Raw genomic sequence first — 121,896 nt, 5'->3', positions numbered from 1 at the left:
TCAGTAGGAGCACAGGGAAAAGGGAACCAAAAGGTTATATACAGTACAAAGTACACCAGCACATTTCTAGTGCCTGCATGCAGTAAGTATGACTAATGCAATTAAGACTGTAGTCCGCTATGCAAAGAATTATTTTTGTATGTAGCATTTTTATCTCATCTTTGCTGAGCTTGCAGTTCAGTGCCTACAATGAACTGTGTATGCAACACATTGCCAGGGGGAAAAGCACGAACTGACAGTGGGCACAGAACAGTGAATGCAGTTTATCCCTGGTGCAAAACCGTGCCCACAAAATCAGACCCTTGCTCTGGCCTCAATCTTTTAAGGTGCTGAGCACCCTGCCCTCCATCTAGCAGAGCGCCTGGTTAACTCCAAGCAGGCAAGTAGGCCCATTAATTTCAGGGTTAAGCAGCTGCTTAAGTGATTTGCTGGATGAGAGCCACAGTGGTCTGACCTTGCAACCCTGATCCCTTAATGCCTGTAGAGCGATGGGGACATGTCAAGGGCTAATATCAGCCTGGCAAAAACTCTCCCTCAATGCATGTCAGTTTTACCTTTTCTTTTGCCAGGGGGGTGCTAGGGCAGCCATTCCCCATCACACACAGGGGTCCCGGGCAATGTCCCGCCTGCCCCAGGGCACACAGGGACCGCAGCCGCGCAGGCGCTTGACCCCCTTTCTCAGCCCCGCCGCCTCCGCCCTCGCCAGTAGGTGGCAGCCGCACCCTGTTCCCCGCCCGCGGCCCCTCCCCGCGCCCCGGCGGCTGCTGACCCACATTCCAGCAGCGCCGCCTGTTCCCGGTGCAGCCGAACCAGCGGCTCATTGCGGCAGCTGCCGGCGGGGAGGCTGGCGAGCGGCGGAGGCTCTGCGGCGCTATGGGACCGTAGCACTCGCCGCCGGCAGGAGAGAGGTGAGGGAGCCGCACGGGCGCCTTGTAATCCCCCCTCCCCCTGCACGCGGCCGCGCTGCCCTAGACGGAGCCCGGCAGCAGGGTGCCCTGCCAGACAGACCCAGCAACAGTGTGTACCCCCCCCCACCCCCCCGCGCATTTTGCATTTCTTCCCGCTTATGGTTGTGCAGCCTCCCGGGCGTGGTGCATTGTGTATCCTGTAGCCTGGTAGCAGCCGCCTCCCGCTCTTTGCTCTCAGCAGCAAGCTCCGTGCAGGTCGCCTAGCGACGGTGTATCTGATCCTGGAGAGGCGCGAGCTCCGGGGGCGCAGAGGGTGCGGGGTCTCGCCTGGCAGCGCCCCGGTGCCATCCGCATCGCAGCCAGATGGGCAGCGGCTTCCCTGCCTGCTCCATGGGCCGGGAATGGGGCGATGCTGCGGTGATCGCTGTAGGCTTGTGGCAGGGCTGTAAACAGTAGCGTGTGGAGCAGTTTCTTTGAGCTTATGATTATCCGATGACTGTGGTGACTGTAGTTACAGCCTCCCTTCGTGCCAGGACAGCTACCCCATATCGCCTTTCCTAGGTCACTGTCAGGAGAGGGAGTAGCCAGCGAAGGTAAGTGCTGGAGAAAAGAGACTTTTATTTTTATCCTTGGCAGAATGCTCTACATTTTTATAGCGACCGTGTCTAGCCCAGTGACACACATTCGTAATCCTCCAGAACTGGCATAAACGTCTTCTTTTCTTTTGGAATTTAGCTGAGTAACTGTCATTAAAATCATTGGAGTTAAAGTTTGTCCCTTTACGTTTTGGACTTTTGGATTTCAGTGGGATTTTATGTGGTAGAGAAATTAGGTTGCTTCTTGCACTTAAGCAGGCAAACAAAAAATCCTAAAGCACTGAGAGGGACTATAGCAAATTCTGGGCAGATATCCAGGTGCCTTGCTCTGCAGCTCTGCAGTGTTTGTGTCATGCAGATGGTTTGACAACCATCCTAATACAAGTGGAGTTGCCAATATGGAGGAAAGCAGAGAGAAACACCTGAGGCCAGATTTGATCTCAGTTGCACCATTGTGAATAACTCCACTGAAGTCAATGGAATTATACTGCTATGAGATCAGAATCAGGCCCCCTGGGGTGCTTATCTTATGCAAACCCCCATTCATTGTAAAGTTTGCTCTGGAATCAACATAATTGTAATCTTCAAGTTTATATCCCCCACCAACCTCTACCCTTTTCCTTGCCCCCTCCTGCCTTTTTTAAAACAAGTATTGGAGGAAAGAGGCCACAGTGTATTCAATAATTGATGAGAAGTACTGTTACTGTGGAGTCCCAGCAGCTCAACATTCAGATGATAAACAGTTCTGGTGACAAAGGCATTTGAAACAAAGGAGCCATTTTAGAAAACGCTTGAGAGAAATTATTTATCTCCATGCTTTTGTAGTTGTAAACCCAGAGATCACTTTTAAATTGGGGATACCGTTTTGGAGAGCAGAAAACTGAAGTAACATAGAAATAAAATAGAGGAAATAAAGTTAAATTTCCTTTCTCTACAGCATATATTTCCCAGATGCACTGCTGCTGGCTTATTGTCATCTCCTGTTTCAAACATCTGGTTACACAGTGAAAGAACTATTTTGTGTACTTGTCCAGCCATGAATAGTTGAAATGGTTCAATGTACATGTGCTGCTCATCTTGCTTAATTGAGCACTGATGCCTACTTGTAGTAATTTCTGTGAGGATGTATTGCATGCTTTTCATCCTGTTACATGGTGTTAAATAAATTAGATCTTAGGAGCAGTGATAACAGTAGACCATAGCATCTTTCTGTGGTTACCTTTAAAAATATCTTTGGGATAGTCACATTTCTAAGCCAAGCATGGAGAATCCAGATGCAATGCCACATATTTTAATTTAATGTCTTAGTTTTTAGAGTTGGTGTAATATTTCAGTGAAAACTGTTGCTAGAAATGATATGTGTGGTTGTCAACTTCATCTTTTGGAATAGATTATTTATTGCCTGTCTAGCTTCTTGCCTGAAACTGATAGGCATTGTTTTTCAGAGAAGTTGTATTTCACATTAAGACAAATACCCATTTGTAGAAAAAACTTTGGGAAACCGTTGAATATGAATGAATTTTACACTGCTAACTTTCCTGCTAGCTTTGTTGCATTTCAGGGAATAGGTCTGTATATAAAGTTATCATGTCAGCAATGTAGAAAGTGCCTCTTAACCCTTTGTGAGTCAGAGCCCACAGGACAGGTATTGCACAAAATTTCAATAGATAGATACTGTCTTTAGTTCTATGTAGCAAAGAATTTTGTTAAGTGATAAAATATCTTTTTCTATTGTCCTTGCCACAGAATCGTAACCTGATGAGACTAGTACTGCTAACAGCCAGAATGCTAAGCCATACTTCAGCTATGGCACTTCAAGGCTATGCTGCACTAGCTTTTCTTTTCTTTTAAAATTCCCATTGTTGCTAGCAGGTGTAGTGGGAGCACTAAGGTACACAAGGTTCCAGGTGGTTGCTGGCAAATTAAGCATTTTGTATTCTAAACCTGCTCAGAGTAGGTTTGTACTCAAAGCTAAACTGTGTGATCAGCACTGGTCCAGCTGCAATCATTATTGGCACTGATCCTGCTTTATTATATAGAGGAGGTATAAGATGCACAAAACCAGACCCAGGAGAGCTTTATTTGCTCCATGGACCACTTGCAGCACTAGCAGAAAATTGCAAAAAGAAAAATCTGGGCTGGCTGGAGAGCAAGACCTACTGGTTCTAAATGCCCACTGGGTCATTGGGAGAGTTGGTCTCTGTACCATTCATGAATGTCTGCTAAGCCTCATTGAGAAGAAGATTTGTCTGATGCTCCTCAGTAGTCTTTGTTGCTTGATGGTATAGATCATCATAAGACCAAAAGCCCAGGGAGAGCAGAACATCTTCAGGAGTTTATGGAAGGAAGGAGAGTCCTAATCCAGATGGGGTGAAAGGGCTTGCTAGAGTGCTGGGAAGGAAACCAGGTGATTTGGGGAGATCCAAAATGGGGAGTGAATAAAATGAAGGTGGATGATTGGATTTAGGTAAAATAAGATGGAGAGTGGGGCTAACTGATGCTGGTGAGGGTAACACTAAGAGTTGTAGGTTGATGAGGGTCTGAGAAGAAAGTTTGTAGTGTAGGGAGGTGATGAGAAGGAGCTGAAAGGTTCAAAAGATGGTTTGCAGACTTGATGTATGAAGAGAGGGAAATTGTGACTTAGGTGCTTGGAGGAGTGGGACTGTCTGGAAGGGGGCCTAGAAGGTACAGGGGTGCTGGAATCATGGTTCTGCACCCAAAATGAATTGCACTTGTAGTCTTATAGCTATGATCTCCCTTCCTCCAAGTGCTACAGTACTTACAAAGTGCTTTACTGTTATTGGTTGATCCTCACAACAGCCTTGTGAGGTAGGTAATTGTAATTATTATTATCCGTCAGCTATAGCTGGTGAGACTGAGGTGCAGAGATTAAATGACTTCCCCAAGGCTGCAGAGCAAATCCTGAATTCTAATCCTGCTTCTTGCATGGAACTCCTGGCTCATAGCCCAGACCACAATCCCTTCAATGATGCTGGCTCTTCATTAATTCATTGTTCATTCACAATTAATGCTTTTATGGAGGTGATTGCGGAAGGAAGACGTCAACTGGGGAAACATAGCATGCCTGTGAAATTTAAACCTAACACACATAGGATCCAGATCATTCTATGTTCAGGATGGTGCTCTGCTGGTGCATGAACCAGGAACAGCAGAGCAGCATCATGAGCATAGAATGACCTGGATCCTATATGTGTTCTTTTCCTTCTCTAAACTGAATGACTTCAGACACAGACACATACTATTGGCTGTAATTAGAGACTTGTTTACGTGTATTATGTAAGAGGTAAACGGTATCACTAGTGCAGTTCCTTTTTATTTAGGTTTAAATTTCACAGGCATGCTATGTTTTCCCCAGTTGACGTCTTCCTTCCGTCCATTATAGCTGACGGATAATAATAATTACAATTACCTAGGAACAGGTTGCTTTGTGAGCCATTTCCAAAATACAAAGACATTAATGGAAGTCTTTGCATTGACTTCAGTGGACTTGGTATCTGTTACCTGCATAAACAAAAGCATGCAAATATGATGGAAAAAGAAAAATTATGGGATCTGTGCTTCTCACCCTCCTCTACAGTGTTTCTGGTCATGAGAGTACATCCATCTGTAGTGTGGAAACTTCTATGTCAACTATCCTTTATGATCACAGTGCCAACAAGGACGAGTGGCACATGCTAAGAATGGAAACACTTTGGGTACAAACCAGTGCCTATAGTTCTTGGAAGTTCTTCTCAGTTTTCACGACTCTGACATGGCGATCATCATACTAAACAGGTCTGTTTTTCCCCCAAACTTACCTTGACAAAACTACAGCCCTGATGATAACTGACATTGTTCAGTTGCCCTGTTTCCTGCAGTTATCAATAGCATTGGTGACCTGGACGTGTGCAATGAAACAGGTTCTGGTTCTTTGGAACATAACTGAGAGCATTATTTCTTTGGGCAGATTTTTCCCCATTGTTAATTTCTTGGGATTTGATAGTCCCCAGCACAGACAACAGCGAGAAGATGTGAGGAGAGCTGGTGTGGGGGAGGGAGTGAGGAGAACTCTCATTGCACCAGCCAAAGAGGAGAGGGGAGCACAGCTTGCCCAAGCCAGGGAGGAGAAGGGGAGCTCTCCCTTGCTTCTAGCAGGAGATATGGAGTTGTGCTCACCCCCATATACTTTAAACTCTGGGCTTGAGCTAAAAAGGGAACAGTGACCTCACAACAAGCCTCCCACACACCCACTGTGTATGGAAGCCATTCCGCAAAAACTCCAGGGGCCTTTGTGAGGTGGCCATGTTTCTCCTTCCACCCGTTGCCTGTCTTATCTGTGTAGATTCCGGGTTCTTGGGGGCAAGAACTATCACTCTGTGTTTGTACCGCGCCCGGCATTGGGTAAAGATAAAATGAAAAACCTTATTCAGCTTTGTTTGTATTGTGCAGAAGGGGAAATGTAGCACTGAAACATTCATTGTGTTACATACAGATTGCATGGCACAGCTATTGCTGCTTCCTATGAAAAAGAGAGAGAGAAAAAAATCACAGTATGCAGAATGAAACTGAAACTTACAAACTAAGAGACATCTAATCATTTCTGTGGGGGAAATCCAAGTGAAAGGGAGGGGATTTTGTGAATTTCATTTTGCAGAGTTTCCTCACCACAAGAGCAACTGATGGAACATAGCTCATGTCATGTACATTATCACATAAGCGATTGTAAAACTTCGTGGGGTGATCAGGCTGTGACAAAATGGGGATTGTCCCTTACGTTGTATGTGAGCCTATGTGAATTTTACCGTTTTGCATGAATACAGTGTGTGCCTCAGTTTCCCTGTGTTAATTTCCCTGCACAAATATTTCGGTGGTGAGAATAGGGGTGTGTGACTTTGGCTGAGACCTCTGGGGCAGGTGAGGCTGCACCAGCTGTCTGCAAGTATACTATGACCGGTGCCATTTGTAACTTGAGACTCAATAGGGGAATGCAACCAGGTGACTCTTTGCCCCAGGAAGCGAGACAAAGAGAAGGAGGAAGAGCAACTGGGGTGTCTGAGGTCGGGTCGTTGGAAGCTGGCCGTCTGCTGTGGGGGACTGGAAGGGAGGGAGTCCAGGGTGTCTGGCCCAAGGCTCCCGAAGATGGAGTTGGCTGAAAGTAATTGATTTCTGTGATAGCAGGCTCTGTTCTACGCATTGTTCCTCTCAACTAATAAACCCTTCTGTTCTACATGCTGGCTGGGAGTCACTGCTGACTGCAGGAGTTGGGGTGCAGGTCCCTCTGGCTTCCCCAGGAGCCAAGCCCGGGCGGACTTGGTGCAGGAAGCACACTGTGTGGAAGGGGATGCTGAATGCTCCAAGATCAGAGCCAGGAAGGTCAAAGCTGTGTAAGTTTCTTGCCCTGGAGGTGTATGCTCAGAGAGAGGAGGCATGCTACACCAGAGTCCTGACTGGTTTCGTATGGAGTAGTTCCAGAGCACCGGCCCGGTGACTCCATGACACAAGCCCAGATCACTTCCCCTACAGATATTTGTGATGTGTTAGCCTCTCTTTCGCAAGTGACGTTGGTGCTCATAAGAAACTCTACCCTCCTATTCTTGTGATGTCTGGAACTTCTACATCGGAGTTACTATGTTCTATGGAGAAATTATTTGGTTTGTATACACAGTCCAAGAGGACACATTCCATAATATGACAAAGATGCAGGATCACAGCCGTCATTCACTACAATGCAACCGTAAGATCTTTCTCCTGCCAAGGTTATCGCTATCAGCTTCAGCACGTAGGTCACAATCTCTAAGATGGCATAAATTTTTTGGAGACTTGGGCTTCTGTGACTGCTCCCTTTTTTTCCTTTTCAATAAAAAAAGACAATGAAACTAATGTTGAAAATACAACTATGTAAAGTGATAAAAAGATGGAGTTTGAAAATTTTGCCCAGAACCTACCTATCTGGTGGCTGAAAATATCTTCACCTACATATCCTTTGCAGTGTAATGGTTGTCTTTGTGTACAATTGGATTTTGAGTAATATAATGGTAATGTTGTCAATCAACTTTCTATTTAATGAACTTTTTTAAAAAGTCATTTACTGCTGATTGTTTCTTGCTTTAATTATAGCTTCTTACTCTTCCTGATTTTACTCCACTTCTTCTTTCCTTCAGTAAATCATGTTGTGTATCTTGTATCTCCCTTTAATCACTTACAGCATTCTCTTCCCCCTGCCATATTGTGTTCTTTGCCTCCTTCCTCACTCTTATTTACGAAAAATCTATTTGTCAATACTATATTCCCACCCCCACCCCCAACCACCACCAACTCTCACATGTAGCTTGGAAATTTTACCAGACACTTAACAGCATAAGAGGGGTGTGGGAGTGGGAATAGTCATTGCCCAGAGATAATACCCTGATGAGAAACAGCCCTTTCTTTCCACATACCCCTTTCCCAGTTGTTGGGAAAAGGGATGATGCGTGATTTCCTACCAGGGTGCTGTTCCTTGACGCTGCTTGATGACTTTGTATTTCATATCAGTCTCTGCCTGTTAGTTGACTGATAGATTGGAATCTCTTTCTTGGTCTCCAAAACCTTCTTTTTTCTGCAGTGGAGACAAAGTATTCTGTCTCTGCCGTTAGCCCCGCTCAAGCCCTGCTGAGGCCTCAGTTGCCTGGCTGCTGTGAGGGTGGGCTGTTTCTGCTACTCTCTGTAAATGTTCCCATCTCAGCTCACAGCTTCCTTGTTCAGGTTTTCTTCTTCCATCACTAGCTTCATTGCCTGCCTCTGGTGCTGCTCAGAGCGATCTCAAACAGCAGAAGAGTGAAATTGACCTAATTCGCATCAGTTAGTGGTTAGTCAGAGGGTTATGAATAGGGACAGTGAAAACTGACAAGACTATGGTGACTGCTGCAGGTTGGGGAAATGATCAGGAGCCGCAGAAGCACTGAGCCTGTTTGCAACCTTGGGAAGTTGCCCCTGAATCAGTTTATAACCGGTTCACATTTGGCATGTTTGCTTTACAATCTACAAACTTTTAAAATAAAATTAAAGCTTACTGGCAGCAGAAGTTGAAAGCACTTGCTTGGGAAAACTTCCTACTCACCATAGGCATATAGATCTCTTTCAAACCCTGTTAAAACACATAGAGCTGGCTCTACACTGTAATCCATAAAATGTGCTTTGCTGTGCATTGTGCAGACAGTCAGGGCTCCCAGCAAGGTCACATACGTACACACAGAATTGTTCTGGTTTCCTCAGCATGCAGAACCGTTCGTTGAGCATCAAGTAGGAGCCAAATCAATAGGCCATAGAATTTCCTAAATAACTGTTTCTCGTTTCTGAGTCAGCTCAACTGCAGACTCATCAGGAGAAGTTAATTGTATTGCTCATTAGCTGTGTCTGGGGTCCTGCAATCCACAGAGGGATTGTAATAAATAGTTAGCACTTATATAACACTTTCCATCAGAGGATCTCCATGCTTCACAAAAATAGCGCTCCTCTGTGCCATCCTTCTGCTGAACTGTTGTATACTGGCTCACTTTACTGGAGTAAGGTATATCCTGGGTCCTGCTGCAGTAGTTTGACTCCATGAAATGTTAACACAAGGATAGTTTTCTCTCACACACCCCTTTTCAGCTTGTCTGCCTCTGTAGCATCAGGGTAAAGTTGTCACTACCACAAAAGCCGTCTGGATGCAATGGTAGGAGAGCTTTTCACCATAGGAAGGATTTCTGCTCAATCAATATAAATCATGTTGGAGTTTCCCTGAATTTCTAGATAGTACTGCTGCATCATCTTCCTTTTGCCTCAAAGGGCTGTCCTGCATTGTCCGGTTGCATCTCTTTGGTAAGACTTAGACGTTCATGTCAATTGTTACCCAAAATCAGTGTGAAGGCAATTAAAGTGCTTATTGACTGGCAACTTGTTCAGCATTGTGCTAATCGAATGGTTAATTTAATCCTGTTTGCTCCAAGCAAACCTCACAGAATATACTAGTAAAAACTTTTCCTTTGTATAATGCCACTGAATTCAACTGAGTTACACCAGGGATGCATTTGGCCCTTTGACCCATGGTTATCAGAAGGATGCCAATGTTTGTCATCCCCATAAACTGTTGTATACTAGGAATTGTCAAAGCTCTCAGGAAACCCTAGAATTTGGTCGCTTTTAGTTTGAGAACCACTGCACTAACATCATTAGGTTTCAGTTATGTAACTATCTAAGGTGCTTGCATTGCCCCATTGCCATTGTATCTGAATGCCTCACAATCTCTAACATATTTATCCTTGCAACTCCCTGTGAGGCAGGGAAGTGCTGTTATTCCCATTTTACAGATGGGTAATGGAGACCTGGAGAGATGAAGTGACTTGCCCAGGGTGTCAAAGGATGTTTGTTTGCAGAACAAAAATTGAACGCAGGTCTCCCCAACCTAGGCTAGCACTCTAACCAATGGACAACCCTTCCTCATAAACACTGTTGAGGTGAACGAGGGGCATCACACCTTTTACAGATATTGCTCCAGACTGTCTGCAGACAGAGGGCTTGCCTGCACTTAAAATACTACAGCAGCAGAGATGCGCAGCATTTCAGTGTAGATACTACTTACGCCAATGGGAGGAGGGGGAGTTCTCCCGTTGGCGTAGGTAATCCACTTCCCTGAGAAGCAGTTGCTATGTTGATGGAAGAATTTTTCCATTGACCTAGAACTGTCTACATGGGGACTTAGGTCAGCTTAACTATGCCATTCAGGGAGGTGTGGATTTTTCACACCCCTGACTGATGCCTTTAAACTGACTAATTTGCTAGTGTAGACCATGTCTGAGGCAGAGATCATTATGTTGGTTAAACTCAGTTCATGATGTGACAGTTACTTTGCAACCATAAGGACTAGACTTAATACTTTTTAAATGAAAAAGTTTAGATTCTGGAGATTCTAAAATGGCTGACTCTCAAAACCAAAACAAACAAAAACCTTGTACAATTCCCATATTTTCTTTAGCGAGGCAGTTTCAACAACAAATGATGTGATTTGTGCTGATTATCTACATCCCATTAAAAAAAGGGAACAGCAACAATTACAAGTTTTCTAATGATGTGGAGTCACCTCTATGTCTTCATCATGGGTCATCTGTGTATTATCAGTACACTGCATTTTCAGTATTGATGCTTTCTTATGACTCAAACGCTACAATAAGCATTAGTGAGTCAGATGAGTTCGCTAGTCAAATGCATGCTTAGGCCTCTGTGAAACAAACAAAACTGCCTTGGTTTTCTCTTTTTCTTTGTGAAATAAAATTTAATTTGAGTAGGGTGATTTTCTTTCTGCAGTTGTGCCCAGGAGACCTTCTTTTTTTGTTTTGTTTCCTTTTCTTTCTTAAACAAAACCACAACTTTAGAATTAAGATGTGAAATCTAGCAGTTTACCTTTGATTTATCTCTGCCTCTAGCAAATCTTAACCTTTCAGATTGCTGTTGGTTTCCATCTAGCATGGCAAGATATAATCAACCGTAAGAATCACTTAAGAGCTAAAAGTCAATATTTGATATAAACAATATTTTTTTCTTTAAAAAGTGTCTCATTGCTGCTAATCCAAGATGTGCTGTAAACCTTTATTTATAGCATTTTCTTCTCTGGATCTTCCAACAAATCTGGTAGTGTGTGCTGCCCTTGTACCCTACCACCCATGGAGGTTTTTGTTTCCTTTTTTGGCACAGAAAGACAGAAATGTAAGCATTCTTGACTTACAGGCAACCAATTTAAAGAGAAATTATCAATTTCCTTCTGATATCTCTTTGATCAGAAAACAGGAGACCACAAGCTGAGTCTCTTTCACTATCGCCGGACACTTTCCCAAATATAGAATTAGGTTTAGCTGAAATGTTTCAAGCTAATTGAATCACATTGTTCATAAGTAGCATACTTTAGTTAAAATCATGGTCTGTGGCTGTTTAAAAAACCATTGCCATGTTAGTTTTTCTGGAAGCGGACGATATACTATTGAGTTGTTACGCTTTTGTGGAAATGCATTATAAAGATTCTGGGCGAAAAGAAATCATAAGGGGATAGTTCTGACTGTTCTAATTTGTTGTAATTTCATGAATAGAATCATAGAATATCAGGGTTGGAAGGGACCTCAGGAGGTCATCTAGTCCAACCTCCTGCTCAAAGCAGGACCAATTCCCAACTAAATCATCCCAGCCAGGGCTTTGTCAAGCCGGGCCTTAAAAACCTCCAAGGAAGGAGACTCCACCACCTCCCTAGGTAACGCATTCCAGTGCTTCACCACCTGCCTAGTGAGATAGTGTTTCCTAATATTCAACCTAGACCTCCCCCACTGCAACTTGAGACCATTGCTCCTTGTTCTCTCATCTGCCACCACTACCCATTGCAGCAGTCTGGGAACTGACCCTGTTCGTGAAGACAGAGGCAAAAAATCATTGAGTACATTAGCTTTTTCCACATCCTCGGTCACTAGGTTGCCTCCCTCATTCAGTAAGGGGCCCACACTTTCCTTGACTTTCTTCTTGTTGCTAACATACCTGTTAGTATGTATCCAGTTAAGGCCAGGTACGTCTTCCTGCAGTGTAAGAAACCACTTTCTAGAAGTGAATACTGCTGGGTTCCTCAAAAAGAACAGCATTTAAGGGGGTGATCTAGATAAGAGGAAAACTACTGATTGGGGGCTGGAGCACATGAATTATGAGGAGAGGCTGAGGGAACTGGGATTGTTTAGTCTGCAGAAGAGAAGAATGAGGGGGGATTTGATAGCTGCTTTCAACTACCTGAAAGGGGGTTCCAAGGAGGATGGATATAGACTGTTCTCAGTGGTAGCAGATGACAACAAGGAGTAATGGTCTCAAGTTGCAGTGGGGGGAGATTTAGGTTGGATATTAGGAAAAACTTTTTCACTAGGAGGTGTGATGGGGCAAGGCCAGATGGCTACAGTAAAGTAGTGAGGAACAGGTATGTTAGCCCCAGGCTAAACAAATCCCTGGTACCATGGTAACCAAATGGCAGTTGCTCCAGGTTAATCAAGACACCTGGGGCCAATTAAGATCCTTCTAGAAGGCAGGAGAGACAGCTAGATTGGGACACCTGAAGCCAATTAAGGACTGGCTGGAACTAGTTAAAAGCCTCTCAGTTAGTCAGTGCGGGGTGGGTGTCAGGAGCTATAGGAGGGAGCTGTGCTGTTGGAGGAATGAAGTAGTACGAATACATATCAGGTGCAAGGAAGGAGGCCCTGAGGTAATTGTGAAGAAGATATTGAGTGGGGGCTGCTGTGGGGAAGTAGCCCAGGGAATTGTACATGTCCTATTTCCAAAAAGTCAGCTTTCATAGCTGCTAAGTTTAGGGTCCCTGGGCTAGAGCCCGGAGTAGAGGGCGGGCCCGGGCTCCCCCCCTCCCCTCCCTGATTAATCATTGATACTGGGAGACAACAGAGACTGTGTGAAGGAGGGTTGTTTCTCCTCACCTCCCTTGCTGGCTTATGATGAAAATGGCTCAGTAGACTGTGACCCTTGCCTCTAGAGAGAGAAGGGTTATGTGGAGGGTCACAGTGAGCCTCTGAGGCTAGCAAAAATCTGTCCGGAAACGCAGGACCCACGGAGTCAAGGACAGAACTTTGTCACAGAGGGTGGTGAAGCACTGGAATAGGTTACCTAGGGAGGTGGTGGAATCTCCTTCCCCAGAGGTTTTTAAGGTCAGGCTTGACAAAGCCCTGGCCGGGATTATTTAGTTGAGGATCGGTCCTGCTTTGAGCTGGGGGTTGAACTAGATGACCTCCTGAGGTCCCTTCCAACCCTGATATTTTATGATTCTATGATACTTTGTAATTCTACTTCTCTGAAGATACCATTTTACAGAACTCTCAGCCCCAGACCTAGTTTCCCAGCATGGGTGTGGTGGCAGCAATCTCTTAGGTCTTAGTGTCATGGGGGTGGGTTAACTTGCTTGAGGGCAGCAATAGGAAAGTCTGGGTCCCTGACTGGCCATCCCATGCTGAGTATGGATACTATGCGCCAATCCCAGTAAGTTTTTACACCTACATGGGAGATGGGACTCAGGACCAAGAGACCCCCTCTGCTGAAAGACCCTTTACCACAGGGGTTCTCAAACTGGGGGTTGGGACCCCTCAGGGGGTTGCAAGGTTATTACCTGGGGGGTCGCGAGCTGTCAACCTTCACCCCAAACCCCACTTGCCTCCAGCATTTATAATGGTGTTAAATATATTTAAATGTGTGTTTAATTTATTAGGGGGGGGGTCACATTCAGAGGCTTGCTGTGTGAAAGGGGTCGCCAGTAAAAAAGTTTGAAACTCACTGCTCTACCAGCTCTGCTCTCTTTGGCCATTTGGGTGGAGTCTGGCTGCCTGCCTGTAGCCAAGAAGAGCAATAGATGTGCGTCCTTGAGGCAGTAGCCTTTGCTGCCATCTCATTCACACCAAAGGCTTCCCATACTTGGTGTTGGGCCAGATCTATGCATTTGGGGACTAGCTTTTTAAAGTTCCTAGGGTGAAATCTTGGACCCAGTGAAGTCAATGAGAGTTTGCCATTGACGTCAATGGGGGTAGAATTTCAGTCCTAACCTTTATCTTCTTTTTTTCTAGAACTGGTTTAAAAAAGAAAAAAGCTAGTTTTGTGAGCAATTTCAAAGCCATTTAAGTTTCAAATGATTCTAAGTGGATCGATTATTAAGTTTTTAGACATTTTTATCTAAAACAACAGTTCTGAAACTTTAGCAACCCAAGGACCCTCATTTTGATTTAAAAAAAATTTGGGGACCACCAAGCCCTCCTGCTCAGGGCTGGCCTTGCCCCTGCTTGCTCTCCCCCACTCTCACCCACTTCCACCAGGCTATGGCAGGAGGTTGGGGTGCAGGAGGGGGTGTGGACTCTGGGAAGGAGTTTGGGCACGGGACGGAGTGCAGGCTCTGGGAGGGAGTTGGGATGCAGGGTGCAGGCTCTGGGCTGGGGTTGGACGGGGTGAGGGGTGTGTTGCCCCGGCCGGGAGGTGCTTACCTCGGGCAGCTCCCGAAAGCGACTGGCACATCCCTCTGACAGTGGCTCCTAGGTGGGGGGCCAGATGGTATCCGCTCGCTGTCCCTAGCCGCAGGCCATAGTTCCCAGTGAATGGGAGCTGTGGAGTTGGTGCTCAGGGTGGGGGCAGCGCACGGAGACCCCCTGCCCACCCCACCCCCAGGAGCCGCAGGAACGTGCCAGCCACTTCCAGGAAAGTTGCAGAGCCAGGGTAGGTAGGAAGCCTGCCTTAGCCCTGCTGCACCGCCGGACTTTTAGCGTGCAGAAGGCTCTGGGAGGGAGGGAGAGGAGTTGATCAGCAGGACCCATGGACCCCCGGGGGTACCCTCGGGAACCCCCAAGGGTCCGCGGACCCCAGTTTGAGAAACACTGATCTAAAGCATTATCAATATGTCCCTACCAAATTTATGGCCATGAAAAATGTGTCATGGACTGTGAAATCTGTATAGTATAGGATTTAAAAACAGATTTCACAGGGGAGACCAGCGTTTCTCAAATTGGACATCCTGTCCAAAAGGGAGTTGCAGGGGGGTCACAAGGTTATTTTAGAGTGGTTGTGGTATTGCCACCCTTACTTCTGCTTTGCCTTCAGAGCTCAGCGGCCAGAGAGTGGCGATGTTGGCCAGGCTCCCAGCTCTGAGGGCAGCGCCCTGCCAGCAGCAGTGCAGAAGTAAGGGTGGCAATACCATACTATGCCACGGTTGCCACCCTTACTTCTGCTGCTGGCAGTGGATCTGCCTTCAGAACTGGGCTCCCGGCCAGCAGTCACTGCTCTCCAGTTGCCCAGGTCTGAAGGCAGCACCGCTGCCAGCAGTAGCACAGAAGTAAGGGTAGCAGTACTGCGACACCCGCTCCCCACCACACACATAGTAACCTTGTGACCCTACCCAACTCCTTTTTGGGTCAGGACCCCTACAATTACAACACCATGAAATTTCAGATTTAAATAGCTGAAATCATGAAATCAACTATTTTAAAAATCCTATGACCATGAAATTGACCAGTATGGACTGTGAATTTGGTAAGGCCCTAATTATCAACATTTTTCATTTGCCAAAACTGAGTTTTTCGTAAACACATGTTGTTGAGATATTTGCTTTTAAAATAGTAACTTTGGTATGAAAAATGGAAGAAAAACAAACCCCAAACTAGTATTGACCTTTTAAAAACCACTTTTTGAAACAGACCAATTTTTAATTATAAACGTTTCAAAAACTTCAGACCAGCTCTGCTTTTTCCACAGAACCTGACCTTGAGACCCATGAAGACAGAAGGTTTCACAAACCCATAATACTAATGATTCCTAGCACTGCAGCTCTGAATTTTTGCGTGCAGAATCATAAGTGCATTTGGTCTGCCATCTGGAGCTCTGGTAACAGAGAAGTACAGTCTCCAACAGGAAGCTCCTTCACTGACAAGGTTCAGGAAGGAACAGATTGGGAATGCTCAGAGGGCAACATATATGCTTAGCAGGGGGTGGTGTTTGACAGCCAGTAGAGGGCCTAGACTGTGTTCTGTTCCTGCTCCTACTGTCATTAAGGGTCAGAATATTTTAAGACTAAAGGCTGTTTCATTTATCTCGTGCTAAGACCCAGCAGTGAGAATGCTGTACAAATTACATCTTTAGACAGAAAACGGGGGGTGGGGGGAGGCAGTTTATGTCCCCTCCAGTCTTTGCCCTTCTCCTCCCATTTCACCTGCACTTGATATTGTCTAAGGAACATCAAAAGCTTCTCTAGGGAGCATTAGAAGCCTGCCTGCTGTATTCATTAATGAACCAGAGTTTGTTGTTAGCCTCTGTCCATCCTTTCAAGCAGGTGTCACAGCAGCCAGTAGCAATTACAGCTGTATTCAGGGGACAGCAGCATGATTCAGCCAGTCAAAAACAATCTAAATGGACTGAAGCTTTCACAATTTAGGGATTATATATTTTTAGCGAGCAGCATGATGTGATCCAACCGGATAGCTGTGTTTTTATAAATGGAGCACTTGATCTTTTCTTTGCAGCAGGTGACAGTATAATGTTCAGAGATGTCGGAAAGAGGAAAGGAAAATGATTACTAGGTGGAAGAAGGAGAGTGGGGGAGGGGGAAGTTTGCATCAGATTAGAAGTATCATTTGGTCCTGCAAAAGTACATGGGGTCAGATATTCCAGGGTTCAGATTCCCTTCATGCCCCAAAATAAGTTGCAAGATTTTCAAAAGGATGCTGAACTCTTCAAAATATGGGGTGCCCAATTGTGTGAAAATCTGGCCTTTAATCAGAAGCCTAAATGAGAACTGAGTTCTTTTGAAAATCTGGCTTGTAGGTAATTATATATTTTAGACATTTTTGCTTCCTCTGCCTTTTAAAAACTGTGATGTGTAGTTATTACTGGCACAGAATGCGCCACCCTGTTGGCGGTTTTCTTTTGGTAATGGATGAATGGTCCCTATATTTGAAGTCTATAAAGTGCTTTTGGATCCTCCTGGATGAAAGGTGGTAAATAGGAGATGTTTTATTGATCCCTTTGAGTATTTTGCTGTGTAAAATTGATAGTTGAATTCTACATCTTATTAGAAGTATTATTTCAGGGTGAAAACAATGCTACATTTTAGAAGCTTATGGAGAAAAGAGGTTGCTGGGGAGAGTCCCTGAAATCTGTAGTGTACAGGCTTGCTTCCCAGAAACAGACTTCTTATCTGAATTCTACCCACTGCTTTCAGCTAACTGGTAATCACAATGGAACTTAACTAGGCTTTCCCATCTTAGAAGAGTCTAGTGGAGATGCTGATTAAAATGTGAGGAAATAAATTGCAAGACAGCAAACATATCACCTCAGGGATCTTGGTGCCTGGAAGGGTAGTTACCTGTTTCGTGTCTCCCATGTATGTCTCAAATCAGGATCCAGTCATAATGCTTTGCACTTATTTAGTGCTTTTCATCTGAGGATCTTCAAATACTGCTACAGATGCTTAAGAATAGAGGCTTACAATGCCCATGTGAGGTTAGGCGCATGTTTTTTTGCAGTTACAGATGGGGAGGATGTTGCAACTTCCCAAGTTCCAAGGAAGTCTATGAAAGAGTTTTTTGTTGGGAATCCAGACGTTCTTGCTCTTAGTCCTAAGCTTTATCTAAGAAAATCTGTAATCTGAAAAAGAAAGGCATAGAGTAAAGTAGTATATGTAAGATTTCAGGCTGAGAACTTGAACATAAACTTACTATTTTTGTTGGAATTAGAATTCTTAAAATAATTGCAGGAGGTATGTAGAAAAAATACATTGACAACCGAGAATGTTGAGACACTATTATATCTCTGTTAGTAAATATGTCTAATTTTTTTCTACAGCATCAGTTATTTCTGCAAGAACAATTTTATCTGTGATCGGTTGAGAAGGATTGCGTGTCTGGAACATCAAAGCCCCCACAATGAAGCACTTCCTGAGGTAACCCTTCTCCAGAACTATGTCTAACGATAACTCATTTCTTTGTAGAACAATTTTGCTGTATTTTGGCCCTTATCTTCTATGTAACTAGTGGAACATAGCTCATTATTAGTTGCTTTTCAGCCACTTTGCCACTACCGTTTAATTAAAACTGTCAAAATGCTAGATTGTATTAAAACTTCATTTTCAGTTGTACAGAATATAGGAACTGGCCTATTGAATCGGATCACTGATCCGTCTAATACAGTGGCATGTCACCAGTACTTGATGTTTCAGAGGAAAGTTGAAGAAACTCACAAATGGACAACTAAAGAATGATCCGTTAATGGCAGAGAATCCCTTTGGTACTGCAGATTTCAGTATTGTTACTTGAGATTGAGCATCCATAATGGTCTGGTACCTAAGCCAATCTCGCTGCCATCACTCTTTTGTTTAAATGGGTTTCCTTCACCACTTCTGTCAGCAGTGATGTAGTGCAAAATTTTATAGTGTAGGATCCCTGTAGAAGGGATTTCAAGTTAGTAATTCTGTCACGTGCGATAGGGTTTGAATATGGGTGCTTTGTCTTACAGTGACACAAGGTAGTTAAGATTTTGGAGGCTAACGTTTTACCAAGAAATTTTATCTAATTGAAAATCTGCACAACAGCAATTGTGAGCCTTCATGCATTTGTAATAAATACACATACGTCTCAACATGAAACACACATAACTCAGCTTTTATTTTCCGAACTTTAAGCTAGGTAGCAAAGCATGGTCAAAGCACACATGTCGTTAGTCAAAAAGCCCATTGGCAGCAAGTGTAAAATACTGTCTTTACAACATTCATATTCTCTGGAAACTTCATATGAGGGCAAGATTCACTGATTTGCTTCAGCTACTTTTGAACTACTCCATAAACCTGATTTGACTGGCTAATCAGACCAGGGTGACAATGGTTTTCCACCAGTCCACACTTACCCTGACAGCCTACTGACGCATCCCAGCAGCCGTGACACACATCCTGTTCATTGCTGCCCCCTGCCCTCCAGTCCCTCATCCCACAGGCCTTCAACACTCCCCATTCACTCCTTAGCCCATCGACAACTCTCTCCTCTGCTGCTCACCCACTACCCCTGGGACTTTCCTGGCCATTCACCAGCGCATCCCTGGCTCAGCACTCTGCTTCTGTCCCAGGTTAGAGGGCTCCTCTCAACTGCAACCACCCAGCAGCTTCGTTAGCTCCCATCACCCAGCTAACACACACAGCACAGGACAAATTTGAGTGATGAGTGGCATTGCAGCCTTGCACATGGGGTAACCGTGCCAGTCCAGTTTGGTGGAGGCAGAGGGGTGGCCAGGGGTGATGGAGCAGCCAGGCCAAACCTGAGTGAAATTGCAACCCTGCATGCTAGGTCGCAATGGCACTTCCTCGAATTTGGTCAGGCTGTTCCCTGTCCTGACGGAAGGGTGGCCGGGTCAAATTGGAATGGCGTTGCAACCCCATGCACCAGGTGGAGTGCCAGTGGGCTGCTCTGTCCTGGATTTCAGGTTCCAGAGCAACACTCCGGGCTACTCCAGCAGCACTACACCCCGTCTGTCACTGACTGTATACAAGCCCCCTGGGGAATGAGGCTGATGATTTAGAATTGTATGCACGCAGCCAGCTCTCCGTTTTTAATGTGCTAGTAGTAAAGCTCCTGTTTTAGTCAAGCCCAAATCAGATAGACAATGTCTTCATTTTGACTCACATAACCACTTCCCTATTGTTTCTTATTCTCTTCCTGTTGGGTGACTAATTGGGGAGGGTTAGCATTGCCCATTGTGAGCATGGTGATGGGCATACTAGAAATTAAAATAAATTCCTGTAGATGCCCAGAAGGAAATTGCCATCTCTCTACTTCATTTTATGATACTCCTAAAGGCAGTGAATGGAGAGTGAGTGTCTTGGAAGGCACTCAGATGCTATACTGGTGAGAGCCAAATAAGTATCTGTTTGGGAAACAGTTTTTCCCTTTCATGGGAAAATCTAACATTTTGAAATTACTTTCCTTTCTGATTTGGATTGAAAAGTCAAAATAGCAAAAAGTTTTTGCAAAATGAAAAATTCTAGAAAGTTTCAGTTTGGAAATGTTGAAGTGGAAAAAGTGGACAGTTTTGAAGTATGTTTCAAAATGAAACATCTCATTTTGAATCTTCCCCCATCACAAAATCAAAAGCATTAATCTAAATTGTAATCAACATTATAAGGGTTGATATAGGACAAGTTTTCAGATACTTCAGATGAAGTTGTTGTAATTTGCATATTGGGTTCTGTGTGGTTTTTAATCTGTTCCTTTTCTGTTGATGTATTGTTTGGGGGTTATTTTTATAATCTGTTTAAAATCCTGACCCATTCCTTTGATGTGGTGATTGTTGTATATATGGTTTGTTTTAATTAAATATCAACATTTTCAGGGCATGTTATTCAAAGCGTATTCGAGCAAAAATAGGTTTTAAAAAATTGATCACTTTAAAAAAGCTCAAGTAGAAAATATCTTTTAAAGGCGCTTCTTACACACAACTCAGAAATGGCTGAACTCAAAAATTACCTTTCCTCACTGTGAAGCAGTCTGTCTTCCACCTGGAGGGGGATGGTGGGTTAGCGTTAGAAAAGTTTTCAAAAACTTGGCATTGTATGTGAATGATAGTAACTCTTGCTGACATTGAGACTAAGTTATAGGACTAAGCTAGAAAGATTCCTATGAAGAAATTAGTTATGATGCTGCATAGTGACACTTCATTTAATAAACTGAAGTCTTGCAATGCTTGAGAGATTAAAAAGCACAATCAATCTTTCTCTGTATATATTATATTTGATCTTAAACCCTTCCTTCAGACATTCCTTGTCCACTTGATCAACTCATCTGTTCAGTCCCTTCCCATGATTCTGCCAATGAGAGAAAATGGACTTTATGGCATGTTTGGAAAGGTAATCAATTTGCCTCTGGTGAGCCAAAGGGGTAGTAAATGCCAGAGCCAAAGGTTTCTCATGGAGAATGCACTGCCAGCAGTCCATCCTACTTAAAGCAAGGGGACTCCACCTTAAATGTCTCTGCTGATCACAATTGTTGTAGTGGTGCACCTTGGGTTTCTCAGGTAACAGGCCCCAACCTATTTAATGACCATTTGGCAATGCTGAAACTCTTGCAAATTTTGGGGGGGTGAGGGGTAGAAGGTACGCTCTGCTTGTGAAAGTGTGAGGCTATTCCATGTTCCAACCATGGTCCAGCCAACTAAAGACATTGTAGTATTCATTGTATATAAGGGATCTGCTTGGGTCTGCAACTTTCCACATTCTGCCTTTTAACATCCTTTTGCTTTGGGAAGACTTCCCTGGGGATTTAAAAACTGGACACATGCTGTTCCTGAATTGGGACTGTCCATATGGTCAGATTTATTTATGCACCTGAACCTTCACTCTCTTATTGTGCAGCACCAACAGAGGACTTATAAATATTGCAGAGAGCATTCTCATGGAGGGATTAATATAACCTTTCCAGAGCTGTCTTTGTTTTCATTAGTTTCTCCCCTTCATTTGTTGAACAAACCCATGTGAAATGCTCATTTGATCTGGGCACTCAGTTATCAGATAATTTAGAGGTAAGTGTGAATTTGATAAGCCAACCAGAAGGGAGAGTTGTTTCTTGCTCTCACTTTCTGATTCTTATCACACATACATAGTCTTGGGTTTGTTCCGTTTGCTTCAGTTTGACTTCCAGGCTCAACGCAAGAGCAAGAATTTTGGAGAATTTCCTGAAGTTTGACATTTTGGCAAAAATGGGAAAAGATTTTCGTAGAAAACATCTTCACTTTTCAACCAGCTCTGCTCACAACTGGGTCTTGGTGAGGCTGCCAAGATGTCACGTCCTTTTATAGTTGTTTGTTATTATTTCAGATACTAAAATATAATTAGTTACTTACTGTACTTAACACCTGCTGGAGTGCAGTTTTTCTCAGTAAATCCCTTAAATTTGTCACACTCCCTCGGTCTACTGGTAAATGGCCTCCAAGCACTAGCAAATTTTTACATTATGTTGTTATGTCTTGCCCTGATCCCATCAAGTAAATTAAAAATCACGAGGCAGTTTGAAGTAAGGAATGTGAAGGTGCAGCTCCCAGTATAGAATGCTTTTGAATGAGACTGTCCTGATGTGTTCCTTGGTTGCTATAGTGATTTTCCTCCATGTATAAGCGGATGGGCAAATAGGAATTCAGTCTTCCTTATGTCTGAAAAACTGTCTGTCGTACAATTGTTTTAAAAAAAAATAAGCTATCAGGTTTGTGTGGAGCAGACGGATAATTCTCCTATTAACGATGGCCAACAGAGAACCTTACTGTTGATCCTTATTTACAGCTGCAAGTTACACAAATAAAACAAGGACCAGTCGAATTGTTCATAAAAGTACAGTGTAACATTTTTAAAGGGTTTTTCTTACTTGGAAAAGCTGCTGTTCTGTGGATGGAATATAGAAGTCTTATTTTTCCAAGCTAAAATCAGAGTGCAACTACCCAGTAACGGTACAGTGAGCAGCTCTTAGTGTATTGCACCCGCATCCAGCAGACAAAATGAATAAACATCATCCATTTTCTGATGTGACAGAAATAACATCTTTTCCACTGATGTGTGTCTGCAGGGAACAAAATAGTTGCATAGGTATCTTGTGTATCTGCAGGACGTAAAACTAGGCATGACGGGAAGACAGTAAGGGTGGCAAACAAACTGGATCTATGGGATGGATTTTTAAATTAGAAAGTTTGTTTTAATTTATACCAAACTTAGTCATCAGCACTGGGCATCTAATTAAAAAAGCATTCAGTTTACCAAGGACTCAGGCAATTGAATTTGTTTAATACTGATCTGTTCTTGGCTTTGAAAAATACTAATCTTCCTGCGGCTCTGAAAAATCATTTGAGACCAGAAGAATTGGGCTTGTTCCATTCATTAATTTAAGGTGGGATTTTCAAAAGCTCTGATTCGCTCCCATTGAAATCAATGAAATGCTGAGCATTTTTGAAAATCCCATCTTTAAACTCTAGGGGGATTACTTCATGCAGAATAGGATTTTTCTCAGATGTATTAGGGAATTTGGAAATCTTTGAGCGAAAAGAGGATTTGATCTCTTAAACATGGATAAAACAAGTACTGTTGTCTTCAATAAGAGAATTCAGTCATGATTAACGCATTTTTCATGCCTTTCATAGTATTTGAAAGTGCTGAATAGGCCGTTAATTCACCAGTCATTGGACATGCAGCCATGTTTTGGATGGGACACAGTATTTGTGTAACAGAGCATGGGAATACAGTAGAACCTCAGAGTTACAAACACCAGAATTACGAACTGACCAATCAACCACACACCTCTTTTGGAACTAGAAATACACAATCAGGCAGCAGCGAAGAAGAATAAGAAGGGAAAAAAAGCAAATAACGTACTGTTAAACATAAGGTACTAAAAGAATAAAGGGAAAGCAGCATTTTTCTTCTCCATAGTAAAGGCTTCAAAACTGTATTAAGTCAGTGTTCAGTTGTAAACTTTTAAAAGAACAACCATAATGTTTTGTTCAGAGTTACGAACATTTTAGAGTTATGAACAATCTCCATTCCTGAGGTGTTCGTAAATCTGAAGTTCAGCTGTATTGCACAATGCTTTAGGACCAGAGGGAAAGAGCAAGGAAACTTTGAATAGATTATTAATCAAGTTGACCGCACAGTGTTGAGATATGACTTCAGTATTAACTTTGGTTGAGTCTTTTCTCAGATTTTCAGTCTGTGTTTGACAATGGATGAGAAACATGGGTCCCCATGTTTTGCTATGATGGAGAAGATCAGCTGAGTTCCACTACCCTTTATATAAAAGTTTGACTGAGCTGATCAGAAAACACCACATCAAGCATGCTGTTCTATGACTATTTCGAACTCCGAGGACTCTATCCACCCCATTAGGATAATAATGTTTAACACCAGTTGAAAGGACCATGGGGTTAACTGAGAGCAAATAACTGACACCCTTTGCAAGATCAGCTGAAAATGCTCATGTGAACAGCTTCAGAGTGAAGAACATCATCTACCAAGTTATCACCACACTCTGCTGCCTGTAGGCTTCCTGAGAGCGTTCCTATTCCGCTACTCTCCAGGACCAACTCAGCTTAGTTTGTGAGATCATAGTAGTGTAAGGGGTTAGCTACATGGGTAATGCATGCAAGTTAAAACACATTAAACCAGGGCTGCCCAGAGGATTCAGGGGACCTGGGGCAAAGCGGGGGAGCTTGTACTCACCGGGCAGTGCTTTGAGTCTGCGGCGGCAGCATTTCGGCAGCAGGGGGCCCTTCAGTCGCTCCACGTCTTCGGCAGCACTGAAGGGCCCCCTGCCGCCGAAATGACACCAAAGAACCAGAGTGACTGAAGGGCCCCCTGTCGCCGAAATGCCGCCGCCGCAGACTCGGAGCATTGCCAGGTAAGGAAAGGGATTCTCGGCCAGGGCTCGCGGGGCCCCTGCGGGGCCTGGGGCAAATTGCCCCACTTGTTCCCCCCTCTGGGGGGCCCTGCATTAAACCCCCATTTGGAAGCTCTAATTCAGAAGTAGTGTCCTTAGTTTGCTGTAACCCAATCTGAGGAGGAATAAGTTACAGTATACTAAGGCCACTTTACTTCTGAATGAGAGCATCTACATGGGGGTTTAATGTGCTTTAACTTGCGTGCATTACCCATGTGCAGGTTACAGTTTATCAAACTGGTTTTTGAGACAGAATGGGAGGCTTGATACTGGTGTTTCCCTTTGAACACTGGCTGATCTTGAAGAATTCTAAGCCTTCAAGCTATAAAGTATTTGTGGGAGGCATGTTGGAGCTGCTGTGCCAGGAGGAAGGAGTGTGTGTGGCAGGAAGACCATGGACCAGGACAACATTCATGGGTAAAGCGGGAGGTGGTGTGGGAGGCAGCAGCGGGGGATGAAGAGAGGGAGAGAGTTCTGAGCAGTTAACTCTGCCCCAAAACCCCTTCTTGGAGCCTGAAATAGAGATAAAAGCTTCCTTAGGGTCAGAGTAACCTTTTCTAAAGCCATGTTATCCCAGTTACGTTGAGCTTTATTAGTATATTACTCTGCATGTAACAAATCACTTTGAATACTCAAAATGTTTGGCCTAAGGGATGGAGTGTGTGTGTGTGTGTGTGTGTGTGCGTGCAGTCGCACGAGAGAGAGAGATTTATGCTAGGTAATGTTTGCTTCTGTGTGTGCATGTGCAAATGTGTGTACTAGTATTAATGCATCATTAAGGTTTAGGCATCAAGCACTGAAAATTAAGACATTTACAGTTACTAGTTTACTTCTGTTAACATGGCCACGTGCATGTTGTACAGTATTTTCTTTTTGTGTTTTTCCTGATTAAATGGTACAGCTAACTTACGGGTGAGGCCCTTCATTTTAGCTTTTTAGTTTGTTTAAAGTTTCCGAGGAATTTATCAGTGTTTACTACAAAAAATTTTAAAAAGGTGAAAATCGGAGCAAAAAATTAACTTAATAGTTTTCTGGGCAAATAGGGTAAATATTGGGGACAGGAGGACCGAAAAAAGCAATAAATAGAGATGGCGTCCTGGTACTGAGTGGCCCAGTTTGCCAAGCCGCCATCTCTCCATCCAGACTCAATCACCAATGTATGCATATGACATGCATGCGTGTGTATGTCTTCCATTACGTTGCCTTAGTTTAATAGACTGCCTCACATTTACACTTAGACTAATTTATTATTAACATAAAATCTTCTACCTAATGGAACATATCGGATTTTCATCATATAATCTGTATTTTCATGGACTTCGGTGGTCCAAAATAAGAGTGAAAATTGGTTTAAAAAAAAAAAGCAAAAAGCTTTTGTAAAACTAGGAATTTTAGGTTAAAAAAGACAGAAAGCTTTCTTTCTGTGTTAAGTAGGCATAATGCAGACTATACGTATGTGTGTTATATATAATGTGCAGTGTTGGGGAGCTCATGCTGTGGGGGAACAAACCCTACCTTTTAGAAATGTCCTGACTTTCACATACTTGGTTTTCTGAACCTTAATGTTGAATTAATACTCACTTGAGTGGAGAAGTTTGATTGAGTATCATTTTGGACCCACTTTGAGCAGGTGTAAATGACTACACAAGCCAGTGGTGAATCAGGCTCTACATTTTCTGTGCAAAGAAAATATGTGCCAGACCCTGAGCAAGCTTGGGGGAGGGGAGGAAGGGGAATCTATTTCCATGAGAATTTGGAAGGTATTGGCATATGTTGCCAGAGGCAGTCATTTGTGTGTCATCCAACCTAATTCAGTGATCATGCTGTAATGCTGCACTAGATTTTTTTTTTTTTTTTTTTTTTTGGGTGGGTGTCTAGGAATTTGTCAGTTCACTTTAAAATAAAAACCTAGCCCATTTCATCAGCAGTGTGCTTTCATTACAGGATTTCTGCAAGCAAGAATTCATTTTTATTAACAAAATAATAATTGAAAACAAATTTCAGTAACTGTTCATACCATTCTCGTTGTAAAGAAGACTTCCACTGTCACAAGGTTAAGATGGACGAGTAGTATAACATTACAGGTATCTACAAAACAAAGATTTTTTTTTTTTTTTTTTTTTTTTTACTTTAGGTGCATAATTATAATTAATGCAGTCTGCTTTATTAAAAACAGCCACTGTCAAATGTGTTATGGTAAGTCACATATACAGTATATTTGTCATTCTGTAGCACTGTGATCCATTTTTAATAGCTGTACTTCGGTTAATAATAATAAAAATATCCTAGCATTTATCTAGTTCTTTTCATCCGTAAATCTCAAAATGCTGTACAAAGGAGGTCAGTATCATTATCCACATTTTATAGGCGGGGATAGCCATGCTTTAGTACAAGCCATACACAAAATTATAATGATGAACATCAATTGGAACCAGGGAAAAACCGCTCTGAAGTCCAAACTCCTTGTACCACTATAAGCATGTTTCATCATTGAACCTAAAGGCAGTGCTAGAATAACGTCACAACTAGCAAGTTTTTGTCACTTTATCCATTTCCAAGAACATTTGTTCTCCATGAAACCAGATTTTTACCAGTAATGAAAGATGGATTGTAATGTTTAAGCTCCAAGGGCATGAGTTAACTGCAATCATACAGTTATTATAAAGGAGCTATGCTGTTTATAAGAGTAATTCTCTATACATTGGAAATAAACATTTTGATTGAACAGCTTGCTTGAAGTTAAAAGGAGCTTTCTTCTATATGCAAAGAAGAGACGACCACCATGGCCTACAGACATTGCTGAAATAGAAGTATGTTATAATCGTGGAATGCACTGCACACCAATAGTATGTGATTTTGATTTACAGCACAGATCAGTGATCAAAAAGCAAATTGTTTGTCTTACTCCATTTGGGTCCCATCTATCAGTGCTCTCAGATAAAACTCCCGTTTACTCCATTGGGAGTTGTGCCTTAGTAGGAATGAAGCAGAGCACTTTAATGTTCCATCAACTTCATCAGGTATTTGTTGCTGAGTTGTGCTTGTTTTCTTGTTTGAAGATAGTAACCTAATTCAGGATAGCAACAACCACAATGACTCATGGGGCATATGTGACTGCTGGAATACTGAAATGTCCAGCTTTAGAGACTATTTTTGCAGGAGCAGAATTGAAGATTATGGATGAAGACATTGGCTGCCTTTGCGTGACACATTTTATTCTCTCCTTTTGCCTGATTTATACTTCTGACTGCTGCAAAGACCTTAACAATGTCTATGCATCTGCTTAATGGTGGGATTTTTTTTTTCCCCTGACTGCTGTTTTGTTTGCTCTCTTAATACTAAGAAGTTGGTTGCCTGGCATACATTGGAGCAAATCCTCACTTTTTTTTTTTTTAATGTGAAAGAACATTTTAGTGTTAGCAACTGGGGTATTCTCCATATCTGTGTATATTTGATTCAGATACCAGAGGGGACACATAATTTAGGCTATGTTTACACTACATCTTATGCCTGCATAATTTGTCGCTGAGGGGTGTGAATAAACCACTCCCCCGAGGGATATAATATACACCACCATAAGCGCTGGTGTGGACAGCGCTATGTCAGCGGGAGAGGTTTTGCTGCTGACCTAGAGCGTGTTCACCATACGCGGCACAGTTGCATCAATGTATGTGTAGACAAGCCCTTAGAAGTCTTCAGGCTTTCTGACTGAATCCAAAATACAGATTTCTTGTGGCATAAACACTAAAGGCACGTCTACATGGGAACACTTTGGCAAATTAAGACAAATTAACTAATGGTGTAAAGTCAAAGCACACTAGTTCAGGTGCATTTAACCCTCATGTGGATGTTCTTATTCAGATGTAAAGTGGCCTTCCTTGGTTTTAGCTTAATCCTCCTTCAAAGAGGATTAAATTAAACTAAAGTGAACTAAGCACCTACACAGGGGTTTAATGCACTTTTTATCGTCACACCTTTAGTTATTGTGGCTTAATTTTCCTTAGGGTATGTCTACACTTAAAATGCTACAGCAGCACAGCTATAGCTCTTCAGTGTAGACACTACATATGCTGATATCGGCATAGGTAAACCACCTTCCTCAGAGGAAACTAGAATTAGGTCCGCTTAACTAGGCCACTTTGAGGTGTGGATTTTTCACACCCCTGAGTGACCTAGTTATGCCGGTCTAATTTTCTTGTGTCGAGCAGGCCTTAGCGTCTCCGTGTAAATGTGCCCGTAGGGACTGATCTTTACCTCTTGTGAATTGATGCTACTCTATTAATGCTGAGCCAGTTTTCACTGGTTGAGTATCTTACACAGTGGCCAGGTGTACACTACAAAGTTTTGTTGGCTTAGCTATGTTGGTCTGGAGTGTGTTTAAAAAACAAACACCTTAGCTGGCATAGCTATGCCTGCAAACCCCGAGTGCAGATGCAACTATGCTGAGAGAATAGTGCTTCTGTTGGAATAGCTGTTGTCATGTGGGGACATGGTGTTACTGTGTCGACAGAAAACTCCTGGCAGCGTAAGTCACATCTACATTAGGGGACTCTGCGTGTATAGCTATACTGCCAAAGCATTTGAAGTGTAAACGAGGCTTTAGTATTTCAATATAACTAATTTCAAGAACTTGATATATAAGCTTAAATTCGGAGTCTGTTGCCAAATATGTAGATTCTTTATAATCTGTTTTCCAAATATTCTTGGCACTTACATAGGATTCATCACATTATTTCCTTTATATAAAATTATAGAGGAATGAGAGACGTGGAACTTAAACGGGTTGCTCTTCTTGAGCCCTTTTAACATAATACAGTTGAAAATTAATGAGTCATTCTCCCAATTATCAGGACTATTTTTGCAATTAGACTGTTGCTTCTGGAATTAGGGCCTCATCCTCTGGAGTGCTAAGTGCTTCCTGCACTTCCCTCCGCTCCTAGTGAAGCGAATGGGAGTTGAGAGTTATTTGACACTGCAGGATCTGGTCCTTCAGATCCACAACAATAAAAGGACTACATGGATGATTTGCTCTGAGAATGCATTTCTTGGGTCTGAAGGTTTTTCTGCACATAATAGTCACAGTTCTGTGAAAATTGCTTTAACTGCAGGCATGTTGTTGTGGCTTTACTTATCGTATCCCCTCCTAACTAAACACACCTAATAATAATAATAATAATAATTGTGGAACACTTGCTGCCATCACATAGTTCACTCTGTGTGTTATATCCTTTTCCCCCTTTCCCTGTCTTGTCTATTTAGACTGTAAGCTCTTTGGGGGCAGGGACCATTTATTACCTTGTGTTTGTACAGTCCCCATCCTTGGTTGGTCCTTAAGCAGTACCATAATAAATGCAATAAGATACTTTGTTAGAATTTTTATTTTGGTAACAAAATATTAATATGAATGTAAAATAGAATCCTCGTCAGAACTGCAGGGTATCCAGACTTCTGTGACGTGTGATTATTCTAAACACTGCTGTATGGCTGCTCCCCGTCTTCAAAGGGCTGAAGAAATATTGGCCCTTCTTCAGGAATCATCCCTGTTCAGGACAGCCACTTAAAGGCCTGGTTAAAGGAAGATTCAGTGCTTTCCCTAATTAGGGCCATTCATTCTCATGCACCCCTGGGAATTAGGTATCATCAGTGTATTAATCAGTATTAATAGTCCTTTAACTTCAGTCAAGATGAGAGGTTGAGTGACCTGCCCAAGGGGTTAGAGTTTGTATCAAAGCGGGATATAGAATTAAGGAGTTGTGGCTCACTAGACTTTACAGTACTATAATCATTCTGAGGTGTGTACATCCCTTATTATACGGGCATAATTCCTCTTGACATTAATAAGACTTATGCACACAAACTCCTATATTAAGAGGGGGGAATTCTTTTGGGGATTCTTTTCTGAGCTGATTTATGGTTTGGTTTTTTTTAACTGGATAAAACTGAAGAGCCTGGTTCTGCAAACCTTACATGTATAAGTAATCTGTTGCAGAATAAGACTCCATATGTTCCTTGTATAAAAGTTTTGTCCATCAGATATACAGTTAGGTGTCTTAAAATCTTACCTGTTTTGTTTAGACAAATTCAGTTCCAAATTCTCACTTTAAGGTTTCCTTTGACAGAATGTTTGTCCAGGTGTGCCTGTACTTCTATTGTAAATGTTTGTGGCGCTGTCTGAAATTTGTGGTGAGGAAATTAACGGGACGATGTGAATTACAAAGGATCTGTTACAATATCAAGCCTGGGGCCAGCAGAACTATGAAGATAGGTAAGTGTAAAATACCTGGTATTCCTCACATTTCTGTTCTTTGTCTATAAGTGTGGCCATGACACATGCACAGTGTATGTTGTTTGCCCTGAAAATGAACTGAGATAATTACATTTTTAAATAATTGTTTTCTTAACAGAGACATCACTGAGGGGTTCAAAAAATAAGGTGAGTGAACTTCTCTCCCTGTTTCTCCCATATACTTTTCCACTCAGCATTTCACAGCATGCCTCTTTCCAATTTGTAAAATGAAATTTAACAGTAGAGGAAAACATGTTTGTCCCAGGGTGCAGCCCTCGTCACCAGACTGGCGCTGCTGCCTCCTAGTCTTGCTGCAGATTCGCTCAAGGCCAATGCCCATGTCTGTGGTCTGCACACTGGCACTCGCTCTGCTCCTCTCTGCTGCTCCTCTCTCAGTTCCCAGAACTGCAGCATCCTCTTTATGACTCAGCTCTCAGGCTATGCTATAATCTGTGTTTCCACCTTCCGGGGCGGGGGGTGGGTAAACTGTCCAACAGTCCAGCCATTTCTTTAGTGGGGAGAGGGGGATCTGGGCCTGCCCACTACTCTGGGCCCCAGCCCAGGGACTCTGTAAATAGCAGCCTCCTGTTGCTCCTCTGTAACCTCTGTCAATGCTGCTATGTTTCCCTGAGGCACTTCCCCATGGCCCCAGCACCTGCTTCACCTTTACCTCAGGGCACTCAGCTGCTCAGGCCCAGCAGCCAGCCAGGAGTCCCTCTCACTCCCCCAGTCCCTGCTGGCAGCTGCTCTGTCCAAGGTGCTTAATTCTCTTGTCCCTCCAGGGACACCGTCCTTACTCCCTGGGCTCCCAACAGCAACTGACCCTGCAGCTCCCTTTTATCCCAGCCTGCCGGGGCCTGATTGGGCGCTCTTTACAACTATTCTCTGATTGGCTGTGCTTTACATAGCCTCTCTGGGTTTCTCGGAGGACTCACCTCCATTGCTCCTTCTGGGGCAGGGCATAGATTCATAGATTCTAGGACTGGAAGGGACCTCGAGAGGTCATCGAGTCCAGTCCCCTGCCCGCATGGCAGGACCAAATACTGTCTAGACCATCCCTGATAGACATTTATCTAACCTACTCTTAAATATCTCCAGAGATGGAGATTCCACAACCTCCCTAGGCAATTTATTCCAGTGTTTAACCACCCTGACAGGAACTTTTTCCTAATGTCCAACCTAGACCTCCCTTGCTGCAGTTTAAGCCCATTGCTTCTTGTTCCATACTTAGAGGCTAAGGTGATCAAGTTTTCTCCCTCCTCCTTATGACACCCTTTTAAATACCTGAAAACTGCCATCATGTCCCCTCTCAGTCTTCTCTTTTCCAAACTAAACAAACCCAATTCTTTCAGCCTTCCTTCATAGGTCATGTTCTCAAGATCTTTAATCATTCTTGTTGCTCTTCTCTGGACCCTTTCCAGTTTCTCCACATCTTTCTTGAAATGCGGTGCCCAGAACTGGACACAATACTCCAGCTGAGGCCTAACCAGAGCAGAGTAGAGCAGAAGAATGACTTCTCGTGTCTTGCTCATAACACACCTGTTAATACATCCCAGAATCATGTTTGCTTTTTTTGCAACAGCATCACACTGTTGACTCATATTTAGCTTGTGGTCCACTATAACCCCTAGATCCCTTTCTGCCGTACTCCTTCCTAGACAGTCTCTTCCCATTCTGTATGTGTGAAACTGATTTTTTCTTCCTAAGTGGAGCACTTTGCATTTGTCTTTGTTAAACTTCATCCTGTTTAACGCCGACCATTTCTCCAATTTGTCCAGATCATTTTGAATTATGACCCTGTCCTCCAAAGCAGTTGCAATCCCTCCCAGTTTGGTATCATCCACAAACTTAATAAGCGTACTTTCTATGCCAATATCTAAGTCGTTAATGAAGATATTGAACAGAGCCGGTCCCAAAACAGACCCCTGCGGAACCCCACTCGTTATGCCTTTCCAGCAGGATTGGGAACCATTAATAACAACTCTCTGAGTACGGTTATCCAGCCAGTTATGCACCCACCTTATAGTAGCCCCATCTAAATTGTATTTGCCTAGTTTATCGATAAGAATATCATGCGAGACCATATCAAATGCCTTACTAAAGTCTAGGTATACCACATCCACAGCTTCTCCCTTATCCACAAGACTAGTTATCCTATCAAAGAAAGCTATCAGATTGGTTTGACATGATTTGTTCTTTACAAATCCATGCTGGCTGTTCCCTATCACCTTACCACCTTCCAAGTGTTTGCAGATGATTTCCTTAATTACTTGCTCCATTATCTTCCCTGACACAGAAGTTAAACTAACTGGTCTGTAGTTTTCCTGCGTTGTTTTTATTTCCCTTTTTATAGATGGGCACTATATTTGCCCTTTTCCAGTCTTCTGGAATCTCTCCTGTCTCTCATGATTTTCCAAAGATAATAGCTAGAGGCTCAGATACCTCCTGTATTAGCTCCTTGAGTATTCTAGGATGCATTTCATCAGGCCCTGGTGACTTGCAGGCATCTAACTTTTCTAAGTGATTTTTAACTTGTTCTTTTTTTATTTTATCTGCTAAACTTATCCCCTTCCCATTAGCATTCACTATGTTAGGCATTCCTTCAGACTTCTCGGTGAAGACCAAAACAAATAAGTCATTAAGCATCTCTGCCATTTCCAAGTTTCCTGTTACTGTTTCTCCCTCTTCACTAAGCAGTGGGCCCCTGTCTTTGGTCTTCCTCTTGCTTCTAATGTATTGATAAAAAGTCGTCTTGTTTCCCTTTATTCCTGTAGCTAGTTTGAGCTCATTTTGTGCCTTTGCCTTTCTAATCTTGCCCCTGCATTCCTGTGTTGTTTGCCTATATTCATCCTTTGTAATCTGTCCTAGTTTCCATTTTTTATATGACTCCTTTTTATTTTTTAGATCATGCAAGATCTCGTGGTTAAACCAAGGTGGTCTTTTGCCACATTTTCTATCTTTCCTAACCAGCGGAATAGCTTGCTTTGGGGCCCTTAATAGTGTCCCTTTGAAAAACTGCCAACTCTCCTCAGTTGTTTTTCCCCTCAGTCTTGATTCCCATGGGACCTTACCTATCAGCTCTCTGAGCTTACCAAAATCTGCCTTCCTGAAATCCATTGTCTCTATTTTGCTGTTCTCCCTTCTACCCTTCCTTAGAATTGCAAACTCTGTGATTTCATGATCACTTTCACCCAAGCTGCCTTCTACTTTCAAATTCTCAATGAGTTCCTCCCTATTTGTTAAAATCAAGTCTAGAACAGTTTTCCCCCAGTAGCTTTTTCAACCTTCTGAAATAAAAAATTGTCTGCAATGCAGTCCAGGAATTTGTTGGATAGTCTGTGCCCCGCTGTGTTATTTTTCCCAACATATATCCGGATAGTTGAAGTCCCCCATCACCACCAAATCTTGGGCTTTGGATGATTTTGTTAGTTGTTTAAAAAAAGCCTCATCCACCTGGTTAGGTGGCCTGTAGTAGACTCCTAGCATGACATCACCCTTGTTTTTTACCCCTTTTAGCCTAACCCAGAGACTCTCAACACTTCCATCTCCTATGTCCATCTCTACCTCAGTCCAAGTGTGTACATTTTTAATATATAAGGCAACACCTCCTCCCTTTTTTCCCCTGTCTATCCTTCCTGAGCAAGCTGTACCCATCCACACCAACATTCCAGTCGTGTATTATCCCACCAAGTTTCAGTGATGCCAACAATGTCATAGTTGTATTTATTTATTAGCACTTCCAGTTCTTCCTGCTTATTCCCCATACTTCTCGCATTTGTATATATGCATCTAAGGTACTGGTTTGATCTTTTCTCCCAGTTTTGTCCTGACCCTCCTTTCTCTCTGCCAATATAGCCCACACTCCCTCTCGTTTCCGACCCAGCTCCCAGGTCTCCATGTTCCCCACTTACCTGTGGGCTTTGCTCACCTGTCCCCGTCAAACCTAGTTTAAAGCCCTCCTCACTAGGTTAGCCAGTCTGTGTCCAAATAGGGTCTTTCCCCTCCTTGAAAGGTGAACGCCATCTCTGCCTAGCAGTCCTTCCTCGAATAGCATCCCGTGGTCTAGGAAGCCAAAGCCCTCCTGGTGACACCATCTTCGCAGCCAGACATGATTAACCCCTTCTATACCTGTGTGGGGTAGGCACCCCATCACAGTGTTCACTTGTCAAAATTAGCACACTAGTTTTCCCACCTCACAAAACCTATATAAAGACTGACACACTAGCATAAATAGCAGCCTCTCCTCAGGAGAAGTTTGTGGATAGAGTAGCAGGTGGTTTTGCAAGATAAGGTTGAGTTGTTCAGCAAAATTATATTGGGAAACTATTTGTGTTTATACAATGCTTAGTGTAATGGAGACAAATAAGAAAAGGGAAAAAGGATGATCTTGTGGTTAAGGCACTGGACTAAGACTTGGGAGTCCTTGGTTCAGTTCCTGATTTTGCCAAAGACTTCTTGTGTGACCAGGGGCAATTCATTCAAAAATGGCGTTATTACTTTTGTACCTTATGGTGATTGGTGGACATGTAGAAGTACCTGGGCAGTGTGTTTTTTGTCCCTCACTTTCATGAATGTTCATAAAAATATTAAAAACAGCCTCTCAGTCTTTTCTCCTCAAACTGTAAAATTAGAATTCTGTTATTCTAAATACATTGCACAAGTTAAAGTGAAGAGCATGAAAACATAAAAACACTATTTTTAAACTATACACTTCTGTCTGGGAAGGAAAATCCAGTGTCATTGGAAAGCATGCTATTTATATCTGCATTACAAAAAGATTTCACAAAATAAACTAAATGGCATCTATTTTATACATGTTACAGTGCCACTAATGGAAATGGAACGTATGGCTCTACATTTAGAAAGTATGGATCTACATTTAGAAAATATGACCTATGAGGAAAGCTTGAAAGAATTAGGCATGTTCAGTCTGGAGAAGAGAAGACTGAGAGGGATGTAATAAGTCTTCAGATATGTGAAAGGTTGTTATAAAGAAAACCAGTGATAAATTTTTCTCCAAATCTACCAACGGTAGGACAGGAAATAATGGTCTTAGCTTGCAGCAAGAGAGACTTAGATTAGGTGTTAAGAAAAACTTTCTAACTATAAGGATAGTTTTAAGCACAGAAATAGGTTACCTAGGGAGATTGTGGAATCCCCATCCTTGGAAGATTTTAAGAACAGCTTGGATGCTATCAGGGATGGTCTAGGTATTCTTAATCCTGCCTCAGCAAGCAGGGCTGGACTAGATTACCTCTTGAAGTTTCTTCCAGACCTACGTGTCTGTGATTCTGTTCTACATATGTGCATATGTGCAAGTGACAAATGAGGTTGCCAGAGCAGATTCTCAAAAGATTCAATCCATTTTGAACTTCTCTGAGTCCTTGCTAGATTTTGATCATTTGATGATTCAGAAGTTCTTGCCTATTAATTCACTCCAGAGATTGTGCATCTCTAATCTTTGTAGTGGGATCACTTGGAATACATGAAAAAAAATTCTTGCTTTATTGCTATATGCCCAGAGTGTGTCAGTTACACAACACTCCAGTATACTATATACTTTGGTACTTTTATACCAGATGGAAGCCAGAAATGCAGATATATTTTCTGAGTTAGTGATCTCAGTCTAGTTCCTATTAGACAAAAGTCCACAATACAAAACATCTTCACAGTTGGCAACCACCATAGAGATGTACAGGATTGAGTGAGCCTAGGAAAGTAATCTGGCTCCTCACTAGGAGCGGGGATGATCAGGATCAAGGTGAGGGATTAAATACATTGGAAGGGCTGCCCAGGGTGTATTTGTTCTGTGTGCAGATAGAAATTTGGATTTCCCAGGCTGTCAATCTAGAAGTCCTCATGTGAACAACATTCCACCACAGTGAGTATCCACTAAATGTCATCATATAGTAGTTAATTTATGTTAAAACATATTTCCAGCTGCTGCAAACTTCAGTAAGTGTTCATCCAGATGCCATTGAAAAAACTATAGATGACATCATGGAACTGAAAAAGATTAATCCAGATATAAATCCACAGTAAGTTTTTATTTCTTTATCAGAAAATTTGGAACTGTTGCTGTCTTTACTGCCTGTCTCCATGGAGAATCAGGTCTTCATGCTTAGCTTTATTTCTCAGTGTGAATCTGCTCTGTGCTTCTTGTCCAATAATGCTACTGAAAAATAGGTAATCTCTTATGATGCCTATAATTGGCAACAGTCCTGTGCCTCTTTACTTGGTGGTTTTCTGAATCTTGCTGTCTTTTATAAACTGATATACAATCTATATAGTGGTCACGTCCCCCTGGGATGAAATGCAGCTGTGGTTGGTGTTCATGGCAATAAAAATCGTGGCTTTTTAGCAATGCACAGCAACATTACATAGCAGTTTAGTGCAGGGAAGAAAGAAGCATACCATAAGCAATTCAAACAATATTCTGATTTCTAACTAAAATTCTCCTTTAATTTGCCCAAGTTGGAATTTTGACCGGGGCAACATGATTAACACTCTTATTTTTTTTGTTTTTATTTAAATGCCACAAGATGTCATTGACCAAAAGTGGTCAGGACTTTGGTTTTATTTCTCATGCAAAAGATGGTATTTCAAAAAGGAGTAATGATTTTCGGGTTACCTCGATTTTCTCGGTGTCCAATTTATGACACCCTACAGGGGCTTGATTTTGAAGAAAGTGATAGCCAGGCCAATTCAGGCATTTCACTTTTCTCACGGGCTAAGCAAGGTGAGGCCTTTTTGTTATTTTGATAGGCTAGCTCTGTTGGAAATGGTGTTTGGTGGCAAAGATGCAACATGAAGATGTTGGCTCTGCCATCTTTCAGAAGAGATGTACAAAGTCAAGGTCCAGATGAGCAGTGATCAATCAAACCAGAGCTTCAGGGCTCCATCCTATAAAGCACTGAACACTTTGGTCCCAATCTAGAAAAGCATTTAAGCACATTTTTAACTTTCCCCATGGCTACTCACATGCTTAACTTGAAGCATATGCTTAAGAGATTTCCTGGATTTGGCAAAAACAATGAGGTGTCCTTGTGGCACCTTAGAGACTAACAAATTTATTTGGGCATAAGTTTTTGTGGGCTAAAACCCACTTCATCAGATGCATGGAGTGGAAAATAGAGTAGGCAGGTATAAATACACAGCACATGAAAAGATGGGAGTTGCCTTACCAAGTGGGGGGTCAGTGCTAACGAGCCAATTCAGTTAAGGTGGAAGTGGCCTATTCTCAATAGTTGGCAAGAAGGGGTGAATACCAAGGGAGGAAAAATCACTTTTGTAGTGCTAATGAGGCCAGTGCAATCAGGGTGGCTCATTCCAAACAGTTGACAAGAAGGTGTGAGTATCAGCAGAGGGAAATTAGTTTTTGTAGTGACCCATTCACTCCCAGTCTTTATTCAGGCCTAATTTGATGGTGTCCAGTTTGCAAATTAATTCCAGTTCTTCAGTTTCTCATTGGAGTCTGTTTTTGAAGGTTTTTTTGTTGAAGAATTGCCACTTTTAAGTCTGTTGTTGAGTGTCCAGGGAGATTGAAGTGGTGTTCTACTGGTTTTTAAATGTTATAATTCTTGATGTCTGATTTGTGTCCATTTATTCTTTTGCGTAGAGACTGTCTGGTTTGGCCAATGTACAAGGCAGAGGGCATTGCTGGCACATGATGGCATATATCAAATTGGTAGATGTGCAGTTGAACAAGCCCCTGATGGTGTGGCTGATGTGGTTAGGTCCTATGATGGTGTCCCTTGGATAGATATGCGGACAGAGTTGGCAACGGGGTTTGTTGCAGGGATTGGTTCCTGAGTTAGTGTTTTTGTTGTATGGTGTTTAGTTGCTGGTGAGTATTTGCTTCAGGTTGGGGGCTGTCTGTAAGCGAGGATGGCCTGTCTCCCCAGGTCTGAGAGAGTGAGGGATTGTCCTTCAGGATAGGTTGTAGATCCTTGATGATGCACTGGAGAGGTTTTAGTTGGGGGCTGCAGGTGATGGCTAGTGATGTTCTGTTACTTTCTTTGTTGGGCCTGTCCTGTAGTAGGTGACTTCTGGGTACTCGTCTGGCTCTGTCAATCTGTTTCTGCACCTCACCAGGTGGGTATTGTAGTTTTAAGAACGCTTGATATAGATCCTGTAGGTGTTTGTCTCTGTCTGAGCGATTGGAGCAAATGCCGGTTGTATCTTAGAGCTTGGCTTTAGACAGTGGATCGTGTGATGTGGTCTGGATGAAAGCTGGATATGCTCCACACTTTGCAGGTCTGAGCCCTTAGTGAACATAATTTTTCTAGCCCTTGATTAAATATCTCCTCTGAAAGAAAACTTCTCCAACAGCATGCATATTTTATAGAGGAGTGTGTGAGAATGTATATACAGCTACCGTGTGTGTGTTAGGTAGCAAGGACTATAGTTAAGGTTGCCAAATGCTTTCCGTTATAAGACCTTGTTTTTAGTTGCTTATAAATTTTGTCAAATTTTAACCATTTGGGCTGAAAATTTCCATGCCAGGTATGTATCTTGGGCTGAATTTTGTTGGGGAAATTTCAGGAAAAATTGTTGAGCCATTTCTTCGAATGAGATGAGGAAAATATTGTTCTGTCCATGTTAAAAAAAATAATCTAAAAACTGTGTCACTGAGACACTCTGGTGCCCCAATGCTTTGGAGCAAGAACTTATAATTTGGCAGTGGAGGGAGGGGACTTGTCCTAGCACTGGAGAGAGATGCCTTTTACCATCTCTGTAAAAATTAGTTCAAATTTGGCCAAGTTTGCACAGCTGAAAATCTGTTTGCGCATTTACTCAGTAGAGACTTGGAATCTTTGGAAAACTTTGCCACCAAATTCTAACATCTCTGCTGGATGTGCTCCATCCCAGGGCTGCAGAGGTGAACAGGACTTTCCATGCAAATGCTGTTCCTACTAGCCAGGGGTTACTGGTGCCAAAAAAAGTAAGTTAAGAGCAGAAAGATTCCTGGTCCTTTCCTCTCAGTGCTCCCCCTGCTGTTACCCTAGCAGCAAGGATGAGAAAGAGGAAAGCTGATTGGAATGCAAAGGTGTGAGATGCTAGCCCTGTGGGGGTCAGGGAATGGAGAGATGAGAGGGAAGACTGGGACAAGGGGCTGAGGGATGGAGAGGAGACTTTGTATATACGGTGGTGGATTCTCATCACTGGCCATTTTAAAATCAGGATTGGAATTTTTTTTAAAGGTATGCTCTAGTTCAAACACACATTATTTTGGGGCAGTTCTATGGCCTATGTTATACCAGAGTTCAGACTAGATAATCATAATGGTCCCTTCTGACCTTGGAATCTATCTATATAGTGTGTGTATACTACAGACAAATGTAAAAAGTGTGTGTCCATAAGATTGTATAAATATATTTTTTTTAAAATAAACGTAATTCTAATTTGAATAATTACTTTTTGTCTAACTAAATTAGGCTTGCAGTTTCAGCTGCCAATGGTATTCCTAGTTCCCTGCTCTAAACTGCGATGTGTCATTGCTGTAGTTAAGCCCAGTTATGGCAGCATTTTAGCAGTGAGGTGAAAGCATTCATATGTAGTTTACTAAAGCACGTATTCATTCTTTGGAATGAAAGGTACTATAAAAATGAAAGGTATAAAAAGTGAAGCATGTAAACACCAAAGGAGGAGGAGAATTGTTTGGGGTAGACCAAGAGTGTGTGTAACTAGGAGTCATAGTATGAAACTGAGGTAAGGAAAAATATCCTAATGGATTTCTGTTACACTCAGTGGAATAGTCTTCAAAGATAAGAAGTGGAAGTTTTTATGTTCAAGTCATTTAATAGTACAGTAGATTAAACGAAGTACTTCCACAAGGACAATCTTGCATTTTTAGAGAGATGGGGATTTTGATTTAGTTGGGGATTGGTCATGCTTTGAGCAGGGGGTTGGACTAGATGACCACTTGAGGTCCCTTCCAACCCTGATATTCTATGATTCTATGGGCAAGATAACCTAATAGATCTTTATAATCTCTGATATCTTTGATTTAGTGGCATGCAAACAGCATTGAAATTAAGCTGATTGTGCTTTCCTTACTCATGTTAGGGATTATATTAATTTGAGATTTTATGGAAATGTTTTTTTAAATACCTGCCTAAATATTCATAACATGTTTCCATATGAGATGCAAAAGATATTAGTATTCAATAACATTCAGTATATAATTGCATTTAATAATATGCTGTAGACTGTCCAACCTAACACTTGAATAAATTGCTGTAATTTAAAGCATTGGAAGTCTAGTGACTTTTAAATGGTGCATAAAAATCTAAAATGTTTTGACTTACAATACAGAGTGAAAACAGAACCATTATAGCAGTTCTCAGCATGTGAGGCAAAAAATGACAACCCAAGGGCAGATCCCATAAAGTCTGCATAAGACGCATTAGTTCAGGTTTTTTGATGTATTGTGTGGGCTTTTGTGACATGAAAACAAAACATAGTTTTAGTTATTAATTCAATGTGAATTTTTTAGTTCATCGCCAGTCTCGGAGCCTTTTTTTTTTTTGAGAAGCTGTGGTTTACATGAAGGGAAAGATTTGATGCAGTCCTTTTAGCAGGCATCCACATGGCTCCTGTATACAGTCAGAATGGGATGTTAACAAATGTGAGAGATTTCACTGCTGTTCTGGAGGGAGAGGGGGGCGTGGAATTAATTTACAAAGAAAGTCCAAATACTAAAGAAAGCTAGTAAATGGCAAAATTGTGCAGTGTATAAGATCTCTTTAAATAGGGTGACCATCCGTCCCGTTTTTAAAAGGACAGTCCTGTTTTTGGGGACTTTTTCTTATATAGGCACCTATTACCCCCTACCCCTTGTACTATTTTTTTTTCACAGTTGCTATCTGATAACCCTATCTTTAAATGTAGTTTTTCTGGTGAGAAGAATTGACCCCATTAAAATTCTTCCCCCATAATTAAACTTATTAAAGCTTTTGATTCATTGAGGATATTCATATAAATTAAGGTTTCAGAGTAGCAGCCGTGTTAGTCTGTATCCGCAAAAAGAAGAACAGGAGTACTTGTGGCACCTTAGAGACTAACAAATCTATTAGAGCATAAGCTTTCGTGGACTACAGCCCACTTCTTCGGATGCATATGCTGTAGTCCACGAAAGCTTATGCTCTAATAGATTTGTTAGTCTCTAAGGTGCCACAAGTACTCCTGTTCTTCTTTTTGCATATAAATTAAGTGGCTGTGTACAGTATAGTACCCTACCTCATTGTTTGACTTCTTTTTGCTTAGGTTAGGAGTATCTCTTCAGGCCTGTCTCCTACAGATTGTAGGGTACAGAAATCTGATTGCAGAGGTTGAAAAGCTGCGCAGAGAGTCATATGATTCAGAGAATCCCCAACATGAAGAGATGCTTCTAAAGGTGAGTGCTGAAATCACTTTGACATAGAACACTTGATTCCTGGTGATTCCACATGCCCTATTTGTAAAAGCGTCATATGCAGTTTCCACAGGTGGTACTTAACTTCCTCCATGCTCTCTTAAAATGGCATATTTCAGCAATATTCATCAACACAGGTTGTAAGTTGCTAGGCATGCAGCTACCCTGCACTTATTTATGAACATATCATAGATTTACAGTCTCTGTGCTATGCCCCAGCCTTTAAACAGTCAGACCTTCAGGGGCTCACGCTTTTGCAGAAGGGTTGGCCACATGGCCTCAACGTCTCCGAGACTGGCCTTCAGGATCCAACAATCCCTGTTTCTTGACATGAGCTGATAACTGAATCCAGTAGAGGTAGACTCCTGTTCAGAGACTTTCCACTCTCTTTGGGGATCAGTGCACATCAGTAAGTAGAACCAGCAACAACAGGAAATCTTTTCCAAAGCAGGGTAGGTTTTAATAGTCAACTGGAATACAGTGTTGGGAAGTCCTTAGGTTAGCACAGAGAACCAAAGGTTAAGACAGAATTCATATTGGCTAAAGCCAGGGCTTCATTAGGCCAGCTTGTTCTGGAATCCATCTTAGCACTCTCACACTGTCCCTTTGTCTCTCAGTCCTAAGTGAAAGCGCGTGTACAGGTCTGTCTCCTCTTACGCTGGGGTTACGTTCCGTGGTCAGCACGTAAAGCAAAAACCGCGTATAGTCAAAATTACATTGAGTGTAATGGTGGGCGGAATCGCCCGCACTACAGGAACAGTATTTAAATTGTTACTTTTCTCTTTTTGTTTGTTTGTTTTGTTTTTGCCGACCGCGTAAAGCTGAATTCGCGCAAGTTAAATGCACGTAAGATGCGACAGACCTGTATGTCTGAGAACCCTGTACTTGTCACAGGCCCCTGACACCTTCACTCCATTGTTCTCTGGCTAGGGATTTGAGCTTTGCTTCCCTTCAGAAAGGTGGAGGAAAGGAAGTAATTTGCCCTATGAATTAATCTTTGGTCATGGCGGTTTACTGTAGAAACTTCCATTCAAATATGTTGATTCCAGCCAGCTCTTGATGGTGAATTCATACCATCTCAGACATCTACATGATCCAAGCACCTTATGCCTTTCCTCTTGTCAGGCTGTCATGCTGTGACTCAGGAGTGTGAGTGCCAACCTCAGGGCAGACTGTTACCAACCAGGTCACAAACCCCAAACTGATTGTGGGTTCTGTAATTAGATTTCACCAACAAATCATCAAGTATAAACTCCTGAGGCACTATAACAGCCTTAACATGGAGTCACAGACTGTCATCCTGGGTATTCCAACCTGTCTTGCCACCCAGGTAAGCTTTCCTTTGTGACAGAGATGGTACCTTACATCATGAATCACAGCAACATTCAGGCTACTTCCGGTCCCAAAGGACCTTTCACCAGGTCAAATGCACCTTAGATCTCACACCAAAGACAACACTTGTAGCCAGTCCTATAATAAACTATGTACAGATTTAATAAAAAGAAAAGGAAATAAGAGTTACTTACAAGGTTAAAGCTGATAAACATACATAGATAAATGAGTTCCAATCGTAAGTTTCAAAAAAGTAATAGAAACTTCTATAATAAGCAAGTCCTCTATGTGCTTTAGGGCTAATCCAGGGTAAGCACTAGGGATCTTTTGCTTATGCCTAGTAATCCTTGCTCCCCCGAGTCCGAGCAGCATAAACATACAGTTCCTCCTTGTTAGAGGTTTTTATTCCTTTCCCCACCCCCTCCCCCTTCTGCTCTGAGTGGCAAACTCAGTTGATGGGAGGAATCCACTTGCAAAACCCATCTTCATGGGGGAGGGGGAGTAAACAACAAAGTCTTTTGTCCTCTTTAATGTTCCATTGTAACCCTTCTGGTGTCAATGGACCTTCCTCCTTGGGCAGGACATAACACCTTCTGTTGGAGACCAGCATTTCATACTACAATAGAACCTCAGAGTTATGAACACTTCAGAGATGGAGGTTGTTTGTAACTCTGAAATGTTCATAATTCTGAACAAAACATGATGGTGGTTCTTTCAAAAGTCCACAACTGAACACTGACTTAATATAGCTTTGAAACTTTTCTATGCAGAAGAAAAATGCTGCTTTTAACCATCTTAATTTAAATGAAACAAGCACAAACAGTTACCTTACATGGTGGTAAAAAATTTTTAAACTTTCCCTTTTATTTTTTTTGGTAGTTTAACACAGTACTGTGCTGTACACTATTTGCTTTTTATTGCGTACTTCTGCTTCCAAATGAGGTGTGTAGTTCACCAGTCAGTTCATAACTCTGGTGTTCGTAACTCTGAGGTTCTACTGTAGTTAATGTGTCTCTCCTGTCTGGTGAGCTACACAGTTAAAGAGGCTTACAGTGCAAATGCTTAAATATTACTTTACAATGTGGGATACAGACGTTATAAGTGAGATTAATGCATGCAGCAACTCACAAGCATTCAGTAAAGTCTAAACACATACTTGTAATTCTCACACCTATTTTAACAGTACTAACACACAGTGAGCCAGACTGATTTCAGCTGTGTATTTATCAGTATTCAATGGAGGCCTGGGGACCTTGGCATGGCCTGGCACTAGGTCTGCCAGTGTCACACCTCTGTTCTAGGAGAAGCATTTTAACCCCTCTACTCCCAGTGGGTAAGAATGCAAAGTCTGATGGGGGAGACACATGTTCACAAAAATCATGCCAAAAATTCCCACTTTTGTCACCAACACACAGCCTAGAAATGTGTTCTGCCATTTGGATGAGCCCACAGATGTCTGTCACTTACCTGACTGACAATCCCACGCTCTTGCTGCCTTTGGCAATAGAACTGAGCTGTCATTTTTGTAGTGAAGGACTGTCTGAATATTTCCTTCAAGAAAAGAACCAAGTTTATTTTCTCCAGCATTAGGCAAAGTAAATTCTCTTGTTTTTGAATGTGTTGACTTCTTACACCAGAAGCAGACCTCCAGCTACGATTATTTCAAAATCAGGTGTGTGGGGGTGGAGGTGGGGGTTGAAAATATATAAAAGCTCGTATATAATAATATACAATTAAAGTAATATTGCAGTCAGTCAGCTCTGGTTTCCAGGTTACATAGAGTCAAAACTGACTAGTGAGTTTTCAGTGCTGCTCTTCAGAATCATTGTTGGCAGCAGTGAAACTGATAGGAATCAGATCAGAATCACTGTGCAGCTCTTTGGGGACATATCAGAAGCAGGCACTCGCCTTATTCACTAAAGAACAGGGCTCAAAAACAGAAGCTATGGGATGGGATAGTGTGACGAACTGGGACTGTTCTCACTGTGGTGTGTGAATGCTGACAGGGGAGTGTGACTAGGATGGTCTGCATCGGGGGATGGGAGCCGGCCCAAGGGAACATACCTGAGCTTGTAACATGAGAACCCAGGAGGGGGTTGGAGGTCAGGTGACTCCGGGGCCCGGGAAACTGAACAAAGGCTGTGGGAGGGGTCGCTGAGGGAGAGTGCGGGAAGCAGGCTGGAAGCAGGCTGGAAGGAGGCTGGAGAGATGGCTGGGAGGCAGAGATGGCTCTGACCCCCCAAGGGGGGTGGGCCGGCATGCCCTGGGACCCCAAGCTGGACCTAACTGAGGGGGGGCCCTGTTGTCTGTGCCTGCAAGACCTGTCTTGGACTGTATTCCTGTCATCCAAATAAACCTTCTGCTTTACTGGCTGGCTGAGAGTCATGGTGAATCGCAGGAAGTCGGGGGTGCAGGGCCCTAACTCCCCCACAATCCGCAACAACTGGTGGCAGCGGCGGGATCTACTGCACCCCGTGGATGGCGCTTCCTGCAGTAAGTGACTGGGGAGCAGTAAAACGAAGGGGGATTGACGGGGACCAGGCACGCTGAAGAGTGGGAGAGAGACGGTTATTACCCCTGGGAGTGTGTGACCAGCGAGAAGGACTTTTGCGGTAACAGGGTCCCCCGGGGGGATCGCAGCGAGTGGTCCCAGGGGCGGAGGAGTCTGCAGCTCGACCCTGGCAGAGAGGTGGTGACCTCGAGAAGGGCTGGCACACTAGGGGTCCCCCTGGGAACTGTGGGGAGCTGTGAGCACACAGGCCGGTGAGTGGCCAGCAGGAAGATGTATGCCAAGCGGCTTAAGAGCGACCTGGTGGAGCTGTGCAAGCAGAGGCGGCTGCGCATTGGGAGGCTCACCAAAGAACAGCTCATTGCCCAGCTGGAGGCGGAAGATCGTGCGAATGAACTGATCCCTGTGTCTCAGGGAAGCAGCCTGGCAAATGCGGCGCAGGCACCAGGGTCTGTCCCAGCTGGGAGTGGTCAGCCAGCTGCTGAGGGCTTCCCGAGACCCCTCCTTCCTATGCCTAGGGGAAGGGTGGGGAGGAGCCCAGCAAATACCGAAGGCGCCGTGACCCCCCCGGCCAGCAGGGGGTCCCCCCGGCGAAGCTCGCCGGCCAGCAGAGGATCCTCCCGGCGACGTTCGGCATCCGTGGAGCGGAATTGGCTGGAATGGGAGAAAGAGCTAAAACTGAGAGAGCTGGAGGATCGTGAACAACAGAGACAGCATGAACGGGAGGAGAAAGAGAGACAGCATCAGCGTGAAGAGAGACAGAGACAGCATGAACGGGAGGAGAATGAGAGACAGAGACAGCATGAAGAGAGACAGCGTCAGCATGACCTGGAACTGGCGAGATTGAAGGGCAGCGAACCCCCGGCTGCGGTGAGTGAGGGGGGACCCAGGACTGCACGGAGCTTTGATAAGTGCATCATGGCCCCATACAAGGAGGGGGAGGACATGGATGACTTCCTGGAGGCCTTTGAGACGGCCTGCGAGCTGCACCGGGTGGATCCCGCGGACAGACTCCGGGTCCTTACCCCCTTACTGGACCCCAAATCCGTGGCATTGTACCGCCAACTGGGAGAGGCAGAGAAAGGGGACTACGAACTATTCAAAAAGGCCCTGCTACGAGAGTTTGGGCTGACTCCTGAGATGTACCGGGAAAGGTTCCGGGGTCAAGATAAAACCCCTGAGATCTCATATTTGCAACTAGCCGTCCGCATGGAAAGATACGCCAACAAGTGGGCTGGTGGGGCCCAGACGAAGGAGGACCTGATTAAACTGCTGGTACTGGAGCAACTGTATGAGCGGTGCCCATCCGACCTGAGGCTGTGGTTGGTGGACAGAAAGCCAGAGAACCCGCGACACGCCGGGCAGCTGGCTGATGAGTTTGTAAAGAGCCGGTCAGGGGGTGGCAGGGAGGAGCCCCAAAGGAACAGGCCCGCCGCGATGCAGAGAGAGAGTCACCCTGGGACCTCCCAAAGAGGGAATATGGGGAATCCCCTCCCACGGGGAATGCCCAGCGTCAGGGACAACCGACCGGCTCGAGGGGACCCACAGGACATGAGCTGCTATTACTGCGGCCGAAGAGGCCACGTTCGGGCCCAGTGCCCCAAGCTCAAGGACAGACTGAGCAGACCGAACCCGCATAGGGTTAACTTGGTAGAGGCCCAGACGGACGAGGGGCAGGCTTCTCACGCAAGAGGGGCTGGCAGCTTATCAACTGCTCAAGAGAGAGAAGGGCCCCAGGCCAGCTCCTCTACGGGGCTGGATGCCCCAGACTCAGGGTTTTTGGTTTATACGGTGGGCGCGGGGCTGTCCCTCCGGAGAGAGTACCTTGTTCCCCTGGAGGTGGATGGGAGGAAGGTCAATGGATACTGGGATACGGGCGCAGAGGTGACGCTGGCCCGGCCCGAGGTGGTGGCCCCAGATCAGGTGGTGCCCAACTCCTACCTGACCCTGACGGGGGTGGGCGGAACACCAGTCAAAGTGCCCGTGGCAAGGGTACACCTGAAGTGGGGGGCCAAGGAGGGCCCCAAGGATGTGGGGGTACACCCGTATTTGCCCACTGAGGTATTGATGGGGGGGGACCTGGAGAACTGGCCAAGCAACCCCCAAAAGGCACTGGTTGTGACCCGCAGTCAGAGCCGGCGAGGGGCCCTGCGCCCTGGCCTTGGGGGGGGTGCCTTGCCTGAGGCGCAGGACCCTAACCTGGTGGGGAGGGAACGCCCAGGGACGCGGCTCAGGGAGGCTGCAGCTTCGGACCCAGCGGGCGAGAAAGAGCAGGTGGCCATCCCTGTCCCAGCTGCTGAGTTCCAGGCCGAGCTACAGAGAGACCCCTCCTTGCGGAAAATAAGGGACCTGGCCGACCTCAATGCGGTACAGACCATGGGACGAGGTGGCCGGAAAAGGTTCCTGTGGGAGAAGGGGTTCCTGTACCGAGAATGGGCTCCCCCAGGGAAAATGGAGTCAGGGGGGATCAGGAGGCAGCTGGTGGTACCCCAGAAGTATCGCCGCCAGCTGCTGTGCCGGGCCCATGACATTCCCCTCTCAGGGCACCAGGGAACCTGGCGTACCCAGCAGAGGCTGCTACGGAGCTTTTACTGGCCTGGGGTCTTTGTTACTGTCCGACAGTACTGCGGATCCTGTGACCCCTGTCAGAGGGGGAGGAAGGCCTGGGACAAGGGGAAAACAGCTTTAGGACCCTTGCCCAGCATAAAGGATCCTTTCCAGAGGGTGGCCAAGGTTAAAAGGGCGGCTCTAAACCAAGAGAGCCCAAAGCACAGACCTCCAGACTGGAGCGCTGGGAGAAGACCACAGCCCAGTTGGAGCCCCAGAGGTATGGGGGTGGGAAAAGGGCACAGGCCGCATAAACCTTCCCACATGCGAACTGCGAGTGCCATCAAGCACCCCAACCTAAGGGGGGGCGTGGAACGGAAGGGGCCTGGTGTAACTCCCACCAAGGAACTGGAGGGATGCGGGGGCATCCATGGGAACGGGGGTAGGTTCGAACTTCCCCGGGTCACTGGCTAAAGTGACCCTGCTCAGTTCGGTCTCGAAGGGGGGAGAGATGTGACGAACTGGGACTGTTCTCACTGTGGTGTGTGAATGCTGACAGGGGAGTGTGACTAGGATGGTCTGCATCGGGGGATGGGAGCCGGCCCAAGGGAACATACCTGAGCTTGTAACATGAGAACCCAGGAGGGGGTTGGAAGTCAGGTGACTCCGGGGCCCGGGAAACTGAACAAAGGCTGTGGGAGGGGTCGCTGAGGGAGAGTGCGGGAAGCAGGCTGGAAGCAGGCTGGAAGGAGGCTGGAGAGATGGCTGGGAGGCAGAGATGGCTCTGACCCCCCAAGGGGGGTGGGCCGGCATGCCCTGGGACCCCAAGCTGGACCTAACTGAGGGGGGGCCCTGTTGTCTGTGCCTGCAAGACCTGTCTTGGACTGTATTCCTGTCATCCAAATAAACCTTCTGCTTTACTGGCTGGCTGAGAGTCATGGTGAATCGCAGGAAGTCGGGGGTGCAGGGCCCTAACTCCCCCACAATCCGCAACAGATAGGGCAGCGGAGACCCCTTCCTGGTAGCAGTCGGAGCTGAAGAAGGGGTAGAGTAATGGGGAAAGTATCTATTGCCATAATGATTCAGCCCAATGTTTCATGTAGTCCAGTATCCTGTCTCCGACAATGGCCAGGACCAGATGCTTCAGAGAAGGTACAAGAAGCTCTGCAATAAGTGGTGAGGGGATAACCTGCCCCCAAGGAAAAATTTCCTCCTAACACACTTATCTCACCCAGCAAATTCCTGAAATAGAGCTCTTCTCATCATGAATAAACTTGAACAGTCTTTGAAAAACAAACATTTGATTGTTTTATTAAAAGTTATAAATTGGTATATCTGAATAGCACCATCATCTGCAGCATCATTTGTAACTTTGCAGAATGATAGCCTAGTGTGAGTCATTTCAAGGAGTCACTTGGGAGTCATTGAAATCCATGGGAGGTAAGTGCCTAAGTGCTTTAGAAAATCCCAGTAAGCACTTACCTGCATCTTTAATTCCCTAAATAATTTTAAAAACCTGGCCACCCCCAAGTGCCTGAATCTCTTTGGGAAGTAGGCTCCTAAATCATATAGGTGCTTTTAAAAAAATTTTCTCCTAAATTAGAACTAAAGCCAGATAGAAACTGATGATAATAAGAAAAACATTTGTGCAAATTTTATTTTAAACAGTAAAGTTCTTCCTGTTTTTAAAATAAGGACATTGATGTCCATTCTCCACTATTTGCCTCCCATACCATTTATCAAGCATCAGTTTACAGCATGCTTTCAACATAACAGTTAGTGAATACCAAATAGCGGTCTGTCTGGGACTTCGATTTGTTTTCAGTTCACATCAGGGAAGATTATGTTGATTCCTCCTCATTGTTTCTAGACATTCTGATTAAATGATCTCTCCAGTGGGAAATTCTCCAAGTTCTTAATGGTTATTATTTATTCATGTTACCAGAAGGACATTTTGTGAGATAAAGTAAAGATTTATCCAATGTGATTGAACTAGCGAAGAATAATATTGATGCATTGAATACAGTTTCTGGCTGTGTAAGCAAGAATTCGGAAATGTGCTTAAAATATTTCATGCTGTTGCATACCATGATAAAACAGGAAATGTTAATAAAGATAAAGCTTAATTTCTTAAAAGTTGAACAAATGGTTTTATAAAGTTTTTTTGAAAATTAAAATGCATTTTGAATTCTAGAATGTGAAGTTTCTGTAATATTATAAATTATGAGTTCTGGAATTTCATTTTCCCCCCCCCTAGTATTTAATGATTTTTTGCACTTCAAGAATGCTTTTTCATACGAATGCTCCTTGAGACATTGGTCAAGAGTATATGAGTGAGCTGGTGATATGGTGATAGTAGATTTTGGATTAACAACAGTTGTCTTATTCACATCAGAATGAGCAAATGTATTGCTTTATGCCATGGTATATAAATATGTACATTGTGTGCCTCTTATTTGAATAATCCTGCCAAATTAAGCATTTTATTGGGTGCCCATCGCTGTGGTATCTAGGCATGGTATTCACTGTGGATGTAGTTTCATAAACAGCTTTAAAATGGTGACTGTAAAAAGATACGTAGGAGCAAAGGCATCTAAAATGCCTATGAAAATGACCCATCTCTCTGACTATCCATACCCACAACTAGATACTATGGACCAATGAAGCTAGTTTGATTTACACCAGTTTGTTAAATCATGGTAATTTTTTCTTTTGTTATTTTTATGTGAGCTCAGTGAAGTCCTTGTCCCTGAATTAAGTATGAAGGTGAATTATACCATTCCTGGTTAGGTTTTTCTCTTTTATACTTTCAGTGCAGTGTTAGCCAAGTCAGCACTCTCATTTTCCGATAATTCTAAAGTATTGCAAAAGATGTATGAGAAAAGATTGCTGCAGAGCCTTATGGAACTGAGAGGGCTGATTGCCTGCTGGCATGTCAGTTATTTACAACAAAATGCTAACGTATTTCTGACTCTGCTTATGGAGGCAGTTTCTATTTCGATGCATAAAGTATAAAGAAATGAGTGCTTGTGAGGGTTTGTACAACTCTTGTATAATGTCAAAGGGGGTTTCTTAGGGTAGTATTTGAACTGTTTGCAGTATTAAAGAAAAATGTTTAGGGGCTGGTACCTGGCCACAGGCTCTGGTTGCTGAATGCTATGCATAGTGATGCACTTAGGTTGCATGGAGAATTTCATAAAAATGAAGACCTACTATATACATGAAAACTTAATCGTTAACTTCTCTGTAATATTCCTAGTTATGGAAATGTTTGAAGCCTGATTGCCCACTGGAAGCTCGGATTTCGAAGCAGTGGTGTGAAATTGGTTTCCAAGGAGACGATCCTAAAACAGATTTTAGAGGGATGGGCCTCCTGGGATTATATAACCTGTTGTAAGTAGATATACAGATACTTGAATTTGAAGATGTAATGCTACTTCTACTAATATAACACAAATGTTGATATTGTTAAGTTTATAGGCATAATTCCTGAAACACTAAAGACTAATCTCAGAAAACTGTGCCAAATAAAAACAATTTTCTCTTGAGATGGAAATATTTCTTAAAAAAAAAAAAAAAAAAAAAAAAACTTTTTTACTTAAACCACGAATCTTGAAATTTAGACAATGCACATGGTTTACTGTGGTAATTCTGTTTCTTATGTTGTGTTTGGACTCATTTGTGAAACATTAAACAAACATGAGAACAGACACATTTCCGTTAGGCATATAGCATTTATTTTGCTTTATAGTATTTTTTTGTGTATAAAGATATACTCTGTAAAAAATATAAAAAACTTGTCTGTCTGCCTATATATGTTTGCTCCTTTTGGGAGTTTTGTTCTGACTTATTGGTTGGAACTGATAAAATGCCATCACTGTTAGTTGTTGTCTGTAGTTAGATCACATTCAACCTTATAATTAGATCCTGAAAGAAATATAGCTATGATTGCTTTGGTGAATTTTAAATAGCCATTTATTTTTTCATTATTTGCTAACAAGATATCTGGCCGTTTGATTTTTGACATCTCTGTCAGTATTAAATAACACAAAAATCCTGTGCTTCTCCCATCCCTCGATCTAAAGATATCTAAGTATTTGACAATTGTTTAATAAACTACTCCTCACAACATCCCTGTGAGGTCAGGGAAATGTTTACTTCATGGTACAGAGTAGGAATCGGAAAGGTTCAGTGACTCAGCCAATGTCGGTCTGTGACAGAGCTTATCTTAGAATTCCGGCTCCTGGTTCTGAATTCTGAGCTTTAATCACAAGAGAAATTATTCCCATTCTACTTCGCATTGTGATATTGTGATGGCCACAATCTTAGCTGACAATTTGGGAATTGAACTGGGGTTCTTCAGAGCTAAAAGCAGGAGCTGCTACAGTTTGAGCTCAAGTGCCACGGCTCTGTAGCTGGGGCTGTAACAGACTCTTATCCTGTGTGTATCAGGGACAGAGGTGGGACATGTAACATGCACTCCTTAATATGTACGTAAAGAGATCTGGATACTTTATATATACACGCTGATAGTTTTTAAAATATATTAAAGCATTTTATATACCATCGTACCTATGCAGAACTGCCCTTGGCAATATTTGAAAAGACTGGGACTATTGTATGAGCATAGCTTGCCAGGATTAAGAATTTCCTGACTTTGTTCACAAATCACATTAAGTAGTTTAATGTGTGCACCTACAGATATTTTGCCGAACGGGATGCTGCAGTAGCTCAGCAAGTTCTTTCTGATTCTCTTCAGCCGAAATACAGGTAATGCTTGAGGCTAACAATAAATTGGCTTCAAATAAATTTTTGTTAGACTTGCATGCTTGGGTATTGCCATATGCTGTCTCTGGGGCTGTCTACGTGGAGAGTTAATGCACGGCATGATGGGGTGTAAATCTAGAGCACCCTAGCCTGCCGCGCACTAACTGGCCATACAGACCCTGCTGTCAGGTACTAAAAGTTCCCTAGTGCGCTTTGACCTACTGCTGTTTGAAATGCTAACTCTCCTTACAGACAAGCCCCTGTCTCTAAATTAAAATAGCTAGCTACTGTAAATTAATCAGATTGAGAGGACAAACTCATGTATTCATGTACTGAATCAGACATATAGTTTATTTTATTGCTAAATATTTTCATTTTATTCCATATTCTTTTAATTTTAAGCTACTTATCTTTTTATGTGCTTTTCTTTAATTCTCTCTTGTCTTTCACAATGAAGGGAAGTCACTAAAGAGGAGCTAAGGTATTGTTTTCTCTCCTTTCATTTTTTAAAGATTTTACATGTAAATAAAGATCAAACCATATTTGGAGTAAACCCAACATTTATCCAAGTATTCTCCAAGGGTGTACTTGATGTATTCCCTTCTTTAGCTCAATGCTGCAGTGGTCACCAAATCTTGCTGGCTGCACAAGGATATGGTGCAATTAAACATGCTGATGTATATAAGATCAAATGTCAGCCTTGCTTCATCATATTTAAAGCAGATTCTGCGTATTGTAGCTACAACTGGTCAAATTATTTGTTGCAAATGAAATATGTGACAAATTTAGCTCTTTAATTAAAATTCTCAGGTCATGCATACGGTTCCAGACTTCTGTGACCCTGACTTACTAGTCAGAAGTATTTGCCAAATAGTTTGGGCTAACAGTTTTAATCTTACAAGTTGTTCATGTCAACTGTCTGCTATTCCTTAATTGTGATCACCTGGCTACATTAGCACTGCCATACCAGTGGTCAGTATCAGATACATTAGAAGAAGGTGCAAGAAGCTAATCTAATGGGTAATAATGGAAAAGCCTATCTGTAGGGAAAGTTTTCTGCCCCTCCTCCCCAAACGCTCAGGCAGTTAGTTGCCCAAAAGAACAAAAATGTTTATCCCTTGTGTTCTCATTATCCACATAAAGAATCCATTTTTTAGTCCTGCTAAGCTCTTGGCCTCTGTAATACCTTGTGACAATGAGTTCCACATGCAGAATCAGCAGTAGGAATAGGAATAGGATTTGAGACTACCTGACTCCTAGGCCAGTGGTCTTTTTATATCTTATTTATTTTTATTTAAGCAATGGGGAGGGGTGAGTCCATACAGAAGTTATAGGTTTCAGAGTGGTAGACGTGTTAGTCTGTATCAGCAAAAATAATGAGGAGTCCTTGTGGCACCTTAGAGACTAACAAATTTATTTGAGCATAAGCTTTCATGAGCTAGAACCCACTTCACCAGATGCATGAAGTGGAAAATACAGGAGCAGGTATAAATACATGAAAGGATGGGAGTTGCCTTACCAAGTGTGAGGTCAGTCTAACGAGACAAGTCACTTAATAGCAGGATACCAAGGCAGGAAAGATAACTTTTGAAGTGGTAATGAGTGGTCCATTTCAGACAGTTGATCAGAAGGTGTGAGTAACAGTAGGGGGAAATTAGGATTGGGGAAAATAGGTTTAGATTTTGTAATGACCCAACCATTCCCAGTCTTTATTCAGGCCTAATCTGATGGCGTCCAGTTTGCAAATTAATTCCAGTTCTGCAGTTTCACGTTGGAGTCTGTTTTTGAAGTTTTTTTGTTGAAGAATTGCCACTTTTAGTTCTGTTATTGAGTGACGAGAGAGATTGAAGTGTTCTCCTACTGGTTTTTGACTGTTATGATTCCTGATGTCTGATTTGTGTCCATTTATTCTTTTGCGTAGAGACTGTCCGATTTGGCCAATGTACATGGCAGAGGGGCATTGCTGGCAAATGATGGCATTGGTAGATGTGCAGGTGAACGAGCCCCTGATGGTGTGGCTGATGTGATTAGGTCCTATGATGGTGTCCCTTGAATAGATATGTGGACAGAGTTGGCACCGGGGTTTGTTGCAGGGTCGCTTACAGACAGCTCCCCAACTTGAAGCAAATACTCACCAGCAACTACACGCCACACAACAAAAACACCAACCCAGGAATCAAACCCTGCAACAAACCCTGGTGCCAACTCTGTCCGCATACCTATTCAAGGGACACCATCATAGGACCTAATCATGTCAGCCATAATCACCATAAGCCATAACCACTAAAAAGTGTTAAATAAAATCATAAATAGATAATAAATAATCTCAGCCTGTCAGCTGCATTAACCAGTCAGAAGTGGTAACAAATGATCTCAGCCAGCCATTAAATCAAACCAGTAGGAAAGCTCTTTTCCAGACTCTACTTTTGGTAGCCCCACTTCTTCTTAGTGCTTTTCATAATAAACAAGTGTGAATTTTATCACAAACATGCCTTTTTGAGTGCCGTAGTCCAAATAATTTTCAGTTCTCAGAAAAATTGCAGTAAGCAATCCTAGATGAAACCAGCTGTTCGTGTTGTAAGGCACTGACAATAATCCGCGCACCTTTAGATGGAATGCAGTGTCTGTCCCACAGCACAGCTGTGTAGGGCTGGAAGTGAAAGGAAGCAGAGGAGGTATTTAGGTAGCCAAAGTGTAACTCCTTCAATGAGAATTTGGTTAGGATATTAATTTTATATTTCATCTGAACCATGGCTTTTCTCTCCGCACGTGGGTTTGGTATTGATTCATTGTGTGTTGCTATTGAATTGCCAAAACCACTTCCTGCAGCACTTTCCTTAGAAGTCTTCCATCTAAACACTATCCTGGCCTGACCCACCTTAGTTTGTGAAAGCTTTGTTTTGTTTGTTAATTTCTATTTTTTTTAAAAAACTACTTCCTAATTTGCAATATTGTAAACATAGAACCAATTATTATACCCAAGGCAAATAATATTTTACACCTAATGTGAGCTTTCTCTTGGAAATGTTTCTATTGCATGGAAGCCGGTAGTAATATTTAATGTTAGATAAAATTGATTCAAAATGACCACACTATATTGTTGCCAAAGACATTTATATCTTAGCAAAATCTGAAAAGAGCCGTTTCCTACAGACCTTAGCTTTGTATCTTTCAGTTATTATTATACACAGCTTCTTTTTAATCTCTTTATTAAGTTTAGTTTGTTTTATTTTTAGCAGAGTTTGCTTCATTTCCAGTTGATCTTACCCAATCTTTATATTGCTCACTCTATGGATGGGGGACAGTTTTTTTTTTTTTTTTTTACCATTACCATCTTCATGAAAGGAAATTTGTCTTTGCTAATAAACAGGGTGTGTTATGTTCATTTTTAAATGGTTTTGTCCTTCAGTGTAAAAAAAAAATAAAGATCTTAATTAAAATTTTCATTAGTTTACATGGCAAATTGAATTTGGATTATGAATCTTTCTATGCTAGGGAATTTTGCACCAATGTAGCTACGCAAGCACTATGTATATTCCAATGGCCCATTTGTGAGACGGGGAATATGAATTCCATTAGTATTCTTCATTTACATGTTACGTTACTTAGAAACTTTTTGGAATGCTGTATATGAGCATGCGTGCTCCATCCTTGAAAGAGCATCCACAAGAGGGTAAAATGCTTCTAGTGATGCTCTTTGTGTTTGCTGATGTGTTTGTTTAGTGGTTGTGCTGGTGTTCATGTGATGATGAATGTTGCTTCTGTTTCTATTGAATTGTATTACTGGTCTATCTTCTCATTTAGCAATTCGTTATCTTCATTTGAAGACACCACTAAGCCTGTTCCACCTTCCACTATGATGATATGACACTAAATGTGGACACTTTTAAACGTGGTGTTTCCTTCACTGGACCAGTAATAAACCCCCTTCAGCCTTTCACCAAATTGCATGAGATGAAAACAAAGTTTTGGCGATTGGGAAGATAAGCAGATCAGATTCTGATGAATGTGTGCACGAATCCTTGTTCTGCTAATATCTTTAATATCTTTTGGAGGACTAAATGTGGATCTTTCTAATCGTGCAAAAATTATTCTAAATGATATGTACACGGAAGTATGTACTGTATAATATAGTCTGATTTCTCACAATTCAGGTGCAATCTAAACATGGCATGTGACTGTATTGTTTGCACTCAAGTATATTTCCCTATAGTGGGTCCAAACTCTGAAAATTCTCCTTAGTACTTATTCGGGCAAAACTCCCATTAATGTCATTGGGATTTGGCATATACAGTTCAGCTATGCCAGTGAAACCTTAGTTAATTGACACTTGTAAACTGTATCAAATTACCTTTTCTAGAAATCTTTCCATTGTCAAACCCTAGTTTGTATTATCTTACATCCTGAAAGATAATGAAGTTCCTTTGTTAGTTGTCTGTTGAGTGATGTGTAAGCATCTAAAAACTGCTCTAGACTTCCTTGTAATTAGGCATTAAATATGGCTGCTTTTTAATTTACTTAGATTAATAAAAAGCATATTTTTTAAGATAACATTTCCCCTATCCATTCGCTATTGGAGAAGTACTATTTTTCATGTTTGTTTCAAGTGGTTCATGTCATGTATATCTTGGAGAACACCAAAGGCTAAAGTCATCCTTGATCAAAGTTAAAAGAAATGTAGAGTTTTCAACACTTGTTCCAGTTTAACTGAGGTGGACCATCTTTTTGAAGAGGATACAGAATAAATTGATTTTGACTGGGAGAATAGCATAGCCACAGCCTCCTTTCAGATTGCACTGATGAGAACAATACATGGATGATGCTATAAGTCAAGGAAGCTAATCTCACTTCAAACCTATTATACCAGTTTGATCAAACTACGGCAAAATCATAGAAGCAAAGTAAAATACTTCTAGACAGCTCAACTGCACTTAAAATACCCAGCCTGTGCTAGATAACATTACAGTATAAAACAAATTGGAAAGCAGTGTATGGTAACATCTGAATTCATTTTTTTTCAGCCAATTCAGCAAAGCTGAATGGGAGAAGAAAAAGTTTGATAAGGCAATTGGGTAAGTACAAGATCTTTAAAAATAAGTTGACATAAGCACAATTATGCTGATTGATGTTGTGCATGTAAAAATCTGTTCTCTTTAAAAATGGAATTTAAAAAGTTTTTTTATAATGAAATTTCAGTATTAACAACACCATTTACTATTTTATGCTTATCTTAGCCATACGTTGATTATAGCTAATGTACTACTTTTCTAATTGCTTCTTAGTAACCGGAAGGACTTCTTAAAATGATAAGCCTTTACTTGTGACTGTGTATAACTGCACATATCAAAGGTTGAATAAACCTCACGAGGTGGGGTCTCACTTTGGACTGTGACATAGACAAGTTGTGATTTATGAACAGGCCACTTGCCAGCAACTGTAATAACAGGATGAGTGGCCTGGGATAAGTGATGTGGGATTTCTAAGCCATGATTTTGGCATTACTGTATTACTTCCTTTGTTTAATGAGAAACACAAATCAAGGGATAATGTCCTTTTTCTTAACACAAGGACCATATTGACTGCTTATTAAAATTCATCTTCCCTGATCATTCACTTTCTTGACTGTGTAGGATGTTGCCTCATTATGCAGATAATTCATTTCCATTTCAAACAGGTCTTTGATCTACAGTGAGGTAACTGAATCATTATACTAGAGATTTATTTACATGTTGTCTGGACTTTTCCCAACAGCAAAGTAAACCTATGGGCATTCAAATAATATTTTATCCATTTTTATCATTTCCAGTGTCTGCTGGGACGAGCAGGGAGCCTATGCATATTTTTCAACTGGATCTTTTTATATGTTTAAAGACACTGTGTAATACCCTCCTAGGAAGAGTTTTGTTAATCTCATGCTGGTCCAAATCTGACATTCTTAACTGTAACTATGTATGTACAATATAGGTGGTAGTTTAAAGTGTAGCAGGGCAGTAATAATAAATTACTTCTTATAATGAAAACTGTGTCATGTGTAACACTCCCTTTCTACAGTGAGTTCAAGAACACTGAGACTTTAACAAGTAGATCTTATTCCTCTTTCACAGAAATATTTCCATGGTGCTTCTGTGGAAATGATTAGCAAAATGATGAAACTATTATTTTCAGTGTGGTACAGGCAGATATCATGGGTGTAACACTGCTATTAAAATGTACAGAATAAAGAGGATAAATATTTTCTCTTGTTCTTACTTACTTTGTTCTAAGAACCTTGTCAGATAAGAGGAAAATTACCCAAAGTCAAGCATTATTCTTAAAAACAAAATCTGTGGTACATTTATATCTCCCAGCCTTTTAGTTTCAACAGCATTTCCTATAAATCCTACTCCTTGCTTTTCTTCCAGCTACTCTTTTGCTATTGTTGGCATTAACATAACTGACCTTGCATACAACCTGCTTGTGAGTGGTGCGCTGAAGACCCATTTCTACAATGTTGCTCCAGAGGCTCCGACGTTATCCCATTTCCAACAGACTTTCTGTAAGTTTTTGTTTTGTTTGCATTACCAGTAACACTTTCTTAAAATCACTCAGGGCTGGTGAATTGCATGGAACAACATTGGTGCAGCACGGATGGTCATCGTCCTAACATTATTTTATCTTTGTGATGTTTGGACCCCAGAGCATAATGTGTAGGTTGTTGTGCAAAACAGACAGGTGAACGAGTTCAGGAAAAAGGGGGAAAAAAAATTGACAAAGCCATACAAAAGGAATCTTCCCATCTATCCAAGCCAGACCCCTCTCTCTTAATATAATCTCATATTGGCTTTTCAGTGCTTACCTGCAGAACATCTGTGATAGAGATACATTACAGAGCAGGGATTCAGCACTGTAAACAGGAGTGGTGAACTGACACATTGGCAGCTGGACCTTTTTCAGGAGTATAGTGTTCAGAGGTAAATGTTCCCAGTTCTTATGTCACCCACATGGTACAGGCGATCCTGTTCTCTTTGGACAGCCTTCCACTACCTCAGCACACTGGTGATTAGGATCTGAATTGTAGCTTTAAAGAAAAATTGAAAATTGAACTTACAAAAATGGGCTTTTCAGGATGAGAAATCCTGTAAATGGTTTGGAGGCCCTAGTGACGGTACGGGGAATCATAGAATCATGGGGTTCAAAGAGACCTCAGGAGATCATCTAGTCCAACCCCCTGCTCAAAGTAGGACCTAATCCCCAACTAAATCATCCCAGCCAGGGCTTTGTCAAGCCTGACCTTAAAAACCTCTAAGGAAGGAGATTCCACCACCTCCCTAGGTAACCCATTCCAGTGCTTCACCACACTCCTAGTGAAAAAGTTTTTCCTAATATCCAACCTAAACCTCCCCCACTGCAACTTAAGACCATTACTCCTTCTTCTGTCATCTGCTACCACTGAGAACAGATCCATCCTCTTTGGAACCCCCTTTCAGGTAGTTGAAAGCAGCTATCAAATCCCCCCTCATTCTTCTCTTCTGCAGACTAAACAATCCCAGTTCCCTCAGCCTCTCCTCATAAGTCATGTGCTCCAGCCTCCTAATCATTTTTGTTGCCCTCTGCTGGACTCTTTCCAATTTTTCCACATCCTTCTTGTAGTGTGGGGCCCAAAACTGGACACAGTACTCCAGATAAGGCCTCACCAATGCTCGGATTGCTATCCCTTCCTGCTTCTCCACGTGGGCACTAATGATACTGCTAAGAATGACCTTGAGTGGATCACTGCAGACTACGTGGTTCTAGGAAGAAGGGTAAAGGAGTTTGAGGCACAAGTGGTGTTCTCATCCACGCTCCCTGTTGAAGTAAAAGGCCTGGGTAGAGACCGTTGAATTGTGGAAGTCAACGAATGGCTACACAGGTGGTGTCAGAAAGAAGGCTTTGGATTCTTTGACTATGGGATGGTGTTCCAAGAAGGATTGCTAGGCAGAGTCGGGCTCCACCTAACGAAGAGAGGGAAGAGCATCTTCGCAAGCAGGCTGGCTAACTTAGTGAGGAGGGCTTTAAACTAGGTTTACCGGGGGAAGGAGACCAAAGCCCTGAGGTAAGTGGGGAAGTGGGATACCGTGAGGAAGCACGAGCAGGAGAGCGCAAGAGAGGAGGACTCCTGCCTCATACTGAGAAAGGAGGATGATCAGCGAGTTATCTTCAGTGCCAATACTCAAATGCAAGAAGCCTGGGAAACAAGCAGGGAGAACTGGAAGTCCTGGCACAGTCAAAGAATTATGATGTGATTGGAATAAAAGAGACTTGGTGGGATAACTCACATGACTGGAGTACTGTCATGGATGGATATAAACTGTTCAGGAATGACAGGCAGAGCAGAAAAGGTGGGGGAGTTGCATTGTATGTAAGACAGCAGTATGTCTGCTCAGAGCTCCAGTATGAAACTGTAGAAAAACCTGAGAGTCTCTGGATTAAGTTTAGAACTGTGGCAACAAGGGTGATGTCGTGGTGTAATCTGCTATAGACAACCAGACCAGGGGGATGAAGTGGACGAGGCTTTTTTCAGGCAACTAACAGAAGTTACTAGATCACAGGCCCTGGTTCTCATGGGGGACTTGAATCACCCAGATATCTGCTGGGAGAGCAATACAGCAGTGCACAGACAATCCAGGAAGTTTTTGGAAAGTGTAGGGGATAATTTATTAGTGCAAGTGCTGGAGGAACCAACTAGGGGCAGAACTCATAAGTCACGTGCTCCAGCCTCCTAATCATTTGTGTTGCCCTCTGCTGGACTCTTTCCAGGGGCAGAAGAAAGTCAAGGAAAGTGTGGGCCCCTTACTGAATGAGGGAGGCAACCTAGTGACAGAGGATGTGGAAAAAGCTAATGTACTCAATGATTTTTTTGCCTCTGTCTTCACAAACAAGGTCAGCTCCCAGACTACTGCACTGGGCAGCACAGTATGGAGAGGAGGTGACCAACCTTCTGTGGAGAAAGAAGTGGTTCAGGACTATTTAGAAAAGCTGGACGAACACAAGTTCATGGGGCCGGATGCGCTGCATCCAAGGGTGCTAAAGGAATTGGCGGATGTGATTGCAGAGCCATTGGCCATTATTTTGAAAAATCATGGCAATCGGGGGGAGGTCCCAGATGACTGGAAAAAGGCTAACATAGTGCCCATCTTTAAAAAATGGAAGGAGGAGGATCCAGAGAACTACAGGCCAATCAGCCTCACCTCAGTCCCTGGAAAAATCATGGAGCAGGTCCTCAAGGAATCCATTTTGAAGCACTTCAAGGAGAGGAAAGTGATCAGGAACAGTCAGCATGGATTCACCAAGGGCAAGTCATGCCTGACTAACCTAATTGCCTTCTATGATGAGAGAACTGGCTCTGTGGATGAGGGGAAAGCAGTGGATGTGTTATTCTTTTACTTTAGCAAAGCTTTTGATACGGTCTCCCAAAGTATTCTTGCCAGCAAGTTAAAGAGGTATGGGCTGGATGAATGGACTATAAAGTGGATAGAAAGCTGGCTAGATCGTCGGGCTCAACGGGTAGTGATCAATGGCTCCATGTCTAGCTGGCAGCCGGTATCAAGTGGCCCCAAGGGCCAGTCCTGGGGCCGGTTTTGTTCAATATCTTTATTAATGGAGGATGGTGTGGATTGCACCCTCAGCAAGTTTGCAGATGACATTAAACTGGGAGAAGTGGTATATACGCTGGAGGGTAGGGATAGGATACAGATGGACCTAGACAAATTAGAAGATTGGGCCAAAAGCAATCTGATGAGGTTCAACAAGGACAAGTGCAGAGTCCTGCACTTAGGATGGAAGAATCCCATGTACTGCTATAAACTAGGGACCGAATGCCTAGGCAACAGTTCTGCAGAAAGGGACCTAGAGGTTACATTGGACAAGAAGCTGCATATGAGTCAACAGTGTGCCCTTGTTGCCAAGAAGGCTAACAGCATTTTGGGCTGTATAAGTAGGAGCATTGCCAGCAGATCAAGGGACGTGATCATTCCCCTCTATTCGGGAAAGGAGGTCCGGAAGTAACTAGAGAAGGGTCTGCCTGAACTATGAAAGAGTAAGATCTAGAATTAACTAGTAGGCAGCAGTCGGTAGCTGCTGATGGGTGAGGGTAGGAAAGGGAGTGAATTAATGGATGAGGGGGGGGGGGAAACATGGGTTTGAATGAGAAGGAGCTGAAAATAAAATGAAAAATATATAAGCAAGCATTTGGTAACAAGAGGAAGTTGAAGGTGTTAGATTTTTTTCTCAAGTAGGATCATCAGAGACAAAAGGAATGGAAATAGTGTCAATAACTGTATTGCTTGTTCCCCCTTTCTGATGTTTGGTTAGATGACAATAAGATCTTTGGCACTGAGACCCGTCTTATTTTATGTCTGTAAAGTGCCTTACATGCTTTTGGCTGGTAGATACAGTAAATAATAAATTGTAAAGTGCTTCAAATATTCACTAACTCTCTTCGAAACTGTGCTACTGTTAAAGACGAGTCATTACCCTGTGGGCAAGCTCCATACACCAGCAAGGATCAGCCCGTGTGGTTTTGTGATGGATTCTGGGCTGTCGCAGCTGACTGGAGCTGGCTGGCACAAATTCAGGAGAGCTAACATTTTTACTATGTGTCATGTGACATTCAGATACAAAGATTCCACTATAATCTCTGCAGACTACAGGTGAATGTGTGTGTTTAAGGTAAGTTTACAATGAGTTGTTTGCCAAACAAAGAGGAACAGATACTTCAACGTTTCAAAGGCCCTTTCTCAGAGGACTCTGAGAGTCTTTCTCATTGATGCTGTCCAGTCATCAGTTTCTGCAAATCCCTTCTTGGCCAGTGTGCCTTAGTTTTTTGAATGAGTGAGTGGATCTTTTGGATACGCTCATGTTGTTTTCACATTATCTGTTATCTCCAGTGTTGCTGCATCCACAAAGTTTTAAGTAATTTTTACACTTTAGAAATGCCTTTCCGGAGGTGACTGCTTGTTTTCTGTGCTCCAGTGCTCAGCTCCAGCCACCAGGTGTCACTGTTCTGCTTGTTGATCCCATTGCAGATGCTTCTTTTTTCTCCCATCTTTACTGCTACCCTACAATTCCATCTTATTTCACTGCCTACTCTGTGTGCCTACAAAAACAGGGGAGCTCCCTGGCAAGACATGAAGATAGTTTGGGAGTAGGCCCAATAGGGTTAAGAAATTACATTTACCACCCTCTCTCCTGGCTTAATGCTGCAGTGGGATAAAAACCACAGGGCTAAGAATTCCAGGGTGGAGTAGACTTCCCATGCTGCTGGGGGAGGTGGTGGAGCTGCTGGGGATGTGGGGGGGCTGGAATAGTTCCAGCATGGTGGGATTGTGTGTGGGAAGAAAGTCAGGATATATGTGGAGAAGGAGTGCTGCTTTCTTTATGATCAAATATCTGACAGACTGATCACGCCAAATATATGTTATTCTTATGCCAGTCTCATTGTTTGGGAAGTCGGAAGCCTTATGAACTGTTTTTTTCACTCACTAACGCAGTTCTGTATTCTTCCCTGCTACACTGACGCTTTTCCCCCATGACCTTAGTCATCCTAGGTTTCAACTAATTGAATGCGGCTGAGAAAAATTGAAACACAATTAGGCTGCAGTAAATGCCTGCAGGCTGCATGTCTGAATCTGAAAGTCAAAATTACAATGCACAGCAAACACTGTTTCTAGGTGAAAGAATACAATAGCTGTACTGATTTGACCTCTCAAACACTGGGCCAAATTCTGTTCTCGTCTGCATCCATCCAGTCCTCCTGGACTTTGGTGGGTTTGCCTGGGTGTAACTGAGTGCAGAATTTGACTGACTATTCCCAGGGCAGCACTGAAATCTCTTGATACTACAAGCAATGCACTCAATTCTATATCATTAATTAATATGAAATTCCTTTTGACGTAATAAAAACGACCCTACACACTGAACACCAAGCCACTTCTCATGCTGTATAAATAATAATACTTTTGAAACGCCCGGATCTGTCCGTGAGAAGCCCAACCATAATATATTTCCCTTTAATAATAATTTTTAAAGCTATTTTGCTGAGCTAGGTTTTTCCTTCAAAGAAAAACCTTCCAGCTTTAGGAGGAGAATCTGTCTGCCCAAGTACATGAAAATGGTTTAGTTTATAAAATGGAATCCACTGTGTAGCTTGTAAAGTCTAGCAATAAGGTACCATTTTGGAGTGAATAGACTGAGATGTTTATCAAACCAAAGATGGAATAAAGTACATAACAAAAGTGTCCTGGAATAAGTTCTGATTGAGCAAAGCCCGTGGCATATGCTTAAGTCCATCCCTATTTAGGAAAGCACATAAGGTTGTGTGTAAGGCCTGTTGGCTTCAAGCACATGCTTAAGTGCTTTGCTGAACTTGACTACACAACCCATAGTATTTCTTGACACAGCTGTTTGTTGACAATGTACCTCCCGACCACTGCTGGGAAGGTGATGCAGAAATCACAGATGGTCACAGAGGGAGCAAAGAATAAAAGGCATTTTTTTTTTTTTAAGCCTTTTTTTATCAGGGCAGGTATCATAGGGTATATGTTTATCTCATGCCTTTTCCCTACACAAGGGAGGTTTGCCAACACCAATTATTTCTTGCCCCTGGCATTTGTCTAGCCACGATTATGTGCAAACCCAATATGGTGGAATCCTTTATTCATGTTTAGAAAGACAAGTGTAAAACTGAATGTTCCTGGCAAAGATCCAGTAACTAGTTGCTTTCAGACAGTAAATTATGTTAACTCACAATTCATAAATTAAATGGTTTTTAAGTGTAAGGCTTGTTCAGTAAATATTTTATAATAGACACTTCCCAGAGGCTGTTTATAATGTAGAGTAAGTATTGTTTCATAGATATTTGAGCATGAGAATAATTGAATATGAACAAAAGATGCTTGGTAAAGACATCTGAAGAAGTGAGGTTCTTACCCACGAAAGCTTATGCTCCCAGTACTTCTGTTAGTCTCAAAGGTGCCACAGGACCCTCTGTTGCTTTTTACAGATTCAGACTAACACGGCTACCCCTCTGATACTTGGTAAAGACTGATTCTTATTAATGTCATCTCTTAATACTTATAGCCTGCAGTTTAATATTAAAATATATTTTGTATTTCACTTGGTTTATCCAGGCACAAGTTAACAATTCTATAACTGCATCTGGTAATTTGATAGATTCATTTTAGTTATTTATTGGTAAAATTAGGCCATTTCATTGATATAAGTAACAATAAAAATTTTGTTTAAAGTTTGCATTAGGCAATTGAGTAATCTTTCAAAAGTGCTTCTCTAAATTCAGGCCTTAATTCAAGACAACATCCCAATTTGGGAAAGCTTTAAAACACATGAGTAAGTGTCCTCCTGAATGGGGGCTCTTGGTGTCATAAAATTAGTACATTTTCTTCTGTTAAGAAGTAAATTATAGTAATTCCATTACTATTGCTAGCAGATCTATGTGTTATTTTGTTTTAATTATTTGAAGATGCCTCTTAGAAGCTTGTTTTAATATTGTATGCTGTAGTGCTTAATTTCTTAGTATGACTAACACAACTTCATTAAATACTGTAATACATCAGACTTCAATAGTACTAGTTTCACCTACCCCACAATATGCATTATGATTTCTGATTGCAGTGCTTGCTATTCTATAGACTAAAGGGAACAACTTTACCTGTGTTCTAATTCTTTAAATATTGAATTCTTTTTATTAGGCTATTTGGTGCATGAATTCCATAAATTCTGGATTGAAGAAGATCCACTGGACATAATGGAGTTTAACCGTGTGCGAGAGAAATTTCACAAGCGAATTTTAAAACAGCTCCAGAATCCAGACATGGCTCTGTGCCCTCACTTTGCTGCCTCAGAAAGCTTAATCAACATGTAGTCATTCACTTGATTTGATTTGAGAACACTGCCTCACTCTTCTCTTAGGTCACACTTTAGATTATCACTAACATATTGAATGACCATGGCGATTGTATGCATGCCTTTTGGTGCAGTATTCATCTATTTTTGTCATAAACATTAGATCCCCTTACACGTCTCTTTCCAGGGGATTTCTCATTAAATGGGTGCTCATATTGCGGCATTATGCAGTGTTACGTTCTGAATTCATGTCCAGGTATCAAGAGTTTTCTATTTTTTTAGACCTTTTTTCCCATAATTCGGCATTGAAGAACTGTATTTCTCTAGCTGTGTTTTGTATATGTGGAATAATTATCTGAATCTTGTATTGTGAAAGCCTTTTAACTTATTGATCTGTTTTGTGATAACTACTGACATTTCAAGCAAAGTACATGTTTGGACTTCATCTAGAAGATAATGTATGTAACTTTAATCTAATGCAGAAAAACACATTAAAGACCAATTTTTTCCATGCATTCATACATGCTTCATGAAAAATTAATGAGGTTTGAGGCACTTCAATGGGAACAATTTATTTAAAATATGCAGAATTGCCATGGGACTCCACAGCTGCATGAATATGAAATGAGTTGAAGACTGCTGCATTCATAGTGAAGAGCAAATATATTCATAATGACTGAACACCTCAGGTGCCATCTTTACAAAAAGTTGCATAGGGTTGGAGCCACCCAGCACCCACTAGCGCAGGAGTTCTCAAACTGGGGGTTGGGACCTCCTCAGGGGGGTCACAAGGTTATTACATGGGGGGTCGTGAGCCGTCAGCCTCCACCCCAAAGCCCGCTTTGCCTCCTGCTTTTATAATGGTGTTAAATATATTTTAAAGTGTTTTTAATTTATAAGGGAGGTCGCACTCAGAGGCTTGCTATGTGGAAGGGGTCACCAGTACAAAAGTTTGAGAACCACTGCACTAGCACATCTAAATTCCTGTGCACAAGGGGTTAATATTTCACATGTCTGAAATGCAGCATGATTTGATCATGTTTTGCTCGGAAAGTTCAGGGGAGCGGTTTTTTGGAAGTATTGAAATTGAAGTATTGAAAACTTTGCTTTGTGTTGTCAACTCAATTCCCAGGAACTGAGAGAAATAATTGATTAGAAGGTTTAGAAGAAAACCATACAAGTTTCCCTGATCGCTTTAAAAAAAGTGTCTGTCACTATGATTGACCAGTGTTTACCATGGCATTTCATACCCTGTGTATTTTTTTACCTTCTGAACAATCAATTTTATTATTAGTCAAAGTTTGTGTTACCACTTGCGTATTGAGATTAATTTTGAGTATTGCCCAACTATGTGAATTATATGAATACATTATCTGTCATTCTCAATAGGGAAACAGCATGGGATTTTACTTCTAAGGTACATGCATGTAAATTAAAATGAATGTTCCTGTGCTTTCAGGGATGTCATTGGGTGAAAGGGAACATAACCATCTCAGCAGCGGCTCTCTCTGGCCAATGTGAAAAGCAATATGGGCCTGATCCAAAGCCCATTGGATCCTGTGGGAGTCTTTTCACAGGTTCTGTTCCAAAGCACATTAGTCTATTTGTGTTGTAAAAGTAGTTTGGACCAGACACTTAAAAAACAAGGAGGGGATTCGCCTTTTCTAGGAAACTCTCTAGATTTTGGTGCTGTCATTCGTGTGCTTCACAAAGATTATACAAATGTGGATCGCGTCTCCCACATAGGGCTAGACACCCACATCCTGCTCTGTTTTCATAGGCAAATCTCCCGTTGACTTTGAGGACCGTAATTTTTCCCCAATGACTTTAGAAACTAGAGAAACTCAGAATACCCACTGTTGCACACAAGGTGCATGAAAATGGGAGAAATAAGATATTTATTTGTTCAATTATTTTGGTACTTGGTTAGCACTGATTTGGAGAGAGATTACTTACAGTATTGGGAGGATAATGCATGTAATGCCAGCAACGTTATAGTTAAATGATTTGTTTTCTGTCTCAAACTTGAAGAAAGCATCTAAAACAGGGTCTGGATTGTAACTTTTGATGCTTTACAATTCTATCTCCCTCCTCCCACACATTTAATTAATTGAGCAAAACAATCAAATTCAGGCTGCAATGTTTTGCACATAGTTGCAGCCTGCTGAGATCTTAAAAGAAGACACAACATTTGATCTACATCTGAATTTGCAAGAGAAAATCCAGGTCGGTGTTTCCTTTCTAGGGCTGATCTTCACTATGGGGAGATCGACACTGCTGCAATTGATGCAGCAGGTCTAGTGAAGACCCGCTAAATCAACGGCAGAGCACTCTCCGGTCGACCCCAGTACTCCACCTCTCTGAGAAGAGTAAGGAAAGTCGACCAGAGAGCATCTCCCGTCAACACAGTGCAATAAAGACACCGGGGTAAGTAGATCTAAGCTACGTCAACTCCAGCTATGTTATTCACGTAGCTGGAGTAGCGTAACTTCGGTCGACTTACCCCAGTAGAGAAGACAAGCCCTAATAGTGTGACCTTAACAACTATGGTATGGCTTTTCTCCAGGTGCCTGCTGCCTATACATTCAGAAAATAATATCTAGTTATGTGTCAGTGTAATGATAACCCAGTTGCTTTCATGATACTTCTGCTATCTTACATAGAGTGGTATGCAGTGTTTTTGTAGCTGTGTCAGTCCCGGGATATTAGTGTGACAAGGTGGGTGAGATAACATCTTTTATTGGACCAACTTCGGTCAATGAGAGAGACAAACTTTTCAGCTTACTCAGAGCTCTTCAGGTCTGGGTTAGTTTCCCAGACCTGAAGAAGAGCTCTGTGTAAGCTTAAAAGCTGGTGTCTCTCACCAACAGAAGTTGGTTCAATAACAAAATGAGTAGTCTGCAGAGAGATGGATTTAATGGTGCTAAACATGTAATTTCCTTTTCCCTTGGAGACCGTTATCTCCCCATTGCCACCCAAGAAGCCCCACTATTTTTGTTTTGTGTATTTTATTTTATTTATGTATTTTTGCAGTCCACGTTTTCCTCAGTCTTGACGGGCAGCACCCTTGGTCTTCTCGTTCTTGTCCTATCTGCAGCACAGAGTGGCTCCATCAAGATGGCTGAGAGCTATTAGGAGAGGGTGGCTCAGGGAGTCTGTGTGCTTTCTCCTACTGAGATCTGACTTCAGATCCTGCCACGCAAGAAAAGCTCAGTCTTGCTCCTCTTCATCCATCCCCTGAAAATGGTGCAGCAGCTGTCGTTCCACTGAGCTTGTTTAGAAGAGGTCATTTATTTTATGTTTTGCCCAGCGCTGTGCACAAATGGTCCCAACCTAATTGTGCCCTTTTAGGTGCTACCACAATATAAACGATAAATATTGAGATCTTAGAGCCACCATCTTTCTAACCAGGAAGAGTTTTCCATCTGTATGTCACCAACGTTCCAGAGAGGCAGTGACGACTGGAAGACTGAGCAGTGGACTGTGAGCCAGGATCTTCCCAGTTTGAATTGTGCCTTTGCCTCTTAGTCTGTGTGGGTCTATCACTTAACCTCAGTGTTTCCCAATCTGTAGAATGAGGGTGTTGCTTACTCTTGGTCATGGCTTATAATTTAAAAAAAAAAAAAAAGTTTGTGCAACACTTTGAAGAAGTAAAATGCACAATTTGCTAAATGTTCTGATTGTTGATACCTTGCAATCTCCAGCCACTCCTGTAGCTTTCCTAATCCTTGTTGCCAGTCATAGGACCAAGAGATTGAATTGATTAAAAATTTAACCTTGGGTCCCTGTGTCTATCAGCGTTGAGCACTGCAACTAAGCCACTAGCTTCACTTTTGCTAGTAAGAATAAGTTATGTAGAATACATTGTCCCTCTGTTTTCCTGGAAATACTTGAAATAATTTGAAAACTAATTGGTCAGATAGATCTTCTTGGGGTACTGTTGATGCAAAGAAACAATCATTTTGCTTGTAGTATTTAGCTTAAATGACACATTGTATTATGGCAATTTAGCTGAGCAAAGGGTGCCGAAGCCAGACTATTGGCAGAGCAAATTATAACGTGTATTTAGCTAAAGGATACTGCATGAGCACTTTACTGGTGGAATTCCACACTGTGCATGCAGCTCAATTTTTATCAACCATGTTCTTTTTCCAGATACAACATGAACTATAGAAAATGGCATTTGGCCCTGATCCTGAACTGTCAAAATTCCCATAGATTCCAATGAGATGTGTGGGTGCTCAGCATCTCAGGACAAAGACAAAGGTTTCTATTGCACTGGAAGGGATGCTGTCAAATTGTATTGGGTCAGATTCTGCTGCCTGTATTCCTGTTGAGTAGTTCCTGACCCTACAAGTTGCCCCGCTGAAGTCAGTGGGACAGTTTGCAGAATAAGATGGTATTAAACATGGGTGAAGGAACCAGCATCTTCACCATGGGCGAGGGGGTGAACCCACATTTCTTGACTTGATATCAACACGTCTTAGATTAGACTGAAATAATTTTGAAATCCAATTCCCATTTCACTGATGCTTCTTTTCCTGGCATTTCTTGCAGCTTCTTTTGCTTCTGTTCATAATCATTTTCACTTTCAGGTTCTCAGTGTTGCAGTGTTACTCCTGGGGGAATTCTGCGCCAAAAAATTAAAATTTCTGCACACAATATTTTAAAATTCTGCCAAATTCTGCATATGTTATTTGTCAAAATAACACCATATAATCACACCAGTTTTAATTATTTTTAGTCATTTATTTCAAAATACCTGTCAGCAAATATGTCTTTAACAATAGAGACAACAAAAAAGATTCAGGAAATGTTTTTTGACAAATAGATTCCTTACTAGGCATATTAATATAGAACTCCGAGTAATAATTTATTTAAACTACAATACAGAACCATATTTCCGGCACCTCTCAGAAGCAGTATAAAGGCGTGGGGGAATCAGGGATAACAGAGGAACTGAGGGAGAGGGAAGTAAATTGCTGGGAAGGAGCCTTGGTGTGAACTTGGAGGGTTGCTGGGTATGGGTGGAAAAAGTATGGAACGGTTTCTTTTTTGGGGGGTGGGGAGGGATTGTTAGGGAGCTTACCCCATGCAGACCCTGGCTGACCCCAGCCTCTCCCATTGAGTCAGGCATATCTGCTTCTGTCCCCATGTGTCCTTGCACCCCCTGTTCACTTGTCCCTCCACCCCCACTCAGTCACCCACTCCCGCCATCTCCATGTGGCCCTGCACCCCATCTCCATGTGGCCCTGTACCCCTTCCCCTGTCCCCATATATCTCTGTGCCCTCACTCAGCCATTCTCTGTCCCTGTGTAGCCCTGCTCTTCCCCTCCCATTCAGACCCTGCCCTAGTCTGTCCTTCCTCCATTAGCCTTTATGAGCCCCTGTCTGACCCTCCCCCTGCCCCAATACCCCATGCTGTCTGTCTCCCCATAACCCCTGTCTCCTGACCTGGCCTGCAGGGGCAGGCCTGGTGAAAAAGGCAGTATGTTTCCCTTCCCTAGCTGGCTGGGAGCAGCTGCTGTGATCTATTGCCACAGCACCCTCTGGTAGGCAAAAGGCAGAACTGCAGCAACAATTCTGAAGAGGCTTTTTTTCTGCGCAAAAAAATTAAAATATGCATGGCTCATTAATTGTGTGTGCACAGTAGCACAGAATTCCTCCAGGAGTACAGTGTTTAGTATATACAGTGTTGGAGAATACATTTGAAAACAGGGTTTATAAGAAATCATGGAAACTTTCCTCTTGGTTTTAGGTTTTCTTGTGTTTAAAAAAAATTGCCAAAGGTGAGTTCTGGTCCAAATTCAAGTTGATGGTGTCCATTTGTTTTCTGTGATTTACTTTCTAGTGTTTGTATTAGACTTAAATTAATTCGTGTTTTTATTTTTCTGACCTCTTTGGTGCTTTGTTTCTGGGGCTGAAAGTTTGTTGTTCTGTGCACTCCCCTATTGTGTTCTAGTCTGTTGTGTTTAACCTTGTTTACAGGAGACATTTGACCAGATGCTAGCTTCTCATAAGCAGGGAGAGAAAACAGAGAATCTAAGCAACTAAAGGGTTTGTCTCATTTTTTGCTGCTCCCTTCCATGGGAACAGAATTGGGCTCATTTTGTTGTGCTAAAAATATCTCACTTACTCCTGGAGTAGAGAAAAGCCTTAGCTGTGAAATGCTAATTTCGCTTACTATTATCAGATGTCTTAGATCCTATCTTTCTCGGTATCTATGGCTTTTGTGCCTTCAATTTGAATAAAAGATTTTAAGGGACTGTTGTGATCATCTGATCTGCCCTCCTGTATACCACAGGCTATAGAATTTAGCCCAGGGCAACCCGTAACTTCTGGTTGAGCTGAGGATCTCGCTTTTAAAGCTACCCAAGCTTAGATTCCATAGTTTAACACAAGTGCTAAATAAGTCCTATGTATTTTTATATCCAGCCACCAGTGCTGGAGTAAAGAGGATGCTGAGAGAGATCCCAGAGGCTGTTGTTGCCAAGCGCTCTACAGCAGCACCCCAGCGCTGTGAAAGGAGTCTGTGCCCAGAGGGCTTCTTTTTCCGTCTCTGCACTGGCAGGTAATTACAGACTGCTTCATGTTACATAACACAATCTTTTTTGGGTGTGGATATGGGAAAACTGCCCTGGCATTGAAAGGTTTACTGTGGTGTGATGCAGAAATGGAAGCGTGGAGCTAGCTACTGATGGAAGACGAAGAAAGGGCCATACAAAATAAGTGACATCACGTTAACTTAAGTCTGTGTGAAATAGCATGAGGGTTTCCCATCTTTCTGACCATGCCAAGATTAATTCAGCTGCCACAACATAAAGCCCTTGACTTAAATGGATTTTGTGGTGCTCTGAATTGTAGCTGTTGTCAGGGCTCCTATAGCATTGCAGGACATTGACTACTACAGAGCTATGACAGTGTGAGGTCTTTGTTTTACTTCTAGCTCTACATAGATGATACGTGTGAGTGGGAGGTATTGCTGTTAGGTATCAGCCTTTCATTTGGAGTTCTAGCTTTCTTCGGGTTTTAGTAAGTTGTTACTATTTTGTCCACTAGCTCAGAGGAGTTATTTTCACTTTTCTGTGATTGCTTTTCTTTTCCAAGGGAATGCAGTTTTTACTCATTTGCTGGCACCAGGCTATTTTTATGTATACATAAATAAAATATACTTGTCTCCAGAAGGAGCCTTAGCTCTTGGAACATGCTATCCCTTGGCTTCTTCCTGCACCAGAGCTGCATTGGAGAGTTACCCAGGGTGGAGGTAGGTAGGTGGAGGATGTTGTTCTACCATAGGTTTGAGCATTCAGCTGATTTAAAGAGCCCCTGTGATTGGTGTACATGGGAGATGCTGTGCCATCTGCCCCACGAGACCTTGCAGGGGAGATGGTGGAGTGGAAATGCTGGCCAGAACAATGCCCTGCCAGTGAGGAATTTTCAGCACATTGTAAATTGGGATTGCTGCAGTGTTTGGAGTACGGAGTGTGTGTATAAACTGTGGTGAATTGGGTGGCTGTGATCTGGGATTGGCGAATCTAGATCTTGCGTCACTGTTGAGAGCTCACCAAAATCGTGATTTCCCCTTTCCCTTCCCCCACGCCCTCTTATTTGATTATACAATGGGCAATGGATTTTATGAGGCACTGTCAGTTGTTCTCCATTCTGGCCCAAGGTGGGCATATTTAACATCGTTTCTGTCTGTGCACTTGCTTCAAAATGTAATTTTGTTTTGATCTTTTGGCTTTATTGGTGTACCTCTCTAAGGATGACAACGCTGCTGTCATGCTGACGTGCAGGTGGCTGTCCCAGCAGGCTGTGAATCTCTAGGTGTGAGCTGAGGAGTAAATACCAACTTGCGTCCACATCTATCTGCCACTCTGATCTGGGTATTGTGGATCAGACTGTGGGAGGCAATTTTATCAGAAATCATTCTTTTTTTCAGGGAGAGGTAATGCTGTCCCCCCAAACCCCTGGCCCTCAGTTGGCTCTGTACCAGATGAAATAAGACTTCTCCTGGCCCTTTTGGAAAACTCTTTATTGACTGCTTGTCCCAAGCTATGGTTTAATGCTGCTGCACAGAACTGTCCCAGTTTTCACAGGTTTACATCTGCCTAAATGTCTTGATATTTTTAGTTTAAATTGGATTTTGGCCAAATATTAGCTGGAATTTTGTGCTAATGAAACCGCTGGGCTATGGTGAGAACAATACAGAATGTTTATGTTCAGTTTGACTGTCTTAGCCACTCAGTGCAGCTAAAAATCAGATGAATTATTCAAACAGAGGTAGAAAACAACCCTAAAACATATGGGTTAAGAACATGAAGAAGTCATTATTTTCCTTCCTTTGCAACGGTCCAAGGTTGATACAAGACTTGAAAAATATAAGGGAGGAGTTTTTCTAACAATAGGTGTTGTAGAAAGATACCAGGACTGATCGTGTGCATTCTCCTGCTGGCTACATGCAATACCAATCACATGATTACTTATTCATCTAGAGAAAATATTCTTAATGTATAACCATCATTAGAAAATACAAATTCAGCCAAAAAAGCCCAAGAGCAAGACCCGTTGGAATTGGCTTAGACCAGACCACTCCCCTTAACAATTAGTTTTTCTTAATAGTAGTATGACCGTAGCACGTAGGGTCCCATGTCATGGACCAGAAACCCATTGTAAAAAGACAGCTCCTGCCCCCAGTGATCTTATGATCTAAGTATAAGACAACAGATGGGGGGGTGCAAGGAAACAACGAGACAGTACTGGTCAGCATGACACGCTGTGGTCTCTGCACACCAGTGGCCAAACCCTTGTCAAGTTTTTTGTAGGCATCATAGCAAAGGAGAGTTTAAGCAGGGTATTGAAGGAGGAGACTGAGGTAGCTTGGTGGGTGTTTACGGGGAGCTCCTCCCAAGTTTGAGGGGCACCAGCAGAGAAAGCAGGAAGGGGATGAAGAGGATCCTCTGAAGGAGCTATTAGAGAGATGGGAAGAGACCAAGGAGAGAAAAGACTAAAAAAAGCCCCACGAGGACAAGATTTCAAGAAGAATGTTTTCCATGGTGTCAAAGGTCAAGGAAGATGAGGATGGAGATCTGGTTTTGAGCTTTTAATAATAGGAGAATCCTTCAAGCAGTGGAGAAGAAATAAAATAGTTCATCTCGAATCTTATCCAACTTATTTATAGCAATGGAGTGACTGTCATTGAATTGAATCAGGTCTCTAGTGCATTGTTGCTGTAACAGTGAACATGTAGAGAAATGCATTTCATCTCCAAAGGGCAGTACACACACCAAATAAGTAGGGTTGAAATCTACTCCACATCATAAAGCCTGAGTAAGGGTGATGGGGGGTGGAAGAGTGAAATCCCCCTTCTGAACTCAAAGCCGATGAGCCTCCTTTACCCATTAACCCCCTTCACTCCTGCCCTTCCCCCACTCTCTGGCACCTGCTATTCAATGGGCTGGAAAAGTAGCTGCAACCTCTGTGTGCTGACTGCTTGCAGTGGATTTGCAGTGGGTTGCATGCAAGAAAACGTAGGCGATTGCAGCAGCGAAGAGCCTGGCTGTGAGGGAGGGATCCAGGCCTAAGCAACCACTATGAAACAGAGGGAGCAAGAGATTAAACGGTCATCAATATCTGTGGTCTTTTGTGAGATTGAGGCGGTGTTCCCGAGGGACCACACTGCCAGGGGGAAGGTTGGGCGTGAGCTGTGAGGGAAGGGCAGGGGGTCTGATGATGTAAGGGCAGGGATGGAGAGCTGGAGTTGCAGTTGATGTCACCAGAGACAAAGGTGGAGAGGAGAGGAAGAAAGATGCAGAGATGGGATGAGGGAAGGAAAACAGAGATGGGAAGGAAATGAGGAGGAGGTGGAGCTGGTGGGAGCAGTGCATAAGGAAATGTAATGGGAAGGGGCAGCAGGAAGGGAAGAGACAAGGGAGCAGAAAAGAGATGACATGAGTCTGGGGTGAAATAATGGCAGGACATAATGGGTTGGTGGAAATGTGGGAGCCCAGTGAATGAGGGGCTGGCTGTGTTTTTAATAAGTGCTCAATAACCTTATGAAACATCCAGTGAAACAATGCAGCACTGGGCCTCAAGCCATAGGGATAGTTGCTGTGAATCTCTGCGATGCACTGATGCAAGAAAAGGGAGGGATGATGTTACTTACCTAGTCCTCGTGAAAGCAGCTTACTTTTCAATCCTTTTCTCAAAGCCCCCTCTCTCCATTCCTGTTTCACCATAGCTGAGTCAATAGTACACACACAGAGCAACCAAAATAAACCTTTACATCAAATACAGTAACTCAGTGTTGTCTCAAGGGCCCTAGTCATCTCCACTTTACAAAGTAAGGCACCAATCCAGCGCAGCAGGTTCTTAACTTGACTCACGTGGGTAGTCGCACTGAAGCAAATGGGATTGCTCACTGGCTTAGGGGTAGGCACCTGTTTCAATGCTTTGCTGGAGAAAGGCCTTAGAGCCCAGTTCTGAAGGTTATTGAACCCCCCTCAATTGCCGTGAAAGTTAGTGGAAGCTAAATGTGCCCAGTACCTCACAGGACTCCAAAACTGAGTCACTGTGTCCAGTAGAGACCAAGCTTCACCTGAATTGCTAATGGGGGGGAGGGGGAAACAGAAAGGAATGTAGGCAAAAGAGGCCATAGCTCAGTGGTCTGCAGCCTCTACTGGCTGCCGTGTCCCACTGCACTGGTTAGCTGCTGGAGCCCCACCACATCCCCTAGTGCAGTTGTTACTATCCCTCACTTGCCTTCTCATTTTCTCTCTCCTGTTGTCCCCCATTTTTTAAGGATAAACTAGGAAGCAATATCTATTCTGGCTTTCAAGGCTTCTTCGCCCTCCTCTGTGAAGCTTTCCTGCTTTGTCTTCTTCCCACCCAACCTTTGCAAAGAGAGCCATTCTGGAGGAGGGGCACCTGGGTATTCATGAGGGAGCAGAAAAGAGGAGTTCTACATGGAAGGGTATCTGGGCAGCATCCCCTCTTGTGTTGCTCCCACAATGACCAGTTGCTTTAAAGCAGATGGGTCAGCTACTTAGCAGGAGCTGTCAGATGCTCTCCCCTCCCACCCTGCATCAGCCCCACCTGGGGGTCACAGCTGCAGTGTGGGCAGAAGAGCTGCTGCAGCTCAACTACCTTGGTGTCTCTGTTCTCTACTTCCTCTCAGGGCTGGTGCATCCTACTGCTCTGCCTACTTCACAAGGGCCATTGGCAGCTCTAGGAGTTCAGAGGTTCCCTTGGGGAGAGGGTGGATTCCATCACTGACACTGCAGGCTGTGTGGCACTGGTGGTCACACACCGCTTGGTACTGCTCTGCCCCTTCCCAAGCATCCTCCTGCCCCAAGTAATGGGGTGTCAGCCCTTTTCAGCAGCTGAAGAGGGGACTCATTCTTCCAGTCCATGAGCCAACTCCTCCGCTAGTGTAAATCTGCAATGGAGCACTGCCAGTTCACACCAGGTGCACATCTGGCCTTTTATCAGCAGATACAGGTGACGGAAAGATAATAGTCACTTAGCTCATAACTGGAGTTGCAGCTCCATGAGCTCAGGAATATGTTTAAGGAGCAGCATTCAAAACACAGCACTCTAGTTCCCTCGGGCAGGTGAAAAGTTACATCCCCAGGCAATGATAGAAATGTCAAATATCTGCTCGCTAGGGCAGAAGAGGTTCCCCTCTCCATCCTATGATTAGAAAATGAGTGTCTCTGAGCTGCAGTATGAGAGTTGAGTATCTCATGAATACTTGATTCCCCCTTGAAAAGCCATTCAGTGATTCAGGTATCCTGTAGGAATTCCAGTGCTGTATGAATGCGGAATTCCATAAAGAACCAAACATTACCTTGAGACTTGGCAGTGCAATTGGAAAACGACAGCACTCGCATGGCTGAACTGCAGAATTGTGCAGAGACTAAATCTTTATCACCTACTCTGCTACCTCTTCTACATTACATGCAGATGAAACACCATTATATAGCAGAAGCATTGTACGTAATTATCTTAAATGTAGTATGGATGTCTATAATGATTATCTACCTTTCTTGTGTATTCTGTTAAGTATGTTCTGTTCCACGTGTTCTATTTCATCATTCTACAGATACCATGGTGACTGCGCTTGGATACTAAAACGACAGCCGTTATAAAAACAAAAACAAACCCAAGATAGACTGGCAGTAAGTGTGTAGGGCAATGTGAAGAAATGCAGCCTATTCTACTTGTTCTTCAAAATGGCATCCTCCATGTACGTTCAGAGGCCATATGGATTCATCCTGCAGGCACAGAAAGTCCTGGGGCATGCAATGCATGCCTTGCATACACAATCGCATGCCACTGATATCTGATGTCCATCTGGTTCAGATCAGAAGTTCTGGTGAATGTTTATCAGAGTGTGTATTTCTTTAAAAGAAGGTGGGTCTGAATTATCCATAGGCAAATTGAAATGGCAGATGATGTATTATCTGCATGCTTGAATGTGACAGTTGCAATTCTATGCCTGCCTTGAACTGCCAGGAATTAATTCCAGGACACTTCAACTCACTGCTTTTTAGAATCAAAACAGATTGTGGAAAATTAGCTTCCTTCTTATTAAATTACCTGCAGCAAGCCCTGCAGCAGAAAAACATGTGCGGGACCTCTGGCAATAAAAAATAGGATTTTGAAGTAACCTGGCTAATATAAATAAACATAAATGTGCCCGTTAATTTATAAAGAATAATACTGGGCACTTACATGGCATCTTTCAACCAAGGACCTCACCTTGCTTTACAGCCGGGAATTAATTCAATGAGTACCATCTGCGTTTTACAGAGTGGGAAGTTGGAAGGCAGAGGGCAAAGTGACCTACAGTCTATGGGTTAATTTGGCCATAACATTGTACAGGGAGTCCCTGGTAGAATCAGGACTAAAGCCCAGGATTTCTGACTCCTTTAGTCATGAGAAAGCCTTTGCAGGAGAGGAAGAGTGGCTAGGACTCTCTTCAAGGGCCATCAGTTCCGCTTTATGATCATCTGGAAAAGTCATTTTTAAGGCAGAAAAGGCAGGTAGAACTCTTATCTCCTACCTTGCTTATTGTAACTGCCTCCTCTCTGGATTCCCCAAAGCTCATGTTACCCCTGCCAGTCTATACAAGATATAAATGATAATTTTTCTTGACAGTCATTCTGGCCATGTCTCCCCCCCCCCCCCCCGCTTTCAAAAAACAACAACAACAACGTTGAATCCCTCCCTTGAGTAACATCTAAAATGTAGATTATAAGATCCTTCAGGCAGGGACCATGTTTTTCTATGATTTCTGTCCATCATATTCTTGGAGTGCTAATAAATAATAAACTAATTATCCCTTTGTCTCTTTCTTCCACTCTTGTTGCCACACCTTTTCCCTGTAGTCTGTATGCCTGGAACTTGCTGCCTGAACTGATTCACCCTCTCCTCCTTCAAGGATCAAAGAATATAGGCCATACTTACAGGATAGGGGACTCTATCCTGGGAAGCAGTGACTCTGAAAAAGAGTCAATAGTCATGGTTGATAGTCAGCTGAACATGAGCTCCCAGTGTGATACTGTGGCTAACAGGGCTAATGTGGTCCTGGGATGCATACAGGAGAATCTCAAGTAGCAGTAGAGAAGTTTTTACCTCAATATTTGGCACTGGTGCGACCACTGCTGGAATAGTATACCCAGTTCTGGTGCCCATAATTCAAGAAGGATGTTGCTAAATTGGAGAGGGTTCAGAGCGGAGCCACAAGAAGGATTAAAGGACTAGAAAACTTGCCTTATAGTGATAGACTCAAAGAGCTCAATCTATTTAGCTTCACAAAGAGAAGTTAAGGGGTGACTTGATTACAGTCTATAGCAGGGGTCGGCAACCTTTCAGAAGTGGTGTGCTGAGTCTTCATTTATTCACTCTAATTTAAGGTTTCACATGCCAGTAATACATTTTAATGTTTTTAGAAGGTCTCTTTCTATAAGTCTATAATATAGAACTAAACTATTGTTGTATGTAAAGTAAATAAGGTTTTTAAAATATTTAAGAAACTTCATTTAAAATTAAATTAAAATGCAGAGCCCCCTGGACTGGTGGCCAGGACCCGGGCAGCATGAGTGCCACTGAAAATCAGCTCGTGTGCCGCCTTCGGCACGCATGCCATTGGTTGCCTACCCCTGGTCTATAGGTAGCTACATGGAGAACAAATATATGATAATGGTCTCTTCAAGCTGGCAGAGAAAGGTATAACATGATCCAGACCAGGGGTGTGCACAAGGAGGGACAAGAAGGGGCACTCCACCCCCAATAATCGTTGAGGGCACGGAATTCCTCTGGCCCCAGGACTGTGGGGGAGGGAAGAGTGAGCTCCTGCCGGGGGGAGGGGGAGAGTAAGTTCCTCCTGGGGCAGGAGTGTTGCCCTGGATTTGAGGGGTGTGTATATCCCAGAATGTGATCAAGCTAATTGCAACCATATCATGTGTATTCAGCCACTTTGAATTAATGAAATAGAACACCACATAATTAAGGATTAATTCGAAGACAGGCATTCAGAATCAAGGTCAAAATTAGCTACAGTTTCTGCTAATCTGAATGGGAGGAGGGGACAGACAAGTAAACAACTGAGACTGAAAACCTTGGTGGTTGGAAAACCTTGAATCTAGACACCTCTGATATTAAAAGTTTATTGAAAGTTAGAAAACTGATGATCCAGTAGGGGTCATTATGACCTATGTGGTTTGTAGACATTAGTTATAAAAGATTATTAGCTAATAAAGTGTACTTTGGAGCAGTCCTCTGAAGCCATCTTGAGAGATGTTTTTCCTGAAACCTTTTCTCCCCGGTGGATGAGCAACTAACCACTGCGAACCTGCTGTTAATTATTCAATACCATTCCAGATGTTAGGTAAATATCTGGGATGTTCTAAACCTATTGCTTATGTTTGTGTCTGCTTAAATCTAATAAACTGCAGTGTTAGACAAGAGCATGCTTACTTTCGCTTAATCTTTGCTCTCAGGCAGAATTGCTGAATTGCTGTTGATTTATTCCTGACACTGCCTGGAGTGAAATAGTTAAGTTACCACCGTTGGGGGTTCTGAAAACCCCAAGTAATGGGGGGGGGGGCACAGAATGTGCCCCTTCAAAAGGGGGTCAAATTTAAATTCCTGTGCATGTCCCTGAATTAGACAAATTCCAACTGGAAATGAGGCATAAATTTATGACAGTGAGGGTAATTAGCAATTGGAACAATTTACCAAGGGTCATGGTGGATTCTCCTTCACTGACAATTTTTTTTAAATAATGTTTTCCTAAAATATATGAGTTAGGAATTATTTTGGGGAAGTTCATACAGCAGGTCAGCCTAGGTGATCGCAAAGGTCCCTTATGGCCTTGGAGTCTACAAATCTATAAGTCTCTTTTTAAAACATATCTTCCTCTCATAGGATTCCAAAACCTATTATTTTGCTTTTAGAACATGTGTTTGGGTTCATACACTTGAGAATGTGATGGAAAGTAATTTGCAGAGGTGTTGTAGCAGTGTCGGTCCCAGATATTAGGTGGGTGAGGCAATAGCTTTTATTGGGCCAACTTCTGTTGATGAAAGAGACAACTTTCAAGCTCTTCTTCAGGTGTAAGATCAAAAGCTTGTGTCTTTCACCAACAGAAGTTGGTCCAATAAAATATATTTTTTGTATGGAAAATAATGTAACACACCACCTCCAAGGTGCATGCATCAACATTTTTATCAACCGCATTATCTTAGCCCTTGTCCTCTTTTTCCCTTCTATGGCTAATGCTTGTCTGTACAATTATATATCTTGTAATCGCACTGAGATATATATTTTGTTCTCTTGTCAGAAAAAGTACCATGCTTATTTATTGCACTACAGAAATAGCCATAACAAGGTAACCTTTGTACTCTTTGTTTCAGTACCATGGCCAGCTCTCTGCCTTATTGCTGCAAATGGGAGCAGCAGTACCATCTCTAACGGGTAGGAAATCTGTGTGCAGGTGGAACAATCACATTTCCAAATATTAATTTCCCTGTCATAGCAAAAAGGAATGTTTTGTAGCTACATATTATGTTCAGATTTATTATAGCTAATATGTCTGCCTTAGACTGGTTGCTTTTTGGATTGAAGTCAGCCATGTCAAATTAGATTATTTTCTGATGTTGCAGAAAATGACTGTCAATCAGCTAAATGCTTGTCCAAACGATCAAGAAAACTGCAGTCCTTGATCATCCTATTAGAGTATTCAGTGCTCTGATTTAACCCACTCAGTGCTGCTTTCCTTTCATATACTTCCCTAGTCTCAAATATTCCCCTCTCTCACTCTCTTGCTAACTGAGTTGATGGGATCTGGGACCTTTTAAGAAGCTGAGAGGGTTACCCTTGCAATTTGCTACACTGGCACCTGCAGGCTGATCCGGAATAGCATCCTTGGTGTATGAGAGTAAAGGAAACTGCTCTCATCCTTTCCAAGCTGTCTAGAAGGGATCATGAAAAACACCTCTTTTTATGCTTACTACCTGCTTCTGAACACAGTGAATACTGTAATGGCTATAATCAACTTACAGTGGGGTGATCTGGCAATATTTATGGGGAGAGTTTTCTCCAAGAATAATGTGTCCCTTTCCCACCCCTTGTATATAAGAGTGGTCATACTTGGTCAGACCAATGGGCAATCTAGCCCAGTAGCCTGTCTTCCCACAGTGGCCAAGGCCAACTGCTTCAGAGGGAATGACCAGAACAGGCAATCATCAAGTGATCCATCCACTATTGTCCACTCCCAGCTTCTGGCAGTAAGAGGTTAGGAACATCCAGAGCATGAGGTTGCATCCCTGATCATCTTGTCTAATAGCCATTGATGGACCTATCTTCCATGAACTTATCTAATTCTTTTTTGAACCCCATTATAGTTTTGGCCTTCACAACATCCCCTGGCAAAGAGTTCCACAGGTTGACTATGTGTTGTGTGAAGAAGTACTTCCTTTTGTTTGTTTTAAACCTGCTTTCTATTAATTTCATTGGGTGGTCCCTGGTTCTTGTGTTATGTGAAGGAGTAAATAACACTTCCTTATTCACTTTCTATACATTCATTATTTTATAGATGTTTATCATATCCCCCCATCCTTAGTCCTCTCTTTTCTAAGATGAAAAGTCCAGTCTTTTTAATCTCTCCTAATAAACAGAGAGATTAAAGGGGTCTTTGAATCAAGGGGGCTTTGAATTTCCAGACACATTTCCTAATGTCCTTATGATGTTGGCTTCTCTGAAGCATTTAGTGCTGGTAGAAAAAGAAACCCATAAAACAGTTTCCATCCACACCACGATTCAATGTGCAGTGAGAACTGTTCATCACAATTTCATCATGGTTATTCATAGTAACCATCTGCCTAGAAGAAAATATTTTTTCACCAGCATACTACTTGCTGTGGTTTTTTTGTCCCTGGAAAATATCTTAGTCCTACAATGCTTCCCTAAATTATCTTTTCTTTGTTCAATGCAAGAAGAAAATACTAGGAAATCAATCTATCTAGTAGTTTTCCAACTCTACAATGCCATCTATAATGTCAATGGGCCATTTATTAACAATGACTACAATGCTATTTTAAGTTCTTACCATGGCAAGAAATGTGTTGGAACTGCTATGCAAGAGTTATTTGTGATTGATGCTTTAATATGGATGCTTAGTAATGAAGTAGAACTGCAAAGTATCTTATAATATATAATTAAGCGCATAATATATTAGAAATCAGGTGAGTTTTTTTTTAAATGAAGATAATTAATCTTTGCAACAATTTACCTTGGACTGTGGTGGATTCCCCATCACTTGAAGTCTTTCACTCAAGATTGGATATCTTTCTAAGAGATATGCTGTAGCTCAACCAGAAGTTGTAGACCTGATGCAAGAATGACTGGGTGAAAGTGTGTGGAATGTGTTATACAAAAGGTCAAACTAGATTATCATAATGGTCCTTTCTGGCCTTAAAAGCTCTGAATCTGCTCCCACTATAAATAGTGACACACTTTCCACCAGAGGCCACCACAAAGACTCTTAAGTTGAACACATTTTATTCAGCATCTAAACGTGTACCAAACAATCCAAACTGAATGAGAAATTGCTGCCATCACATAAGCCAAGATCTGAAATTCACGAAGGATTCAGGGCAGCAGGAGTAGGTCCATTCATTAAAATATTAATGAATTTAGTTTAATGAACACAGGGTATAAGCGTTCCTATTGTTAAACCCTGTCTATTCAACACTGCATTAAAGCAACAAATCTAATCCTACATTCTAGCCCAAACTACCTCCTTCATTTGATGCATGCATAGACTTCCACTGAAAATAAAGCAATATCACAAAAAGACAAATGCAAAGATCCGCAGCCAGTGTCAAATAGTGAACCCCCACTGAAGTCAGCTCAGGATCTGGCCCATAGTTCATAGAGATGAAGCTTTCCCATCACTCTTGAAAGGCTTAGATTATTCATACTGAGTTATGCAGCCATCAGCAAAACTACAAGTCAGATACACCTCTACCTCGATATAACGCTGTCCTCAGGAGCCAAAAAATCTTACTGTGTTATAGGTGAAACCGCGTTATATCGAACTTGCTTTGATCCACCGGAGTGCGCAGCCCCCCCCCCGCCCCTCCCCCCCGGAGCACTGCTTTACCGCGTTATATCCGAATTCGTATTATATTGGGTTGCGTTATATCGGGGTAGAGGTGTATTTAAAAAATGTCACCACTCTGAAAGCAGTAAATAAGGACAAGAAACTTAATTTAAATTGTATAAATACTTCATCAGAGAGTAATCCATCCTAGATATTTATTACTCAGTCTGTTTCCATAGCTTAAGTTGAAAAGTTGGGTCACTCCTGCTGATTAGTTAGAATTGTTTGCCTAGGCCGGTTTGTCATAGTAAAGTGAAATGCCAGAGTCACACAGTGTGTCTGAAGGAATGTACAGATTCCAACAGGCATCCAATGGGAAGCACTCCAGGAGTACATAGCTCTAGGCACAACTTTGTAGACTAGTAAACCCCTTTTAAGGAAGTGAGAAAGTTACTGAATATCTGAGTCAATAGGGAGTGCTATGACACAGTGGAACTTCAAGCTATATGCCATCTGGGCTGCACTCCTTCCGTACCTCATTATAAGTTGGCAGGGCTAGCAGTACGGTGCTGTGAATGAGATGTGGTAGTTCAAAGAGGTAGATCACATACTTCTCCTGGCTGATGTGCTGATTCCCTCCTCTCAAGGCAGAAAGTTACAGAGCTGTTGTTTGCTTTCCAAAGGCGCGGGATAGAACACAAAATGAAAATGGGCATTTGGGACCAAGATTACAGTTCTTCTCAAGCTCATGCTGAGCCCATGTTCAGCCCATGTATGTGGAGAAATATGTACAAAGTTAAAGGATCTTTGCGCCTGAGTTTCTCCTATACAAAGCCCATACAGCAAAAGTACTAACTGCAGTAAGAGAAAAGATAATGGCAACCACCGCTAACATTTCTATCAGCACTAAACTGTTATGCGGCTTCGTCATCCTAATCCTTAAAATGAAGAACTATGGAGAACCCATTCTATATGAAGGGGCAGCTGATGTAAAGTTGGTGTACCCCCCATTCATTTCCAAGTCATGCCGATTTACAGCAGCCAAAGATCTGACTCACTGCGAGTAGAAAGGAGAGTTTTGTAGCAAGTTACTGGCCACACAAAACTGTTCCTGCTTTAAAAATAGAAGCTGAGCCTTTAAACTGTGAAGTCAGAGTTGATTGGCTTGCACATCTGTATTTTATGGCCTTGGGAAGAATGCCAAATGGTGTTCCAGTCCAGATTATTAAGATGCTAACCTGTGAGCAAGCTTTGTGTACAGGGGACAAACCATCTCAGCTGTATGAGTGAAGAAAGATTTAATGCCCCTTGCAATATAATCCAAGAGAGTCCGCATTTGTCGGACTTCTGATCTTACTTAACTCCTGGCCCCAGTAAAAACAATCGATTATTATGCAAAGTTGTTTGCTGATTGAAAGAATGTTCCAATGCCTTTAAGGCATTTACAAACAGACCTGCATAAATAGAACCACACTTGTATTGTTTTGTGCCACAGTAGTTTAAATGGTCCAGATCCTTTTGCGGAGCTGGACCAAAATACTTAACATTTTCTTGGTTTGGTCCAGAAAGAAACCATATACCTAAATTGTAGTACTATCTTGATATGTCCAGTGGAAGTGGTCAGAAAGATGGAGGTGAGAGGGGATTCTGTGTGAAATATTTTGCCAAACCACACACATACAGAATAATTTTCTAAGCTTTCCATGGTAAAATTTAATGAAACTTTGAAAATTAAAAAATTTTGGCCAAAAATCAAAAGGTATCTATACTACCTCATGGGAGCTGAAGACCACATGCTTCATGGCCTATTTCTTCTCTATAGGCTAGGCTCCCTGGTTGCACTACATTTCCCATGATGCATCATGGTTTCCTTCTCTTGGAGCAGGGAAGCAGTTCATCATGGGAGTCATTGACTATGGTGCCTCACAGGAGATGTACTCTGGCTGCGGGGGTTCAGCCCACAGAAAAGAATGGGGATATGAAGCAAGTGAACAACACTCCCACGAAGCACTGTGGCAGCTGAATATTTCAGCTTTCAGCCATTGAGTGTTTCAAAGAAAAAGTGAAATTTGTCACAGAAAGCAGACACTTTTTGCAAAAAAAATTAACTTAGTCAAAAACCAATTTTTCATTGTAAGCTAAAATTTTCAAATATGGATGCCTAAAGTTTGGCCGTATTTAGGCACCCAAATCAGTCACCTGATTTTCAAAATCACTGAACACCCTGTGCTCCAGTGTGCTTCAGCTGAAGTTATGAGTGCTCAACACTTCTTAAAATTGGGTCCTGAGACCAAAACTTTGAAACCTGGATGTCTACAATTAGACATCTAGGGTCTGATCCAAAGCCTGCTGACACTAATAGAAAGACACTCATTGATCCATATTTAGGCACCTAAATAAAAGTGGCCTGATTTTCCAAAGTAAATTCCCATTGACCTTGGCAGCTGCAGATGTTCTGCACTTCTCAGAAAAATCTAGCCACATCAATTGAGGTGCCTAAATTTGGATGCCCAGTTTGACAATTTTGGCCTAAATAAATTTGAAGGATCGCACAACTGATGAGCATTCACATGAACATGTCTGAGTTTGTGATTTCAGACTCAAATAAATGCTCTTATCTTTATTTGAATGTTTTCAAATTCATATAGGATGGCATATGCAAATACACTATATAAATGCATGCAGTGTATTCAGTATATAATGCTTCCAATATCTGCATGCACAGCACCTTTATCTTCAAATGGCTAAACTGTGTTTGTAAAGCAAATTTCTTCCTGAAAGTATTTTTCCGTGTCAGGCCAGAAGTTTTAGAAATAATCCATTGGGAAATGAAGAGCAGACAGCTTAAGTGACTTGGCAGAACTGATTCTAGATCTGAATCCTAGTATCAACCACTAGAACATCCTGCTTTAACTCTGGAAAATTGAGAATATTCCATTTGGTCTTTTCTGAGCTACTGGATTTTGAAAAAATGACCATTTTCAAAGACAATTCACCTCTGCCCTGAGAATATGCATGAGGAATTTCATCCAAATTCTTCCAGAAAGTCAGAAATGCCTGAAAAGCAAGGCACTTATAACATATCTATTTACTCAGATAAGCTAATGTCCAAAGGTGCTGCACACCTAACGCTGCCATAGATTTCAGGGAGAGTTGGGTTGCTCAGCAGTTCTGAAACTCTGGCCAAAATAGTTAGCAGCTTCTTCAACAGTGAAGTATCAGTAATTTTTTATCACGGTGTCTTGTGACCAGACCAAATGTGTAAGATGGCTCAGTATCTTATGCCACTCAAAGTGTTGCTATGCAGTATATGAATCAACAGGAAAGCTTCCTCCAACCCAAGTGGTGCGCAGAGTGTTTCTCACCCCTGAAGTGGTGAGAGTCGGGTGTGCAGCTGCAATGTCCTAAGTCCTAAGCTGTGATGCACGAGAGAATCTGAAAATCTATTTTTAAGCCACAGTGTAGATCTGATAATACCTGATGCGAGAGGCCCAGCCGGGATAGAAAGGCACAGTATGTGAAAGATGAGAATCATATTGAATTATCAGGTATTCACTATATTTAAAAATAGATTTTCCATGTCCTTTCCTAGACTTCGCTGCCTTCAGATGTGCTCTTGGAATGCAAACAAATTGTGTCAATTAGTGGAATTGTGGCAGCTCCTGGTGTCAGATGGGTCAAAACCCAAGGTTGCAGCTTTTGTTGGCACAGGCTAATTTAATGCTATCTGAGGCCATATCTACACTAGCACTTTTGTTGGTAAAACTTATATCACTCAGGGGTGTGAAAAAAGCCAACTCCTGACTGACATAAGCTACACAGACAGAAGCACCGGTGTGGACAACGTTATGTTGGCGGGAGATGCTCTCCTGATGACATAGCTACTGCTGCTCATTGGGGTGGTTTAATTATGCCTATGGGAGAGCTCTCTCCCACAGAGCAGCTACACAGGAGACCTTACAGTGGCGCAGCTGTGCTGCTGTAAGGTCTCTAGAGTAGACATCACCTGAAGATGTTGAATGGAAAAGAGTTCAGTCATAGCCAAGAGCAAACAAGACTTACATTTTAACAAGCTTTCGAGCCACAGAGAGCTCTTTGTCAGGTCTGAGAAAGATACTCCCAGCATCACAGCAAAATGATCAATACCCCCCACCACACCCTTTTAAAGATCCATGGATCCTACTCATGCCTATCACAACATGTGGTGTACCTCACCCGGGGCACTAGATGCCTCAACAACAACTATAAAAAGAAGAACAGGAGGACTTGTGGCACCTTAGAGACTAACAAATTTATTCGAGCATAAGCTCTAACAACAACTATGTGGGTGAAACCAGAAAATCTCTACACTCTCCGATGAAGTCACACAGGAAAATGATAAAAGACAAAAACACCCTGTCACCTGTGGGTGAACACTTTTCACAAAGCGCTCACTCTATATCTGACCTATCAACCCTCATCCTCAAAGGAAACATGCACAATACTTTTGAAAGATGAGTCTGGATGCTTAAATTCACAACTCTGCTAGTTACTAAAAATCATGGCTTGAACAGAGACACTGGATTTATGGCTCATTACAATCTGTTACCCACTAACTCCCTCTTTTTGTCCTACGACTGCAGAGGGGTTAACGGGCCACTCTACCGTGAATGGTCTCTTAGGGATACGTGATAGCTATGCTAAGCTATGTGATAGTTTATGCTAAACAATCTGTTCCACCTGGCATTTTGCTGTGATCCATGGCGTACCTTTCCCAGACCTGAAGAAGAGCTCTGTGGAGCTCGAAAGCTTGCCTCTCTCACCAACCGAAGCTGGTTCAATAAAAGATATTACCTCATCCACCCTGTCTCACTAATACCCTAGGACTGACACACCTACAACTACGCTGCATAGTTTAACAAACTTCCTGCTAAAGAGAGAATTTCTTTACAGGAGAGGATATAGTCTATTAACTGCAGAAACAGCTTTGCAATCATCTTTGAGAAAACAGAGGAGGAGGAAAATTATAGAACAGCGTGGAAAGTACAGACTAAACAGAAAAATGACACTTACTTAATATCAACTTTTAAACAACAGCTAACTGTAGCAGATGGAATAATGCCATGCAGCCTGAGATTTTCAGTATTGTCCTTTAAAGCACTAACCTGATTCCCAAAACATGCTTATCATTATGCTTCTAAATAAAAGTATAACAAATCATCCTTGGATAACATACACCTAATCTCCTGACCTTTACTCATTCCTTTAAGTGTCCTAGCTAGGAAGCAAGCCAATGTAAGTACAGTGAGCTGTATTTAAACGATCCAGACTTCTTAATGCAAGCCTCATTTTATCTAAAAGGTTATATCTTTTGAAGCCATTAGGATGGCATGTTTGAATTCTTAGGAAGACTTTAGTTGCTGATTGACAGATCAAAGGGTTGGAAGGGACTGTCCGGGTCCAAACCTAAGCACTGTTGTGTAACAGTCCCAAAGTTGGCCAAAGTAGATAACTGATGAGTCCTCTATTGCTGGAAGACTCCAAGCAGCATAAAACCAGCCTATTTACTCTACAGCACTCCCTTGCAGCCCTTTGCATAGGGGAGGTGCTGAGGGCAAGGAGGCATGACTGGAGTGATCTGGTGATCTCTGGCTGCTGCAGTGGAACCTTTTCGACTCTTGAAGTTAGAGCAGCCTTGGGGCTGCTGTAATAATTTATACCAACTCATGCCCCTGCTCCCTCCACCTCGTGTGCCAATCACAGTTTGGTGAAACTGGGGGATTGGGGATTAGACTAGATGCCCCCTGCACAGCCTTCTAACCCTATGATTCTAGGATTCTATGAAATCCAAGAATGAGACCCTAAAGGTGACATCTGAAATCCATCTCTAAAAGATGCAATTATATGGCAATGCCAGCAATAAGGCAAAGGATTTCTTTAAAGTCTATGTTCACAGAATTGGTAGCATAAATAATGGTCTAGCCATGAAAATTCTCTGGCTATTTTACTGTACTAACTATTGTGATGAACTCATTTGGTATTCATGTGACTCAGTATGAGTTCCACTGGAATCAGTAGCAATTAAGTGGACCTTTATTTGTACTTTTTAACTAAAGGCAATCAAACCACCAAACTTCCCTGGCTGTTGTTCTGTATTTCTCAAGTAAACACACCATACCCTTCATTGAAAAGTAATCAGATCAAGGAAAGGATAAAAATTACTACAAAACATGTCTTATATTTTCTTCTTTATTCAGGAGAGTACAATGGTGAGCAAATGAAAAGGTTCCACATCTCTTTCAGCTCAGTAGGTTTATGCTTCTTTTGTCTCCGTTCATGGAGACAGTAACTGTTGGAGGGACAATCATATGTAACAACTACTGAGGATCTTGCCTTGTACATTTTACAGCTGGATTGCCAAAGAATAAAATAATTGCATCATCATAGACCCATGTAAAACACACAGATTATCTCAGGCAACAGGTGTTTTAGAGTAAAAAAGATGACATTCTAGAGCTACATGCAGCTAATCACACAGGTGTACAGTAGATGTCACATACTTCTGCAGACACAAACTTAAATTCATTCACGGCATATGGCACAGTCTTTTACTCCTGATAAGATTTCACCAGAATCCACATGAGGAGCACAGTTATGAGGACAATCATGAAGTTGAGGAAAAGCTCTTGCGTGGATCGGTCCATTTTCAGGAATGATCAGGGGAAGCACGGAGGCTAACAGTTGAAGCAAAGGGAAACCCTCAGGGAATCCTCCAAGAGTATCCTTGAGATCAGCCTCCAGGTCAGAGTCTCGCCTGAAAAAAACACACCAACAGAACAGACATATGAAGCTAGGAAGCCTAACAGCTAAATATATTACTAAAAGTAAATGTTATTTCTATTGCTAAAAGTTAGTGTGCTGCAGAAGTTAAAAAGCAAAGAGTATCTCTACCAGCTTATCACCTTCTTTGATTTCCACCATTTGAGAAAACATGTTCTCAGTGTCACCCCCAAAATACATCTCACATAACAAACAATCCTTGGAAGTCAGCTCTGACTTGCACAGTTTTTTTTTTTTAACTTCTGCCATATTCTTTTCAAGTGATACTTACTGCAAACATATTACTATTAAAATTACTAACATTCAAATATTTGTTATTGTATCATTATTTTAAAATAAGGTAGCTAGAAATTTTTCTCTGATATTCAATTCTTAAACTCTATAATATTTACATCTCTCTCTCTCTCTCTCTCTCTTCATTCCCTTAGTTTTACTTTAATACTGCAAGTATATCTTGGAAAAATCACTAAATTCAGTCTTTCTTTGCAATGCTTGGAAGAGAAAACAGGATTTTTGTTATGACTAAAAAGGGAGAGGCAGGGTTATACAGTTTTGTTTCTGAAAAACATCAAAATTCATGGGCTAATGCTAGTAGATTAAATAGGATTTTCTCTGAACTTTTCTGACGCTCCTGCATTTCAAGTGGCTACAGTTCTCTTAAGTAGTCATGCCTCTTGAAATATATTCCAAAACTTTTAATCAGCTATTGTTTTTGTGTGATTCACTTTAATCACAGAAAGTCCAGATTTGTGTATGTTTCTCAGGACACACATGGAGAAGTGATAACATTTGTGACAAGTATCCTGCTACCTAATCCTATTTGTATGCTGTGTAATAAAATGAAAACTTCTTTAAAAAATAAAAAGAGAAATAAGCTCTGGGCAAAAAAAGAAATGCAGCCATGCAAACAAACTCTTAAAGGAGAAGCCAGATTAGAAAGTAACAGCTATGATGAAAACAAGAGCAAGTTCAGTATCATACCATAATGAAGACAGAAGGCTTTCACTGGAAATTGTCTTAGTTTACTAATGAAATATTAAAAGCTCAATATGTGGTAATGCAGTTATACAAATTCCCGTGTCCTCATGTTGCTCTAGCAGCTTCATATTTTATTTGTACAAAGGAAAAGTAGATCTAAAAAGTAGCCCATAATTTACCTGAAGAGGATAAATGAAACGGTATTACAGCTTCTGGAACCCTAGGTCAGATATTATTTCTTCCTCAGCTTCTGCCTATCTCCCAGTGCAGTCTGGATTCCCAGTCACTGTGTTGGAACTAAAGTAGTCAGAGGGAGGAGAGCAACAAGTGTATTGGCAACAAAAGTGATGACATCACCAACAAAATATTTTAAAAAGGCTATGCTGGGCCTCAGGATTCAGTTAGGGCTATTTATGCATTTGGGCATATGGATGGATTTACATATGACCATTTCATTTCTTCCTCTGATGAGTTGCTTTAATGTTAAAGACATGTACAAACCATTGGAACCAACTGGATTTTACAAATGTTTCTTTTGTGCTTCAAATGCACCAGTTAATATCTTCATCCGTAATGTAAAAAAGGGTGTTTGAAATACTCCATATTCATTTTCTGAATCTGTACACGACACTTTCCAGTCTTTAGAAACTGAACAAAGTCCAGACTACATCGTTTACTTTACAAGCACAGGCACCTGTTGCTGCCTTACATAGTTATTATAGTCTCTACAACTTCTCATGTTCTTACACATTCAGTCTAAGAGAGACAGCTAGAGCAAAATATTTTTGCACTTGGATATGTAGTAATTAAATCAAATAATATTTACTGGACATAAGGGTTTGGGAATAAATTAAAGTATTTGAAAATCATGGTCAGTTGCATTAGCCATGCCCCATTAACTGCCTCTCCTGCACTCTGCCTATTAGCCCATTTCCCCGGGGACTTCTCTAACATTCCAACCCCTTGAGCTACTTGAAAGAGTTGCCAGTAAAAAAATTGCGATAAAATATTTTCTCACCAAATGTGGAATTTCTCCCCCTAAATTACACTGCTCTGGAGGCCAACCAACTTATATTGCCCACCTTACCTTAGCTTTGTTCCTTGGCAGTCGTAAAAATGGACACACATCAACAAAAAATATTATTAAAATACAGAAAAGCATTTTTCTCAAATAAACACATTTGAAAGAGACTATAACAGTATGCCATAATACAGAATTAGGTCAAGATTCTACCATCCTCACTCCATTGGGCCAAATTCAGACATCTCAATTACACTGAATATCTTACTCTACAAATATTTCTATCAAGTCAATGCGACCACTATTGAATAAAGAGCTACCCAACATGAGCCAGGGTATCAGAATCTGGTTCAAGTTAGGAAGGATATTCAAATCGGTCCCTTACAATTATTTCCAAAAACTACATACTGTGGATTATACAAATTATTTACAAATTCATATGACAGTTGTGCATTTAAATTTATAACCTTAATGTTTCACTAACTTTTTGCATTTAATAGCTACTGACTCCCAGTTTGTACTCCATAATTTACTGACATTATTTCAGAACAAGTAATATAGTTCCATCCAAGTCACACAACTAACCACCAGCCCAGCCCATAGGAGAGGACGGGGGAATATGAGATACCCAAGCTGCAGTTCCCACATGGCACCAGAGGGAAATGTAGAACTGACTCAAAATGAAACATTTCAGGACACTTCAACAAACTGAAATATTTTGATTAGCGTCAAACCAGCCCAAAACAACATATTTAATTTTGGTTTTCCCAAAGAGAAAAATTGAAATTGAAAAATTTTGGTGAAATTGAAATTTTCCCATGGAAAATTTTTATTTGCCAGAAACTATATTTTCCATCAAAAATCATTATGATGGTAAAAGCAACTCTAGTCACCACTCTCATCTCCACATCTATGCAGCTCACTATGCCCGAAATTCCTTTCCTGATTTGGCCTTCTATCCTTTCTGCTTTAAACCACAGTTCCTCTAAAATCTCTATAAAACCTAGCCCTCTCTTCCTTCAGGTGTTAATGAAACACACAATATTATAAATGTGGAACTAACCAGTCACATGCTAAACATCACCACTTCTTTTGCATCCCTTCCTTTATTTCTATAGTGTCTAAATAGGATCAGATCCTTCACTCTTACTTGTGTGGTGTAGGATCTTACTCAGTGAGCTTTCGCTGGGACTGCTTATGGAATAAACTACTAATCAATGCAAATAAGGTTGACAGAATCTGATTTTAAGGTCCAATCCTGCAATCAGAGGCACACAAGTCAAGGCTTATGCCTGCATGGAATCCTATTGTGGTCAATACAAAGGCCCACTCATGCAGCTCTGCTAGCAAGATTGGGGCTTTACATTGTAAACTTTCCAGAGCAGGGATCTTGCTCGTATATATGATTGTCTAGAACGTATCGGGCATACTTTTTGGCACTATAGAAAATATAATTCAATAACACTCTAATTAGGGCTTTCTGTTTTATATGTTCATCAAGGCAGAAGGAATTTATTTTTCCTCCTGCAATGGACAACGTTGAGACAACTCATTTGACAGAACTTTTTATATCGCCACAAGACACAGCTGGCAAAGGAAGAACATTTTTGAGTGGCAGATACAGTCCATAGTAACTTTAGAAGAGACAAACTACTGTATTACATTTATATTTTGCGCCATCTGACAGGATACCTACAAGGCTTGCAAAAAGACCTTAAGCTTAATGAGCGCCATGTTAGATATTATTAAGATGGAGGACATTCATTGACTTGAACTGTGAAAGAAAAAATCAAGCAATGTTTGGCACTTTTTTGACTTATGTATGCCACAGCTTAGAGTCTACAGTCTAAAATCGCCAAAGGGTGAACCTCTGAGCCATCTCACTAAGCTATATCCTTGCTCTTTATGAAGTGTGAAAGACCTTAAAGGCAGTAGCAAAAGAGGATGCTTTATTTAATCTAGTGAGTTAACCTCATTTAATGACAAAGGGAAAGAAGAAGGAAGGCAAAGGATGAAGTAAATTATTATATTTTAAATACTAGTCCTGGGTTTTGGTGATGTACTAAATAGTTCTTTTATTGGCCATTTGATTTTCTTTTGACAGATTTGGTTGTTCTAACATTTCACATACACCCTGCCAAAGTTCTCTCCTCATGCCTTACATATTCAAACTTAAGGCTCTGGTCTATATTTAAAGTTGCTGTGTCTGTCTCAAATTCTTTCTAGACTACACATCAAGTACCATGCAATCCTTCCAAGTAATTCTTATATAACGAGGCTGCATTCATTGTTGCAAGGGGGACTGTCTTAAGATTTTTTAATAAAATCTCATTAATAGTTTTTTTTAAATGTCAGTGTCTGGGCAATGGTGGCCTTGGAATCTCTGTTCTTAGTGTAACAGAAGCATATTGCCAAAAGATCCACTTGAAAAAATGACCTCTTACTATACACACAAAGGTAAACATGAAGCAGTTGTAAGGTACATAAATCACTGGTGTGTATGTTGCATATAGTTACCATGTTTGGGTATAAGCGCATAAAAATACTCACCAAGTTAGATTACTCAGCATATTAACAATCGGCAATAGGTCTCTGAATTTGCTTTGACAATTAAAAGTCATTCTAAGCTGACAGCCCCACATTATTGAAAAGCCACCGTGTCAATAAGATAAAATAAAGTTTACGTACTTCATAATGTATTGACTGGTCCATTTGATTCCATTACGTAGCCTCAAACCTGTAAGCCTCACAATTAGGGCCCAATCCTGCTCCCACTGAAGTCAATAACAAAACTCCAAAAGAAACACGAGCAGGCCCTTAGTGTTTGCCACTCACCCTCTCTCTCCTTCAGGAAGCTACTCAAAAATCCTCTCGGTGCATGAGGCATTACAGTTTCAAAGACCACAGTCCACTCGATGATGTCCCTTCTCTTGTGTATAGCTGTTTGGTTGTGACCTGTACTGCTAGGGCCAGGCCCCGTCCCTGTGGAATTTAGGAGTAAGTGGCAAGGTGATGTGGTCAGAGTGGCGGGAGGGGAGGCAGCAGTAATTTTAACAGACTGGAGGAGATGAGGGTGAAAAGCAGAGAGCCTCAGAGTAGGAGGTTACAGCAGAAATGACCAAGGCATGGACAAGCCATGACTCAATATATGTCCTACTCTTGTAAACCAAGTGGTCACCAGGCCATTCACTTACGTTCTATACCAGCCATGCCTAAGGCATTAATACTCCCCATCTGGGAGAAAAACCCCACTCCATCTTCATAATGTAACTCTCCTGCAAGGTGCCCACCATTTCCCCTGTAAACAGGCATTGCAACATTAAGATTCAGACTCCAGAATAATAACTAAGCACAACTACACCAACTGATTTTTTTCTTTATCAGGAAAACTTATGTGCCACCAGTTAAGAGAACAGAAAGAAATCCCTAGAAATATTTCTAAGGTGCCACCAATATGTTATCTTGTCCCCCTTCAATCAAGTTAAAAAGAACTAAATGACATGACAAGAATGAGAAGCACATATTGCCTCACCTTCAGCTGTAGCTAACTCTCTTGCCTCAAGGAAATTTGAGACAGTGGATAGCGTTTAGGAGATTAAATACCAGAGGAAGAGGCTTCCCCTGCTGTGGAAAGTCTAGTCAAAAATATGTATTTTACAAGATCTCAGTTTGAATGTTGTGAAGCTACATATATCCAGCAGAACTGAATTCCAGGGCACAGAAACCCGCCCTCATCTCACTTTAGGTGGGGGAATAAACCGGAAATAATGTCTCTGATAGCTGGGTTTCAGAGCTTTCAAGGTTTCATAGATCATGATCAACTCATAAATTTTACCCTGGACGGTAACTCGCAGTTAGCAGAGTGAACAGAAAACTGCCATGAGATGCTCTCCCTGTGCTTCCTGGCATCATAGGGGCATGCTGAATGCTGCATTGTTTGAAGCTGTTGACAGGCACTCAGAGTTAACTCTTAGAAAAGCAAGTTTCAGTAGTCCAGATTTAAGGGACCAAGGCACGGATTACTGGGATGAGGTCTGCATCCAGGAAAAATGGTTGCAATTGTCTTGACATGGTCTAGTCAATGGTGGTTACTTGGAACATGGGCTTACGAGGAACAATCTCAGCAATTGTACAATGGCCACCAACAGTAGGCAGGGCAGGAGTGCCCATTACATGTTATCATCAACTATTTGGTGCTATTTCACTAGAAGAAGTGGGGGCTGAGTGTCAAGAGACCCTGAGTTCTAATCCTGGTTCCACCAGCTAATTGTAGGTTTGGGTCACCTCTTGGCCTCGGTTTCCACACCTTTACAATTGTCACACTAATACCTATCCCCCAGCACTAGTCAATATCTGTAAAGCATTTTGAATAGGTAAAGTGTTCTGGAAATGCTAAGCATTATTTTTAAGCTCTGATTTATTAAAGCATTTTCATGAACAAAGTTAAAAAACTTGGTAGATTTCACTATTAGCACTTGAAGCTAGTAATGCCTCACAGGCAGATACATTTGCATTGTTATTATTTACAAATAACTGGAATCATCATAGAATCATAGAATATCAGGAATGATATTCCTTGGAATGGACCTCAGGAGGTCATCTAGTCCAACTCCCTGCTCAAAGCAGGACCTAATCCCAACTAAATCATCCCAGCCAGTGCTTTGTCGAGCTTGACCTTAAAAACCTCTAAGGAAGGAGATTCCATCACCTCCCTAGGTAACCCATTCCAGTGCTTCACCACCCTCCTAGTGAAAAAGTTTTTCCTAATATCCAACCTAAACCTCCCCCACTGCAACTTGAGACCATTACTCCTTGTTCTGTCATCTGGTACCACTGAGAACAGTCTAGATCCATCCTCTTTGGACCCCCCTTTCAGGTAGATGAAAGCAGCTATCAAATCCCCCCTTATTCTTCAATTCTGCAGACTAAACAATCCCAGTTCCCTCAGCCTCTCCAGCTCCAGCCCCCTAATCATTTTTGTTGCCCTCTGCTGGACTCTTTCCAATTTTTCCACATCCTTCTTGTAGTGTGGGGCCCTAAACTGGACACAGTACTCCAGGTGAGGCCTCACCAATGTCGAATAGAGGGGAACGATCACGTCCCTCGATCTGCTGGCAATGCCCCTACTTATACAACCCAAAATGCCGTTAGCCTTCTTGGCAAAAAGGGCACACTGTTGACTCATATCCAGCTTCTCGTCCACTGTAACCACTAGGTCCTTTTCTGCAGAACTGCTGCCTAGCCACGCGGTCCCTAGTCTGTAACAGTGCATGGGATTCTTCCATCCTAAGTGCAGGACTCTGCACTTGTCCTTGTTAAACCTCATCAGGTTTCTTTTGTCCCAATCCTCTAATTTGTCTAGGTCCCTCTGTATCCTATCCCTACCCTCCAGCGTATCTACCACTCCTCCCAGTTTAGTGTCATCTGCAAACTTGCTGAGAGTGCAGTCCACGCCATCCTCCAGATCATTAATGAAGATATTGAACAAAACCGGCCCCAGGACCGACCCTTGGGGTACTCCACTTGAAACCGGCTGCCAACTAGACATGGAGCCGTTGATCATTACCCGTTGAGCCCGACAATCTAGCCAGCTTTCTATCCACCTTATAGTCCATATAGGAATGGTGTGGGTATGGGTGTGTGTACGCACATAAGTAAAATTTGGAACTAAAATGGTCTTATTTGCTAAGACCTTACACAGCAAGTTTTCACTCAAAAAGTAAATACACCTCTACCCCGATATAACGCTGTCCTTGGGAGCCAAAAAATCTTACTGTGTTATAGGTGAAACCGCATTATATCGAACTTGCTTTGATCTGCCGGAGTGCGCAGCTCCCCCCCCCCCCCCCCGAGCACTGCTTTACCGCGTTATATCCGAATTCGTGTTATATCGGGTCGCATTATATCGGGATAGAGGTGTAAAAAGCAAATTAGTGGAAATGCTCTAAGACCTTTAAAGGATGCTTGTATGGGGATCACCAAAGTACAGAACAGGATTTTTGAGAACCCACCCAATGGGGTGTACTCCACGGGCAGCGGCATATTATCGCCTAGGCCGAGAAGGCCTAGGCCTAGGGTGGCAAATTTGCAGGGGTGGCAAATTTAAGCACCCACGGAGAAGCTCCCCTGCTCTAGCTCTCCTCCTCCGCGAGCGCGTCGCCGCGTCCTGTTTCTCTCCTCTCCCTCCCAGCGCTTGGCAGGAAGAGCCGGGGGCGGGGATTTGGGGAAGGGATCTAATAGGGGCAGGGAGGGGTGGAGTTGGGGCGGGACTTTGGGGAAAAGGTTGGAATGGGGGCGAGAAAAGGGTGGAGTCGGAGCGGGGTCAGGGGCGGGCAGGGCGACAATTATTTCAGGGCCTACGGGCGGCAAAATCATTAACCCGCCACTGTCCACGGGTTGAGGGAGAAATAGCAAATTCCAACATTCACTAAGAGCAAAGGCAGGGGAGGGAAGGAGTTGTCTTTCTCCCTCATCGATCGCATGCGTCCTTGGCACCAGCCCTGCTCTGGCTACCACCAAGAGCTGGTCATAAAACCAACATTTTTCTCATGAGAAACTTCAGGTGAAAAATCTAGGTTCAAAATTTTTTGGAATTCGTTCAGGAAGTTCTGAACCAATTTGTAAGGAAAATGTTTGTTTAGAATCAACATTTTTAAACAGAACAATTTTTATTTCATTTAAACTCAGAATGTCATTTCATTTTTCAGTTTTAAGAAGAAATAACTTTTAAAGTCAAAATAATTTAATTGAGTATGAGGCCAGAAGGGGCCATTAGATCATCTAGTTTGACCTCCTCTATACATAGACCATTAATTTTCACCCCGACACCCCCATATTGAGCCTAGAGTTTTTAGTTAGATTAAAACATTTCAGTCCTCACGAGACTAAACTGGGTGCCACAAGCAGAGAGTGGGAGAGAGCAAAGCACCACGAAAGAAATGAAAATTGTCATTTCCAATCAACACTTCATCATAACATGTTGTTTTGCGTTATTTTTTTTAAACTGAAAAACCAAAAGGAATCAACATTTTAAGTCAAAACGAAAAATCATTGTTTCGTTTAGAAAAGTCAGTTCCAAATGAAACTTTCAGTTTTGAGATTTTCCATGAGAAAAATATTTTTTTTTAATCAGAATTGACATTTTCCTGTGAAACATGTTGATTTCAACTTTCTGCACAAAGTTGTTTGACCAGCTCTACTGACAGGCAAGGCTGAGGCTGCTCCTCTGCCCCTCAATCCCCAATCTCATGAGCCTCACCTCTGGGAGGGGCAGCAGTGCTGCTGCCTCTGGGCAGAGTACTCAGAGGACAGTGGGGAGTGGGAAGGAAGAGAAGCACTTGCAGCACAACCCACCCCCAGCTCACTCCAGCAGCCAAAGCCATAGGCACCAACTCCATGGTTGCTCTGGGGCTCAAGCACTCACCGAAAAAAGATAGCGGATGCTCAGCAGCCACCAGCCACAGCTGTTCGGTGGGGCCGCTGATCAGCTGTTTGGCTGCTGGTGGGAGGCGCTCGGGGGAGGGAGGAGAGCAGCAAGCTGCAGGTGGGATGGGGTCTCAGCGAAGGGGGCGGACTGGGACGGGAAGAGGCAGAATGAGAGTGGGCCTCGGGGGAGGGGACAGAACAGGGGAGGGAAGAGGTGGAGCAAGGGCGAGGCCTCAGGGGAAGGGGTGGAATGGGGGTGGAGCCCCCACAGGGAAAAATAAAAGCACCTGTGGCCATAGCACCCCTTCATCATCATTGCAATAGCATCTCCATTCCCCAGTGATACTATAGGACAGATCCTCCACCAGCGTTCTGACCCAAGATCTATCATTCCCCAGCATTAGCTGTCCCCTCCTGAGGACCTTCTACCTTCTTTCAGCACCAGCATCCCCTCACCTATGGTTTCTTATCATGATCCATAAGCTTTTACAGCTGCAAAGGATTGTGGGATATAATTGATCGTAAGATTAAACAGGATTGAGAACCACTGATAGCATATTTTAGAAGTCAAATATACAAAATACTGGTCTTTAAAATTCTGTAGATAGCCTGTTTCATTCTCTACTATACACTAGTTGGAATCTAAATATTATGTACCAAGTCTTGTAGTCCTTGGTTTTCATGGACATTTTTACTAAATAAGGACTACAAGATTTGTCCCAGAAGTTGTAATAGTTCACAGATTCATAGATTCCAAGGCCAGAAGGGATACTGTGATCATCTAGTCTGACCTCCTATATAAGGAAAGAAGAGGCAGTTAGTTGGATTTAACTTCCAATTTTTAAAATATGTCTTTTTGTCTTTGAGGAAAATAGAAAGAAGGATAAACTCTAGTAAGTCTAGTAAATAGGCAGGCCAAAAGGGAATTTGAAGAGCAACTAGCAAAAAACCCAAAGCTAGCAGCAACGATTTTCTAAGTACATCAGAAACAGGAAGCTGGATAAACAATCAATGGGGTGACAGGACAATCAAAATGCTAAAGGAGCACTCCAGGAAGATAAGGTCAGTGCAGAGAAACTAAATGAATTCTTTGCATCAGTCTTCACGGCTGAGGATGTGAGGGAGATTCCCACACCTGAGCCATTCTTTTTAAGTGACAAATCTGAGGAACTGTCCCACATTGAGGTATCACTAGAGGAGGTTTGGAACAATTTGATAAATTAAACAGTAATAAGTCACCAGGACCAGATGTTATTCACCCAAGAGTTCTGAAGGAACTCAAATATGAAATTGCAGAACTACTAATTGTGGTATGTAACCTATCATTTAAATCAGCTTCTGTACCAGATGACTGGAGGATAGCTAATGTGATGCCAACTTTTTTAAAAGGCTCCAGAGGCAGTCCTGGCAATTACAGGCCAGTAAGCTTGACTTCAATACCAAGCAATTTGGTTGAAACTAAAGTAAAGGACAGAATTATCAGACATGTTGATGAATGTGATATGTTGGGGAAGAGTCAATAAGGCTTTTGTAAAGGGAAATCATGCCTCCCCAATCTACTAGAATTCTTTGAAGGGGTCAACAAACATGTGGACAAAGCTAATATAGGATATAGTGTACTTAGATTTTCAGAAAGCCTTCAACAAAGTCCCTCACCAAAGTCTCTTAAGCAAAGTAAGCAGTCATGGGATCAGAGGGAAGGTCCTCTCATGGAACAGTAACTGGTTAAAAGATTGGAAACAAAGGATAGGAATAAATGGTCAGTTTTCATAGTGGAGCGAGTAAATAGTGGTGTGCTCCAAGGGTCTCTTCTGGGACCAGTGCTGTTCATAAATGATCTGAAAAAAAGAATAAACAATGAGGTGGCAAAATTTGCAGATGATACAAAATTACTCAAGATAGTTAAGTACAAAGCTGATTGTGAACAGGTACAAAGGGATTTCACAAAACTGGGTGATTGTGCAACAAAATGGCAAACGAAATTCAGTGTTGATAAATGCAAAGTAAAGCACACTGGAAAACATAAGCCCAACTATACATACAAAATGATGGGGTCTAAATTAAATATTGCCACTAAAGAAAGAGATCTTGGAGTCATTGTGGATAGTTCTCTGAAAACATCCACTCAATGTGCAACAGCAGTCAAAAAAGTGAAGAGAATGTTAGGAACCATTAGGAAAGGAATAGATAACAAGACAGAAAATATTATAATGCCACTATATAAATCCATGGTATGCCCACATTTCATAATTCGTCCAGGTGGCCTGAAGACGCTCCAACTTCTCACAGACGTTCTCATGCATTTGCATTGCAGCAGGCAGTGGAATGCTGCTCACAGCCATTATTAATCTGACTCAGTGCCTCCCGTCAGCCATAATAAAGAATTAAAGCAGTAAAGAGCTGCACAGAGGGTGCCACTTGTGGTGCACAACAGGAAGAAATGTAATTGATCCCACAAAGCCCATGAACTACAGTACATAGTTCTTCAGAGCCATCTACTGCCACCTTCTCTATTAACGACTTACATATATACCAACACCTCATGTGTAAAGCACTTCTTTAGCACCCCGAGAACTAGACTAGTCCATTTTGAGTCCAGAAGATACCTTACCTAGGGCTGCCTCAAACTAAAAAGTGCAAATTCCCTAGGCACAATTACTTCAATTACTGTAATGATAAAGATCAACCCAACAGCTTCTAAACCTGTCCTTAGGGCTGTGCAGTACTGGGGTATAAAGGTATCAAAATAATTGCGTTCACCTCTGCACTGTCCTCCTGCTGGGCATGTGCATTTGCCCCCACGCCTCCTGTTTGCAGGCTGTGATGTCTGCTCAGCCACGAAGGGAAGGAAGGAGCTAGCTGGTTCATTACAACAATATAGGCACCATTAGCCATTCTACTGTAAAGTTCTTTGTCTCTGTTCTAGATTCTGGCTCTGCCCTGTGTAGCTGAAAGCGTGCCGGCAGTTCTTTCCCCACCCTCTGAAGCAGGGGTGGGCAAACTATGGCCTGGGGGCCACATCCGGCCCTCCAGATGTTTTAATCTGGCCCTCGAGCTCCCACCAGGGAGCGGGGTCGGGGGCTTGCAGAGGTGAAAGTAAGCCGGTACGCTCCGGTACGACATACCAGCAAGAGTCAGTGCACCGTACCGGGGTGGCCCGGCTTCCCCAGGTGGCAATTTAAAGGGCCTGGGGCTCCCACGAGCGGCTGGAGCCCCAGGCCCTTTAAATTGCCACCAGAGCCCCGCTGCTGGAGCCCTGGGATAGCAGCAGTGGGGCTCTGGGGGCTATTTAAAGGGCCCATGGATCCCGCTGCCTCTACGGCCCCGACCCTTTAAATAGCCCCCGGAGCCCTGCTGCCGCAGCCCTGGGGTAGCAGCGGCAGCCAGGGGCTCTGGCAGTGGTTTAAAGGGCCCGGGGCAGTAGAGGCAGTGGGAGCCCTGGGCCCTTTAAATAGCCCCCAGAGCCCCACTGCCGCTGCTACCCCAGGACTCTGGCAGCAGGGCTCCGGGGGCTATTTAAAGGGTCGGGGCCGTAGAGGCAGCGGGAATTTGCCTACGGAATTTGCACTTTTTAGTTTGAGGCAGCCCTAGGTAAGGTATCCTCTGGACTCAAAATGGACTAGCCTAGTCCTTGGGGTGCTAAAGAAGTGCTTTACACATGAGGTGTTGGTATACATGTAAGTCGTTAATAGAGAAGGTGGCAGTAGATGGCTCTGAAGAACTATGTACCGTAGTTCATGGGCTTTGTGGGATCAATTACATTTCTTCCTGTTGTGCACCACAAGTGGCACCCTCTGTGCAGCTCTTTACTGCTTTAATTCTTTATTATGGCTGACGGGAGGCACTGAGTCAGATTAATAATGGCTGCGAGCAGCATTTCACTGCCTGCTGCAATGCAAATACATGAGAACGTCTGTGAGAAGTTGGAGCATCTTCAGGCCACCTGGACGAATTATGAAGTGGCTCAGAGGCTGGACAAAGACAGCATGGCAATCAGAGTGGCTCCACTGCCCACAGAAGTGGGTGGACTACTGCCTCGTTTGTCAGCACTTACAGTTAGCAGATGGTGAGAAAGGCAGATGCAACCATAGTCTTAGATGCTTTAGAAAAATATTTGTGCCTAAAAATATAGATAGTATGTGAGATTCCCTGGAGTGCTTACCTACAACTTGTGATAAACAGAGCACACTACCAAATACCAGAGGGGCCAGTATATGTCACAACCCTCACTGAAGTGGGGTTAATTACAGTATTATTATTACATTGCCTTTTCAATTACCAGGCCAGATACTCAGCTGGTATAGATGGGTATAGCTCCAGAGAAATCAGCAAAGATCATAATTTATATTACGAGCCCAAACCAAGTGGGAAATTACCTCAGTACCTGCAGTATTCAGTTAATAGATTTGAGCCAGTCTGGAGAGTTTTGCTACAAATAATGCCGTATTTCTGTTGTTTTGTTTTTTAACTGCCTACATACAGTATTTCCCTGATGGACTGAAATGGATTTTTTTGAGCAACAGTAACAAGTAACCATAGCAACACAGAAGCCAAATAAATGAGAGAAATATGAAATGCAATAGCAAACATGACTTTAAATGTAAGCAGCCATGTTTCAGTCAGCTACATTTATCATCCGTTCATAGTTATAGGCCTGCCTCATGTTCCTTAGCCCACTAAGAGTATGTCTACACTGTAAAATCTCCACAGCACTGAGTATCAGAGCCTGGGTCAGCTGACTCAGGTTTGCAGGGCTCAGGCTGCGGGGCTAAAAATTGCAGTGCAGACATTCAAGCCTGGGCAGGAGACCGGGCTCTGAGACCCTCCCCCCTCACAGGGGTCTCACAGCCTGGGCTCCAGCCCAAGCCTGAACATCTACATTGAACTTTTATGGCACTGGCCAGCTGTAGCCATGCAGCAGGACTTTTATCCCAGTGTAGACATACCCTAAGGGCCTCATCCTGCTCCCACTAAGGTCAGTTTTTACCACAGACTTTAATTGGAGCACGAGCAGGCCCTAATTATAACTAGTGGCATTGTATCATGTTCGTTACGTAACATGAAGTAGGCTCAGGTTCTAGTGGTATGAAGGAAAGCAAGGATGGAGCTGAGCTTAGCTCAGCAGTCACTCTCCTCCCTCTGCCATCCTTCAAGTGTTTAGATACACCCAGAGATAAAATCATGGGGGGAGGGTGCATTTTAATGCTTGTCTAGTGTCGTAGTTCATTTATGCCGAGTGAGGTCCATGAAGTCTGAAATGAAACATGCTGCCCCAAATGATGTGAACTGAAGATTTGTATTTAAATATTAAAATAAACAATCCTCTTCTCTCTGTGCGTTATTATCAGCTAACAAATTAATGTGGTTTGCAGACAGTGCTTAGATAGTAGAGATTGGCCAGGGCAAAAATTATAGATTAAAACACACCGGGGCACAGTCTCTTGCCACAGATAATGGGTCTGCACTGAACTTTAGGGGATGTTGAAAACGGAACCCAGATACAAATTTTGCAAATGGCCTCAAATTTTACAATATGCCAAACCAAAATTTCAGCTCTAAACTTTCCCTCTGCTCCTGTCCTTTGATCGTGGTGTGGGGGAGGGGGGACTTTCCACAATCCAAATCTACCCTCGGGTTGCATTTACCCTCTCCAGTCCATTTCCCAGGGTTTCGCACCTTTTAACTCCTCTGTTGATGCTTTGGGGATGAGTGAAACAAGACACAAAATTATACTGGGGGATGATGACAGCCCTTGGTGCTTATTATTAATGCAGGTGAGAGGCAGTTTACAAGAGAGCTGTGGTGCTCATAACATGCATTAGGGAAATGAGAATCCCAGCAGACTGGGGCAATGCTATTAGCATCGCCACAAGAGAGCAGCTGTTTACAATCAATGAAATATTTATAAAATAAACTCCTGGATTTTGATTAGGATTTTTAATAAGATGTCACTTCCTCTGATTGATGCAGCATTGGAAAGGCATAAGGTCAGACTCTTGCAGGAAAGGCTGACTAAGAAGGAAAGCATATTGCGTTCAGCTCTCTTTTATTATTATTTGTATCGCCCTAGTGCCAAGGAGCTCTAGTCATGGACCTGGACCCTCTTGTTGTAGACTCTGTACAAACACAGAACTGGCAACGGTGACACAGAGTTCCTAGAAAATACATACTGGACACCATCAGACTTCATCAATATGCTTAAAAGGACAGACAAAAAGTGAACACTGAACCAGGTATACATTAAGGGCTTGATTGTTCCTGGCCCTTGTACAATTGTGCAGATAGAAGATAGTAAAAAGAGCCTTTATTTCCCCTGAAGTTGGCTGCAGATTGCTCCATCCTGGCAAGTCTAGGGTTCCAGCTGCTTCAAAGGGAACAGGGAGGGCAGGGTGTGAAAAATACAATCAGCCAAATTTGCCTTCTTTAAACTACAATGTGCAGTTCACACAAACAAACAATGGGCCAGTCAAAAGAGCTATGCTAATTTATACTAGCTGAGGAACTGGCGGTGCCCTCCTCCCCCCACCCAGTGCTTCCATCTTTTCTCAGGAATACCTGTCAGAGATGGACGTAGGTAGAAATCTATATATAACTTCATGTGGGAGTAATTCACTAACCTCTGATGCACAGAGAGCATGGGAAGATTTATGGAAACATGTATAGTTCCACTAAGGAGAGGTAAGGGAGCGTGTGCATAGATTGCAAAAAGGTACAGCTGGACTGAAAATAAACCTGAACATAATGATGATTATTGTTAGTAGTTACACAAAAGAGACAATATCCTAAATAAGGAAATCATGGAGCAACTGGGATAATGATACACCCTATTTTGGATCCTAATCCCTAATGAGACTCAGCAGGGGCATCAGCATCCATCCGGGCAGACCCCTTTCCAAATATAAGGACTTCCTAAGCAGAGTGATGCAAGGAAAGAACAGAAGTAACAGTGCATTAAGGAAGATGAAAGACAAGAGGAAGTCAATGTATTTTTCAGACAATGATCTAGTACATTCCCTCCCCTAACAGGAAAATAATATAGTAAATACAACTATATAAATAAAAATGTTAGCTATCCAACAATTGCCACATTCTTAATTTGGAGCGCCCTCCTCTGCTCTGTGTGTAAATCTTAAATTAGGCATGTTTGGGGTTAACCTCATTTTGGTTTGTGGTTATAGAAGTTCTACAAAGAGTTACCAGTACCCAAGCTTGCCAAAGGATGAATTCTCCATCACTTGGAGATATTAAATCAAGATTTTGTAACTTGCTAAAGGAGATGTTCTAGCTCAGCCAAATGCTACTGGGCTTGATTCAGAAATCATAGGGTGAAATTCTATGGCCTGTGTTATGCAGGAGATCCAACTAGATGATCAGCTTCCATATGAGGAGAGATTAATAAGACTGGGACTTTTCAGTTTGGAAAAGAGATGACTAAGGGGGCATATGATAGAGATCTATAAAATATGACTGGTGAGGAGAAAGTAAATTAGAAAGTGTTATTTACTCCTTCTCATAACACAAGAACTAGGGATCAACAAATGAAATTAATAGGAAACAGGTTTAAAACAAACAAAAGGAAGTATTTCTTCACACAACACACAGTCAACCTGTGGAACTTTTTGCCAGAGGATGTTGCGAAGGCCAAGACTATAACAGGGTTCAAAAAAGAACTAGATAAGTTCCTGAAGGATAGGTCCCTCAAAGGTTATTATCCAGAATGGGCAGGGATGGTGTCTCTAGCCTCTGTTTGCCAGAAGCTGGGAATGGGCAACAGGGGATGGATCACTTGATGATGATTACCAGTTCTGTTCATTCCCTCTGGGGCACCTGGCATTGACCACTGTCGGAAGACAAGATACTGGGCTAGATGGACTTTTGGTCTGACTCAGTATGGCCGCTCTTATGTTTCCTGAGAAATCTAAAATTATCAATACAGCAAAAGTTCAGATTTAGTGTGATTTTTATTTGTGATGTGCTAAAACAGAATAGCCTTCTTCTAAGTCCTGATCCAAAGCTCACTGTCATTCCATTGACTTCAATGGGTTTTGGATTAAGTCTTTATTCAGTTTGTCACTTGTGCCTTACCTGCTCTTACAAACTCTGGATGGGTCTAGGTGCCAAAAGTCACCAAATAAGTGGATAAAAACTTTCAGTTTTACTCTTCATAGTTGCAAAATCTTTGGAACAGTTTCAGTAAAACATCAAAAAGGCAGAAAGAATAAAGCTTTGAAATGCTGCGCCTATAATTAAATGATATTTTAGTGTTTTGTTTTTTAAATACAGCAAAGTTATTTGTTTTTACAGAGCCTTAAGTTAACAATATATCTATGACCTGATTTTCAAAGGCTCTGAATACCCATGGAGATCAACCTATAACTTTTTCCATATGGTAAATGACTCTCGGCAGCCCTCTGCTTAAATACTGTTCATGGATAATAAAACCATTGCACCAGGTCAAATTTCTTCCTAGACTCTTCAGAAGAAAATATGAGAAAACTGTATTGTATTAAAAAAACACCTAGTTTTATGGTTGTTTCTTGCTTAACCTACCTGTGTGAGTAAAACTTTGTGGTCTGGGTTGATGAGAGCCAGTGTGAGCAATGTGGTGACTAGGTTCTGACTTTAGAAACTCTGAATCCACACCTTGCAAAGAGATGGCTATTGAAGGACAGTCATCTGGGTTCTAACCTTACACTGGAATCAGCATCGCATCTGCTCTGCAACCAATATATGCATTGAACATATCTTTGAAGGAGATTGTAGGCAGAAATACATTGTATAGGCTTCTGTGCCAAAGCTGTGTGAGCCCAGGACTCTCAGGTTTCAGCTTAGTGACAACTTTGTAAGACTTCTGGGGCACAGACCATGTCTTCCTCCCTGGAACGCACCTAAATACACTTGCACTGAATGGATAATAAATAATGTGAAGGGTTGGGTCAAACCTCTTTGAAACTGGGAGGTGTAACCAATGATCTTCATTGAAGATTGCCATTAAGCTCCTTAATATAATCATGTAGCTGAAAGAAAGTGGCCTTCACCCAAAACACGGGCCATATTAGATATTACAACTAGGCAGTATCTTTGGGGCCCACTGAATTAAATTTATGAATGTTTTACATACAATTGTGTTTTATTCCATCGGAGGAGGGAGGGAGGAGTGTTACCACAGCTTCTCGCTAAAAAACAGTGGTGGGTGATTAATGAAAGTCACTGAGACTAAACAGCTCTAGAGGGGTACCACCGCCTGTGGAGGCTTGTATATACTGGTTCAAACTGGGTTTTCCAGAGACTCAAACAAAGAAATGGCTTTTGGCATAAAAAGGCTGAGTCTGAACTGACACAGGGCGTTCTTTCTAAACCAGCAAACAGACATGAACTTTCGTCATAGGGGGCCTGTTGGCATGTGCCTCCTCACATGCACCCCTCTATGGCCTCAGGGAAGCCCTGCAAGTGGCCCCTCACCTCTGGTTCCCTCTTGATTCTTCAGATAAACTCAGTACCGCTTTCAGAGCATATAAACGGCCCTTTTTGTGGTGTTAATTAATTACTAAAAGTCCCACTACCAGAATCCAAAATCCATCTAGCACAAACCAAACAGTACATTCATTTCAACAGTCCAGCACCAAGTATAGCTCCAGCATCTCTCACAACTTCTCACCCCAGCTCCCAGCACAACCCCAGGGTCTCTCACCGTGCTTCATCCCAGCACCCGGGGATGGTTCCAGCATCTCTCACCACATCTAACTCCAGCTGGGGTGTTTCTCTGCCCTGTTTCCCTTCCAGGTAGAATTCCAGCTCTTGCCTGGAGACATCAGCGGACTCACTCCTCATCATTCCCCAGCCTCCAGCCCTCTGGATTCAGCTTTCCAGCTCAGAAAGCCAGCAGGCATCTTCCTCTGCTGTTCTCAGCCTTCAGCCCTTTCCAGCCATCACTCTCTGGCCTGAGGAATTTTGTAGTTGATTGACTGACTGCCTCCCTGCCATCCATTTTCAGCAGCCTGGTCTGGCTCCACTGCTCAACCAGGGAATTCTCACCATTCCATCCTTCGGGGCATCCCCTCCCTAAAGCACTTGGTCCAACTCTGCTCATTCTCTGAGCTCTCAGGGCTCTGGACTCTTCCTTTCTAAACTCTGAGCACTGAACTCTCCCTCGAAGCTCTCGTGCTCTCTCTCTCTCACACAGAATTCTGGACTCTGGGTTCTGAACTCCCCTCTGAGACGTCTGCCCAGTTACAACTCCCAAGGGGAAGCCCCACCCTCCTCGTTACACCAAAATAGGGCACAGCTAGACTGGAACAGCAGAATTATACCCCATTTCATTTAATGAGCTAGCTATCCTATCATAGGACCCCAATTCTGCAGAAGGGTTGGAAGGACTTTGGACTAATGAGGCCCCATAAGACTGATGGGTGACTCCTGGTATGTTTAGTGTGGGTTTAAATCTGTGTATTGTTTTTATTATGTTTGCTTTTCAGTGCTGTTATCTTAAGAATAAATGTGCTTACTTTAAAAGAGCTGTGTGGTAGCTTGTGACTGCTGGCAATACAATGTTCACAACCTCAGAGGGAAAGCAAAACATAGGCCCTGGCCTTTAGGCAGGCTAGCTTGCTGGGGATATTACAGTGTAAGGGAGCTGTGCAGCCCTAAAACCCTCCGGCCATAATGGTATGGGACAAGAATCTCTGCCCAGAGACAGGTAACGACTGCAGACCTGAGACCTGACTGGGCACTCCTGGAGTGCACCACACAGGGGCGGATAGAGGGGCACTTACCCTGAAACTGTGAAAAACAATAGCACATGTAGGCAGACAGGTTTTTCTGGCTATTTTGGTTTGTGTGTGTGTGCGAATGTTTGTGTTTCAGTGAAAGAAACAGCAGAAGGACTAGAGAAGCTGAGAGAGAAGGCAGCAAGGAAGCACCAGACACAGCCACCTCAACAAATACTGAGAGCGTGGTCCTGAGAAAACCCGAGAGAGAGAGAACTTATTGGGCTGAGTGCTGGCTGAAAGGGTCTTGGAGCTATGAGCAAAGAAACTGCCCCCTGCTGTTTCATTCTGCCAGTGTTCAAGAAAGAGACTTGGCATATTCTTTGTAAATAAATAGGACTGCATCAAAGAAGCGCCTAACCCAGTCATCAATTTCTCCTTCTAATGGAAACAACCTGTAGGGCCCCAAACTTTGGCTAACCGCTTCAGTCACAAAGGGGTAATACTAATAATAATTTCCTGAACGGTAATGACTAATCAATCTTTGTAACACCCTCTCTTCCAGAATGCCAGAGAGAGGTTACCTTTTAGTACTTGGTTAGAACTGCATTCAAAGCATCCTTTTCTTTGCTGCTTGTGATTATATGTATCCACATTGAGCCTATTTCAATATATGTATGTGACTTGGCTGATTTCCCAGACTGTTCTGTTCCATAAGTCTGAAAGACAACAAAAATACAACTTGCAGCAAACGCAGACTGTGAATAATAGGGCTGTGATATCTTTTTGCCATAGCTACCGTATCTCTTTACACTATAAAGTTTCCTTGGTAACCACTTCCTAACTTGTATTTATTTCACAGACAGCAAGAATGCCTGTCACTCTCGGCTACAAGAGCTCAATTAAGAGCCAGGTGGACATTATCTGACTTCAGAAGGACTTGTTTGGATGAATTATTGTTACAGAGGAGAAGCTGTGGTTTAATATTTCAGCTAAAGTTTGGTTTAATTTTCCTTCAGATGACAAGCTATGTCAGGAAACATTAGAATGGTTAGATGACCCCCCAAAGGGTATAGGAGAATAATCCACTATAACATTTTATTGAAGAAAAGCCTTCATTTTCTCATATGGTATTAATAAATGTAGCTACAAAGGGTCAGCTCGCAATGTACTTAGTTGACCTAACTGACAAGAGAATGAGTCCATATATGGCCTGAGGACTGCAACTAAAATCGTCCTATGCAGTAGAGAAATACATCAGAAGAAATCAAAAAGATATATTAATTGTTTGGTGAAAGAAATGAGGATTTATAGTGCTACATATGGCTGCATATAGCCAAATATAGATGCTTAAAGTTAGACACTTTAATCAAGGGTGCTGGAACAGGGTCCAGAGGGCCATGGCCCCATCACTTTTTACCAGCCGTAAGGGCGAGCGACGGGGTGGGAGTGGGTGAAGAGAAGCAAGCGGGGGTGCGGTCTTGGGGGATAGAAGCAGTGTGAGGGTGGGGGCTCAGGGAGAAGGGTTGGTGTGGGGACGGGACCTCATGGCAAGGGGCAGAGCAGGGGATGGGGCCATAGTTCGGGTGCCAGCAGCCCCCCACTTTTAGGGGGCTTCCGCCGCTCCTGACTTTAATCTATGTTAAGGCACTTCAATAAAAATGTCTTGATTTGCCAAGGTGCTGAGCAATCCAACTCCAGTTCAAGTCAGTGGGAGCTGGGGTTGCTCAGCAATATCAAGTCACTTTTATTTAGGTGGCTAATTATGCATTTAGATGCCTAAACTTGACTATTTTTGCCATCATGCTGTAAATATACAGGTTTCCATACTGCGCCATTTCATCCAGGCAAAGCCTTCCAGGGTGGTGAACTGATCAGGTGTGATGGTTTGAGGAGGGGAGCTGTAAACCAGAGTGGTCTTGAGGTGGAGCTCTGGGGAAGGATGTGCCTAAGCTCCAGGAGTGCCGTGGGGCCCCACTTCCAATGAGGGGTTTCAGAGTGAGAGTGTGCCAAGGAAGTGTGCCAGAGACTACCCAGTGACCAAGTGGTGTTTAAAAAAGCACACGGACCCAGGGTCCAAACACAGTAGCCTGGTGTGTCCAGAACTTACAAATGTAGATTTTGTTTGTTACGTAACTGCACTCAAAAACAAAACAATGTAAAACTTTAAAGCCTACAAGTCCACTCAGTCCTACTTCCTATTCAGCCAATCGCTAAGACAAACAAGTTTGTTTACATTTACGGGAGATAATGCTGTCCGCTTCTTAGGCTATGGCTACATTGGCGCTTTACAGCGCTGCAACTTTCTCGCTCAGGGGTGTGAAACCCCCCCCCCCGAGCGCAGCAAGTTACAGCGCTGTAAAGGGCCAGTGTAAACAGTGCCGCAGCACTGGGAGCCTGGCTCCCAGCGCTGTAAACTAATCCCCTTGGGGAGGTGGAGTACCTGCAGCACTGGGAGAGCTCTCTCCCAGCGCTGGCGTGCGACCACACTTGCACTTCAAAGCGCTGCTGCGGGAGCACTCCCGTGGCAGCGCTTTGAAGTTTCGAGTGTAGCCACGGCCTTATTTACAATGTCACCTGAAATTGAGAACAGGCGTTTGCATGGCCTGTAGGAAAGGGAAAAGCTCACATTTTAGGAGTTCTCCCTACACCTTCTCACTGTAACCTTGTCTAGATTAGGAAAATAGGTTGTTTTGGGAACCTGTTTTCTTTTTCACATGTGCTTTGAGCAGCAGTGAAATGATTAACAGTGTAGACATTTTGTTATTTGCACCTGAGTTAACACCTCCTTGATGTGAAGAGGGCAGTTCATACCCTCTGTTGCTTCAGACTCTCTGCAGACTCAGACACATGCTGACACTCAGGTCACATTTTCAGGGGTTTGCTGCAACAGCTAGAAAGTTTGGTTTTTAAATGAAAGCTGAGACTTTGGAGTGCAAGCCTGCACCAAACACAAAGTATGCAGGTTGAATTACCCAATCCAAGCAGTGAACTGAGGGCTGGTTTAAGGATTCTGCTCTGGCACTATTCCCAGCCCCCTGTGTAGGGCGCATTGGGATTGAAGTTAAGGAAAAGAAGTCTCAGAATGGAAAGGTAGCCACAGCAAACTGCCCTATGGTTAATCTCAGTTATCCAGGACTCCTTGGAGGCATGGAAAATGGAACATAAGTAAGAGCAGCCTTGAGACTAACTGCCTGGGGCACCAGTAGCCCCAAAGCCTGAGCACTAAGGTGGCTTAAAGCCATGTCCCCCACCTCCTCCTCCTCCCTTCCCCATTCCTTTGCTCAGTGCAGGAATGGAAAGCTGAAAAATGGGCCCCTTGTTTTTAGCCAGGTTGTCCTTTAGCTGGTTTATTAATTTTTCAAAGGATGCGGTTTCCCATCCACAGTTTTTTAGTGTAGGGGAGCAGATGCACCACCTGGGTAGCATTAATCCTTTAGCACATTATAGTGCTCTAGCTACCAACTGTTTTCTTGGGACGGAGAGACTTGTAATTTGAAGTTGTTTAATAGTACTGAAATGGTAAACCCAGGTGTTGGTGTCCTAGTACACATTTCAGAATTTCACTCATCTAGTTCTATATTAAGATTAGGCAGGGGCATGCCCACAGTATGTGTCCAGTGTCACACTTGTGCTTCTCACATCTTCAGCACTGATAGTTATTCATCAGGTCACATTGCCACAGAAAAGCAGGAAACTAGTCTCTGCAGGATGTATTTTATTTCAGATGAGGCATTTTCAAGCCCCTCTGAGTGAGTGACAAGGCGTTTATAGGATTCTGTCCCACTCCTTGTTTATTAAACATAGACCAAACATAAAGAAGAAAACAAAATCATCATCAATAAAGTTTGCAGATGACACAAAAATTGGGGGTTGGTAAATAATGAAGAGGACAGGTCACTTATACAGAGCGATATGGATCAGTTGCTAAACTGGGCGCAAGCCCAAAATATGCATTTTAATATGGCTACTTGTAAACGAACGCATGTGGGGAAAAAAGAATGTAGACCATACTTACAGGATGGGGGCCTCTATCCTGGGAAGCAGTGACTCTGAAAAAGATTTGGGGGTCATGGTAGATAATCAGCTGAACATGAGCACCCAGTGTGACATTGGGGCCAAAAGAACTATTGCAATTCTAGGATGCCTAAACAGAGGAATTTAAAGTAAGAATAAAGCAATTATTTTACCTCTATATTAGGCACAAAATATAAAAGTACATATATATAACTTATAGTAGTTAAATTATTCAAACTAACTGTTAACTAAGTTACCAGTGCCCCCTTCCTATGAGGAACATTAGTTTCAAATGATGTGCCAGGTTTGAATGACCTATGCAGCAGAGAGGCCTGATTAATGTGGCACTGACCCTGCCCTCTCACCCATAGTCCAATGCAGTGTGATCCATACAGTACTTCTTCTTTAAATATGTTGATTTAATATATTTTATGCTGCAGCCATACTCTCACATTTCAGCTTTCTGCCGATTCCTGTCACAGCATCAGAGAAGCTGCCAAGGGATAAGCCTGAGGGTTTGGCAGATGGGTAGACATGCCTCCTGCTACCCAGGAGGGGATGTGTCTTCTCTTTTTTGTCTTGGACAGGGCCAGAGGTGACGTTAAATTTGGCAACTGGGGTTGAGTTCGTCACTCCATACCCCATCAAACATTGACAACAACTACCTATCCCACTACATCTCTTTGCAATATCTTCCACTACATCACACAATGATAGGGAAATGCGTTATCTTGATGTTTCTGCTTTCCATTCATTAACAATGTTGACATCATTAAGCTTCAGAATTAACACTCCATTGAAATGAATGCGGTTATCTGTACCTCTCTCAGAGAAGATGGCTACACTGCAAGCAGTACAGTGGCACAACTGCCATGCTGCAGCTAACCCGCTGTTGTAGCGTAGACACTACAGCAACAAAGGGGGTTTTCCATCACTGTAGTAAATCCACCCTCTTGAGAGATAGTAGCTGGGATGAATTCTTCCATCAACCGAGCTGCGCCTACTCTGGGGGTTAGGTTGACCTAACTATATCACACAGGGCATGACATTTTTCACAGACCTGAGCAATGTAGCTAGGTCAAACTAAGTTTTAGGTGTAGACCAGGCCAGAGTGATTGTTTCAGGCTGTTCGTAGACATGGGCGGACATCGCTGCCTTGATATATGTTCATTTCATATTTGAAGGTTATCTTTGCAACTATAAAGGCTAGAGGTTTAATTGTTTTAAGTGAAACCTTTGCTCCTGAAGCACAATTATACAGCAGATTCAAAAAGAAGGACAACTAGACAGTACTTTGAACAGCTGCTTCAACACCTGATGCAGTGAGCTCTGCCAATAACCACTTGCTTCTTTCCTATGCAAATTAATAAGGGATTCAGTTCTGTGTCTCCCGCCACTAGCAATTTCCATGTTCACAATAAAAACTTGGAATAATAACCTGCTCTTGAGGAAAGGGCCACACTTTAACCCCTCTGACTTGTGAACAAGGCTGTTTTTTGAATTTGCCACAGATGAGCTGACCTTTATCGGGTTTAACCTTAGCTGGTTTTTGTTTGCTCATCAGCAGAATTTTAGCCACTTGTGCTGTGATCCTCTCAGTCACTCCGTCCCTATTTTGGTGTCATTTTCTTTAATATTCAAAAAAGTTCCAGAATTGCACATTCTTGTAGTTGTAGTTGAGTCTGTATTTACTTCTGTTACTTGAAGTTGCTTTGTTTGACTCACCTGTACATCTGCCTGTAGGTCTCATCTACACTAAAACTATATTTGAGACAGGGTAGCTGGTTACAGCACAGTTGTCCCCTCCCCTTAAAAAGCTGTATTGTGACTAGGCGCTACCTGGGACCTCATCATCACAGTACTGCTAACCTCAAGACTTCAAAAAAATCATGAGATTTGAAAATAAATAAACCTGGGATTCTCTTTATTTGCCTTCAGGTTTTTGAGCCCTTAAGATTCATATTTTGAAGTTTTTCTCTGCAACCATGAGGGCTAGAAACTTAATTTTTGTTTAAAATGAAATCTGACGTTTATGATGTAATAACATGACTCTAGGAACTGGAACTTTAAGCGAAAACACTATATATCATGTGACTAATAATAAAATCTCCAAGAATTGGCAGCTCTGTGAAAATCCATATGAAAATCCATATGAAAATCCTGGACTGTCAAAGACTAACTGGGTTTCTGGGATACAGTTAGCTCTCAACTGTGCTACAATTTTAACTATGTTTTAATGAGGGCAAGGAACAACCCGGCTGTAACTGGGTCACTTGATTCAGTTATAATAGTATTATAAGTATCAGTCACAGAAAGATTTTGCTTATTTTTCTCATGGTGACTTGTCCATCTGGATTACTTTAAAACATCCTTCTGGAGTGATATTTGCTTGTACCTTTGCCATTAAATACAGAAGTTCTGTCTCATGCAGTTTCCCTTTTGCACAGGGTGATCCCTACAAATGCAAAACAGCGACTGATGTTCCTGGATCACTGCCTCTTTCAAGGTGACTATAAAGGTCTGGAACATTAATCTCTGTCTTCTATGTCTGTAAGTAAAAAATAACAGTTGAGAATGCATAGCTGAACATTACTTGAAAAGGGTCTCATGCCTATTGAAATGCAAGCTTGAGAGGAAGCTAGGTAATGCCTGATCTAGGGAGAGGAGATCCCTAAGGTATAACATAACACCAAAGAGAAATAAGAATAGAAACAAAATTTTAATGGGTAAGAAACTAGAAAAAGATTTAAGACGTTTGCTGGGAACAGCCCAGAAGCAAAGAGATAAAATATGGAATAAAGCCTGAAAATAAATGAAAGCAGGCAGGGTTAAAATCTGCATCCAATTCACTGTGGAAAAGATTACCATAAACTTAAAATAATTTAAAATACTTCAATTTGCAAATGTTCTGATTAGGTCTATATGTTGAGGAGCAAGCAGGAGGTATAATACATGGCCATGAAAAAGAAAGCGAGAGGTGAGAAATTGCTGACTCTCTGTACAAGCCCAGTCAAGGCTGGAGCCTCGGCTACACTTGCGCGTTACAGCACTGTAAAGGCTCCCCCAGTGCTGTAACTCACTCCCCGTCCACACTGGCAAGGCATTTGCAGCGCTGTATCTCCGTGGTTGCAGCGCTGCATGTACTCCACCTCTCCAAGAGGAATAGCAAGTATTGCGCTGCCGCTGCGGCACTCCGGCGCCAGTGTGGCCGCCCAATGCGCTGTGAATGGCCTCCAGAATTATTCGCAGTCTCCCACAATGCCTGTTCTAGCCACTCTGGTCATCAGTTCAAACTGCCCTGGCCTCAGGTAACCAACCATGTGACCGACCCTTTACATTCCCCGGGAATTTTAAAAATCCCCTTGCTGTTTGCTCAGCCCAGCGTGGCGTGGAGTGCTATCAGCGAATCTTTCCAGGTGACCATGCCTCCACGCGCCAAGCGAGCCCCAGCATGGAGCAATGGCAAGTTGCTGGACCTCATCAGTGTTTGGGGGGAGGAAGCTGTACAGTCCCAGCTGTGCTCCAGCCGTAGGAATTACGATATCTTCGGGAAGGTATCAAAGGACATGATGGAAAGGGGCCATGACCGGGGTGCCCTGCAGTGCAGGATTAAAGTGAAGGAGCTGCGGTGTGCCTACCGCAAAGCCCGCGACACAAACGGCCGCTCGGGCGCTCCCCCCGCGACCTGCCGATTCTACAAAGAGCTGGATGCGATACTTGGGGTTAACCCCACCTCCACTCCGAGCACCACCATGGACACTTCAGAGCCGGTGTGGGGGGGGGGAGGAGGAAGAGGAGGAGGAGGAAAAACGGGAGTGATGGTGGTGGGCCGGATGGAGACACCCCAGAATCCCTGGAGCCATGCAGCCAGGAGCTCTTCTTGAGCCAGGAGGAAGGTAGCCAGTACTTGGTGGAGGACAAACAGAAGAGCAGGTTCCCGGTAAGCGGGTTTTTTTTTCGGGAAGGAATTTTTTCGGTGCGGGCTCTTTGGGAGAGGAGGATTAGGCATGCATGCCTAGATGCGGAATAGTGCATTGATATGGTTTATCACATCGCGGTAATCGGCCTTGGTAATCTCCTCAAATGTCTCATCCAGAACGTGAGCAATGCGCTTGCACAAGTTTATCGCTAGAGCCACCGTGGTCCTTGTCCCAGCGAGGCTAACGTGTCCACGCCACTGTGCCATGAGGGGCAGGGGGACCATTGCTGCACACAGGCAAGCTGCATATGGGCCAGGGCGGAAGCCGTTTTGCAGTAGAAGATCCTCCCTTGCTTCCCAGGTCACCCTCAGCAGCGAGATATCGTCCAGGACAAACTCCTGTGGAAAATGTTGGGACAGTGTTCAGTGTAGGTGCCCCCTGAAGCTGTTGGCTCTCCCCAAGGCACAGAAACCCAGAGGACAGTGCAGCTCTGAAACAATCAGTCCCCCTTACTCACCATTTTGAGGCTCCCGTGAGATATGTGTGCTCTGTTTCGGACGGGAAAATTATGCTATTGTGTAGACCCTGTGTGTTTTCTACTCCTTAAGTATGGGGGGAATCATTACTCTGTCTGGTATAAACAATGCTGCCTCTGTTAAATGTTGCATTTTGCCTATACAGCTACATCAACCTTGAGACCTCAGCCGTCCCTCCTATCACCTGCTCAGAGACTACAAAGACTCAGGAAGAGACATGCTGCAAGAAGAGAGTCCGGCGGAGGGCAACAAAAATGATTAGGGGCCTGGAGCACATGACTTATGAGGAGAGGCTGAGGGAACTGGGATTGTTTAGTCTCCAGAAGAGAAGAATGAGGGGGGATTTGATAGCAGCCTTCAACTACCTGAAGGGGGGTTCCAAAGAGGATGGAGCTAGGCTGTTCTCAGTGGTGGCAGATGACAGAACAAGGAGCAATGGTCTCAAGTTGCAGTGGGGGAGGTCCAGGTTGGATATTAGGAAACACTATTTCACTAGGAGGGTGGTGAAGCACTGGAATGCGTTACCTAGGGAGGTGGTGGAGTCTCCTTCCTTGGAGGCTTTTAAGGCCCGGCTTGACAAAGCCCTGGCTGGGATGATTTAGTTGGGAATTGGTCCTGCTTTGAGCAGGGGGTTGGACTAGATGACCTCTTGAGGTCC

At 42.7% G+C, this 121,896-nt stretch overlaps 2 protein-coding genes across 26 annotated transcripts; one reads left to right on the top strand and one right to left on the bottom strand.

Annotated features, from left to right (window-relative positions):
• Nucleotides 1-564: 564 nt before the first annotated feature.
• On the top strand, nt 565-67,721 carry ELMOD1 (ELMO domain containing 1). 23 transcript variants are annotated; one of them, XM_065581486.1, is made up of 14 exons: nt 823-908; nt 17,861-17,957; nt 20,814-20,906; nt 26,416-26,555; nt 30,591-30,736; nt 30,876-30,904; nt 36,698-36,795; nt 42,026-42,155; nt 51,821-51,954; nt 53,263-53,331; nt 53,786-53,809; nt 58,350-58,400; nt 59,730-59,863; nt 67,053-67,721. In XM_065581486.1, the coding sequence occupies exons 5-14, from the start codon at nt 30,592-30,594 to the stop codon at nt 67,223-67,225; spliced, it is 987 nt and encodes a 328-aa protein (XP_065437558.1). In that variant the 5' UTR covers nt 823-908; nt 17,861-17,957; nt 20,814-20,906; nt 26,416-26,555; nt 30,591; the 3' UTR covers nt 67,226-67,721. The 23 variants fall into 23 exon arrangements, with proteins under 23 accessions (XP_042710929.1, XP_005290026.1, XP_065437568.1 ...); XM_065581495.1 differs by lacking the exons at nt 823-908; nt 20,814-20,906 and adding exons at nt 1,197-1,501; nt 5,103-5,299; XM_042854994.2 differs by lacking the exon at nt 20,814-20,906 and having other exon boundaries at nt 774-908.
• A 24,305-nt stretch (nt 67,722-92,026) lies between these two features.
• SLN (sarcolipin) lies at nt 92,027-111,769 on the bottom strand. Of its 3 annotated transcripts, none has more exons than XR_010597850.1 (3): nt 111,751-111,769; nt 93,793-93,910; nt 92,027-92,609 (listed from the first exon to the last, which is right to left on the bottom strand). XR_010597850.1 is itself a non-coding variant. In XM_005289967.4 (2 exons), the coding sequence occupies exon 2, from the start codon at nt 92,497-92,499 to the stop codon at nt 92,404-92,406; it is 96 nt and encodes a 31-aa protein (XP_005290024.1). In that variant the 5' UTR covers nt 92,500-92,609; nt 93,793-93,916; the 3' UTR covers nt 92,027-92,403. The 3 variants fall into 3 exon arrangements, 1 of the variants encoding a protein (XP_005290024.1); XR_010597849.1 differs by lacking the exon at nt 111,751-111,769 and adding an exon at nt 97,470-97,488; XM_005289967.4 differs by lacking the exon at nt 111,751-111,769 and having other exon boundaries at nt 93,793-93,916.
• Between the last annotated feature and the right edge of the window lie 10,127 nt (nt 111,770-121,896).

Source organism: Chrysemys picta, chromosome 1 (assembly GCF_011386835.1).
Source record: "Chrysemys picta bellii isolate R12L10 chromosome 1, ASM1138683v2, whole genome shotgun sequence".
Classification (NCBI taxonomy): domain Eukaryota; kingdom Metazoa; phylum Chordata; order Testudines; family Emydidae; genus Chrysemys; species Chrysemys picta.
Note: the sequence above shows the minus strand (reverse complement) of the source record. Positions and strands in the feature narration are given on the sequence as shown.

What these genes read in the sequence shown, in the direction of transcription:
- ELMOD1 (XM_005289969.5), top strand. An exon ending in CAGCAGAACTATGAAGATAG is followed by an intron (nt 30,737 to 30,875) that starts GTAAGTGTAAAA and finishes TTTTCTTAACAG; the next exon opens with AGACATCACTGAGGGGTTCA. An exon ending in CTGGGATTATATAACCTGTT is followed by an intron (nt 51,955 to 53,262) that starts GTAAGTAGATAT and finishes GTGCACCTACAG; the next exon opens with ATATTTTGCCGAACGGGATG.
- SLN (XM_005289967.4), bottom strand. Translation starts at nt 92,499, where the DNA reads ATGGACCGATCCACGCAAGAGCTTTTCCTCAACTTCATGATTGTCCTC.